This window comes from Gobio gobio, assembly GCF_949357685.1.
Source record: "Gobio gobio genome assembly, chromosome: 21".
Taxonomy (NCBI): domain Eukaryota; kingdom Metazoa; phylum Chordata; class Actinopteri; order Cypriniformes; family Gobionidae; genus Gobio; species Gobio gobio.
This window is the reverse complement of record NC_137117.1, coordinates 21614541-21758719: the sequence shown is the minus strand read 5'-3', so window position 1 is coordinate 21758719 and position 144179 is coordinate 21614541. Positions and strand designations below refer to the sequence as shown.

The window sequence follows — 144179 nt, the reverse complement described above, 5'->3', positions numbered from 1 at the left end:
GACTTTATTGAAGAGATTAGACTAAAAGACGAATCATCATTATTATTAATCATTATTATTATACTTGACAGATCCGCACAAGGAAACATTGAAGAATGCAATTGCAAGACATAGAGTGTGAGAACATTTTCCCAGAGATGAAAGGAAGGGAATAAAAATAGAAATACCTATAAATAACCATAGCTAACAGAGCTAGCTCTTACAAACACACTCAGAGGTATTGATGCAAATGTAAAATAAGATTCTTTTATACTGATACTGCTGTCTATCATTGACACAAACGCTCTAACACCCACATGTTCACGATTCTGACATAAATACAAGCGGAGAGAGTGAAACAGACTCAGTGAGACAGCACTCCTACGCACACTCTCCTCCGCTCTCACTGCATGCACATCCACTGCATGAATTCCTCCTAGATTATTTCTGCTATACCTTCTCTGCTTCTCCGATTCTTCTTTTCCCGTTTTCTACTATCAGAGGATACACATGCAATTCATCTGACAGATTTATCCTTGTGTTTTTCAAAGCAGTGGACGAGGAGGAAGGACACATACCAAGGTCTTGCGATGGCACCAAAACGAGAACCATCAATTAAAAAATCTCCATCTGGGGGAACCTTACCAAGGCATGGACCACCATTTCCTTGCCCTACCACACCTTCACCCCCAAAATCAGCTCCTGAGTTGAAACCGCGGATGCTGCGCCCCTCTGACTCCCCCTTTGACCCCAGCACATTAGAGGTAAGTGATGATCCTGCAACAGAGTCTTTCAAATTTGAACTTTCTCCTATTTATTCATCATTACTATGGCTACAGCTGTAGTACGCATCACTAAAATAGCACAGGCGAATCTAGCAGAAATAGAATATGGAGCAAATTGACAGACAAAAAACCTTCAAATGAACAATTTGATGTGGATTTAAGGATTTATTCAATTAAATTTTCTGTATGGCAATGGCTAATGCCTCATTGCAAGACAAGTATCAGACCTGAATTTGATATTATTTGTGAATAAAACATCAATGCAGCTTCTGATTACCTCAGCATAGCACACAGAAAACTGTGTCAACCCAGCCCCCAAACCTTAAGAGAATATTAAAGCTAGGCTATATCAGGATTGAGAAATGGGGCACTGATGTAGCTGCTCCACACACTAGGGTCCCTGAGCTGCATTACTGTCACCTTGAATTTTACTTAAATGTACTAAATATTTTATTTTATTCATTATAATATACCTGATTTTCCAATCTAGATTGGAATTAAAAGAGCAATACATTCAATCAGATATTGAAACAAATCATAACTTGTGTAGGAATTTAATATGTAGTATTTCCTGTCTTTGGTGATTTATCATTATACATTTTCTTTGTATCCCACATGATTTACAGATATCCTTACATAAATACAGCCAACACCTCCATGTGCTTAGGAATGCAGCATTGAAGTAATTGAACCTAACAAACAAAAGCTTCATCGCATATGGCATCACAAACAAATCATCAGCAATGAAGATACACACGCTTTGCCTATTGTGTACAGTCAATCGTTATAGTGAATTACGCTGGGAGTGTCTTTGTGCAGTTATGTCACTTTTTGTGTAATGAACATTCTCCACCCTTCATAGTAATGAAGGGAAATCCGATTTATTCTCGCGAATGTCGGTTCGTTTTAAAGAACCGTTTAAAACAAACGATTCAAGGATTCTTTTAGGCCTACGTCATGACGTAATACGCGGTGATCATGATGTTGTGTGGAATGTTCTAATAAAGCCATTAGACTTTTTGCACTTTATTCATTGTTTTTTAATTAATGTTTATTGTAATTGCATGCGTCCCGGTTCAGTTTGTTGCAGCCATGATTCAACCTAACGTCATTTACAACCTAAATATATTGTAGAATGTCCCATAAGTCGGTACTTTTACTATAAGTTCATTTGTCACTGATTATTAAGACTCCGACATATAAAATACGAAAAATACGGTCTCTGTTCGATTGTTGACCCCAACCGCTTGGACCATAGACCGTAAAAAATAGGCTTGAACCGATCCAGTTCAATTCTTCAACCATTATCGTTCATTCATGAACAGGTTTTCTGAACCGGTTCAGATAATTCATTGAAAAGATCCGATTCCAAAGAACGATTCGTTCACGAATCGGACATCGCCTACTAGCCTTCATAACTCAGCAGTGCTAGCGCGAGTCATCTCACACTCCCGCCGCGACATACACACACCCGGAAAACAAGCCACTGCAAATATGGTAAGCATGTTCATTAACATTTAATTTAAAATAGGCGCCAGTAGAACTTTTCTATATAAACATATCCTAATATAGGGTTAGAAAACTATACAAGGTTTGTATAACGTTATACGAAGTCTGCCGTTAGCCTATTTCATGCTAGCTAACCGAGTTAAGCTATTTAGCTTATGTAAGAAAGTGATCAAACCTCTGTAAATTGTTCATGAATTTCCTTTACAGAAATCCAAGCGTTTGCTAGCTAAATTACATTTATTAAAGGTTTGTGTTTTAGTTAAACTGTCACTCGGTAGCACGGTTGTGAGTTAACTTAGCGGACAGCGTTAGCTAGTCAGTCTCGGTCAGGGGTAGAAAACTTGTCTTAACTTTTTCATCTGGACTGAAATGTATTCCCAGACGGATTTTATGGACCCATAGATGTGTTATTATCAGAAATGCCATTTTATTCACAGCTTGTGCATCATTTCATATTCATTGAATGTCGCTCTGTCTCAAACAGTCTGAATTCAGCGAGGACCAGATTCTTGGTGAGTTTGTGTCTCGTCTAGATGCATGTTACTTTGTCTCAAAGTGATCTATGTACCTGTGTATGTATTATTCCCCTTCATTTCTTCCTAGACAGCCTGCTTTCATCATCCCATCCATGTTATTCTGCTGATCTATTTCTCTGCCCTTGCATTCCTCTTGCTTTCTTTCCTTACTTTTTTGTATTGTTTTCCTTTGCCACTGTTGTATGTCACCTCCAGATTGAGTTTAACTTGGAGCAAATACACGGTGAGTGAGTGCATTGAAAACTTTTCTGTTCTATAGTCATTTAGTTTGCATGGTGTTAAGGGCAACACGCTGCTGTTTGTGTCTGATAGCACCTCACCTGCCTCTTCCATTTGAGCTGCATTCAATAATTAACATACATGAACTGCAAGCATCGAAATGTTTGTTTGGAGTAGAAATGCGTTTTTGAAGTGTAGGCCTGTGTGTTTCCTCTGTAGCATGGGCCGTCATTTCTGCAGAGGGTGTGTCTGAGTCAGGAAGTGTTGAAATACTGCTAACAAAAGAGTGCGAAACCTTGCCGTGTAAAACATCTAAATGTCAACTTTGAAACTAGAGAGTTTTAGTTGTACTACTACAGGTGTGTTACTACTACCAGAGGCATGAGTTCTATTGGTCAATGGCCATTTAGGTTCATCTTTGCTCTTGTTTGTTTAAGCAAAAGAGGTTGACATAATACTGCTCACTCTCCCGTTTTCCTCTCTTACCATATATGGTTAAAGAATCAATTTAAGGCATGCAAGGGAACAGCCACATTCCAGTGAGCAGGAAAAGCATTACTGAGATGGGAGACTTTTTTTTTTTTGGATGGGCTTGTTCTAACGGATAACATTCAGTTCTTTTGGTGAACTCTGGCTTGGAGTCAAAATAATAGTTTATTTATACCCACGCACATTTTAAGAGTTTAAGCACTCAATAATGAAGGATTTTAAGCTTAGCCTATGAGTTAAGATGAATTTTAAAAAAACTCAAAATGTAGCATATATAGCGCATTTTATTTTCCCAAATTGTCATTTTCTTTTTAAATTGTTTGGATTCCATTTGAATGGTTTACTTAAATATATGAATTATCAAAAACAATGTCTACTCAATTAAATTCGTAACTTTAATGCATTAAGTATCTTAAAATATATGTGTATATGTGCTGGGGAAAAATTAATCGTGATTAATTGCATCCAAAATAAGTTTGTTTACATAATATATGTGCGTGTATTGTGTGTACATATAAATACACACATGCATGTATATATTTAAGACACTGTTTTATAAAAAAGATATTTATATACAAGATCAATTTTATATATATATATGTATACACACACACACACACACATGCAAATATTTCTTAAATATATACTTGCATGTGTATTTATATGTACATAATAATTATACACAGTACACGCACATTATGTAAACAAACTTATTTTGGATGTGATTAATCAAAATACATTTTTTCCCCAGCACTTTTTATATATATATATATATATATATATTATAATAACTACTATTTGAAATGTTCAATTAATATGCAAGGGATATGTATTGTTTCAGGATCTTAAGTATGCAACAATTTATTATGGCTCACCACTCTAAATCAATCTGAAAAGAGAATTAAAGGATTGTACAAACAATATGCCGTCCATATTTATACTCTAATATACCTTACATATTTACATCTCATTAAACACCCTATAGTAAGAATTGAGGATATATTTGAACCCCTATATATCAAGATTGGATCCCACCTTCTGTGAAATGACACATTTGCTATGAGAAGCACAGGTTAAGTAATCTAAAGATGCATATTCAAGTATAACCCTGTGCCATCGAAGGGGCTTTATCCAATAAACAGTTCAGAATACATTTTCTTGCTTGATCACCCTGGTATTTAATTTGACCAAGAATCTTCAAGTACTGAAAAACTCAATTAAATACTTTCATATTCTTGGTCAAATTAAATATCAGGGTGATTTAAGAGCTTGAAACAATACATATTACCTTGCATATTACATGGCTTCATTTAAATGCGTAAAATATATGAACCTTTTTGTTTAATCAAAATGATATTACATGTTTGAATGCTGACTGACCATTCAGAATCAAGTATTTTTAGGGTGTGTACTAAATGATAGTGTAGTTTGCCTTAATTTCTGCTTAAATAGCTAGTTGATATGTTTTAATATTTGATCACTTTTGTAACGTGATCAAAAGGTCTCTGAGCACTGTAGTATGTAATGACTTTAGGTGGATGGATAAGATGTCTGTGGTCATTTATCTTGCCACAGCTAACCTGAATGGAGACCACAGAATAGCCTGGAATGTCATTAATATTGATGTCTGGTGCAGTATTTCTGTTTGTGCTGATCCATTGGGCTCCTTATTTAAGTCGGGCTCTTTAAAGGAATTGCCTGTCATTATATTATATCATTGTCTTATTTTCCATGCAGAATACAGTCAACAACCCTCCTTGTTTGTCTTCCTCCATTTCATTTTCTCTTTCTTATCATGCACGCATCTTTTCCTTCCCTTTTGCTGTTCTCTGCCCCTTTTCCAGCATTTTGCTTCAATAAACTCTTCAATGATCTCTGCAGAATTCAAAGAAGCCTTTCTCTTGTTTGACCGGACGGGAGATGGAAAGATCACCTACAGTCAGTGTGGGGATGTGATGCGCGCGCTGGGCCAGAATCCCGTCAACGCAGAGGTGCTCAAGGTCCTGGGCAACCCAAAAGCAGAAGGTAGGATCAGACACTATTGCCCGGTTTCACAGACGAAAGCTTAAGTCTAGTCCCAGACTTAAAATGCATGTTTGATCCGTCTTATCTGAAAGCAACTTGCGCTGACATGCCTTTAAAATGTCAGTGCCGTTGTTTTGTCTCAAAGCACACCAGTAATGTTTTTTTTTTAATGTTTTTTGACACACTTAAATGTCCTAATTTTAACCAAAGCATACTCCTGGCTAGGCCTGTCGTGATTGGTCGATACATTTTAACCCTAGAACAATGAATAGTAAGTTCTGTCATATTATTCAATTGCTTTTACAGTTTTTTGCCATGGTATCGATTCAGTATCGGTATTGAGGTATTTTAGTCTGGTATCGTATCGAAGTCATAATTTTGGTGACTACACTATTCTATATAAAAAGTATTTGCTGATATTCTCTTTTTTTGTTATGTTGGTTTACAAATGTGTACCTTTTTTACTCTTAGTTTTACATTTTGTCAAGGGCTTGTTTACATTTATACTTCTTTTTTTTTAATAGTACACTACTGAAGACCAACGTTGCAAGTTAAATTAAATGTTTTAAGTAAAATTGTTGAACATTGTGTTAAGTTAGTCGACAGATTAATCGATATAAAAATAGTCGTTAGTGGCAGCCCTACTCCTGGCTTAATCTAATGGCTGACATTTTATAATCACATTTATAGCCTCAATCTTATCTCTTATTTTGTCTATATCTGGATTTACAGGATAAGATATTACTGGGATCATCCAGCAGTTTTTAGCTGGCTGGATGTTCAGATTTGTACTTGCCCTTCCAAGAATTTTACTGGTCCCCCACACTTATTTGAGTTTTCTTTATTTAAATGCATTACATTTCTTTGGTTTTCTTTTCAAAAATAGCTTATTTTTAACATTCTAAGAAGTAAATCTCATAAATAATAGCAGCCTCATCTACCATGTTCAAATGCAGCATAACAAATCTTAAAGTTTGTTTAAATGCATTAAACATAATGAAGTGACAACAAAGCACTGTCAGCTGGCCCAAAACTTTCACGTAATACTTCGATCAACTATGGTAATTCTAGAATTCTAGAATTCTTCCTTCATAATACGGAAATAAATGCGGAAATAAATGCTATCTCGTCTGATTAAAGGCTTCTTTGTTCCTCAGAAATGAACCATAAACTGCTGGACTTCGAACAGTTCCTGCCCATGCTCCAGGCCATCGCAAAGAACAAAGACCAGGGCACGTTTGAGGATTTTGTGGAGGGGCTTAGAGTATTTGACAAGGAAGGCAACGGCACAGTCATGGGTGCTGAGCTCCGCCATGTTCTCACCACACTGGGTAAGCCGGCCTGGTCTCCCGAGGAGATATTTATAGTCCAGTCCTCCACATCTAGGACACCGATTGAAAATACAGAACAGAGACATGGTTGACATTTCAAGTATGGTGTATTAGTGTATATATTGCTCCTATTTGCTAAACATTTCTATATGGATTTGTTTGTTTAATTTTAAAGGAGAGAAGATGACCGAAGAGGAAGTAGAAACACTTCTAGCCGGACACGAAGATGCTAACGGTTGCATCAATTACGAAGGTAAACATTTGATGTTATGTATGTAGGTTCATGAAGAGAGATCATTCACTGTTCTTCAAACCTAGTTTTTGTCCCTAAGGTAATTGCAGTACATTTTAATCCAAAATATAGCAGTGTCCTGGGAATAACCTGATTGTATTACTATATTATATGCATGTACTACAATGGGGAAAAAAAACATTATGCAAGTTCTTTGTGAGATATCTGATGGTGACCGCATGCCGTAACTGTAATTGATCTTCCACAGCCTTCGTTCGCCACATCATGTCTGGCTGAGAGATGTCTTGGGTGTACGTCTACCTCCTGCCCTCAACATTTATAACACGTGAAGCAACAATCCATCCAGGCGTTTTCTTTAACGCTCTCAGACGTGCATGTTTGCATAGTCTACACCTTATCTTTTGGCTAATATAGTTATTCACAGGGTAGCTGTGCATCATGAGACGTCTAGAGCTAGGGAGCCTGGTTGGATGTAGTTTTGACCTATGGTTGGACTTTTCCCTATCTCTGCAGCAGCCTTTTCTCTGGCCCCTGGCTGCAGCATGCTCTTAGCATGTGGCCGTCCTTGTGACGGCTCTCAGAGGCGAAATGGCAACTGCACTGCTTCAGACTTGAGCGCAGGTCAAGGGATATTGCATATGAAAGCATTCGGTTTTGGATTTGTCTTCTGATATTTGAAATATCAGCACCCCTCCCCCTCCCTGTGCTCACCAAGCAGCGCAGTTGCTTTTATTATGAACTAACCAATCGAATTGCAGTGATTTGGCTGTTTTTGCTGATCTTTCTCTCCCTTTTCCTGATGGAGGCTGATCCATAGCTCAACTCTACAATCTCTCATTACTGTAGCTGTGCTATACAACTGTTTCCACTCTTGCCCTGTAGAGGAAAACCAGAAGGAGCTTCTTTAACATTTTCTTGATTTCCTAGACCTGGTTAAGTCTTTGAGCTGTGGTTGAGTAGGAGCTAGCCATGATCTTGCTGTCACCCTGTTTCTCACCACTTAAGAACGAGTACGACTGGGGAACGGCTTCAAACTACAGCAAACATGGTGCAGGGTTGATAAGAATATGTGGAGAACATTTGGCTAGGTTTAAAAAATTAAATTAGACTTTTTTTTTTATCGTATGCTGTAGTTGGGGTCGATTCCCCTTTTTGCAGTAAAATGGACACTAACCTTTGTTTTTCTGTTTCGTTTGTTCACAGAACTCGTCCGCATGGTCATGAGCGGTTGAAGATAAAGACCACAACCCATTTGTTTGTCTTATTTTTCTATGTAATAATTACTTTGTATGTATTTTGTTTTTCTTCCTATTCATTCCATCACCTTAATTTGCTTAATGGCTTCATTCCCTCTCTTGTGTTTGCACTCATTTGGGTATTTTTATTAGAAGTGCCTTTTATCTTCTTTAAGTTCCCATATGACTCCCCAAGAGATGCACGTCCTGTCCTGTGGTATTCAAACCATATAACGATATGAAAAAGATCTCTTGTGTGCTGACACGGTCTGCAATAAAACCTCTTTATGCAGCACATTAGCAGTGTGTATGCAATATACAGTGTATCCTCAGGCATCTTTGCTGGACAGTGCTGTAGTAGAAATGTCGGGTCTGGCCAGACTTATTTTTGGCGTTTCAGAATGAGAAGTTATCTTTTTCAAAGTGAGAAATTATGAATCGAACATGCAATAAAGTTTTTTGTTTTAATTAACTTGGAATGTTCTCGCTGTCCAATAAAGTACATTTTAAACAGAATACTTTTCAAGTCCGATTTATTTATATTAATACAATCTAAAAACTGTAAGAAATCGTTGTAAATATAGGGGACAATGTCTTTAGGGTGAAGCTGAACTTGTCTCTCTCCTGTCTGCAGATAGATGGCAGTGTTCTTACACTTGTTAAAAGCCCAAGAACTCTCCCCCAGTTCCTTTAATCGATTGTGGTTAATTGTAAAGACCAAGCTGTCTGAAAGTGAAATTACAGCAAATTGCTGAACTTCTTTTGCAGTTAGACTAATGCAATTCAAATGATCGCTATTTGGTTTCAGGTCAGCAACTTAAGTGAGAAATTAAAGGTAAATATTGGCACTAATTAGAAAGCATTTATTTATCTTTGTTAATTTCAACATGAACTAATGCATTATTAAAATCTTGCTAACATTAGTTAAAGGGTTAGTTCACCCAAAAATGAAAATTGTCATTTATTACTCACCCTCATGCCGTTCCACACTAAGCCCTCCGTTCATCTTAGGTAGACAAATTAATATATTTCTGTTGAAGTCCGATGGCTCAGTGAGGCCTGGATAGCCAGCAATGACATTGACACTCAAAAGATATGTACTAAAAATATATTTAAATCAGTCCATGTGAGTACAGTGGTTCAATATTAATATTAAAAAGCGACGAGAATATTTTTCGTGCGCCAAAAAAAAAACCCAAAAACGACTTGTATACACGGGTTTCCTGTTTACAAACATTACAGGGTGCGTGCGCATCCTGGAGGCAGAAAGACAGATCGCTGAGCTGGTCCGCTACTGCAACAACCTTAAGTATTGAAGCTTTCCTTATTGTTTGTATTACTGCTGACTCAATAAAACGTGATTTTAGTTGGATCTGTTTGTCTGTCTTTAATTTTGCAGTGTTGCTGTGATACATGTATGAATGATCATGTTAGGCTAGTAATGTACTAGCCGCATCTACTGGACAGCGCGAATTTGTTTTTATTTACGTGCCACATTTCATGACTGCACATATATACACAAAATACTAAACTGTAAATAAAATATTTGACAATGGATTACGTGGGAAGCCTTAGTACCTCCGACCGTGCCGATTATATATATAAAAAAACTTACTCTCAGCAATGGTGAGATCTTGCCAGATTTCAAAACACTGTTTCATGAAGCTTTGGAGCAGATCGAATCAGCGGTCACGTGATTTCAGCAGTTTGCGTTGCGGTTTGACACGCGATCCGAATCATGATTCAACTCGACTCGCTGATTCGATAGAGTGATTCTATACGCTCCGAAGCTTCATGAAGCAGTGTTTTGAAATCGGTTATCACTATACAAGTCGTTATTTAGTTTTTTTTTTTGGCTCACGGAAAATATTCTCGTCGCTTTATAATATTAATATTGAACCACTGTACTCACATGGACTGATTTAAATGTGTTTTTAGTACATTAATGGATCTTGAGAGAGGAAATTTCATTGCTGGATGTGCAGGCCTCACTGAGCCATCGGATTTCAACAAAAGTATCTTAATCTGTGTTCCGAAGATGAACGGAGTTCTTACTGGTGTGGAACGACATGATGGTGAGTAATAAATGACATTATTTTCATTTTTGGGCCCTTTATGCACTGTGAACTAACATGAACTAACCATGAACAGCTGTATTTTTATTAACTAACTTTAACAAAGATTAATGCTGAACAGAGGTGTTCAGAGATGGTTAGTTCATGTTCACTAATGCATTAACTAATGCTAACTAATACATCCTTATTGTGAAGTGTTACCGTTTAAATGGAAAAAATAAATAAATTAATGTTTATTCACATCAAAAGTGACTTGCATTGTTACAAATGAAAAGGTATTTCAAATAAATGTTATTTAGAACTTTAAAGAATCTTGAACAAGGCTTAAATCTAGTCATAGACTAAAATGCATGTTTTTGCACTGACATATCTTAAAATATGCCAATGTCAATGTTTTGCCTCAAGATATAACCCAGTAATGTTTCTTTCCAGGGCACGTTTATAAAAGCTACTTAAATGTCCTAATTTAACTAATGCCCTATCCTGGTTTAGTCTAATCCCTGTCTGTGAAACCGGGCCGAAATGTATCAGTTTCCACTAAAACTTAAAGCAACACAAGTGATTTCTGATACATTAAATCTTAAAATATTTTAAAATAGAATATATACATACACTCACTCACCTGCGACTTTATTGGGTACGTACAGCTTGCTAATACTGTGTTGGACCTCCTCTTGCCTTCAGAACTGCCTTAAAGGGATAGTTCAGAAATTCATTTTGATATTACTTACTCACCCTCAAGTTGTTCTAAACCTGTGTGAGTTTCTTACTTCTGTTGAACACTAAAGAAGATATTTTATAGAATGTTGGCAACCAGACAGTTGATGACTTTCAAAAAATACAAAATATAAAAAATTAAACTATGGAAGTCAATGGGTTCCTCGACTGTCTGGTAACCAACATTCTTTAAAATATCTTCTTTAGTACGGGGCACCAATGGCAGGCTTGCCAATTCTGCTGTTGTCTGGCAAATGCCAATCGAGCTGACTTTATATATAGGAAGACGGTGCACTCTGATTACTTATTCATAGTTTTCAGTCACGTGACTGTCGCGGAGCCTTGGAGGGCTAAACCGCCATAGAACTGCAGCACAAGCCTGTCAAATTTCCATCTTAAAACAAAAATTTGTGAACAAGATGCACGTTTTGGGCACTTATGATCCATATACAGCACCTGCTGTATTATTTCAGTCACTAAAAACAGTGGGACGTTTTTAAAACACTATAGGGTGAGTTGCACCTATAAGGATAAAATTAAGCAAAATATAACGCTAACCAAGAATTTGTTGATCTGGGTTTTATTTTAAATCGAGTTGTTGCACCACTTAATTTTAAACACAGATTAATTACGCAGTAAAACTGTTAAAATTATAGAGCTGATCAAGCAGCACAGGCGGAGAGTGAACTGACGATTCCTTATTTGTGCAACCCACTCTTAATGTGCCGTAATGTACTAAAACAGTGATATTAAAAGATGAGTTTACACCTTTTTTATGATGCATACTCTATACAGGCAACGTGTTTTCTTTATAATGGGTTTCGATGGGAAAAACACTTAACTAGAAACCTTGTGTTGCATTAATATTCTGTGTCCATCTGCTTTCCTGTACAAAGTATGCATCATCAATAAAGTGTATATTGATTTTTTTTTATTTTTAATATCACTGTCTTACTGCATTAATACTGACTACAAACCTGTTTAAAATGACTGGCGGGCAATGGAGGAAAGTCTTGTTTTGCCCTCCAGGTGGGCGTTCCTATAAGCGTGTGACGTCACGTGAAAACTGAATAAATGGGAGGAAGTGCAATGCCCAATATGGCAAATAAGCCCCGCCTTCTAAATGAAAAAGCCAATAGTTGATTAGTTAAGTCAATGCATCACTGCAGCTGCCATTAGAAGCTCCAGTTTCTATAGAAACGCAGTGTTCTGAGACATGTTTAGGATTGCGCACATTAGTGCATGAGCTCAGGCTGAAAAATGCTGGGTTTTTTTTTAGCATGATTTGAGCATTTAGAAACAATTTATGAGACCAGGGCTCCAGACTAACTTTTTTCACTAGGAGCACAGTGGCCCCCAACTGAAAATTTTAGGGGCACAACCAGAAATTTTAGGGGCGCACACTGTAAATCAACATGCTAACCAAATCTACTAATTTCAACTGTATTACTAATAGGGATCGGTATCGTTAAGGTTTTAATGGTATAACTACTCTTACCGATACTGCTTATCGATCCGGTACTTTAACAGTATTCTTAACGGTTCTTTTTATTATACTTTATTTTATTTATATAAAAAAAACAATTAAGAACATAATTAACATGGCTTTATAATCTGAGAAGTAAAATATCTATAGCAAAAGAAACCGCAAAGTTTGAACAAAAATGTAAAACATCTATTTGTAAATGGACCAGTGTGCAGGCATTCGGAAGGTCTGCTAACATTAATATTACAGTAAAGAACAAACCTACAAAGAAATCTAATAAAGTAATGAAATGTAAAATAACACTGCATAGTTTTCACTGTATAAATTGATAGATTAATGCTTATAAAAGCTAAAGTTATTAATTCAAGAGATGTGAATATTTTCTATTTGCCTTTTGTTCGTTTCGCATTAATGGCTCAATCGTCAGCAGGTTTATTAGACGCTGCCCCTTTAAGACCGAATGCAGAACTAAAAATATCATATTCTCCAAACTATTTACGCCCATTTAAAATATAAACTGTTAATATAACTACTCTCCAATCCGGTCATTTTGACACCGGCTGTTGTTTATTTGATGGTTTAGACGCGCACACGAAGCCTAAAATATTAAGTGCAAGTCGGTCCATTTCGCAGCACACACACATAAGCCGCCTTGAAGTTGGAAACAGCGTCTCTTGCGCGGATTATTGTGCATTTAATAGCTCTTTATTATCACACACATCCCGCAGTTTAGCAACAGTAGAGACCGCAGTTTACAATAATCATTGAATCTGACGTTTAGTCAGGCCCGTCGCGACAAGGCAGGCAAACCAAGCAATTGCTTGGGGCCCCGAGCTGGCCTGGGGCCCCAAGACAGCGACAGGTTAAGAATAAAATGAAACGACAAACTGTGTGAGCGCCCCATTGATAGTCAATGCAGTAAAGTGCAATGACACTGTTATCGGGATCCCCCTTAAGGGGCCCCTCTCAGTAGTCGCTGACAGCAGCCAGCCAACCACGCGATCTCTGCTGCGGCAAAATACAAAACAACCTCGGATTTGAAGCGGAATTTTATGCTTCAGGAAGCCAGAAAACAAAATAGAGAAAGGAAGAGGAGGATAAGAAAAAAACAAGATAGTGGTATGTGATAAATTACACTGGATAAAATAGCTCTACTTGTCTTGTACAAAAATGGTGTAAGTTTGCTGCAGGTAGGCTAGCAAAAATATGTTTATGTTAGCTATTGTTACCTGCCTGACGGCAAATGCTGCTTGTAACGAACAGTTAGTGCAACTTTTTTTTCGAACAGACGAAATTACATAAGATTGCTATAGCTTTGTAATAGGTTTTGATGAAAGTGGCATAGCATGCTATATTAACAATTATTATAAACATTATTTAACCAGAAAGAGGCAGAGGAACATTATTTTTTTCATAGCTTATCTTAGTGTGCTAGTGTCGGGATATACGGTAGTGACAGTTTGCAAATATGACATTATTTTTATAAGTTACCAATGGATCTTGAACAATTATTTTATTCTGTGGCAATTTTTACACTGTTACATTTTGAAGTACAGTATCAGGACAACCCACATGTTTTACTGGTACTGTTTATTAACTATTTATCAAGGTATTATAGTCATCTGTTGCAACTTTATAATAACCATCTAGATAATGTTTATAGACAGTTTACAAACCAACTAGTAACCCTTAAGTATTCCCAAAGTGTTAGGAATATCTGGTCCGTCTATCTATGTAATGTTTATAGATGTTTTAAAAATGGTTAAAGGTTTACAATTTTTTTTTTAAATGATACAGTGGTGTTTTTTGCAAATGTTTTCAAATTTTATGGACAGTATATGCAACAACAGTAATTGCACTGTCTCCATGTCCATTTTGCTTGGGGCCCCCAAATTTCTTCAAACGGCCCTGCGTTTAGTTTAGGTTTAAGGAGAAATGACAGCGCAAGGCTGTGAAGGGAAGGATGAGATCGACGAACACGGCTGTAGGAATAGTTCACCTCATACCATCTTTTTATAATTCTTGGAAGCCAAAATCGAAAATAAAATTAGATTAATATCACAGCACATCCCTAAAGTTTAAGAAGACTAAACTTTTGTGTAGTTCTCTTGGCCATCGTCACTCATTAAGCTGACTGACGTGTTGTGTTTGCAGCTCCACATGAGAGAGCTCGTCCGCTTTCTCTCTCTTCTGGATTGCGAATGGCAAAAATGCATCACGGACAAATGGTTTAATATTATCTCATATAGAAACGGCTGGCAAAGATAGAATTTGCCAGACATAACGTCTATCAATTATAATTAGTAAGTGTATTTTCTAAATTTCTCCAGTACCGACAGGCAAATTTACTGGTCGCACATGTGCGACTGGATGTAAAATTCAGTCGCACACTCTCAAATTTTAGTCGCACTCTGGAGCCCTGGAGACAGTTGTTAGATTTCATTGGTGATTTCAAATCTGAAATTTAATCGTGAGCTTGGCGAACAGTAGAATTTGATGTTTCCCCATTATGGAGATAGGAGATGCATTTGCATGCCTGAGAGGCGTTTCAAAGATGGCCGCAGAGTGAAATTACTTGTCTTAAAGGGACTTTAACGGTGCTGAGCTGAGTACAGGTTCACTAGAGGACTTCGGGCCCTCATACCACCATCATGAAGTCTGTTTGGTCAGAAACATACGCAAGAGTCGCCTGCTGGAGGTAATTTTGTAGGGCTCTGGCAGTGGTCCTGCTGCTGGGTTGTTGCTCTTCTACGTCCCTGCCTACCGCCTATCTCCCGGTATCTCCTCCATGCTCTTGAAACTGTGCAGGGAGACACACCAAACCTTGCGACGGCACGTATGGATGTGCCATCCTGGAGGAGCAGGACTGCCTGTGCTTCCCAATTGGGTTGCAGTTACTGCCTCGTGCTACAGACAGTGACAAGGACCCGAAAAAAACACAAAACTAAAGACAAATCAGTCAGGAAGAATAAGGAGAGATCAATTGTCTAAGGCCACCACCTGCAAAATCGTTCCCTTTTGGAGGGTTGTCTTGCTGTTTCCTCTCCAGTGCATCTGTTCTCATTTTCATTTGCACCAAAGCACCGATTCACAATCACTTATGCTTCCTAACTGGACAGATCAATATCCCTGAAGCTTAATTGACTTGGTGTTATTCTGCGATCCCTTAATTTTTTTGAGCAGTGTAAAATAAACATTTCACAAATCTTAATGACCATGTATTTATTTGTACAATGACATATAGTTTATACAGGCCTTGCAAAAGTCTGTACCACTGCTATACATGTCTATTGAAAAAAAGAACAAGATTTTGTTTTATTTAGGTAAAAGAACATCATTTAAGATGCGATTGTAATCCAAGGATTTGTTTGGGTGTGCTGAAATACCCCATGATGCATTGTGTGCCAAGACGAGCCCATCAACAGCTCCCTGACCTTTTCTGTCTCTCGGCTCGGCACCAGTCAGAACTATTCCCCCCTCATTAGATGGCACACACACTCTCGGAGTGAGAGCCAGAGAGCAAAAGTATCACACACCAGTGGTGAATAGGTCCTCTACTAATTACTGAATTCATTTTGCGCGGATTTGTGTGTGGATGTGCATGCAGGTCTGTTTCTGCGCGCACTTGTGCGAATGTGTTGGAGGCAAGTGAAGTGTATTGATTATTTTAATCTGCCTATTTGTGAGTCTGTGATCCTCGTGGCTCTGCATTCGACAGGGGAATCACTAATGGGCCTCAGCACAGGCCGCCTCAGACCTCTCCCCGTCCAATTAACTTTCAACTGGAATCTGGCAGGAGAGCGCGAGGAGGCTGGCCACGGACACGCTGAGATCCCCCACATATTCCCACAGGCTACAGATTCACCAAAGCCTTAAGGCCGGAATGTCATTACCTCTCACTTTTAATTAAAGGTTTCTCCCCTTGTTTTAGCCCTGACATGCCCAGGTAGTATCGTTCATGTCGTTGTTCTTGTTTCTTTTTTTTACTCCAAAAGACTGAATTTTCGTTCTCTGGTAAACACGTCTCTGATTCAGACAAATTGTTTATAGCAGAGAACAACTTAGCGTGACAGAAATATGTTAGCCATATTCATAATGTTAGTATTCATGGTGCAAGGTTTCTGAATAGTCAGTTGTGTTACACAAATGCTACATAAAAACGAGGCAGAGATATTTGAATATGATTTATTATTATTCAATTGTTTGTGAATAGGGAATGTTTTTGACGTTTGACATGTCATTTGTATATTTGTTTGTATCAGTGTATTTGCACATGGCTTGACTTGTACCAACAACTACTTCATGCTGCATTTCTTACAACGATTTATCAGTACAGGCTATGAATCTACTACAATTCCAACAAAATTTAGAGTTGCACTTTATTTTACAGTACGTGCACTTACAATGTAGTTACCTAAGAATATAAGGTAACTACATGGGTTAAGGTTAGGTTTAGTACCTAGTTATTACCCAGTTATTGTAATTACTATAATAAGTAGTGCATAGTATGCACATGCGGAACAGGACTGTAAAATTAAGTGCTACTAAATTTAGTCTGCATTTTAAATGTTTGAGGACACATTTTAGAATTATCTTTCAAACTTTGGGCCTCATTTCTCATAAAATAGCAACCTTATTGGGCATAATATCACAGAAAAATATATAGATATAAGCTTGATTTATAAATGTATAACTTCTATAAAAACATATTATAAAACATAATACATACAAACGTATTGATCACTGTGAAAGTGTATTGACCTCTTAAATGCGATGCAGTAATGTTACATTTTAATATATTAAAAAAAAGATAATTTAATTTCTTAGACTTTTTATATAGTACTCGCGCAATAAATCTACAATCTCTATATAAATAATTCTATAACATAATGCTGATAATTCATTGTCAAGAGAGGAATATTTTCATTTTGATATACTTTGTATGTGTTATTAGACTTACACAGAGGAGTATAACATCCTCCCCTTTAAAAGTATTAAATAATCACATTTATTTATGTGATTAAAACATATTGTGCTCACACATTGTATTGGTTTAAATTTGTACATTTTACACATTGTTCGGTCTGGGCCGTATTCTGTAGAGTGATAGGAAATCCATCTGTGTGGCTGTTATGAGCCATATGTCCATTTCCACACAGACACACAAAACAGTCACTTTAAGTCAAATGAATTGAACAAGAGGACTGGGATTAATCACTAGCCCTGCTCTGTGTGCGAACGCATATGTACGAGCCTGTAATGAGCTACGACTGCATTTAGTGAGTGAAAAGTACATTTACGCACTGATTTTGTTTCAAGTCTAGCCATGTGTAAATGCAGCTCAGCTCAACATAAAGCATGTCGACTATAGACAGTGACTTGGAATCGCAAGGTTTTGATTGACACACAAAATGGAGACAAGTACACCAACAAGTACACACATTAAAATATGAGCGTGTGACTGTCCAGGATAGATATAGACATATATTTATATTCGTTTTCATTTACGTTTGGGAGTAGCGTATAATGTAAGTTATAATTTACACATACAAACAGCGTGTTGGAAATCTGATGTATGAAAGGAATTGGTTGCCATCATATCTTTGAAGCCCTTCTACTCAGTATAAACCATGTCCATTTCTTTCAAGCCTGTTCAGTGTGTGAAGGTAACTGTATGAGTGTGTGTGTGTATGTGTTTGTACACAGTACATCTGAGTGTGTAGAGCAGCATTACGAGGAGGTTAGTCAGCATAGATGAGGAAGCCAGAGAACGTGCTGTATTTGTTGGTGTTTCCTCCGTGGACTTTCCCTCCGTCCAGCTGCACACAGACTTCATCTCCCACGTCTAAATGCAGGATCACACTGTTGGAGGCGTAGTCATAATTCTGATCAGCATCCTGGGCGATAGCGCTGGCCCTCACCTGTCACGCACAGGAGAAATGAAGCCACGGTTAGAGGAAGGACACAGAGCCGATTGCAACAATTTACAGATTATATTCCCAATATTCCAGTATACTTGAATGATACTGAAATGTAGATGAAGCACTAAAAGTATCTATAATAATTTCGTGATTGTCATTAGACCAAACAGCAAAAAAAACATGAATGTGACATTTGAAGGGTTTAAAACGATTTTAAACAGGTGGGATTGGGACATGACGCAGGCTGGATTTGAACCTGCCATTGCAATTCAATGTCTCACAAACACATCTACTACTCGGACACTCTGAAAAAAAATTGTCACTTAAACACAGAAATGCATATTCAACAAGTGAGATCTGAACATTGAATTGCAAAAATGATGTTTTTGATATGATATGTAACAACTTCAGATGGTGACATGTATTATAAATAAGCACAGACTGCATTCAGTGACATTTGCATTATCATATATGAATGAAGAAATGAATGAGTCAGATTTTTATATACAGTCAAACCAAAAATGATTCAGACACCAGATATATTTTTAGCTAGTGGGTGCAGGACACTATAGTTCATTTATGTAAGTGAGGATAGCAAAATAAAGTAAACTGTGTAAATTCTTCATACAGTGGACTACCAGTAAAATTGATAAAAATTTGGGACCAAAATTATTCAGACACTTTGACCTGACCAAGTGTTTTTTCTTGAATTGCTAATGCGACCAACACGAAGCATTGCTTGGTAATTGTTTGACCTAAATTATCTTGTGTACTTAAATTTAACAGCTGACAGCTGATTAGTTAATTAAGTTATCTGACTATAGCAAATAAACTGTGGGTGCGTTCCATTCGACCGTAAGTGGACTGCGAAGTGGACTTCAGAGGGTATTCAGCCATCTTAAAGGGTTAGTTCACCCAAAAATGAAAATTCTGTCATTAATTACTTACCCTCATGTCGTTCGACACCCGTAAGACTTCCGTTCATCTTCAGAACACAAATGAAGATATTTTTGTTGAAATCCGATGGCTCAGAAAGGCCTCCATTGGCAGCAATGTAACTTGCACTCACAAGACCCATAAAAGGTACTAAAGACGTCCCTCTCACTACAGTGGTTCTACAATAATTTTATGAAGCGACGAGAATAGTTTTTGTGCGCAGAAAAACGAAACAAAATAACGACTTTATTCAACCAGTGCTTGTCTTCCGTCTAGGCCTCTGACGTGAACTCACGAAGCACCACGACGCATGCGCGAGAATATGACGTAGTGCCAGCGTTCGGGCATCTCCTGGATGCGCACTTTAGTCCCATTTTGACCACTATGCCAAGACCTAAAGCACGATAAATGTAGAATTCAACTGCTTAGATACGGCGCGTCTTCCTCTGCTTGTAAACAAAGCTCCTCGCTTCCGGGTCATGTGTCAGAATTCTCGTGCATGCGTCGTGGTGCTTCGTGAGTTCCCGTCAGAGGCCTACGTGGAAGACAAGCATTTGCTGAATAAAGACATTATTTTGTTTGTTTTTTGCGCACAAAAAATACTTTGTAACGACGTCTTTAGTACCTTTTATGGGTCTTGTGAGTGCAAGTTACATTGCTGCCAATGGAGGCCTTTCTGAGCCATCGGATTTCAACAAAAATATCTTAATTTGTGTTCCGAAGATGAACAGAGGTCTTAAGGGTGTCGAATGACATGAGGGTAAGTAATTAATGACAGCATTTTCATTTTTGGGTGAACTAACCCTTTAAGAGTGAACATGTTCAGTTCGAATGGTACTGTGAATGGCGCAGGGAAGAAGGGAACATCGATACATCACTTCACAGGAAGTGGAGAGTGAAAATCACCCAACTGTCAGAACTAACGAGGGAGCAGAGCCGTTGGAAGAGTTTTTAAACAGCTCTGCGATGGAGGAGTTTACGTATGCATTTGAATATTCATAGTTATTATACTAAAGAGTATTTATGAATGGTTATGGCAATAACTGTTACATTCGCATATTTTATTTTATGATTATGTAAACAAATTAAAAGTGTTGAGAAGCAGCTGACGGCTGTCATTTTTTTATATTTTACTTTATTTACCTCAGGAATGTTTACTATGCAGCTGCGCTTGGGAAAGAAAGCGCACGAGATTAGACCGCTACCAAGACCGTTGATTAAGAATACATTTATAGCTACATAGTTAACTAAATTAAAATGTATTTTCATATTGAATGACAGGTGCAGCTTCAAATCTGTCCATACAGTTATATGTAAACTAATGGACAATGTTTCGATTATATTTTTAGATGCATACTGTGTGTTTTGGAAATGTAGGCTATATGCTTATTATATGGTTTTAAATTTGAAAGTAAATTACAATATTCATTTTATGTTATAGCCTATCATAATCTACACGACCCAGTCTTTGCCTTTCTTTGATGACGTTGCAGGGCATTCCAAATGAGCGATTATTGTCAGTGAAGTCCACTTCACTTGATATACCGTGCTCAGGGAGTAGGGAGCAGTGAACAGTGCGTCGGGACCCTGTCGAATGGAACGCACCCTGTGATAATGTGAGAAATGTTGAAGGTGTCTGAATAAATGTTGGTTTGACTGTAAATACAAAGCTTGGAAAGATTTTGATTTGTTAAACCTATAGAAAAAAATAGATAAACATTTATATTTGAACATATTAATAATTAAAAAAGAATGTAGAGATGTTTTTTTTATTAAAAAAATAATGAATAGACAAAAATTATGAATTATTTCCCTTTGTAGGGAAATTAAAAAAAATGGTTTGTAATATGAGTTTTATACATTTTATTCTTCTTGCAAAAGTCTGTACCACTGCTATACATGTCTTTATATTATAAAAAAACTCTTTTATTAATGATAATGCTAAATGTGAAAGGAACATATTTCTGGGAAATGTGACTGAAGCGGTGCTGATGTAGCGTACATGGTGGAGGTACATGATAAGACTAAAAAAGCATGGAAAATACTGCACTAGACAGATATCTCTACATAAAGATGCTCCCCTGACATGAAAGGCCTTGTTTTATCATCTCTATGGCAATGGAATGGAGTCATTATTAAATGATACCCTGACAGGGGCTGGTCGGGTTAAATGGATGGAGCTGCAGATAACCTGCTGACCTCCACCTCAATTGAGAAAGCAGCCATACTCTCTCCTATTTATCTACTGTAGGATCGTGTAGCTACACCTATATGGGTGATGCTAAAACTGTAGCATATCCTTTCCTCGTATTGACCTGTTGAATTTAATCGCAAGCGCACGTATCACACAAACCGCGATGAGACTGTTTACTGGAGACATGGACTCATTTAAATTCAGCTTGAGAGATCAGCCGTATTGACTCCCAGCAGTGGATCTGAAACTTGTTTGTTAAGATTTTAAATTGAGATTAGTCATGTGGTCAGACAGACGCACATTCCTGCATAAAGATGCAATTAAAAAGGACCGAACATTTTGATAAAGAGAAACTGCCCTATTTCATACCCTTGCAATATGACTAGACATTAGCTGTGTGATGCTTTATCGGCATGTTTTAGTATCTGATCCAAGTATTCTAAATGGAAAAGATGCGTAAGCTCCTATAGCAGATCAGGTGTCAGGTGACCGACAGTGATTGTCAGGCATTTTGCTCAGCCGTGTTATAGCCACTCAATCTCTGTCAGGTTTCCTAAACATACGGAGCGAGTCTATCTCAGGAAAAAAAACAATGACAAAGATATGCACGGTGTCAGTAAACATCCTCATACAACATGTCATCACTCACTCAAATGCCTCTTGTTTTATTGGCCGTGTTATTCCCTTGAGAATCACCCACAACCACAGCCCACATAAAACACACTGACCCCAGACAAAGATAAACTCCCTCCCATATCCATAATCTAATAACCCTACTTCATTACCATTAAGATACTGTCAACATCCGCACAATGTGGAGACTACTGCGCGCCATTTAGATGCGTTATTGAATACCAATCTCTATAATGATGTTAGGGAGGTTTATAATGCAGCACTGTAACGACAAATATATCAGTTTTAAATTGATTTTGCATAGCCGTGATGGCTATTTGTCATTTGTAGTTTGAAAAATACTCTTCCAAGTTTTCATGAGCTGTGCAGAGACTCTATTTTGCATAAATAAAAAATAAATAAAAAAGATCAACCAATATTGCATTTACATCAGTTATTAAGTATTCAATTATTGATATGCAGAACTGATTTTTATTTGTTTTATTTTGCCTTACAGCAGTAAAAAGCATAACATTCACTATGAATATTTAATAATAATAATAATGAATATTCAATTATAGTAAAAAATATGGTTACATTTTAATAATAACTATTATTATTATTGTTGTTTTTATTATAATTAAGTCTATTAATTAAATCATAATGATTGTTATAATAATAAAAACTATGCACTTTTTGCTAATTAAAACGTAAAAAATATTTTTTCTTTTTTTAAATAGTAATTATCCTACACTGGGTGTCGTCAAATGGTGCCATTTGCAATATCTGTAGATAAGATACACAATAATGCCACAAGTTTTGGGACGCCTGCCTTTATATGCACAAGAATATTAATGACATCCCATTCTTAATCCGTAAGGTTTAATATGGAGTTGGCACCCTTTGCTGCTATAACAGTTTCAACTCTTCTGGGAAGGCTTTCCACAAGGTTTAGGAGTGTGTTTATAGGAATTTTTTACCTTTCTTCTAGAAGCGCATTTGTGAGGTCAGGCACTGATGTTGGACAGTCTCCGCTCTAATTCATCTCAAAGGTGTTCTATCGGGTTGAGGTCAGGACTCTATCCAGACCAGTCAAGTTCCTCCACACCAAACTCGCTCATCCATGTCTTTATGGACCTTGCTTTGTGCACTGGTGCGCAGTCATGTTGGAACAGGAAGAGGCCATCCCCAAACTATTCCCACAAAGTTGGGAACATGAAATTGTGTCTTGGTATGCAGAAGCATTCAGAGTTCCTTTCACTGGAACTAAGGGGCTAAGCCCAACCACTGAAAAACAACCCCGCACCATAACCACCAAACTTTACACTTGGCACAATGCAGTCAGGCAAGTACTATTCTCCTGGCAACGGCCAAACCCAGACTCGTCCATCAGATTGCCAGACAGAGAAGCGTGATGCATCACTCCAGAGAACTCGTCTCCACTGCTCTACAGTCCAGTGGCGGCGTGCTTTACACCACTGCATCAGACACTTGGTGATGTAAGTATTGAATGCAGCTGCTCAGTCATGGAAAACCATTCTATGAAGCTCTCTACACACTGTTCTTGAGCTAATCTGAAGGCCACAGGAGGTCTATTGACTCTGCAGAAAGTTGGCGACTTCTGCGCACTGTGCGCCTCAGCATGGCTGACCCCGCTCTGTGATTTTACGTGGCCTACTACTTTGTGGCTGAGTTGCTGTTGTTCCCAATTGCTTTGGTATAATACCACTAACAGTTGACCGTGTAATATTTAGTAGTGAGGAATTTCACGAATGGACTTATTGCACAGGTGCAACCAATCACGTTACCACGCTTGAATTCACTGAGCTCCTGAGAGCGTCCCATTCTTTCACAGATATTTGAAGAAGCGTCTGCATGCCTAGGTGCTTGACTTTATACACCTGTGGCCATGGAAGTGATTGGAGGGGTGTCTCAATACTTTTGGCAATACAGTTTACATTAAACATCCAATAACTGATTAAGTTGAAAAGTGTGAATATCATTAAACTTAAGACTTAAATTAAGACTTAATGTTTAGTTGTGTAGAAGATATTTGCTGTGTTGAGGTGTGATGTGAGAAGCCTTTTAGCTTGTCCATGTGCAGCCTGAGTTATGTTAGGTTACCAGTCCCTTGAGAAACCCCTTTTTCAACTATATCTCACATAAAAGCTGAAACTCCTGTAACAGCTACACAATCTTTCACATCTAGATCTAACAGCCTCACTCTATGATACAGTCATCTGCACAATGGGCAAGTCAATAATCTATATACGCTCCCCCTAGTGTTTGTTACTTTTATGTTGTATTATCTTTGTCTTTTTTTTTTTGTAAAATTTTGTCTTACAATAAAATAAAAATAAATAAAACAATCTATATACGGTATTGAATGCTGTATGGTATGTCACTGAATACCGATCAGTGCAACAATTATGTTTTCTTTATAGAAGACCAAAAATATATCAAATCGGAATTCTCTTCACTGCAAAGACACAATGGGCCCTATCTTGCACCCAGCGCAATTGACTTTGTACACCGACGCATGTGTCATTCCTATTTTGCACCCGCGCAAAGCGCGCTTTTCCCTCCACAGAAGCACGTCGCTAAACTAGTGAATGAACTTGCGCTCCCTGGGCGGTTCAGCGCAAAAAAGGAGGCGTGTTCCGGCGCAAACAATCCCTGGTGCTATTTTGCTGTTCCATTAAACAATTGCGCCACTGACCAGAAAAAACCTAGTCTAAAGTCAGTGGCGCATTGCGCGTTGTTCATTATGCTATTTTAAGGGCGCATGCTTGACCATAATGTATAGCGTGCACAACGCGCATACACTTTGTTCATGTAATCTACACAGATGCAAAAGTTATTTTTGCAAATCATAAATTGTTACACTAAAAAAATATTAACACATGAGATGACGGAAATCATTGTGGTGTGCCACAAAGATGTGAAAAAATAGGCATAAATCTAGCTTACAAATGATTCAGGCTAATTGTAATAATTAAGGATAAGACCTGTTTGCCCAATAGTGGCAAGACAAATATGTATATAAGGACATCTGACAAATTGGTTTGCCCGTCAAGAACCAGGAAAAAAAATCGACTGAAAAACTGAAAAAAACTGAAAGACTGAAAAAAACCCATTTTAGATTTGCGCCGGGCGCAAGAGCCATTTATCCTGCCGGGAAAATAGCAACAGCGCCGAGACCCGCCCACAAAGTTACTTGCGCTTCGCGCTTTGACACTTGCGTTTCAGATCGTTAAAATAGGGCCCAATGACTTATGAAAATGTACATTTTATCATTGCGATCAAAAAGGCCATAATATTGAGGTGATTAATATGGCATGTGCATCATTCCTCGTCTGACAGTGACGCCCTGGCCTCCTCTCCCTATTGACGCTAAGCGTATGTCATTCTCCTCATTATTTTGGCTAAGTGGGCAAAGGGGCAGTGTCTCCCTCCGGCTTACCCCCATGTTCAATACGACAACGCAAGCGGTCACTTTAATTAGCAGACATCCGGCAAAGACCATTTAAGACATTTCTTCGCTTCCATTGATTCACATCTTGTATTTTTGGAATCAGTTACACCATTTCTGAGCGCCCGGGGTTTAGACATCTCCCGCAAAGCGCGCTTGTTAGATGCTTCCCGGCATTTATCAAATGTAAGTGATATGAAAGCTTGTCTTGGAGGGAGAGGGAGAGAGGCATTTTAGGATTACCGTTGACTGCACTGGAGATGGATATTGACATGGGAGCCGACTACTTGTGAAACGCCACGCTGACTTGATCTCAGCGCCGGCTGCGAGCAGGGACCCTCGGGCCTGCTGGGGGCTTGTTCTGCCAGGCCTTTTCATTACAGGGAGGGAAAGGATAAAGGGGGGCACTTTTGCGGCGGGATTTTATACATAAGCGGAGGCGAGCGCTAAGAGAAAGACAAGGGTTGAAGGAGAAAACAGGAGGGGGAGGTTAGGATAACAGACTGATCAAGCAAGGCTATTTTGCGAGAGCAGCGAGATGCAAGGGTATATGAAGTCTTGTTTTTTTTATCAGTGGTGCCATGCTCCAGCGGTAATAAAACTGACAGGATTCATTCTCTGTGATATACAGACCTCTTAGAGCGGAGACAATGGAAAACTAGCTCTTAAACTTACCTAAGGGACCGAGCACACGGGAGGGGAGGGAAAAGACTAAAGCAACAAAAAAAAATGTGAACATTTATTGAATAGCTCCTTTTTGCCTCAAAGGGAGAATAAAATTTGTTTCGCTTCTTCTGAGAGTTATGCTTAATTGGCATACTGTACGAGTGTGGCATTGCATACTAATGGTCCAAGTGCACACTATAACACCCGTTACAAGCTCTGCGACCATAGGTTCAGTCACTGTTTGAATATAACCAACTGATTAAAGGGTTAGTTCACTTCAAATGTAAATTCTGTCACCGTTTACTCATCCTCACCAAAACACCAATTTTAAGAAAGAAAAGAAAGCAACTCATTCGGATTTGTAACTACATGAGGGTGAATAAATTATAAATTTTTGGTTAAGCTATCGCTTTAACAAGTGACCCCAGGTGGGATTTAATGAGTATATCACATATGCATTTTACTCTACTCATTTTTATTCAGTTCAAAAGATTGATTTCCCTTAAAACTATTTGGCAATTAGAGGCTGTGCAATTAGGGATTACTACAATTAGAGACTACCAAAGACACTCATTATATTTCTACCGGACTATGTACATGTCACTGCACCGGGAGACATTTATTAGAGCAGGTACTGGTCATTAACAGACAGGCCATGGCATTTTTAACACTAGCGTGTGAAAGAGCTCGACCTTTAGGAGGTCTATTAAAAGAGCGTGTGACAGCAGAAAAAGAGAAGAAAAAGAATGGTGGAACGATTAAGCAACAGAGAGGACGGAGTGTAGATTAGTCCACTTTGAACGGGTTCAGTCTAAGGTTTCAGGAATGTACATTGACCATAATTAAAAGATTAACAGCATGTTAATGATGAGGAAGAAGACATGTAGCTGCTAAATCAGAGATGACGTACGGCCCTGGTGTCATATTTTGGCTCACATTAGCATTAAGGCAAACAACCCATTACTCAACAAACACAATAAAAGCGCCAACAATAATGCTAGCAGCATCACATCCTTTTAACAAATCTCTCCATATGTTTATAGGTCTTTATGCAGTTATTCCATCAGACTGCAGACTTGTACAGCATAATAATTAGAAGTTATTATTAAATGATGTGCAATTTTTGACCCTAACGACCCGGACAGGTAAAAAAAAAATTCCACTCGTATGAATTCTCTTCCGTTGTAGCAGGTGCTGTGATACAGTGACTAAATGCACAGTGATGAAATTTCACAGTGAATCTCCTTCAGTGGGCAATATACCAAATTAATTACAAGAAAAATGAAGATGACCTCATTAAATATTGAAGAGGGCACTTTTATGATCGCATCACTAATCCTTTCCATCTGTTACTGAAATATGAAATATTGTAACATTCCTCAAAATTCCATCTACTGTGATATATTGGCGTCCTTAAAAGAGTGAGAATACTATTCAAATAAAAATAAACTAAAGTACAAACTGAAATATGGGTCACTTTTTAATTAATGGGACATTTTAAAAATCTTGAAAAATCTCATTATCGGTGTTAAACATTTCTCACATAATTTGGATAAACTTGCTAACACAAATTGGCAGCAGTCAATTAATGTTGAAATTATAAAAAACAAACAGAAATAGATTTCTAAATTAAATAGTGATAAGTGCCTTCCTGTCACATCTTATTTCTATCATAAATTTTTTTTTCCTTCGAAAAACTCAATTATTCTCTAAAATGCTTACCATGGTGTTGATGATCTTTGTCATAAAAATGATAAAAATCTACAAATACATAATATAACATTTCCATGTTAATTACATTATACACATACATTTTATGTAAAACTTCCTTCGTTAAACATGTTTTTAAAAATATATATAATAAAGTGGAGTTTAAAAATCTGGATATGGGAAAAGCATAGCAAAGTCAAATATAGACAAAAATATAATTAAAGAGACATTATGAAAATCTATTCTTAAAAAAAAGTATAGGTATTTTTTCTGTGAAATCAAGAAAACGTCCTGTAATTGAAGTCTCCCTATAAGAAAGATTCAAATGACACGAAAGATTGTTTCGTTTTTGATCCTGCTGACCTGTGACTTGCATGATTATCCACCCTCATCCTTTCCATTTCAGGCAGTTCCAAAGGGCACTTTAGCCTTTAGCATGTCTGAGGTCCGACAACGAGAAGACCAACACAACTGCACCAGTCGGTATCAAGAGACCAGCTTTCACTAGCTGTCAAAACCACCGCACAGACAATGATCAGCCAGATGGTCACACGGGCCTGCAACCAGGTACGGCAACATGCATGCCACTCTCAAGAGCATACCTGAGATACGTTTTTTCCTCTTAATTAGCACCCTAACATTCACAGACAGTCATTATTAGCAAACAAATGCTAATGTCAGGATCTGGTCTTTTTTATCTTTAAGACGCCTTGTTAACCTGTCAAGCCATGACATGTTTGGCACTTCTCCATCTGTCTATAGCTCTGTATTCATTTTGGTCCGTGAGTTTAAGCCTCCCAGAAGTCTCGTCTTTCTGCCCACTGTCTGCAGCTTTCTATTAAGTCATCTATCTTCCTTTCCTCCCCTGATCTTTCTGTCAACCAGCCTGGGTGATTCTGCCATACTCTTAACTGTCATGGCTACCCTTGCGTCCTTCTCTCAGTCTGTCTCACAATTCACTTGTGCACTTGAGCTTGTGGGCCGCCCACAGGGGTGCCATATTGAACATGGCCTCCACAATGAAGATGCGAGATGACTGTGTCAAAACTTATTTTCAAGATGAAGGATAAAACTATAGTATATTTCACTGCTTATTTTTTCTATTTTGGTTTTGTTCCTACAGTTTCTCCTGTAAAATACATATTTGTGAGGCACTTTTAATGCTGTTTTAATGCTACTTTTAAAAATTTGATTTCCTTTAAAGGCAGGGTAGGTGATTTGTTATAGAAACATTTTTTGTTATGCTAGTTGACAGTCTCTTCACATCCTGATAGCAATCACTAAGTTAAGTGGTCTAAATGTACTTATATCTATACATATTGTCAATGGAAGACGTAGGACTATAAAATTTGGTCCGAATACAATGTCCTACCTGCCAGTCAGGGTATGTATTTTCATACCTCCGCGCACCCTGTTCACGCAGACGTCACACTACATCAGTGTGTTTAATGAGTTAGACAGACGCCAGTTACAGTTCCTCCTGAACCAAAACAAGTTTATGCTGCGTTCACGCCATAACTACTGTAATTAAGAAGAGATGGAAACCTGTGACGTTATAATCGGAGCGGTTCGTGATTCAAATTTATGCGTTTCAACACTATCAATGCCGAAATGGATCTGCAGCAGTCAGGTGGTACAGGTCACTGCTCTTTAAGGGTGCTTTCACACCTGCCTCATTTAGTTCGGTTGAATCGTACTAGAGTTCGTTTTCCCCTTTGTTGCGGTTTGTTTGGTCAGGTGTGAAAGCAGCAATCGCACTCGGGTGTGTACCAAAAGCAGACCAAACAAGCGTACACTCTCTGGAGCGGTTTGTTTGTGGTGAGAGCGTGATCCGACCTTGAACAGACACAACTGCAAAAAGTACTGATCATTTTTGGACTAAACCAGCTGCGCTGTGCATTATGTGGTGAGGAAGTGTTTGTTGACAGTTTGCACTTTAGCATGGCAGATCGCAGACAAACTTGGAGTAGTGAGGAGGTGCGGAGCCCAAGCGGCAACCTCCCGCAGTTTCTCTTGAAGCCAATACGGAAGTGACATATACTGCAATTCATCGACTGGCCGCTAGGGACAGGCTCCAGAAGGGAACAGAATCTCATTGAGCCCCATTTTAAAATGCCCAACTTTACAGCAGATTAAAACATGTTTACAGCCTGGTACAAATTGTGGTTTTAGTCTATACGGCTAATTTTGCCCTTCATGACAACTGAGAGGGGGGTGAATTTTTTTATAACTCATTCGTTTACATTATATAAAGCATTAAAGTTCTGCATAATTAAGGGCGTGGCCACTTCGAGTGTCAGGTGGATAGCCATTTATCTGGTGTCTGTTAGTCATCGCGTCACTTCAGCTCCGCCCACGTCCCGCCTTTTTGCCCATTTTCTGTTATCCGGGAGTGACGCGCTGCCAAGATGGCAACGGCCATCTCGTCCATACTTTGCGCTTCAAAACTGCTCATCAGAATCCAATGTGTGACGTCACGGACACTACGTCCATATTTTTTTACAGTCTACGGCAGAGCCTCATAGAAATTTGGTCTGATGGCCATATTAGGTCCCAACTATCGAAAAACTCACAAGAACAGCGCGATCTTCACTTGAAGTGATGAGTAATGCGCGCTCGCCGTTTGCAGTTTATGTTCATTATTATTGTAATGTTATGTGCTTTGAGACATGAGGTAGTATAACGCCGTCTCTCATAAGCTTTTGTTTGCTCCCTGCTGTATGCGTTCATGTGATCTGAAGGAGGCGTGGCTTTGAAGGGAGGTTGGGATCTTATGCTTTCAAAGCTAGCTCGCTATTGCTATAGCCTCTATATATATATATGTATATATGTATATTTCTGTGATTTACAAAACCTGAACATTTGGCTATTTAAAGTAACATGAAATTTATGGTGGCTCTGAAAAATTATTTTCTTCTAATTAAAAGAATACAACAAATGAAAAGTAAGAAGCAATATGTGAATCAAAAAATGTTAATATGCAAAAATAGCCTTTAAATTAAATGTATAGAACATTTTCCACCCTTTTTAAGATAGTATGCCAGACCATTGAAACATTAAATAATTAAATACAAATATTTATTCATTTGAATTAATTAATTTTCAAACTCAATAATAAAGACAGTCACTTGTTTTATTTAAAAATTAATCAAATCTGTTCAAATGAGTGGTTCAATGAGTCACTCATTATGACAGTCACCATATTGTATAGGGATGCTGAAAAGACAACCGTTTTTGTTGAAAGATACCCGAAATTGTTTCATACATTCACTATCTAGGTCAGCAGCTTCGCAAACATAGATTTGATTTGTTCACCAGTGTGATCTCATTTGTCAAACGGTTATGGACAGCTGAGTAGAATTTTGAAATGAAATTGTGATCTTGTAATGTTTAATCATGCAGCTCTACTTCAAAGGCTATAGCAATAAGAGAAAAAAAGAAATATGTTTTATAAAAATAAGGCTCTAGTTTAAGTGCCTTTAGTTGAAGAAACAACCTTATATGTTTTTATGTTAGTAGAGTAGCCTACATCCAGTCTTGAGCAAAATTGCACAATGGCGATTCTCTACTTCAAAACCTTTTAATTGCTGTGATCTCAGGAAACTGGCCTATAATATTCAATACATGGCTGTTTGAACATCATTTTGTCAGCATTCAAAAGTAACCTTTTACAAATTAACATAAACCTCCTAATCCCAGCGGACCATTGTCTGCTTTCAGATGACACTTTTGAGAATTCCAGTCTCTCAGCATCTGTCAAAAAATCTAGCATCCTTTTCACTTTTACATGCTCTGTACTTTCTATTAGGTAGCTGTGCCAATCCTCATCCTATTAGCTCTTTAAGATCTTATAGGCTACAACAATTGTGATTTGTGTCGCAAATGGACTGTTGACTTTCAGGTGCTTGGGGAAGTATCAAATAATTCCACCTGCATTTTATTTGGTGTAGTGAGCAGTTAACCTGCACATTTCTCTATTACATTTCAGGCCCTACAGAAGAGTGAAGAAGGGCCACCTGATGTGCTCGAAATGGACGTAATTGAGTGGACCGAAAAGATAATTAATGAGCAATCAATGAACATGCAATAGAAGGGGGGCACGTACGGCGTTCAGGGGATTCAATCTTAGAGTTATGAATGATTTAACAGAGGAAGCAGACTTGCATGACAATACAAAACTGTACAGGTCGGACCAATTTAATCTACTATCACTCTAATCACTTTTGCAGGTGGTCCACTGTATTAAGCCAGAGGTGTTTTTTTTTTCACAACATTACAACAAAACACTTGGCTTTCATTGCACAGTGAAATACAAATAAACCGTTTATATTGTGCTTGGGTAAAACTGTTCATAAAAGAATATGTTACGATTGCCTGTCAAATAAAAAGCTGCAAGAGTGCGTCTCGATCCACAAAGGTCATACAGTCACTTGAAACCACTACAGATAAACCTTTTCTTGTCCTGCTCATTTCCTTCCTTCAGTATTTAATTAATGTCAAGGGAATGAATGAATGACTGTGGAAACTGTCAAATTTTCATGCATTCAATATTTATCTGATGTGCAAACTGGCACTAGACCACACCTCGACAGCTCTGGCATGCTGAGTCGTATGACACATTTTTAGGTGATGAGTGAAATGTAAATATGGTGTTTATTTTAGTTATTAAATCGTCAAAACATATGGCAATGCAGCTGAGATTGTCTGGACACACAAATATTAATGTCACAATTTTTTCCTTTTCCTGGTCAGCCTTGCAAAACAATACAACTGCGTCTAATTTGTGCCCATGTTGTTTAGTGCGATAGTAATCAATTATATAATAGGAATTTTAATAGGAAAATCTCATAATCTAATTATTCTGACTCCTCTAGATGAAGCTGACCTTAGTGGTGAAGCCCAATATGGTGAACTGAGACAAAGAGAAACTACTTTCTACATTTGACTGCACACATAATGTCCATAATAAAGGGAAAAGATAGTTGAAGGGATTATTCACCAAATGTTTTAATTGTGTCATTATTCACACATCCTCATGTCGTTTCAAGCTATCCGTGTTTTTCTTCTGTGAAAGACAAAGAAGAAGGTTTTTCGTCTTTACAATGACAGTCAGTGATGTTCAGTGCTGTTTTGGCCCGCACTGACTTCCATTGTATGGACAAAAACATTCTTCAAAATATCTTTATTTTGTATTTGCAGAAGAAGTAAAGTCATACAGGTTTGGAAGGACATGAAGGTGAGTAAATAATTACAGCATTTATCATTTTTGGGGGAACTATATTTAAGAAATTGAGCTGAAGATTTCATTTCAACCACAAACAATTTTTATAAATAAGGAAAAATTCTTACCTGTCCATTCTTCTTGAGGTCTGCCCACATACTGGTCCCATCTCCTCCTCTCATCAGGACATGGTATGTGAAGAAGTAGATACCAGGTAGAGGGCATGTGAATTTTCCAGTGCTGGGCTCATAGTAGTTGCCAACATTGGTCACCACATCATCAAATTTGAGCACATCAGTGCCTTCATGTTGCTTGCGTAGGCCTGCGTAAAATGCAATCTTAGGGCTGTAGAACGACGGCACATAACCGCCAGGCCCAGGACCCGGGGGCCCTTGTGGACCTGGCTTTCCAGGCTCTCCAGGCGGACCAGGTGGTCCTTGGATCCCCGGAGGTCCCCGATACCCAGATTTCCCTCTCCGATTGGGAAAATCAGGAGGTGCGGGTGAAACTACGGTTAGCTCCTGGCCATGAGGCGTGGTGTAGGGGTCACAAACCATCCGACAACTTCCCAGCATCTCATAATGGCTTCCCGTATTGCCGGCTCCTCCTCCTTTAGTGTTGTGGACCAGTAAAGGGATGGTCACCAGGAGAATCAGAACCATGGCCACACCCACGCCTGCTCCTATGACACGCTTGCGACGGCTGAGCCGGGAGGCAGCAAGCGTTAGAAAGTCCTCCTCTCCTTTAGGTGGAATGGTGCCCGCCAGCGTGGACAGTGGAGTTTGAGAAAAACTCACTAAAGTGTGAAAGCAAATGTGTGTTTGGGTACAAAAGAACAGCCACGCCACGGATATCTATAGAGGAATGAGGCCAGTGGGGAGAAGGATAGCAGATGAATTTATGGATGAGACAAGGAGACCAAGAAGAGAGTGGAGCATACAGAAATCAGAGGGCGCAATGGGACTAGAGGTAGGACAGAGTGGAAAGCGTTAGAAAGATCTGGAAGAACAAAATGGAACAGTGCAACTGAAAGGTGTGGCACGGCAAAGAATAAAAGATGATTACAGGAAAACAAATCGGCTATATATGGGGATACTCGCAATACAATGCAATACAGTATTTTTAAAGTGTTTCGTGGCTAATAGTAATACAGCTCTTTTCATTCACCCCCTTGCTTGTTAACATTAGATCTATAGTTAATTCCCTAATACACAGAAAACTCTTTCTCTTTTGGATAAGTGAACAGCAACAACCTATTTTTGTTTTTTTTCCACTTCAAGTTCTTGTCCACCTAACAAAAGAAGTGCAATTGAGCAATTGCAAAATTCAGTTCATAAAGGGCTAAATGAAATCACGAAGTTAGCTGCTTGTGCAACAAAATTCAAATTAGGTCCAACCAAACACCTGACAGATGTGCCAAAAGAATCTGTCATCCAATGGTCCACGTTTCAAAATTGGACTGATGGGCTAAAATGCTCCTGCACAATAAAATTGTCCAACGCCCTGCACCAAAACCCGATGAGCCACAATGTATTGATCCTTCAGAATATTATTATTATAATTTTTTTTTTTTTAATATATGGAAGACCCCTGTAGTTGCGCTGGCGGGACTGGGAAAATTCCACAGAAATAGAACTGGATGAGGAAAAAACATGAAAAGACAAAAAAGATCTGTTAAGGCTATATTTAACACACACACACACACACACACACACACACACACACACACAAATACATACATATACTATATATATATATATATGCACACTTAATTTTATCTTCCTCTATAACCAATTTATAATAAATTGAACATGCTGAAAGTTGTCTTGCATAATTTCTTGCAATATCCAAAATGCATCATCTGTCATTTATATTTTATAAATGTAAAATTTACGTTTTTGTTTCAAAAGGTTTGTCCTAAACTGGATACATATGCACATACATAAATTAATATCATAAAAATATATATAATTGTTCTATGTAGTGAGTGAAGCACACAAAATAACACCTGTGAAAGAAGGCTGTGACACAAGTGAGCAACTTTAAAGAAGATAGCTACACTAATAGGCATTACAGAGACACTTACCCCGACCTCGGTGTTAATGGAAGATCTTTAGGATTAAAAATCTTCCTCTGATGTCTGTCCTTAAATTTGCAGAGTTCGGGAGCAAATTAAAAGTGAATGTAATTCATGTGCATCTTCAGCAAACGAAGACTCCTCTCTTTACTCCAACAACAGAGTGAATCGCAGAAATATCGATTTGAAATGCTTTAACCAGTCAAACAGGGTAAGATGACTTCATTAAGTTGTCACTATCACTTCTGACCTTATTTATTCCACGGAATGTTACTGACTTCGTGCGTGAGTGAAATTTCCGCTTTTGCCGTTCGTTTTGTCGAAAGATATAGCCTAATAACACAGCAACGTACAGCGCTGGACTTCTGACTCCGACACCTGTGAGATTTTCACACTCCACACACACACACACACACACACTCACACTGCCCCCCTCATTCTTCCATCCGGTCGACTCCTCCCTCCCTCCATCCCATCTCATCCTCGCCCCTCTCACTGGCTCTGTCTCAACGCCACTGACTCTGCGCTGCCTATACCTAGAACGCGCGTGCGACGCACAAATACGCTGTCTGGTTCGGGAGGGCACTTGGTTTTGAGACAGCCGTGGTGTTTTTCCAACTTAATCATAATTAAATGCGGGAAAGTGGTGTAAATGTTAATCGTTTATCATGTCAGCAGTCTATATGTGCCACTTTATTAAAAAAAAAAAAAAAAAATTGAGGATGGTTTAGAAAAAGCATCTCTATCTATTTGGGTTAAGGATGGAGCACTGTGACTTTTCGAGGTCATTGTGTGTGTGGCTCAGTTTCTCCAGCTTTCAGAGCTCATTAGTGAAGGACACTGAGACCATTGTGCTCTCCCCATCTCTATCTATCTATCTATCTATCTATCTATCTATCTATCTATCTATCTATCTATCTATCTATCTATCTATCTATCTATCTATCTATCTATCTATCTATCTATCTATCTATCTATCTATCTATCTATCTATCTAATTTATACAGACTATATTGAATAGTTGGAAAATATAGGTCTGTTGATGCATTTTTTTAAATGTCAATACAGTCATCAGTCATATTTCTACAAAAAATAAATCTCATTTATGATTTTGCATTGCATCCCCTTGCAGTATGTTTGAAGGCTAATGGTACCTGTATTTAAATACTGGGTGTAGTAGCAGATCCATTGAGAATTCAGTAACTCATCCCATCTTGCTCCCTGTCAGGCTTATTCGCACATCTGCATTTTTAAAATTTAATGGTGGAGGTGGTAGTGGGGGTGTAAGAAAAATTGGAAGATTAGCTGATATCCTCAAACTTGAATGAAGTGCCGCACACATTTTGGACCGTCTTTGCTTGTTTGCAATGCAAGTGTGTGTGTGTGTGTGTGTGTGTGTGTGTGTGTGTGTGTGTGTGTGTGTGTCTTGTGGTCTTCATCTTTTATAACATGAGATGTTGGCCAAATGACAGAAAAAAACTGAGCACTTACAAAGCTACCATAAACATTCTAACCTATAAGTTAATAAAAACGTAATGTGCTGCACTTAGTATCTGGCCATATATAAAGCCACAATATTAACTTTGACAACAGTGTTTAATTATTGTTTTTTAAAATACTTTTTTTTTTTTCCATTTCCTGAAAAGCAGCGGTTTTGGACATCGGATATTGACGTCTTTTTTTCCTCTCCACAGCCCTTTCTCCTATATGACCAATGTCAGGGGAGAGAAGAACAAAAGAAGTAAAAAGAGAAACTAAATGACTGGAGGGAAATGTGCGGAAGATGCTCCCTGAGTAAGAAGTGTATGTGTGTAACAGTGTTGAGTTAAACGCTGTCACTCCCACTTTGTGTGTCAGTCAGTACCTTCCATTAGAAATACACACTCACACACACACACACTGTGCAGGTTTAACCACAATGGGTGTATAATCATCGCTAGGAGACATAGGCAATATAGCGAGAATTGGATTTTTAGTGGCTGTTAAAATATTACTGAGATGATTAATATTGAAAAATGCACATGTCTCTGAGCTGTCTGTTTCTCATTCACTCTTCTTTTCAGGTCTCGTTTCACCATACTGTCTCTCTCTATTCTTTTTCTTTGATCATGAAGGGGAGAGCGGGGTAAGTTGTGTCAATACTGCATTTGGAAGCGAAGCATTTAAGCTGCTTAGTTGAGCCATTAACACAACCTAACCCCAGAGCACCTGGCACAGTTTACCCCACCGCTACCATTTTGATAAAATGGCATTCCGGGGCCAGTCTTTAGCTAATCTTTTTTTTCCCCTTTTTTTTTCATGCACTAAGATAAGCTTGAGTATTGTTGCATCTGACTCATTTTTAGCCTTTAGGTGATCAGTTTTTCTGTCACTGATGATGACTCAAGCAAACTGTCGATGGTTGTTTCATCTCACGCATCTATAGACCTCTGTTTGGCTGTAGCTTGACATACAACTGTCGAGAATTTGATTAAATGACATTGGTGAACCAATATCTGGACAGTTTTCTTGGAACTTAATATTAGCCTGTCAGGGTTTATCTGTGTTTGCTTTGGTTTTGTTCAAGTTTTATTTCAGTTTCCTTGGTTTTCATCTGTTTATGGTATTTTATTGTTTGATAGTGTTTGCATCTGGGATTCATTTCATTGTTTGGTTTGGTCTGTATATTTAGGTTCTGTGTTTTCCTCAGTTGATTGTTAGATATTGTTAGTTGTTCTGTTCGTGTTTTGCCAGTTCTAGTCACCGGAGTATCTTGTTATTTTGAGTTTTTGTTTCATTAAAGAATTGCTGCGCCTAGATCCAGACTTTTCTCATCATTGCCTGCAACCAGTGCTGACAACCGCACAGTGTTGTGGAAATATTGTGCGTGTCAGATCAAACAGGCTGGTACTGCACTATAAACTGAGAATGAGAATGTGATAGGGACAGCATGGTCCAGTGGATGTTCTCCTCCAAGACACAAGTTCCTCCAAGTATCTTGATTCTGCGAGAGAAAGACGTCGTTGTCACCATAGTGCATTATGGAACGATAAATGGTTCAATGGTTCAAAAATCTAATTTTGTTGAAACTGTCAATTATTAGCAGTCCAATCAAATAATATATTAAAAAAGAGATGTTAAAAATATTGAAGCCTGTTGTCACCTGCAATTGTGGTATTAAAATAAAAAATAAAGTTACATTGTGTGACATAAAATCACATTTCAAGATGTGAAATACACATTTACAGTTGTGAGCGATAAAGTCACAATTTGTTTTAAAAAAAACATTTTTGTAACACTTTACAAAAAGGTTTCATTAGTTAACATGTACTAATAATTAACTGCACTTCTACAGCATTTATTAATCTTTGTTAATGTTAAGTTCAATACATTATCAACATCAGAAGCTGGATTTTTACTAACTAACGGTAACAAAGAGGAACAAATACAGTAACAAATGTATTGCTCATGGTTCATGTTAGTTAATACATGTTAACAAATGAAACCTTATTGTAAAGTTTTACCGACATTTTAAAAGCTATACTTAATATGTACATTGCATAATTTGACAACTGTAGAAGGTATTCCATGCCTACATAATATCTGCACAATATATACAGTGTATAATACAGACCTAAGAATAATATGTTAGTATGCCATTTAAAAGAAATCCTCCATGATCTGTAGTCTCGGTACATTTATATATATACACTAGGTCTCTAACACTAAATTGATGGAAAATAACTAGAAAACCACAAGTGTACACGTGAATACATACAGACTCACTAATCATTACCAGACACAAGATCCCATGAGAGTCGCTGAGACACTTATTGAAACATGGATTGTGCACATAGATCCACCCATGTCACCAAGTAGGTGTGAAGAATGATTTATACGCTGTTATTTATGTAAAATTTTAAATAATGAGATTACCACCGGGCAGTGAAAAGTAATTAGGACAGGAATTAACACTCAGTTAAACAGGAAATATTGATGGAGTCTCCCAAATGGTCAAAGGAGCAGTGACCTGACCTCTCCCCTGGAGGAAAAGAGCAGATCTTGATCTGAAATATAACAGCCTACACTCTAAAAAAAAAAGGTTCTATATGGCACCAAAAATGGTTCTTGGCTCGTAATCATAGGGGAACCTTTTTTAGTGCTATATAGCACCAATTTTGGTGCTTCAGTGGTTCTTCAGCGGTTCTTCAGAGGTTCTTCACCGGTTCTTTGACTAAGGTGCTATATAGCACCTCTGAAGAACCGCTGAAGAACCACTGAAGCACCAAAATTGGTGCTATATAGCACTAAAAAAGGTTCCCCTATGATTACGAGCCTTTTTTTTTTTGTTGAGTGTATAGATCAGTGCCTTTGAGGGTTATGGTGGTGGAAAAAGATTAATAAAACATCACCAAGTGCTCAAACAAAAGCCTTTTGGACTTTCACGCTGAAGTGGATTCACTTTGGCATGTGCATGAAAGGATTTAATTACCAGATGCTGGTTTATGTCATGGAGACTTCACTTTGTGTATGTAAAAACAGAAGAACAGAGGGAAAAAATACATGTGAGGTGAGTGTATAAGAAAAAAAGGTGTGAGAAGTTAAAGGTCAGTGACTGTGTCAGTATTTGTTTATATGTGCACTGCAAAAAACAAGTATTTATCTTTTTGTGCAGTAAAATCATACAAAATAATTATTTATATTATCTAAATACAGTTAAAAAGATTGGATAAAAGAAAAAAGATTCAAGAAAAACTTGAAAATGTGTAAATTTGCTCAAAATATTCTAAATAAACAATTATTATAAAATAAATTAAGATTCAAGATATATTCTCTAAATACATTCTCGATATCTGATGCAATTTTATATATAGACAGTGTGTATGTGGACTTGATAGAGAGAGGGGGATGTTATAAGGTAGGTGAGCTTGTATGTGTGTGTGTGTGTGTGTTTCTGTTGTGCTGTTTCATTAGACTCTGATCATGGTGCCTGATGCAGAGTGACAGTGTGTAGATTGAGTTGCACAGCCACTCTAATTCTCTCCATTAATAAGCATCGTTCCACACTGCCGTCCCGGACCACATTTATTAATCACAATTTGTCATCTGCCTTGCGCTCCACCCCTTCTGTGTCTTTCTTACCCCTTTCTCTCCCTCTCTCTCCTTCCCTTTTGTACCTCCCTCTCTCTGTCCACTTATCCCTTGCTTTCTCAAACAGAGAGACATGGTCAAGCATGCTGAAAGTCTGCAGCGGCACGACTTGCTTTCTTGTTAAGTCCACATTCATCTTCTTAGAGGACTCAAAGACTAATCCAAAGCATTTTGCTCAAATGTTAGCACCACTTGTTAATTTTTTTAAAGTCATCATTTCCAGTCTAAAGAAGATGAGATTGATCTAAAGGGCACTAATTAAAAAAGAATAAGAAAAAAACTTTCTTATGGCATAAAAAGACTTCTTTATCTGAAACAGGTAGGCCTACATATCATAAGTGTCATCCCTCAGCTGCAGTATACAGCAGCTGAAACACAAATAACATCCTCTTACTTACATTTCACCCTGTACAAACTGCCTATCGGTTTTATTGGCTCAGAGGATTAACTAATTGGACTTGGTCTCATTACCCTGACACTCTGGATTCGAAGACTTGTCTCAAAGGTAATCAATCCATATACATGGGCAAATATCTGTCAGGCTGCATAAACCCAAGCCTGAAGGAGGAGTAAAATAGCAGCTCTATCTTCAACACTAAAACTCGACATAAAACAGCTGTGAATTATTCGAGGATTTAGGGGGATTGGACCTCCCAAATCAAATCTTTAACCCCCAAAGGATGTCAAAGCAAACTGTTGGAGGATCTGTATTAAATAGGTTTGATGCTACATATTACATATGGAACATTTCAATAGGACTTCAAATAATATATATATATATTTATTATTATTATTATTATTATTATTATTATTATTATTATTATTATATATAGGCCCGATGAGATCTATGAGTATATGAAGTTTGGTTACTGTATGTGAAAAGTGGTGCGCTACAGAGGCCCTCAAAAAAAAACATATAAAAGTGTCCGCTGCAGTGCCCCCCCACATGTCAACTTGTGCCCGGACCTGATGGCTGACGATTCCGACATGTGTGCAAAGTTTGAAGAGTTTTTGAGCATGTTAAGGCCCCCAAAAGTGCCAAAAACCTTAAGAAAAATATTAATAAATATAGCTGCAAGCAGCGATGACAGGCCCAAGCCCTGGAGCCACCGCCAACCCGGTGGCATCAGCGCAAGTGTGCACGGCAGGCAATAGGCATTTAAAATTGGAAAACATACTATTTCAAAGTCATTTGAATTCACCACATTAACTGCAGCAGTTGGTGCTGCTATGACCACGAACCACAACAGCCACATCTACGGGATCAATTACATTTAAATTAATTTCATGTCAGATGATGTCAAAGGTCAATTTCAAATGAGTGCAGAATACCGTCCGAATGCTGATGTTGTATTATCCTAACACTTCTCTTCATGTGTTTTTTGACCTACCTTAGCTACTGTTTGTGCACCAATCTTATGTACCACAAAGCATGCTTTCAATTCAATATGGGTGGTATCCAATAAAAAAAAATTATTACAAAATTAATAAATGGAGCCAAATCGCGGAAACTGCAAAGATGATTTTAATATCAGTGTCAGGTAAGAGTAAAATGCGTGTCAAAATTTTATGGAAGTTTATTATAAACAGCCACTTTAATAAAATCATGTGAAATTTACTTTAGAAATTTACTTTAATACTTTAGAATTATATCAGTAAATAATCGATTTAAAGACATATGCATCATACGTGATGCTCGCAAACAAAGCACATTAACTTCTGTAAAGCCCATGTATATAAAACAAGCCCTCCTCTGTAAAAAAAAAAAAATTATATATATATATATATTTTAACACATTTTCACCTCCAGTCAAATTGACCTTTGCAAACAGAGGTAACCATAGCAACATTATGCCACTCTTTTTTTAGGGTCAGTATTAGATTAGTAAAATATAAATCATTACTTCACTTACTAGAAATGCACTTTATACTAATATCGTCTGATTATCTGTCAATATTTTTTAAATAATAATAATAAAATATATATACAAACATACAGTCATTAAAAAGATTTTTGTTGGATCAAAAAATCTGTAAAAGTGTGAAATATTATTATGATTTAAAATAACTGTTAAAATGTAATGTATTCCTGTAATAGAAAATCATAATTTTCAGCATCATTACTCCAGTCTTCAGTGTCACATGATCCTTCAGAAATCATTCAAATATGGGGATTTGGTGCATTTGGTGCATAGAAACATTCTATTGTTTCATTCTATGTTGAAAACAGTTTTGCTTAATATTTTTGAGAAAACTGTGATACATTTTGAAATGTTATTTTAAAATAACACTATAGTGTTCACTGTATAAATTAAATATAGAATAATCTTTGTTAAAGCTGTGTTTTACTGTTTGATTGACGTTAATGACATAGCAGTAGGCATTTATAGGCTGCTGTCATTAAGAACTAAAGCATGGATCCAATTGCAAGAATTTTACTCGTTGCCAGGTCAGGCCCCTGGTCAATCTCTGTCAGTTCAGCTTTGGCTGAAGGGAAGAGCAACAATCACACAGAGAAGTGTTAATGTTCAAAGTTTTCAACAATTTTAAAACATCAGGGTTTATTTAAATTGCTTCTCACGCAATGCAGATGCTCTCCCCCAGCACAGAATCCTGCTTTCGTACACTTAAGCATTTTCCTTTCACAGACTGTCCTTCATATTTTTCCTGTGCACCTATCCTGTTTTGTTTTGTAGGGGTGTAACCCTGGTCAAATTTGCCCATTGGCCTCTGTCCATCATCATGGCCTCGTAATCACCCCCATATACTGATTGGCTACATCACTCTGTCTCCTCTCCACCAATAAGCTGGTGTGTTGTGGGCGGTCTGACACAATAGAGGTGGTGCAGGTATGACATCACTTTGTAGGCCAACTGCGAAAGCGAGTTAGCATTTTAGCCTTCCGGTTCCCTCGTCTCAAAGTCAATGGGATTTTTGAAAGGGGTTTTGGTTAAATGGCTGAAATAAGGTCTGTGGTGAACACAAGCTCAAGACACTTTCACGTTTTATTCTACGACATAAAATACATCAGTATTACCCCACTCGTGATTTTTTTGAAGCGGTTATGTGTCTTGAAAAAGGCGGTTGCTAACAAGTGGCTGAAAGGGACTACTTAGATTAAAACCTCATCACACCGAAAGGTAAGCTCAGTCCGCTTTTACAGCCTTATAATGCTCATAATTGTGCTCTTATAAACTAGTATAACTCAAACGTTCTGGGAAAATGTTTTGAGTATGATAACTGAAAGAGTTGTCGGAAGTTTAGTAATGATGACTTGTTAGCTTTTTTTTTTTTTGCGATCATGCAAAAGCCTATGGGAAAATCCTATTGGGTTTTTCTCAAGGGAACCAGTGCGATGCTAACTGCTGGTTGGCCTACTAAGTAACGTCATACCTGCACCACTCTATATGGCTACCGACGCATCATCCAGGTGGATGCTCCACATTGGTCGTGGTTGGGGAGACCCCCCCCCCCTTCTATATGTAAAGCGTTTTGAGTGCTGAGAAAAGCGCTGTATAAATATGACAAATTCTTTATACTATTATTACGTACAGGATACATGAGCAGGGTTCATACAGAGGGAAACAAATATAATGCAATACAGTATAACCTTCATGATTATTTATCAATGCCCACTTTGATCCTATAAGAATCTGTTTTATACTGTATTGGTAATACCGTAATATTGGTAAAAACAAAAATATAACATATTACAAAAAAGTTTGAATGAAATTATGTTTTTGTTTGTTTTATGTTGTGTTTTAGTGGTGTTACATATAATATAATTAATATAATACAATATAATATAATATATATATATATATTTTTTTTTGTTGCTCAAAACCTTTTTTGCATTACTGGTTACTGTCTTCTTCGTCGTTCCCATCTTCCACATACACTGTTAACATTTGATATCGAACATTGATTAGAGCATTTATCCTATTAGAGATACATTGGAAAATACATGGGATGAAGATCGATAACGGTAGCAGAATAAAAACATAATTGCATAATTGAACTTAACCATGAAGCAGACCATCCAAAGATACTGAGAGACCCCCATATGCCTTGGTGGCCTGCATTCGCTTCTACCTCATCATATAGATCCTTCATTTTGTTCAAAACTTTGTTAAATTCTCCTTTTGGAGTAGTGTGGTTATGAAAGTACAGCACATATCACCAATATAGTACTCTTGTTTTCTGCTACTGCTAATAGGCTGTCTGCAATTCTATTTTGCACTTTGAGTGCCTAGAAAAGCGCTATATAAATGTAACAAATTATTATTATTAATTTGCTAGTTGCATCTATTTGCTTATGCACATAAGTCAAAGCCTGATTTGTATAATCTGCTTATTGTAGTAGATGTAATTAATTCATTTTGTTTTCTTATTTGGAGTGATCCACACTAGGATTGATTCAAACCCGAAGCTATATTATTCCTTTGAAATACCTCTAAGCTGGCCAACTAACATCAGGAACATCCACAGCCATATCTTTAATTTATATAAGGTTACAGATACCAGATATGTTCAATCAATGTCATCAGTGAACGTGATCTGTCTATGAGGCCTTCAGCAGGCTGGTTAGATGAGGGCCACAATAAAACCCCGACCTTTGACATCCCTTGGGATTTTGCTGGGTTGAGGGCTTACCGCAATGTTTAAGCTTTTACTATCAGATGGACTTCTAGATGTGGTCAAAATCCTCCCACTCACCTTTAACGGGTAGCTTGTGCTCCACTGTTGATTTTAGTCTATAATATTAATGTACTTAGTGTAGTTTAAAATTAGCATGTACTATTCTGTGCATATGTGTCCGTTCAAGCGCAAGACGACACAAAAAAAGGGATCAATTCGATGTTTGTGCGCTATCTGAAACACGCCTCACTATGTGTGTGCGCTTATAGAGCACAGATAACAGTGCACAGTACCAATTGAGTTCTTTTTCGCCTCTTTAAAATCCCGTAGCTGTCTGCATGTTAATAACTAAGCTATGTCAAATCCAAATGAAAGATGCCTTTAAATGATTTTTGGCACTAATCTCACATGGCTGTTCTGTCCTCATTGGCAGGCCTCACGCGGTGCGTTAGTCAGATGGGGGGGCTGTCATTACAGTACCTTGCCCTCCATCTTCCCGCAGAGGCCTTGTGCTGTTTTTCTTAAGCAGCGCCAGTGTTCGGAGTGGGAAAACCAAGCCGATTTTCATGTGCAAATGTCAGTCAGTCAGCTCCCAGCAATCACAGCCCGACTCCTCCCGAGGCCCTGCGCGAGACGACGGCTGAATAATTTAGCAGCTCGGTGTCACTGCGCTCTGGGGTCACAACCTTCTAAAGTGATGACAGAGAGTGCTCCCCAAGTCCCTCCCATTCACTTCCATTACCACTTATTTACCGGCCCCGAATCCAGGCAGACAAAGCTCGAAGCCTCATGGGGGATGGAAATCAGCCGCAAAGTCCAAACAGTGTCATAACACATAAAAAAATAAATGCACAACAACATTTTCACAAAGAATCCCTCCAGAGGCCGGTACACGTTTGTCTGTGTTTCACACACACATGGAGATACACAATAGCTGGATGGAAACCCAGGCTCACCTCTTCACAGAACAAAAGGAGAATTGTTGACAATGCGATGAACTTTGCCTTAATTGCAGTAAAACTGATAAAAAGAGCAGATAAAAAAAGGAGTTGATATAATCATGGTGGGGAGGGTTCAGCTTTGAGGGAGAAGGGAGGGAGAGGGCAGACGAAGGGAAGGATTGATTTCTCCAGTGCTGCAGACGCATTCTACCTTTCTATCAGTCACATTGAGACATTGTGTCATTCTGCGTGAGGACTCATCTTTCTTCTCAGCTCCAGATGTGACAGGAACATGACAAGGGTGCGTGGTCTGTGGGTGAGATAACCACACACACACAAACACACAAGTTCTTCTGAGGAAATGCTGAGACCTGACAAAGCCTCTTTACAATAATTTAATATTTCTTGTTAGTAGGAGAAAATATGTTGGGTCTGTCAATCAATTGCTAGTTTTAAAGGGGACTATTATACCCCTTTTAACAAGAAGTAATATAAACCTCAGTTTTCCCCAGAATGTGTCTGTGAAGTTTCAGCTCAAAATGCCCGACGGATCATTTATTATACCATGTTGTAAATGGCCATTTTTGAGTTGAAGCAAAAACACGTTATTTTTGTGCAAGTATCTTTAAATGCAAATGAGCTGCTGCTCCCCGCCCACTTTCCAGAAGAAAGCCTGTTGAGTTCATGCCTCGGATACTCTGACAAAAACTAACAAAAGATCTGTTTGGTTTTGGTTGTCATCTATATCGCTGTCACACTCACGTGCAGTTCTTCGTCATCATGAAAGTTATTTGCATACACGTTTTTAAAGTCATATCAGTTTAAACTGATATATTTATTTTGAGATATCCGCATTCACATATCCGAAGCATGCACACCGAAACCTGGCTGTCAGACGGCGCCCCGCATGAGTAGCAAACTAAATTCTCTAGCACTTAAACTGTTAAATACACAAAAGGTTGTATCATGAACAAAGTGTGTATATTTGATCTTTGTATTAAAGCGAACCCTGCTGCTGTATATGCTGTTAATATGAATCAAACAACAAAAGAAAAACTTTTGAAAATCACTCACTGCTCTTGATTTAATAACTTTAGTAGCTTTAATAAGAATACGTTTCTTACTTGAATGCTGCTGTTAAATGCTCTGGCGAGGAGATAAACAGGGTGGACTGTGTGCAGCTCACTCAGGGGAAGAGCTAAAGCTGATAGGGCAGAGTCCGTGCCAGTGGTGGGCGGGGCCTGTTCCAACGTGATGTCACATTGAAGCACATTCCTGAACGGCTCATTTTGATACACTATTTCAGATTGATGGGGAAAATAACAAACAAAGTGGGTGGATTTTTACCACAATAGGGTGGTTGTACACACACTGTGGATACATCATTATGTTAAAAAAAAAAACAATATAAAGGTGAATTTTGCATAATAGGTCCCCTTTAAAACAACCCAATTGCTATATATGCAGATATGAATAGCAATGAATGGCATTTCAATCATGACAACTCTCAAAATAGATTTAGCATGTTATTGATTATGGAAAAGTTAATGTTTTTGGTCTTGGTGGACAAGGGGTGCGTCTCAATCAGCTCCCCAGTTCAGTAGTCAGGGCACTGATCAGGACATAAGTCAATGGACTGACTCCCTGATCAGTGCCTCAACTACTGAACTAGGGAGCTGATTGAGACGCACCCAAGATCTGCTATACTTTGCTGCCGATGATGATTATTTCTGCCGCAGAACAAGTATGGACTTGTTACTTCTAATTGATACACAGACACACTGCTGTGAGCAGGTAAGACATGCTGCTGCTGCTGCTGCATAAATAGACACATAAATACTGTAGCAGATCTAGGCAGGTGGAGCTGGGGGAGGTGGAGGGGTTCAGAGGAACTCTGATAGCATGCCACAGGACCAGCCTACAGCAAACACTGAACCAGATTATTAAAATTTTGAGCAAGCAATCTCATTGGCTACAGGATCAGCAGAGGCCAATCAGCTTGTACCATGCGGTAATTATGCGATTGCTTGCGGTCTGCATGTAAAGGACTTATCAGTCTGCGCCATCTAGAGTTTCATGACTGAACTTAGATAAATATCAAACCAATATATTCTGAGGAAAGCTATAAAATCATTCAAATTAAATCACTGCAGTGTTATTTTGGTTTATTTATATGCTATTATAGTATTAATTCATATTTAAAATAGCTTTTAATTTTATATTTTTCGTTTTAATTTTTTTTTAAATTTAAGTAATTTTTAAGTAATTTTTTTTCTATTTATCTTTAATTTATTTTTATTTCAGTCTGAGTTTTAAGAATTTTAGTCCTTCAACTTAAATATATTTTATTTTGTTTAGTTTCCAAGGTAACATTAATTTTCATTTAAGAAGTTCATTTGAAGTTCTTCTAATATTTGTATTTTAATTAATTTCAGCTTATTTCAATACATTTTTTTTAAAGATTTAGATTTTGTTACAACATGATAACAACATCACTGTGGCAGATGAATGTATTGAATAGAGATTACAAAAGTGGCATTAGAAGTCAATATGCAGTTTTTTTTCATATCAATTTGTCTAATGTGAATTTTAGTGCTATTTGCACAGCTGTTTTGCAGTGCCACACCTTCAATGCTGCTGTTTAATATTTAAGATGTTTTGTCTCCAGTTAAAAGTTGTTCAGAATAAAAATAATATAATTAGATATAAGTAAAATATAAGTTATACATTCAAAATTGCAATAATCTTTGTCCATCCAAATATTTAGATTAATGCTAATAATTTACTTCCAGCCTGAGATAAAATTAAATGATCTATTTGCCTCTACATTTTCAAGCATCATACACATTACATTCATATTTTCCACTGCAGTTAGCAGTTTGTACATTTAAATAAATGTTACAATTCCAGAGTGTGGTTTGTTAGCTGTGCCCTGGGATGTTCCCATGGAGATATCAATACCGTGCACCCTCATTAGAACTCTTCCCTGTAAATGCATGAGCATCATGTTTCAGGCTGCGAAATTCTTTCCTCAGTTTCACACCGATAGCCTCAATTCTTCAGCTTCTCTGTCACCCTGCACTCTTTACACCTGTTTGTACAGTGTGAATTTCTCTAAACACTAAAATAAGCACACAAAAATGCATGAAAGGCCTTGTGAATAAATAACATCACCACAAACACCAGACTGCAGAGATTTTCACTTTTACAATCCACAATTTGTTGCCCAAGACGTCTATTCACTGTTCAATATTGAATATATTATTGAAGATGTGTGTTTTCTCATCTACAATATTACTCTAAAAAGCAATTTTAGATACATTAAGACTTATTTGGATTACGTTTATGTTCAAACAAGCATGCCATGAACTACCAAAAGTAAAAAGACGTGAAGTGAGAAGGAACAAAATGGACTAAGCGCTGAGTTCATGAATGAACCGTGTTTTGACTCTACGCTGATATCTGAGCGAGATAAAGAGAACAAGGCAAAGGAAGGTGAAGGAGACATGAGTGATCTTTTTAAATTACCGAGAGCGATTATTTGGTGACTTATGGTTGCTTGCTGTCAGGGATTTCAGGATAAATTGAGGCAAACAAGAATTACACTTTCTCCTTTACCCTTCATCCATCTACCCCCTTCTCGCTCTCTCTCTCTTTCTATCTCTATCTCTCTGCTCTTGCAAAGTTACGTGATTTAGCTTGTGATTCACGTTTAATTCATGACCACTTTCAAATCAAAGTGCCATAAATATGTGTATTTGTCTGTTGATTTGCTTGTCTGCAGTGACCTCTTATTTTTAGAAATATTTGCGTGGTAGCCTAAATCAACTATAATTATTATATAAAAACTGTATCAAGATTATTTTAAACATTTGAGTGGGCATGTATTTTAATAGGACTGTGATATATCCTGAAAAGTGGCAAAATGTTAAGCACAGCAGACCCAAAAACATTGGTTGAATGATATATAACTTATTAGCTCACCTTTCTTATTTTTAACTCAATGTAGGCAGGGTGGATTGCTCCAGTCTAATTAACATTCTTTGTTGCATAATATTTCTAATTCAGTAATCTGGCATCAGGATGGTGCTTGGTTTTGTGTAAATGGTGTCTGAATAATTCATCCCGTGCCGTCAGTATGAGAATGGCTGAGAGATGGGATGGCCAGGCCTCAGGCCATGAATAATTGATCATATCTGATTAAAGTTTGCCATTGATTAGTCCTTACCTCTGAGTTGATAAAAAGACACACCTGTGTTTGCTTTGCCTTTGCAGTTGCTGTTCTGCCTTTCCATCACCTCTAAGTATTGTCAGTTTTGATTATGACAATCTAGAGATTGTTAAAGAAAGACTTTACCCAAAAATGTTCAATCTCCGGGCAGGTCTTTTCCATACAACAACAGTTAGGTAACTACATAGTCACTACATAATGCCATTTCAGTTCTGTACTTGTGAACTGGATCAAACAAAACCAGCTCAAATGAACGATTCAATTGCTGATTCAAATCACTAGTTAGGCCTACATTTACATGCAACCAAATAACCAGTTAGTAATCTGATTGATGGCTCAATCTAATGGAAAAGCCATTATGTCAACAAATCAATCATTCCGAATGAGCTCGAAATGAATGCAATTTTTGAATTTTGAATACCACATGACGAGTTTTTTATGTTTATATATTATTTTATTAATTATTTTAATGGTAGCCCTAGTGACATTATCGCAGTGCACATGCAAAAAACAATATGTGAACCGAATTGCAATATTTAATGTTCAGAATATTCAGAATCTGAAATCAGATTAGATGCATTACGATTGACAAATATGAGTGCATGTAAACATTCCTAATCAGTCCTATTTTTGAACTAGATCGAGCTCAAATCTAAGGCTACGTTCAGACTGCTTGTCCAAACCCGATCAGATTTAGTAAGTCAATCTGTTTCGAGCTACATTCATATTGTAAAGATCCAATCTCTAGGATGCTGTTCCACTCCTAGCCTGCAGGGGGCACCCTCCTTAATGTCATGCTCCCTCCAGGTCTCCAGATGGCACTTTAACCCCATGCTCAGTGCTCTCCACTCCTGCAGATGGTGCCAGTGTGTTTAATGGTTACTCAGAACTCTCCTCATTAGCCCTGATTCCCTTCACCTGTGTCTTGCCCTTTATAAGTGTGCTTGTTCCTTGCCATTATGTTCAGTCTTGAACCTATGTGCTCCTGTCTCCAGATCTCAAGATAAGTTTTGTGCCTTTATTGTAAATTTTTTGACCCTTGTATCTATTTTTGTTTCTCTGTTTTATGGAAGCTCTGCTCTCCTAGTTCATTTGTACTTTGTGCTTTGGTTTCTCAAGTAAAGACTATTTTTATTTTTTGGAAGACTCAAGTCTCTTGACTCTTTACTCTTCTGCTCTTGGGTTCCATTGTCTGGGAGTTAGCTCAGTGGAGAACACACCACACTTAGAACACCAGAGACCCGGGTTCAAGTCCAGCCAAGGGCGACATCCTTACAGCAAGACTGGACCATGGAAGGGAGCCCAGCAGAAGGACCTTCACCACCCTCTAATGTGGACCGTATTTTGGCAGCCCTCTCAGATCAAGCAACAACCATACAGCGACATGACCAGGCGCTGTCAGAGATTCTCCAGATTTTGAGTCTCCAGTCTCAAGCCTCTTCATCCCATGAACTTCAGTCAACCCCTGGTCCTCCAGACAGATCCATGTTCCCACTCCCATCAGAGCCCAAGTTACCAGCACCAGAGAGGTTCGATGGCAGTCCCGAGAGATGCAGAGGGTTTATTACCCAGTGTACCCTGGCCTTCCAGCTTCAACCCAGCAGCTTTCCTACAGAGAATAGTAAGGTGGCCTACATTATTACACTCCTAACCGGTAAAGCTTTGGACTGGGCCTCTGCTTTGTGGGACCAGAGTTCTCCAGTAACAACTAACTGCCATACATTCATTTCTGAGATGAAAATAGTTTTTCACCATCCAGCCAGCAGGGGGGATGTTGATCACCGCCTGCTACACCTCTCTCAAGGTACTCGAAGTGCAGCAGAGTTCGCTATAGAGTTTCGCACTCTTGCCACAGAGAGTGGGTGGGATCAACGGGCCTTGAGGGCTACCTTTCACCATGCTTTGTCTCCTGATATCAAGGATGAGTTAGCCTTCCGAGACCCTGCGCCTGACCTCGAGTCCCTCATTGACGTGGCTATCCGGGTAGATCATCGGCTCAGGGAACGCCAGCAGGAGCGACAACAGGAGACTAGATTTTTCGAGTCAGCCAGCGCTGTTAAGCTGCCTTCATCTCCTAGTGCCCCCGAGGAACCCATGCAGCTGGGCGGAACCAGAATTTCCCAAACCGAGCGCAACCGACGGATAAGGGAGAAATGCTGTCTCTACTGTGGCAAGCCAGGTCACTTTCACTTTGCCTGTCCTGAGTTGTCGGGAAAAGCCAACTCTTGCCCAGGAAGAGGGGTGGCCAGGGCGAGAATAGAAACATTCCCCTGCTCAGCAACCTCAGGTCTGACAATCCAAGCTACTGTCACCCAGGGTAACCAACATCACCAAGTATGTGCCTTTGTTGACTCTGGGGCTGCTGGGAGTTTTATGGACTATGAGATGGCTAAGAGACTCACTATCCAGCCAGCGACTCTCCAGAAACCCCTTAACATCACAGCAGTGGATGGCAGTCCTCTGGGTTCAGGAGAAGTTAATCAATGTACTCCACCTCTCCAGCTACAGGTGGGCCAACATCAGGAATGGATACAGTTCTTCCTGATTCATTCTCCTAAACTTCCTCTAATCCTCGGCTTCCCTTGGCTGACTTTACACAACCCACACATTGACTGGTCCCAAGGGGTCGTTAGGACCTGGGGATCTGACTGCCAAATTTTAGATAATGCCTTCTGCCATTCTTCCAAGCTATTAGAGACATTTTCAGAACCCTCACTAGACATCTCCAGGGGGAGATCTGCATTTATTTCTGAGACACAATCCACAGAAGTCATGGCCGTTCCTGAAATGAAGCCAACTGCTACCAAGTCTCTTGCTCATTATCCTGAGTTATCCCGAGTCCCCCAGGAGTATGCAGACCTCAAGGAAGTCTTCAGTAAGTCCCAAGCTGCTACACTACCACCTCATAGAGCTTATGACTGCACTATTGAATTAGTTCCTGGTACTTGCCCACCACGTGGAAGGCTCTATTCCCTCTCTGGCCCTGAGAGATTAGCCATGGACCAATATCTCAAAGAAGCCTTGGACAGTGGATTCATCCGTCCATCCACCTCACCTGCAGGGGCCGGCTTTTTTTTTGTTGAAAAGAAGGACGGGGGTCTCCGACCCTGCATAGACTATCGGGGTTTAAACCATATAACCATCAAGAACCGATACCCTCTCCCTCTTATGTCCACAGCGTTTGAAATTCTGCAAGGGGCTACCATCTTTACGAAACTTGACCTTCGTAATGCATACCATCTAGTTAGAATCCGTGAGGGGGATGAGTGGAAGACGGCATTCAACACCCCGACAGGCCACTACGAATACCAGGTAATGCCGTTTGGCCTGGTCAATGCACCAGCTGTCTTCCAAGCCTTTATTATAGATGTTCTCAGAGAAATGCTGAATATATTTGTTTTTGTCTATCTGGATGATATATTGATTTTCTCCCGAAATTACGAAGAGCATGTTCAGCAGGTCAAACAGGTCCTGGCCCAGCTACTGAAACATAAGCTTTATGTAAAGTTGGAAGAGTGAATTTCATGTTCCAGAAGTTTCCTTCCTCGGCTTCACAGTCTCAAAAGGCAGCCTTCAGATGGATCCAGGCAAGATTCAAGCAGTTTTGGATTGGCCACGACCAACTTCAGTGAAGCAGGTACAGCGCTTCTGGGCTTTTCCAATTTTTATAGAAGATTCATTAGAAACTTCAGTTCTGTTGCCGAGCCTCTTTCCGCATTGACCAGGAATTCAACTAGGCCATTTGTGTGGACCAGCAGAGCAGATCATGCCTTCAACAGACTTAAACAGCTCTTTACATCTGCCCCAATCTTAACCCTCCCTGATCCAAAGCTACCTTTTGTGTTGGAGGTGGACGCCTCTGACGTAGGAGTAGGCGCTGTCTTGTCACAGAGAAGTAAGTGCGATAACAAGCTTCACCCATGCGCTTTCTTCTCTCGTCAGCTTACCTCAACACAGAGGAATTATGATATTGGGAACCGGGAGCTGCTGGCTGTCAAGATGGCTTTAGAGGAGTGGAGGCACTGTCTGGAGGGGGCCAAACAGCCATTCCTCATCTGGACGGACCAAAAAAATCTCACTTGCATCCAGCAGGCAAAGAGATTGAATGCCCGACAAGCCCGATGGGCCCTCTTTTTTAATCGGTTTAACTTTACTCTCTCCTATCGCCCAGGTTCTAAGAATCTCAAGCCAGACGCACTCTCAAGGCAGTTTGAACCACCAGAAGTGGAGTGTTGTCCAGAACCCATTCTCCCCACTTCCAGAGTGGTAGCTCCCATTCAATGGGATATTGAAACGGCAGTCAAGAGGGTTCAACGGCAGCAGCCAGGTCCAGGTAATGGCCCTCCAGGGTGTCTCTTTGTTCCTAACCTTCTACGTTCTAAGGTTTTGCAGTGGGCTCATGCTTCCCTCCCTTCTGGACACCCTGGGATCACAAAGACATGCAAGCACATCCAGAGGAAGTTCTGGTGGCCTAGATTGCAGAGGGACGTCCGGGCTTTTGTTGCCGCTTGCTTCATCTGTGCTCAGAACAAGGAGCCAAAGACCCACCCTCATGGCCTGCTGCGCCCGCTGCCCATTCCAAGATTCCCATGGTCCCACATTTCCTTGGACTTCATTACAGGCTTGCCACAGTCTCAAGGAAACATGGTAATCCTTGTAGTGGTAGACAGATTTTCTAAGACTTGTCACCTCCTACCTTTGTTCAAGCTCCCCACAGCTAGCCAAACTGCGGAACTATTGATGAAGCATGTGTTCAGAATCCACGGCTTTCCCCAGGATATGGTTTCTGATCGGGGACCGCAGTTTACTTCCCGGTTCTGGAAGGCGTTTGGCCGACTCATCGGATCTTCCATCAGCCTGTCCTCCGGCTTCCACCCCCAGTCAAATGGCCAAACTGAGAGGGTAAATCAAGAAATTGAAAAGACACTGAGGTGCCTGGTTGCAGACAACCAATCCACATGGAGCTCTCATTTAATATGGGCTGAATTTGCACATAATACCCTTTACCATTCCTCACTAGGTATGTCCCCTTTTGAGTGTCAGTATGGTTTCCCTCCCCCTCTATTTCCCGGACAGGAACCAGAGGATGATGTTCCAGCTGCCACACAGCTTTTCCACCGGTGCCGGCGTTCCTGGCAAAGAGCACGCGTTGCCTTATTGAGGGCTGCCCGACAACAGCGGAGGCAGGCAAACCGACACTGAAGGGTAGGACCCTCGCTTTGCCTGGGACAAAGGGTATGGCTCTCAACCAGAGACCTTCCATTGCGGGTGGAGTCCCGTAAGCTAGCGTAAACCACGATACATTGGCCCTTTCAAGATCCTTAAGAAGATTAACCCAGTTTCCTATCGACTTCTTCTGCCCAGGTCCATGAAGATTCATCCCACTTTTCATGTTTCCCGTTTAAAACCCGTTGTTTGTTCTACTCTGTCTCCAGCTAAGAAACCCGCCCCTGCACCTCACATCATTGATGGCCAGCCAGCTTACACGGTCTGCAGGCTGATGGATTCTCGCATGGTTCGTAGGAAAGTTCAATATCTGGTGGATTGGGAGGGCTTTGGCCCAGAGGAGCGGTCCTGGATTCCTGCTCGAGATATTTTAGACCCGACTCTCATCTCAGAGTTTCACCAAGCCAAAGGGAAACGTTAGAAGAACGTCAGGTGCCGTTCCTAGGGAAGGGGCTCCTGTAAAGATCCAATCTCTAGGATGCTGTTCCACTCCTAGCCTGCAGGGGGCGCCCTCCTTAAGCGTCCATGTCATGCTCCCTCCAGGTCTCCAGATGGCACTTTAACCCCATGCTCAGTGCTCTCCACTCCTGCAGATGGTGCCAGTGTGTTTAATGGTTACTCAGAACTCTCCTCATTAGCCCTGATTCCCTTCACCTGTGTCTTGCCCTTTATAAGTGTGCTTGTTCCTTGCCATTATGTTCAGTCTTGAACCTATGTGCTCCTGTCTCCAGATCTTAAGATAAGTTTTGTGCCTTTATTGTAAACTTTTTTTGACCCTTTTGTCTATTTTTGTTTCTCTGTTTTATGGAAGCTCTGCTCTCCTAGTTCATTTGTGCTTTGGTTTCTCAAGTAAAGACTATTTTTATTTTTTGGAAGACTCAAGTCTCTTGACTCTTTACTCTTCTGCTCTTGGGTTCCATTGTCTGGGAGTTAGCTCAGTGGAGAACACACCACACTTAGAACACCAAAGACCCGGGTTCAAGTCCAGCCAAGGGCGACATCCTTACACATATGTGGCTTGAATTCATATTAATATCGCATTTCTGGAAATTCGTTTCAGTCTGACCGCTCTGATTGGATTTTCTTGTGGTTTATGTGACTTTCTCATGCCACATAGAACATGAACGTCAGACGTTGTTGTACACTTTAAAAAATGCTGTGTTAAAAACAGCCTGAGATGGGTTGAAAATGGACAAACCCTGCAATTGCGTTGTTTAAAAGGGATAGTTCACCCAAAAACAAAATGTTTATGTTTATCTGCTTACCCCCAGGGCATCCAAGATGTAGGTGTCTTTGTTTCTTCAGTAGAACACAAATGAAAATTTTTAACTCCAACCGTTGCAGTGTGATAGTCGTATAATGCATGTCAATGGGGATATTTTAGAGTATGAGAGCAATGAGAGTAAAAACACATAGACATACAAATCCTTATTAAAACATGCGGCTCGTGGCGACACATTGATGTCTTAAGACACGAAACGATCGGTTTCTGTGAGAAACCCAACAGTATTTATGTTATTTTTTTACCTCTTATCAGACGAATGTCATCTAGTATTCCCAGCGCCATAACTTCCGGCGAAATACTGGCGCGATCAAAAATATATATACACGTAGATGCCTCATTCGACCGATCCGCGCAGGCACTAATGAGGAATTTATGTATATATCTATGATCGCGCCGGTATTTTGCATGTATTTTGACCTTATTCGCCGGAAGTGATGGCGCGGGGCCGGCTGATGCAGACCCATTGAAAAAAAAAAATTTTTTTTTTTAAATATGGTTATTTTTCTTACACAATTGCATCGATTCGCTTCAGAAGGCCTTTATTAACACCCCGGAGCTGCGTGGAGCACGTTATTTGATGGACAGATGCATTTTTTATGGAGCAACTATTACTGCAATTATAATGCTTGGATTAGCCAGAAAATGTTTTATATAACTCAGATTTTATTCGTCTGAAAGAAGAATGTCATATACACCTCGGATGACTTGAGGGTGAGTAAATCATGGGCTAATTTTCATTTTTGGGTGAACTATCCCTTTAACCCACCGATTGGGTTGTTTTAAGCAAACCTTTAACCCAACCGCTGGGTTAAAACAACCCAATTGCTGGGTTTGTCCATTTTCAACCCAACTTGGGCTGTTTTCAACCCAGCATCTTTTAGAGTGTAGGAAAAATGCTGAAAGTCGTTGCAGAAACAAAGTTGTTGTTGCAAACGAAAGAGCGCCATGGGACACACAAATCGGATCTGTTTTTGTCAATAATTTTAGATCAGATTCCCATCTGATACACAAATAATCAGATTTGGACTGAAAGGAGCGTCCTTAATTTCCCAACTAAGGACCACATGATTTCTAGCATTACTAATGCTTGTTCTAGAGATTTAAAGGGACAGGTACATCTCCCCCACTGGTTAATTCAACTGGTTCTCTGTCACTAACCTGCCAGCTCATCCTAAAATATGTATTCTGGATGCAAATAGCCTAATGCTAAGTGACACACTGATGGATATCCATTTTAATTCAGAGCCACAGAATGACTGTCACTTACACCAGAACATTTAGCCACCTCCTGTTCCATTCAGTGTTTCCCTGTCTCTCATTCGACTCTGCTGTGAGATCACCCCTATCCGCTTGTAACCTTCAAAGCCCAACTAAGGATGGCACTTTGATCTGTCTTCCAGAGCTTAGGAATGAAATGCATGACAGAGAGGTGGTCGAGGAGCGAGAGAACGAGGGAGGGAATGAGAGTGACAGGTAATGACAGTGGCTACATGCGCTGACCTTTAGAGCGATCACAGAAGCATGACGGCAAGGCTCAAGGTGACAGAGAGAAGGGGGAATTTGGGGGTGGCCGGAAGTTTGGGGATGAGATGTGGGACCGTATGCCTGGAATCAGTGCATTGTGGGTTGTTAAGGGGGTAAGAACTGTGTTTTGCAACAGTGTGTAACATAACATCTGGTCTGTTGCAAAACCTTGTGAGCTGCCGATCTAGACAGCATTATCGGTGTTTCAAACGTATGCTGCCTACAAAGATAGCATTTCCCAAACCTTTTTGTACTATATAGCACACCACCATAGCACCATCCGTAAGGCATAAGTACCCGTTCATCAACACCAAACCAGACATGCCCTACATTCCAATGTGCATACAATCCACCCTATCTGCCCTAAATAGTATTGAATATTACTAATGTCACATACTATTTAGGATGGATAGTGTGCACATTGAGATGCAGGCATGGATTCATTTAAACATCTGACATCAGTGTAATGTCAAAATTTATTCAGAAACCTGAGGTATACAAATTTGCGTCATCCGGGACAAGTATCACTGACAGGAATGATAACCTGCAGTTTAATTGATTTGGTGTTAAAGTCCCAGTGAACCGGAAGTTGCAACTGATTTTATTTCAGTGCTGTGACGTATTTCCAAGCGAAACGGAATATTGAATAGAGGGCAGGGTTTCACTTCAGCGCTCCTCCTCTCCATCTCAGGCTCATAGCAGACTAACGGTTGGAGGGGAGTGGTTAAGGATATTCAAACCCAAGCCGGCACGTCGTCATCGGAAAGGGAACGCCATTCAAGACCGGAAGTTACTTTTCAGATTTTGATTAAAGATTACCACAGCAAACAATTTTTTTATGTGTATTAACTTGCACGGATTAATTGTTCACCCTAAGATCTGTAATGTGGGCTAATAAAGTAAATAAGATCGATTTTGATTTCATGAGGACTTTAATTTAGTAACGGATTCAGACAGAGCGGTTACTGAATCTGATTTGAACTACAACAGAATGTTGCACCAGGCTGATTTAAACTAAAAAAAGAACCGTATTAATTAATGGGTTACAGGTTGTGCTGTATTTTGATTCACTACAGAGAAACGGCTCATAAGAGTAATTTGTTCTGGAATAGAACTACCGCAAGTCACTGAATATTTGTTTTTGCGTGCAACCCGCGATGACTATTCGGTAGAAAGACACAGTTCTAGTAGAAAGTTCTTACAATTATTTCACCGTACGCTTTCTTTTTCGGCAGAATTTTTACATTTTTTTATTTAGTATATAGTCTTTATGTTACGCTTAGCACATTAGGACTGGCAGAACTTCTTTTGGACAAAATATGACGCAGAATGCATAGCTGGGTGAGTGTTTATGCAGTATTCGCTGTTCACTGCTCACTACCCTGCAAAATCATCAAATGCTGACGAAACTTGAGTCGCACATAAAGATCTCTGATGCATATGGAATTTGAGGTATGATAAGATAATATACTTATGTATATAAATATAGTAGAAATTACTATACTTTATATGCATGTATAATATGTAGGGTATAAAACATGCATATAAAGTATAGAGATTTGTACTATATTTATATACATAATTATTTTATCTGTTTATTTATATGAAATAAAAATAGGTAAGCAAGGTACAAGAGGCTGTGCTTTATCGTAGCCGCTATTCATGATACAGCACTAGCCTTGAGTCCCTTATTGCTTTTATAAAACGGTTACCACACAATACAAATATTAAAGCCAAAAATATGTATCAATACAACTTTCATGAAGTAAAATCATTAAAAGCCTTCCTTCCGCTGGAAAAAATAGAGTCCCTGACCATGAAAAGCAACATAAGTTACATTAATGCGTCATTAGATTACGGCAAAGAGTCTTTATGAGCGAGTCAGTAGCGAAGACTTTTATATTGAAAGGACTGAAACTTGTTGTCAACACGGAGCAAGACGCAACTGACAAATGCTTTGATGTGCAGTCAGTGTCAGGACACGGTAATCCTACATCTCTAAGTCATATTGTGCATCAATGCAGGCATTTATAAATCAGTTGCAGTTAATTAAAGCTACACTGTGTGATATTTTCCCCCATCTTGTGGTGAAAAGGTATATGACCATCCAGTGAATTTTAGTTTCTGTTCTTCTCAATTCCGATTTCGTTTCAACTCCTACGGTGGCCGATTTAGTCCAAGATTAACATGGCTTCCAGTTCGACCTCGTCCACATTCGACACGGTGCCTGTGGGATATTCTGTGCGCGTGGGATGGTTGGAACTCAACTGGCCTAATTATTCGGCTAGAAAGAACTGCAGCTAATCCAGAGTGAACTTTGATGATAGTAATGTTTATTCAGTCATCCAATTGCAAGGCATAAACAGGTTTGCGTGGATATTTACATAAATGTGGTTTCTGTGAGAGAACAAATAAGGATGGTAAATATACATACACAGTTAATAACTGTATAACTATACTTATAAGTTACATTTGTAACGTAACCGTAAACCAGAGCTTATTGTACCATATATAGGCGCTAAATGCAGCTGCATTAAAAGGAGCGGAGCTGCAGCTGCTAACAAGCGGTGTCCGGTTACAAAAGTGTGTGCTCCGCTTTAACGTTAGCACTGCAGTGCGCTCTGTATAACAATTGTTAATATGCCGATCAGACCTGATACATATTTCCATCAACATACATTACAAGCAAATATTTTCTAAAAACTAATAAACATTGTTGATAACAAAATAACTGAATGATTATTCAAATAGGTGAGCATTACGCTATTGTATGATGACACAGAAATACTTCTGAGGTGACATCAACTGAATTACTGGACGCTGCTGAGATGAAAACTCTCTGCGCATGCACCAGACAAGTCTGAACAAGTTGACGCACACATGCGCGAGGCAGAGAATTTTGTACAGTGCCATCGAGTGAAACGCGAAAGGCGAAGCTTGAATTTACAGGTATGTCCCTCTTTGGCTAATGTACTTTCAAGATGGAGGGGCAACATGGCGACCACCGTTAGATCCCATTACCTTATGTATTTTCAATGGCATATTATAAACTTACGAGAATACTTTATTACTTGAAAGAAGTAAATATACATTAATGAGCACATATATTTTTGAAAGAACTAAGTGTTTTTAGCTAAGAATAGACTAAAAAAGTTACACAGTGTAGCTTTAACAGAGGCCATTTACAAATCAATAAGCTAATTGAAGTGCAAAGACGGAGAAAATGAAATTGGGGCATCTTAGTATGAAAAACCAGGAAAAGAATGGTAAACAATGACAAAAATAAAATAAATAATAATCTTTAATACGCTATACACTTCAGGCAGATCCACAACGCAACATGATTGTGACGTCACAACAGCAACTCGCACAGCAGATTCTAAGTGGCTTAGAGCGTTCCATTTAAACCTATTGCAAGGGTTCCTCCTGTAGTGGGCACTTGTAAGCAATGACGTACATCTGAGTGAACGAGATGGAGGGAAGTTAGCAAGGGAAGGGCGTAAATTGGAGTTAAATGCAACACCTGTGTAATTTGCAGTGCCCTTCAAAATGAACATGTACTTTCCCTTCGGGTTGGATGCTCACTTAAGTTGGCTGAAGTCCACTTCACAGGGCACTTTCAGTTGATTGGATCTCACGTTTCCTTCATGAAAAACAATCCCATAATGCAATGGACAAGCTAAGAGGGAAAAAATATCCAGGTTAGCGGAGAAACATTAGTATTTCACTGAAAAATAATTTTATGTCTAATCAACAAGTATATAAAACAGGTCATTTTTAAAGCATTTTATGCATAATAATGGTCTTTGCTAAGCAGCACACGAACATCAAAACAGACCTTATTTTGAGCAGCGCCATAGAATTCCTGTGTTTTCAATGGTACTATCCACTGTAAAAAGCTGTATAAAGCACCTAGATCACTTATCATTTTCCACAGCTCATATTGTCTGGGGGTTTTTTGTTCTCTGAAAGATATTTTTGCAGTGTTTCTACAGCAGAACAAACTAAAAACACATTAAATAACATCCACTGAAGAGATCTATCCCTCACAGCCTCATTTTCATTCCCGTTAAAAAAAAGATGATGCTGCTGTGAATAAGGTCTATACCTATTGGAATTAGTTGGAGTTAGTTGAGTTACTCTAAAGCTAGCTATAGCTACTTACTAATACTTACTTTACTAATTACTCTCTCTTAAAATTATGAAACTGGTCTTTTAATTCTTTCAAATATATTATAAAATTGCATAAATTATTCTTGAACTGGTAAAAGTATTTAAAGGAAGAAGGCTATATATAAAATCATACATTTTATCATTAGACGTTACATTTTGATGTAAATCCACTATTGTTTTATATAGAATAGTTCATTACAGTCTGTACCGTAATTAATGCAATTACATCAACTGTAATTCAATTACAGAAAAATAAAGAGTAATCCCTTACTCTACTTTTTCAAGGGAAATTACAATGCATTACACCCGACACGACATCACACACTTGCTGACTTGAAAGGTTACAGAAAAAACTGGGTATCATAGGCTACACTAAACGACTGAGAATGGAAAACTACCAGACTTTCAACTCATTCTGTACCCAACGGACTCACAAACAGAAACATAGATGTGTTTTCTTGCGATTATTTCACCTCACACAGCCTTTTTCGAACGGTGAAATCACATTTTCTGTGGCGCTACTTAATTGAGCATTGTCATAAATGTAAAGTAAAAAATGGCAGACTTCGTTATGTACACAACAGACTCACGCAGGTGCCTCGTTGCTAGGAGATGTGACAAATGAAAATTATATTTGTTCTAAAATCGTCTCAAAATATCCCCAACTGGATAGATTCCTAAACTCATAAAAAGCACAACAACAAAAGCCTATGCTTATCATACACTATGCAGTTTTTTCTGAAATCTGTCAACTCCGACTGCCTAGAATCTGCAGGCTCCAACTTTCAGAATCTAGCCTTGACTTCACCAGACTGTAAAAGTCTGGGCAAACGTTGCCAAGAGCAGTGGCTCTCAACTGGTTTGGCCATGGGACCCACATTTTCCCATCATGACCACCTTTTTTAGGAATTACCTAAAGTACCGGCCGTCCCACTTTTAACATACACATAAATTGTTGGAATGTTACAAATATTGACGAATAAACAGTAGGCCTATATGGTAAGGCTATTAAATAGCAGTCCCAAACTACTTTCTTTTTTTTTTAATACAATAAAGTTGGTGAGTTGGTACCAGCCACCACGGTCATTAAAAAATATACAAAATAACACAAAAGGAAAATAAAGTGGTATTTTGGGGTTACAGAAACAACAGTTACCATGGTAAATACACAATACTAACATGAGCTGTTAATGAAACGGAATCTGCCCCTGATCAATAGAATGAACATCATACCTGCATGCAAATCCTTCCCAACTAACACACAACGTACCAGTTGCGTGATTTATTGTTAACTTTCATTTCATGACTTACTAATTGACAACGTGACTACTTTTCTTTTGCGCTTCATTTATAATCAAGTGATATACAGCGTGATATACTACGAGCACAGTATAACGTCTGGCAGGAGAGGAAAGTTCTTTTTCTGAGGTGAGAAACGTTTTATTTACGTAACAAGCTACGAAAATAATGTTAGAATAATAAAACTGACATACTGCCTGACATCTCACCTGACTGCAGATACTAAATCGGGACCTTGTTTTTCTCAGTCACTCTTTACTTGAAGGGTTACTTCAGCGATTAGCATTAAGCTTTGTATCAGTAGAAACCCGGTAGAATATTCAAATGATGGTACTTTCCCCCCTCATATCCCCCTGAGACGAGAGAATTATGCATTTTATTTCTGGAAAACATCCTCCGATGACGCAAATATCGCCATTTTGCGTCATCTGAGGATTTTTTGGCCAGAGGCTAGAGACTACAGCCAGTAGTAGGAGCTAGTTCCGCATGTTATCAACCTACCCATAGGGGGGGGGGGTCTCACTCACAGAATGTAAATGCGCTCAGCCTCGGCCTCTGGCGTTCATAACGGAGCGGTGCGAAGCAAAGTGAGTGTTTCAACTTTTCAATGAATTCCTATGAAAGTTTAGCTTCCCTATGCAATCTGAAAACGTGCCAGACTGGACACGTGCTGAGAATGACAGCCGCGCTTACCTCAGCTCTTCTCAGCTCTTCGCTTTCGTGATAAATGAAATCTGACTCCTGCTGCGCTTGTGCCGTGACTTTCGTTCGGCTCACTCATACTTTATTGAAAAGACACAAAATTATTTTATTACTATGAAAATCAAAACAACAGTGGGGGCGGTGTCATGGTGGGCAAGTGATAACCAGTGGCCGGGGCTTTGGGAGTGGCCTCGTTGGGCAGCGAAGCAAGTGCATTCTGGGAGTTGTTGTCTTTTATCCACATGAGACAAAAATACATTTTCTGTCTTTTCTCAGTCTAGAAGGCACCAAATAAAAAAATTATTTCACATTTCTACTACATAAATGACCCAGTTTAAATACACATTCATCTTCCCAGCGCTGAAGTACCCCTTTAAACTGCGTCTGACAGAAAAATGAACAGCTTTTGCGCACATCTTACAAAATAAAAGTCTCGGGTCAGAAAAACGTTAAGAATTACGTTTTTGTTGATGCTGCACACTCTGCGACCCACTCAGAACGGTCTTGCGACTCACCAGTTGAGAAACAGAGTATTCCAGCCTTAAGATGCACCAAAGAAATCTGAAGAAAATAAATGAACAGCTAAGCACATGATCAGTGGTTGCAAGAGGACAATCACAGAGCGTAATAGTCTAGGACAAGACTCAGATTCGCAGGTAAAAGCGAGAGAAAACGATGATACAGAAGAAAAAAGGAGCGAGAAAGAGGAGAGGAGACAGGGCTTGTCCAGCTGAAGTCCCTGGTGAGGTTTTAAGTCGCTTGGCCTCCTGTCACTTCTGACAGCCTCGAGCAAACACTCCCCTCCCTTCCCCTCTCCCCTCCAAAAAGCCCACCACCCCGCTGCTCTCCCGTTTGGCCCAGGCCTCAACAGCAGCCCAGTTGTCTGACCGAGCCTATAGAGGTTTCAAAGGAGGACGGCTGGAATACTAAGAGAGCGAGCATAGATTTTCTGCTGAAATGAGGGGTGGGGGGGTATGAGGAGGAGATTGAGCTCGGCTACCCACATCAAACTCTCCTCTTCTTTTTACTCTCTTTCTTCCTCTGCCTGCACTCTAGAGGGACCCTCTGTTTGTCAGCCAACCAGTCGAGCGTCTCCACCTAAACCCCCCTTCCTCTCTCTCTCTTTCTCTCTGCTTTAATCTGCCTTCACTCTTGTTATGGTTAGCGGAGGAAACAGCCTGTTGATAAAAGCAGTAACGGAAAGGGAGTGAGAGATGCTGCTTTGTGAGACGTGATGGAAGCTAAAGGTTCCTTAACTGAGTGAGCGGCTCCACTGCTTTGCGGTGCAAAATAGAAAGAGAAACGGTGAAACTAATTGCACCAAAGATACGTTCCTAATAAGACACATAAAGGGTGCATAGAATTCCAATGAGATGTCAGATAGAGAGCATGTGAGTAAGGGGAGGAGGAAATAACCTGTGATTTGGTGAAAAATAAATGCGCAGTATTAGAATTTTGCTTGAAAGAAAAAACTACATATTTTTAGAACTAAGAATCTTTTATTGATTCTTACAGGCGAGGTACAGCATCCGATTTTTAGGCTTTCTCTAAAAACCTAGAATCAGCATACATTTGTAACCCATTTTGTGACGGATTTACAGTGTAAATTTACAGTGTAGATTTACAGTAAAACAGTGGGATTGGTTGAATTGTGAAAAAGTGATCAGACGAATAGGAAAGGCACTTAGAAGCAGAGCGAGTTATTCGATTTTAATTGGTGAAGAAACTATTTCCAAGAGCAATTCCATGAGGGGCTCAGGCCCTAATGAATCGTTCATAATAAGATCACGAGTATATAAAACCAAATGTAGCAGGAAGGTAAAAATGGTCCATTTAGATCTGATGTTGCTGTTAATTTTATATTTTACGATGCAGCACAATGACATTGTCCACTGTCACAGGCTCATTCTCTTGTCTTCTTCCCTGACCCTTCTTTATTTCAGGTTCTTCCTGTGGTTTCCTGCACCTGTAGCATCTCTCTATATGTCCCCTCCTTCTCATGCCCTGAAGTGAGTGTAAATGTGAATACCAATGCATGAGTACATACACATGCGAAGTGAATTATGGATCCGCACGTCTCTAAGACTCAGAGGAAATGCTTCAATGCCACTCCTCATTTATCTCTAATCAATGTAATACATGCTCAGAATCAACTGAAATCAAACCCTCAGTTTTGTTTTGAGCATTCAGAAGTTTAAAGATTTACTGCCAGCTGTCTTAAAATTAAATGTTTTGTCTGATATTAGGAAGCCTGAGTGATCATCAAAAATGAGTTGAAATCAGTTCCAAATGTTTCAGCCCAGTTTTTCTGAATATAGTTATAGGGCTGTCAAAATATAAATAAATCAATGAAATAAATCAATAATACGGTAAAATAAATCCAGAATTTCTTAGCCCCTTAGTTCCAGTGAAAGGAATGCTTAATGCTTCAACATACCAAGACATTTTGGACAATTTCATGCTCCCAACTTTGTGGGAACAGTTTGGGGATGGCCTCTTCCTGTTCCAACATGACTGTGCAATAGTGCACAAAGCAAGGTCCATAAAGACATGGATGAGCGAGTTTGGCGTGCAGGAACTTGAATTAGAGCGAAGACTGCGAGCCAGGCCTTCTCGTCTAACATCAGTGCCTGATCTCACAAATGCGCTTCTACAACCCCAAATCAGAAAAAGTTGGGACAGTATGGAAAACGCAAAAAAAAAGAAAGAAGTGATTTCTAAATTTACTTTGATTTGTATTTCATTGCAGACAATATGAACACAAAATATTTCATGTTTTGTCTGGTCAACTTCATGTCATTTGTAAATATGCATCCTTTCCTGTCATTCAGACCTGCAACACATTTAAAAATAAAGTTGGGACAGGAGCAATTTAGGGCTAGTAATGAGGTAAAATGGTTAAATAATGATGTGATTTGAAACAGGTGATGTCAACAGGTGATTGTAATTATGATTTGGTACAAAAGCAGCATCCAAGAAAGGTCTAATCCTTTAGGAGCAAAGATGGGCCGAGGATCGCCAGTTTGCCAACAAATACGTGAGAAAATTATTGAAATGTTTAAAGACAATGTTCCTCAAAGAAAGATAGGAAGATATTTGGATATTTCACATTCAACAGTGCGTAACATAATTAAAAGATTCAAGGAATCTGGAGGAATTTCAGTGCGTAAAGGACAAGGGCGCAAGCCTAAGCTGAACAACCGTGATCTCCGATCCCTCAGGCGGCACTGCATCAAGAATCGTCATTCATCTAGAAGCGATATCGCCACATGGGCTCAGGACTACTTTGGCAAACCTTTGTCAAACCACAATACGTAGTTACATCCACAAATGCCAGTTAAAACTGTACTGTGCCAAAAGGAAGCCCTATGTTAACAGTGTCCAGAAGCGCCGTCGACTTCTCTGGGCTCAGAGGCATCTGGGATGGACCATCACACAGTGGAAACGTGTACTGTGGTCAGATGAATCAGTATTTCAGGTATTTTTTGGGAGGAATGGACGCCGTGTGCTCCGGACCAAAGAAGAAAAGGATCATCCAGACTGTTACCAGCAACAAGTCCAAAAGCTAGGGTCTGTCATGGTATGGGGTTTTGTCAGTGCCCTTGGCAAAGGTAACTTGCACTTCTGTGAAGGCACCATTAATGCTGAGAAGTACATAGAGATTTTGGAGCATAATATGCTGCCTTCAAGAAGACATCTTTTCCAGGGATGTCCATGCATATTTCAACAAGACAATGCAAAACCACATTCTGCACACATTACAAAGTCCTGGCTGCGGAGGAAGAGGGTACGGGTACTTGACTGGCCTGCCGCCTGCCTGCAGTCCCGACCTGTCTCCAATAGAGAATGTGTGGCGCATTTTGAAGCGAAAAATGCGACAACGAAGACCCCGTACTGTTGCCCACCTTAAGACTTGTTTGCAGGAATAATGGGACAAAATCACACCTGAAACACTTCATCACTTGGTGTCTTCAGTCCCTAAACGTGTTTTAAGTGTTGTGAAAAGGAATGGCAACATTACAAAGTGGTAATTGCTTTACTGTCCCAACTTTTTTTAAATGTGTTGCAGGTCTGAATGACAGGAAAGGATGCATATTTACAAATGACATGAAGTTGGCCAGACAAAACATGAAATATTTTGTGTTCATATTGTCTTCAATGAAATACAAGTCAAAGTAAATTTAGAAATCACTTTTTTTTATTTGCATTTTTCCATACTGTCCCAACTTTTTCTGATTTGGGGTTGTAGAAGAATGGTCAAAAATTCCCATAAACACACTCCTAAACCTTGTGGAAAGCCTTCCCAGAAGAGTTGAAGCTGTTATAGCTGCAACGGGTCAGCCAACTCCATATGTAGAGGCAGGCGTCCCAGAACTTTTGGCAATATAGTGTATATATAATTGTTATCTCTGCATATATGTATATTTTTGTATACAGCAATATTGTCTTTTTTATTGTCTTGTCTATAGTCTGTGGAGAAGCATTCAAGTAAGTAGTAAATATTTTTATTGTACTGTGTACACGGTACTTGTTTGACAATAAATGAAGGGGATTGCAAGGGGATCATCATGTTTAGGGGTCCTTGGCATTGAAAAGTTTGAAAACCCCTGGGTTAAGCTATTGTTGTTTCTACGGGCTCTTCACATTTTCGTCTTTATCGAGTTAGGAAATTTGACAGTTTGTGAAGATGCTTGCTACATTATTATGAAGGGACAAGGGATCAAGGGATTCCTAAGGAAAAACCTCAGCTGCATGATCAAGGGCCGATATTAGACATGAATTTCAAAAAGGGCCATTGGAATTCTGTCATGGTTTGATAATCCACAGAACCGGCTTACTTGACCCTGGTTCTTGAGGGCAGGAGTGCCTTAAGATTTTTCCTCCGGCAAATCTGCGCACCAGTGAGATCAATCAATAATAATTTGGATACAACTCGTCTAGCTGAATCTCTTTTACACGCAGTATTGCCGGTCTGGAGCTGTGACACAGGTGTGTGTGTGTGTGTGGGGGGGGTTATCCATGAGATGGTGCAAATAGAAGCAGAAGAGCCAGAGCCTGTGCTCCTCGTTGACTTTAAGAGCACATAGACTTTGATTTTCCTCAAACACCCTTTGCATTTGAAAGATTCATATATTCAAATCTGTTCCTGTGGTCCCTCTCTCCCCATCAGTCTCAGTGTTTCTCTGACAGGTTCTGCCGAAATCCCAGGCACATGCTGCCAACCTCCACCTTGCTTCTCCAACCCAGCATCCCTCACGTCGATCTCTCTCTCTCACTCTCAGAATCTGCGGGCTGTGTCCAGCCGCCCACTGTTCACCCCACGCGCGTATGTGGGGAGGATTAGAGGGGAGTGTGGGCCTCGATCGATTTCTGGAGCTGTTATATGACAAGTCAGGTCTCATCTCTGCCTGTTTACAGCACATTCACAGCAAGCCTACCCACTTTGAGCAATATCAGACAAATTGTTTGTTGTGAGCGTACGTACATGCTATGGTGTTTGTTTTGCTCTGAGGCATCCGAATGTGATTTCTCATTTAAAATCTGTTCTCTAAGGTTTAGGAATATTACAGTATGCTTCGGATTGGTTATTTTACCTCTAATTGTGGCCGGTAAATGCCTTCTGTGTAGTACCCGTGAGAATACGCTTGAGTTTGAATCATGTTTATTTGCCCATTCGCGATGTGGGGGGAGTTTATGTGTGCACAAGCGGGCTGACAGATTGGATTGGAACGCTTTCTGAGAGTTATTTTAGCGAATGTAGTGCATCTGGAGGGAGGCGTCCCCCAACAGTAGCAGGTGGATCGGTGACAATTGGGGGGTGTGTGTGTGTGATTCAACCCGATTCGATTCCTTGAGCGTGCCACGCTTGTGACCTGCTTCCATACAAAACCCACCCCCGCCCCCCAACCTTAACCCCCCAAAACAAACACACACCCCATTGTTTGAAGTGCCACAGCACTGAGACGTCACCCGAACCGTTTGGTGAAGATTAGAACTGACAATGTAGCTTCCCCCTCTGCCTTGATCAATCAGCCAGTCAGCAGATCAGATCTAATTCGAACTGAACGCTGTTGGCTGGAGTGAGTTGTTTGCACCCTTCATCGTGGCAAAGGGACTTTGTTGTAAAAAGAATGTCTTTGCATATACTAATTGAGGACATTTAATCTTTTAAAGGGATAGTGCACTCAAAAATGAAATAAAAATGTTGGTTCTAACTAGAGATGCAACAATGTATCGGCCAATAATCGGTATCGGCTGATTAAAGCTATATTTCCACTATCGGCCATTGGCCGATTGTTTAAAAACAGCCGATGATCAGTGCCGATTATATCCTGTCAATCAAAAGGGTGCGGAAAAAAAGTGCGAGACTGCAACTCATATTGTGTTTGAAGATAATCTCTCTTGTGTTGAATTTAGAGAAAGTTAACATGACAATAACGCTTTAACATTTTAAAAAATAGCGACGTTAATGCAGGCTTTATTTGACCCTATGAATACTTATAGTTCAAGCCAGTTTTTTCACTAGTACATCAGACATTATTTGTAGCGCCTCCCATCCAATAATTGCAAAGAGCTTTGTGCTGTTACTTCTGATAAGAAATAAAGTCTCAGCTATCACATTTTGTATGTTTTATCAAGAAATTTCAACAATAAATGGCATTTTGACGCTCTTAAATGTGACGTGACAGATCGCTGTAGCGCATCAGTTCAAGAGTCTTCAAGAGTCAGAGTCTTATCTTCCATTTTAATACACATTATATCTAGAAAAACATGCATGAGTATCGAAAGGTATGTTGAAAGATACAGTACAACTTACCGAAATCAGTTTCAACTGCGGAAAGACATCAATAAAACAGCTTGTGAACAATATCAATTAACGTTGCATTTACCTCAGTGTTCACAGTTCCTATAAAGAACACTTGAGAAGAGCTTATTTACTGTTAATTATTAATAATTAATTATTGAATAAATTTGCCATGAGGAAGTGTTGATGAAAACTACCTTATGTGTTGTATACAAACATTTCCGTTTTTATTTGAGTGTAATTATTATATCTGAAAATAAACAGTTGAATATAATAGCTCTGTTGTTCATTTTAACCTCTAATATTATATTAATGTACCAAATGAGAGGGTTCCCTGAATAGTTTGCAGCATTATTTTGGGAGAGAATTTTTTTCCTTAAGAAAAATCAAAGGATTGGCATCGGCTCCGGCCAAATCATTCTGAATAATCAGCTATCAGTATCGACGGGGAAATTTAGTTTCAGTGCATCTCTAGTTCCAACACAAAGCAAGACATTTTGAAGAATATTGGGGTCCAAACAACATTGGAACATTGGAATGAGTAATGATTTTTTTTTTTTTTTTAAGGTACACAATCTCTTTAAGCAGTACATTATCTCTTTTGCTTTGTTTTATAGTCCCTCGTTTCCATTATTCATCGTGCCTCTGTAAACATGTAATTAAAAAGCGGTGACAGATTAAAGGGAACCTTCGCAAGAAGACCTTTTGGCATTCCTCAGCTCATAGCTAATTTGTGTCTGAAAATTAGCTGGATCACACAACAAAAAGATCAGCCTTTTATTTATAAAATGTTCTCAGCCCCCAGGCAGTGTATTCAGCTCTCCACACACTCGCTGTTCTTGCGGCTCCTCCCTGGGGCTCACGTTGTCAGGTGCTCTGATTATCTTTATCAAAGACGCAATGATTCCATCAATGCAAACTTGCTTCTGGCAGTCGTATAACGCAGTTGTGACAAGCCACCTTTGTTGGGGAAGTGTTTTTTTTTCATTCATTTTCTCCATAAGAGATTTTTAACAATTGGCTGTATAAATGACTGACAATTTAAGCCTGAATGAATCTGACACGAGTCACATAATTAGAACCGTTTATTCGAAGCAAAAGAGTGTATGAAAAAAAGACTGGAATGAAATTCCTTTATGGCAAATGAGCTACCTGAATCATTGTGAACGACATTATACATCTGTGCATTAGTGGTGGACATTTTTCAGTACTCTTTTTACGGGTTACATAATGTTTTTATGAAGGAGTCACTGAATCGGTTACTCAAACGATTCGTCCAAAAACACTGATTCAACGCTGATGCTGTGGCTGTGTTTGGAACTATTTTCATTGGCTGAAACTTGACAAATTGATTAACAATATTGTAATCAAAAGCTTTGTGTATGTGTGTGTGTGTGTGTGTGTATACATCGATCAGGCATAACATTATGACCACCTTCCTAATATTGTGTTGGTCCCCTTTTAATGCCAAAACAGCCCTGACCGTCGAGGCATGGTCTCCACTAGACCCCTGAAGGTGTGCTGTGGTATCTGGCACCAAGATGTTAGCAGTAGATCTTTTAAGTCTTGTAAGTTGCGAGGTGGGGCCTCCATGGATCGAACTTGTTTGTTCAGCACATCCCACAGATGCTCGATTGGATTGAGATCTGGGGAATTTGGAGGTCAAGTCAACACCTCAAACTCGTGGTTGTGCTCCTCAAACCATTCTAGAACCATTTTTGCTTTGTGGCAGGGCTCATTATCCTGCTGAAAGAGACCACAGCCACCAGGGAATATCGTTTCCATGAAAGGGTGTACATGGTCTGCAACAATGCTTAGGTAGGTGGTACGTGTCAAAGTAACATCCACACGGATGGCAGGACCCAGGGTTTCCCAGCAGATCATTGCCCAAAGCATCACACACTTGCTGTTGCCTTCTTCACATAGTGCATCCTGGTGCCACGTGTTCCCCAGGTAAGCGACGCACACACACCCGGCCATCCAAGTGTTAAAGAAAACGTGATTCATCAGACCAGGCCAGGGGCGTAAATCACGGGGGGGACGGGGGGGACAGGACCCCCCCAATCTGAGGGCTGTCCCCCCCTAAAAACCATGCTGAGTATTGTAAATAATATAATGATATATACTTAAAATACATGTGTAAGTAGTAAAACAATACAAAAGCAAACAGAACAAAAAAAATGCGTTTAAGTTTAGAAAAATGTTGAGTTCCCCCCTCCCCCCTTGCCCCACAGTGGTTTGATCCACCGCGCACCTCAACTAACTTAACGTTACCCATAGAACGTAAAAACACTACAACACAAGTTTGGGGAGACAACAAGCCCTTCAGACAGCAGTTATGAAACTCCAGTAAGCTGTCAATACTATTTTATTCACTTTAAACATCAGATGAACTCTTTCTGACTCTTTTCTCTTTAATACAGATTAGGCAAAACACTGTTAACATCACTTGCCCACCGCACCGCCCCGGGCCACCGTCGTTTTCATTTTTATAGTAATAAAATAATTTTGTTTAGTTAGAGAACAGACACAACAATTAAAAACTGAACGTGTCTGCTCAATACAGCACGAGCCGAACGAGAGTCAGATTTCATTCATCATTAGAGCAAACAGCTGACAGACAAGATGATCGCGAAACATTTGGTTTCAAAGCGAAATGTAAAACTGCCTATTTAAGGGAGTGTGTCATTGTACTGTTTTCTTGCTGTGTTTTTCATTAAGAATAATAGGCTAATGAACCCATAATTCAAGCAACCCGAACCCGCCCTCGAATTGGCGCTAATTCTAAATCTAAAGTATATGCGGACGGCCGCTCCGCCAGATCTGTGTTGGGCTTGCTGCAGTTGAATATCTAAAGATCTGAATATCGTATAAAATACTATGTGTAGGATACAAGATAATTTAATAATTATAATATGACTGCGTGGGGAACCTTACTCATATTTAAACAACTATCGCTTTGTGTTGTTGGTCAGATAAAATGACAGAGAAAAGAAAAACGGACATTAGATCATTTTTCAGTGCACCAAAACGCCAAATAAGCACAAAATGTTTTTTTTTAATTATTATTATTATTTTTTTTTTGTGGTACACATATCCTTACAAGTACGATTTCGGCTGTATTATTTGTGTCCCCTTCAAAAATTGCTCTTGGGAAATTTCATGTTTATCGTCCCCCCCAACTGTTAGATGAAATTTACGCCCCTGGACCAGGCCATCTTCCATTGCTCCGTGGTCCAGTTCTGATGCTCACGTGCCCACTGATCGGTGTATATAAAGTAATTAAATTACATGACGTATGAACGCACACCAGTGCTTATTCTTCAGAGATCATAATAGTTTAAACTTGATTGATACATTATTGTTTAAAAATAATCTATTTCTCCGTGAAGAAAATGTATGACTTTGGTTTGTTCTGTACCTTTTTGTGTACTGTGTGTTGTGTACATTACTTTGTTGCGCTCTGCTCTCTCTCAGACAGGAGAGTATCACTGAGGCCTGGCTTTATTCAGACACAGTTCTGCGGCTCCAACATCACTGAAGCTTATGGAATGGCTTCTGTCCTTTGCTTTAAGATCCTTCAGCACAGGTTCAGAATAGCTAATGCATTTGAGTGGAGTGGGAAAAAAACAAGCTCTCTCTGCCTCTTAGTGTCCATCATGTGTCATGGTGATCCTGGGTTTTGTGTTCTGTCTGGCTGAATCTCCTGCTCCAGCGGTTGCTGTTGCCTCTCTGTCCCTCAGAGGCAGAATGCTCCACAGCCTTCTCTCTTAGTCCAGTTGTGTTCAGCCCTGCTTTTCTCTTGAAACTTAACACACCTCTGTTTTGTTGTCTCTCCTCACTCTTACACCGGGCTCAGGTGTGTTTGAATGGCATCTGTCCAGATCAGATGCATCCTAAGGCATTTGGACAAGAGAGAGACACCTGACCTGAAGAGTCCTTAACCATTGCTGAATATTATGAATAGTTTGTTTTTGGCTAAAATGCCCTTCCGTTTGTTTGGAAATCCCCAACTCTAAATTGATTTAGAAAACTATAATGATATTAGCGTCCACACCAGCGAACAATAACATTATGTTTATTATAAGCACTGCAGTTATGTTGTCCACCACTTTAAATACTTGAGCGCATTATGGTCAAGTAGTTTCTAATTGGCTTTCAATGTCATTTCATTCATCAATTAATTCCGAAATTGATTCAAACGTTGTCGTTCCTTTGAGTGATTGTGATATGAACTTTACACTTGATTTTACACTATGATTTTAAATAAAAGAAAAGTTTTAATAAAAAAAAAATGATTGGAGTATATTTTACAAGAAAATACTATTTCAGTTTTTCCACTTTCCACATTTCATTGAATGGGTTACTTGCCGAATCTTTGTAATTGTTTGGGAAATTGAGCAATTTCTGAGTTAAAATAGTTTCTACACCATTTTTTTTAAGTGATTGTTAAAACTTTATAGTTACAGTTGTTGTTATTATTATAGTTATAGTTCATTTGGAGTGGGTCATTATATCTTTTCCAATGTATCTATTTCATGAAATGCAGTAAATGACTTTAACATTTCAAATACAATTTTTATGTTAGATAATATTTTTTAAAGTATTCTTCTTAAATTAGTGTTAATATAGCAAATTCTCAAATATAGTGTGAAATTGTCAAAAATGTGTTCAGTGGATTGTTGTTTTCACAATGTTTAACAGTCCCATCTGTCCAGTTCTGCCAGTCTCATCAGTGTCAAGTTATTTTAGCTGTACAAAAATAGTTTACTTCCAAATTGAAAAATTAGGTGGATATGTCTATATCTGACAACATTTTAAATAAAAAGGTTTTAAATAAAGGTATGTTTGTTTATTATTTTCTGTTTGGCAGTGCACTTGCAGCAGAGTTTGCCTGTTCTCATGAAACATTTCCCATTCTGCCTTAAATTCGCAGCTTAATCCAGTACACTCTGGGCTACATAATAAAACATGCAGTTAGCTTCCAGGCCCTAAATGTTATTGCTGACATTAAAATGGACACATTTGATATCTCTAGCTTGTTTGATTACCATGGGAACCAGCAAATTCAGACTAGCCCCAAAACAACCACAGGCTGATGAAGACAAATGTGCAAACCCAGGTTGGCAGAATTGCTTTCTCAGTGAGTGTGATCGGCCATGCTCGAGAAGGCGGAACCAGGAGTTGTGATTTATCGTTTCGTGTTGTCCCTAGACCACCACTGTCTGCTGCCTCTCCATGCCTTAATTACCCCAACCGTGTTTATTAGAATAGTCACACTACCTATAATACATCATCGCGCTGAGGGGAGCAGGACAAGACATAGCACTTCTCTGTGTGGTCTTCATGAAATTTGCTAGCGTTACTAAAGTAGCTACATGAAGTAACAGATATTAAAGGTAACGTGAATGTTGTGTAACTTAACTGGTAGAACTAGCAAGGGCATGAATTCAATTCAAGGAGCACATACAACTGCCTGTAAGTTGATAAAAAATTCAAGTTTATTGATGATGATTAGATTTTTTCCTAACAGTTTTCTCCAGAAACATATTTGATCCATTATATAATAATCTCACATAAATATGTTGTGCACACCATGTTTTAGTTTCCTTAAAATTGCATTGATGTCAACTCGAATTACAGTTTTTGCTCTGTTCGTTATTGAAGTGAGTGGGTCTTGAGTTCAAAATAATGAATACAAAATGTCAACATTATCTATTAAATTTATATCTAAAATCTAAATACTTCATATGTACATTTATGTACACAACTAACCAAACAACCAGCTCCAACTAAACAATGGTTTATAACACCACGTGACCAGCATTAAATGATGTTATTTTCTTCTGTCTTTTTATTGTCCTTTTACATTATTGTAAGTGTATTATCTTTTTTAAGTATTTTAGCTACAATAGTCACAAAATAACCAATTTTTTTTATGTTAAATGTACCCTCAATAATGAGACTGAACCATAAGGTGGATCAAAGTTAAAGATTTAACAGTCCATATGAGGAGATGAGAGAGTGGCTATTAAACTGTGAATTCTAACATCATGTTAAATTTTAGCACGCTGTAACAAGCCATGATATGTCACTAACAGGATCATCCATATAAGGATAATCCATAAATCAGCTATCTCATCTACTCATATTTCCACAAATGATCGACTTAATGTCACTAATGATGGAGGTAAACTTTATATGCAAGTAGCCTACTATCACAATCTGAACTGCAGCTTATGTGTTTTCTTAAAGAATGTTTTGTCACAGATTGTGCAGTCAACAGATGTCTTACATAGAGCTAGTTAACATGTAGAAAGTAGAGTTCAAATAGACAGATCTCTCCTTGCTAAATAAATGCTAATTGGTGCTAAGAATGCTAAGAAGCTTACCATTAACATACATACTAGCGCCCTCTACTGTTCATGCTTTGGTGGTGACATAAAAGCTGCACTTTGCTGTTGTAAGTTGAATAGATCTAATTGACTATCATGTTCAATTTAAAGTCCACTATGGTAAATCTCTTCAAACTTGTTTTACACCCTGCTATTTCTAATAGCTACAATACTCAACTGCAATTACATAAAATACCCTATTGATATCTTTTAGCATTAGACTCTAGAATGACTAAAAGTCTTGCTGTAAAATCCAATTAATAACCATCAGTGTTTCATTGAAGCTGTCATATTACAAAGCATCTTCTTTTCTTTAGATCACTAGTATTTGTGCAATACAACTGGAGGGTGATACCAATACACTATAAAAGTAAAGTGGAGTGTCTTAATAGTCCCTGAAGTAGAAGGCAAAAGGTCCCAGCACAGTCACCGGAAATGGCGTTTTTTTGTCAAGATGCACCTTCCATTTAGTTTTAATTATCTAGCCAGAGGTCACTGATGTTGTTGGTGTCTAGTTGACACTAATTGGCCTAGGGTGAAGAGAGCTTTCACTATGCGACAGACAGCAGAGGGGTCAGGCGATGAGGTGGGTCATGGCAAACGGAGACAAGGACGAAAATAACGACGGGGTGCAAAGCGTGCCGATAATATGTGTGGAGACAGTTGCGTGAGCTACCGAGGAAATAGGGCTGTGTACACACAGAGAGTGGAGCTCATTAAAGACAGGCCGATGCAGCGTCTTGGCTGAAGTTGCCTTATTGATTGCTATGGTTTATTTAAGTTAGGACGAGTGGTTGGATTATTTAGAGGATATGAAGGAAGTTTCTTGGAAATGGAGGTATTGATTTTGTCCAAGAAAATCAGGGTACATGAAAAGGTGCCATCAGAGCAGGAAGGAAGAGCTGGGGTTTCTTTTAAAGACATAGAGAGACGGTTCTCAGCACTGTTTAATTCCAAGTCCTTCCAATTCAAGTAAATATATCAACAAACATATTTTCATGAGCCAAACTGTGTTGGTGTCTGAGTGTCTGAATATCATTTTAAATAAAGGGTCCTTTAATAATATTATTTTATGTTATTAAATACATTTCAAATTGTTCATTAAAATTACAAAAAGGCCTATACACTCAAAAAAAAAAAAAAGTTCTATATAGCACCAAAAATGGTTCTTCGTCGTAATCATAGAGGAACCACTTTTGGTGCTATATAGCACCATATCTTGACATGTGCAGTATATGGTAGTGGTGCTATATGGCACCTTAGTCAAAGAACCGGTGAAGAACCTCTGAAGCACCAAAATTGGTGCTATATAGCACTTAAAAAGGTTCCCCTATGATTTCGAGCCAAGAACCATTTTTGGTGCCATATAGAACCTTTTTTTAGAGTGTATAATTTTGTTGTGTGTGTGTACATACATATACCTTTGTAACAATATACACTACCGTTCAAAAGTTTGGGGTCAGAAAAAAATGTTTTCTTTCTTTTTTTGGAATAAATTGATACTTTTATTCAGCAAGTATGTGTTAAATTGATAAAAAGTAATAGTTAAGATTTATATCCAACATTGCCAAAATGTTTCCAACATTGATAATAAATCAGCTGAAGTCTGGCGTAATGGCTGGTGAAAATTCAGCTTTGCATCACAGCAATACATTTTATTTTTAAGTATATTAAAATAGAAAACCAGTATTTTAAATTGTAATAATATTTCACAATATTGCAGTTTTTTTAATGTATTTTTGATCAAATAAATGCAGGCTTGATGACAATAAGAGACTATTAAAAATAGTCATGTTTCCAAATGTATTTATGTCTAACTATCTACCTATATAAATATATGTAAATAAAAATAACACAAAGACTTAAGATTCTTTAAGTAAAACAAAATGTTTGCCAGTTTGTTAACAGAAATGCTGTACCATCTTGAGCTAAAACTAGTTCGCTGTTTCTGATAGTGTGAATATCTTGTGTTATTCTAGTCACTGTCACTGTTTATTTGTGTGTTTTCATCCATCCTAATGAAAGAGTGTGTGCAGGCCAGCTGAAGTCAGCTATGCTCAGTTCACCATGTACCTCGCAGGCTCACACACTCATCACTCCTGTGAAGGAGTAACTCTCTTGGCAGTTCTACAGCATATCAACAAACACCTTGATGTTTGCTAAGAACATATAAATCTACCCTTGTAACCCAACGGAATACATCATGTAGGTATTTGGATACACACAAAAACTTTTCTCTTACTGCTACTTTTCTTAATCATAGGTTTTAACTTTTAAAAATAATTATTTAAACTAAAATAAGTTGTGCAACAAATATACCATGCATACATACTGGCAATAATGCATAAAATAAGAATGTGTACAGTGTACATGTATCTTTTGACGCAAGATAGTTGGCTAATTCTCACTCTCAATCTCCAGGAGTTGGATTTTTGAATGAATGTTAGCATCTGCTTTTGCCGAAAGCACTTAGTACAAATTATATAATATTCATATTTCATCTTGTGCCTATTTTATTTATTATTTTATGAGTAAACGTGTAATCTACTGAAAAATGTGAAGCACGAACAGAACCCATTAGTCATCAGTTGTATTAAAATACAAAATGCTTTAATTCATCACAATGGGTACAAAATAGAACTTATTTAGAAACACTAGTTTATTGTGCCAGTGAATGTTCTTGTGAATTTAAGTGATTCTGGTACGTCCGTGATGGAAGGACAATATCCGACTCTCCAGAACCAAGAGGGCAGAGACACTCAAAGAGGCTTCCTCTTAAATCCAAACACTACAACAAAGAGGATCATCTCATATAGTGCTGGAATCACACTGAAATATAGAGAGAAACATGATTAATCAAAGAAAATGCATTACATTCCCAGCTATGCATTGACAGTTAATTATTTACAGACTGACCTACAGAAGCCAAAGATCCACCAGTAGATGGAGCAGGTCCATTGCTCAAACAAGAAGAAGGTCAACGCCACAGAGCCACTGGCGTGACATCCAATAGCTGCAAAGTGTCAGTTAAATAAAATTCTGTACCAGTATGATGATATGACCAGCCATATCATTTACAACCAAAAATGACCAAATGCCGTTCTACCAGTGGCTCGATTAAACACAAACATCTCATTGTTTTGAAAAAGTACTGCATTCGTTTTTGAAATGCTATAAGATAATAAAAGTAAAAAAATATCCATCTCAAGAGGACAACTAAGCTTGCTTTGCTGTGTCATAACATCCACTTGTTGCACCTGAGGTGATGATGTGCAACTGGTAAGGATACACAGAAGAGCTTGATTATTGTTGAACATAGAGACTCCAGAGAGGAACCCAACCAGCTCGATGGCAAACAGGCCCAGGGTTACGGATAATGCCACCACAAGCCTGCTCTCCAAAATGAATGATTGGGAAGATATTATTTACATATGAATACATATTAAGAAGTAAATAACATAATGGTTATTGTTTGTCTTGAGATATAGGCTATATACACACAGATCAGACATAACATTATGACCACCTTCCTAATATTGTGTTGGTCCCCCCTTTTGTTGCCAAAACAGCCCTGACCCGTCAAAGCATGGACTCCACTAGACCCCTGAAGATGTGCTGTGATATCTGGCACCAAGATGTTGGCAGCAGATCCTTTAAGCCAAGTCAACACCTCAAACTCGTGGTTGTGCTCCTCAAACCATTCCTGAACCATTTTTGCTTTGTGGCAGGGCTCATTATCCTGCTGGAAGAGGCCACAGCCACCAGGCAATACCGTTTCCATGAAAGGGTGTACATGGTCTGCAACAATGCTTAGGTAGGTGGTACGTGTCAAAGTAACATCCACATGGATGGCAGGACCCAAGCCTTCCCAGCAGAACAAAATATCACACTGCCTCAGCCGGCTTGCCTTCTTTATATAGTGCATCCTGGTGCCATGTGTTCCCAAGGTAAGGTACGCACACGCACCAGGCCATCCACGTGATTCATCAGACCAGGCCACCTTTTTGCTCCGTGGTCCATTTCTGATGCTCACATGCCCACTGTTGGCACTTTCGGTAGTGGACAGGGGTCAGCATGGGCACCCTGACTGGTCTGTGGCTATGCAGTCCCATACGCAACAAACTGTGATGCACTGTGTATTCTGACAGCTTTCTATCAGAACCAGCATTAACTTCTTGAGCAATTTGAGCTACAGTAGCTCGTCTGTTTGAGCGGACCACACGGGCCAGCCTTCACTCAACAGTCCAATCCATGGAGGCCCCACCTCACTACTTACAGGACTTAAAGGATCTGCTGCTAACATCTTGGTGCCAGATACCACATCACACCTTCAGGTGTCTAGTGCCTCGACGGGTCAGGGCTGTTTTGGAAAAGGGGTATCAACACAATATTAGGTCATAATGTTATGCCTGATCAGTGTGTGTGTGTGTGTGTGTGTGTGTGTGTGTATACATATATATAAACAAAATCTCAAAGTGCTACAGATTTAAAACAATAAAAAAAATAAGAATAAATAAAACTGAAAGATTAAAGTAACAAATCAATCAAAAGCTCTGCTAAAAAGGTGGGTTTTAAGACCACGTTTAAAACCATCTACAGTCTGTGGGATCCGCAAGTGGTCAGGGAAAGCATTCCACAGACTGGGGGCAGCTGAGCAGAAGGCCCGGTCTCCCATAGTACCAAAGTAGTCTACCCATAATGTATTTGAAACCATTCAAAAGTCAGGGAAATTATTTTAAAAGACATTTTAAAATGGTGCATCAAACTGATCAAAGTGACAGACTTTTATATTGTTACAAAAAAATACTACTTCAAATAAATGCTGCACTTTTGAAGTTTCTATTCTGAAAAAAATGTATCGTGAAAATGTTTTATCGTGGTTTCTGCAAGATAAGCAGCACAATTGTTTTCAATATTGATAATAATAAGAAATGCTTCCTGAACATCAAATCAGCATTAGAATGGTTTCTGAATGATTGTGTGACACTGAAGACTGGAGTAATGATGCTGTAATTTTTGCTTTGTCATCACTGGAGAATTTATTTTTTTTAAAAAACATATTACAAAAGAAAACAGCTAAATTGTTTAAATTGCAATATGAGTTTTACTGTATTTTAGATTTTTTTTTTTTTTACTCATAAGAGAATTCTTTCAGAAACTTTTAAACAGTAGTGTGTATATTCAAGTCTTACTAAAAGGCTGAAATTACTGAAAAAAGAAATGTCTGCATGGTATAATGGTTTATTAGATCGTTTTAATAATTTTTTTTTTTTTTTTTAAATCCACTTTTGATCATCGTATTAATTTGTCATTGGCCCACATACTATGATGAAACAACACATAACAGTTGTTCTTACCGTGTGTCCTCTAACCTGTATTCTTCATTAGTGAAGTCTAGTGGTAGGCAAGCTCTGACACTGTTCTCCTGTGGGATGGTTCAACACTTAACTTTAAATCACAGACCTGACTGCAATGATATACTGTGATAAAATAATGATTAAACACACGGAGTTCTTACCCGCGACCAGAATATGATGATGACTATTACAAGGTGCGCGACGAGAGTCAGGAAACGGGCTGGCACCAGACTGCTAACCGCCGACATTGAACTAGACACAATTCGACATCATGTGAGATTTAACTGTAAAATATGAGCACAGCACTAAAGTCTTATTTGTCTTGTAAATTAGCTGTTTGCACACAACGTGTGACTTCTAACCGCGGATGTACGTACCAGTTTCTAAGGTGTTAAAACCTGCTAAGATAGTTCAGTTGGTGAGCAAAAAGTTGTTTCTATCGGATGATAAAGTAGAACCTGAATATATCGCTTCTAGTCATCTTTTATACTGAATTACAAACGCTGTGGACAGTTCTCCTTCGCATAAGCTTCAGGTTGCTACGACAACACACTCTTCTTCTTATTATTTGGGCTTATTGGCGGTTCGCATTCTTAATAAGAGCATTACCGCCATCTACTGTAGGTAATGGTTCAGAGACATTATATCCCTACTCCTAGTTTTTTTTTTTTTTTTTATCCCTACTCCTAGTACAACTCAAGCTTTCAATGTTGCTTGCGTGTTCAGCTCCTCTATCTACAGCCCAAGTCCATCACATTCCAGAGAGGGATAATAATAATATTAATAATAATATAAAATAAAATCTATCTATATTCTATAAATCAAATCTGTTCTATTTAAATAGAACAAATTTGATTAATAATACAGCTTTTTAACCCTTCTACTGAGTTAAAAAGCGTGTTTAATGTTAATTGTTGATCACCTTTCTTCTGAAATTCTTCAATTAGCCTCACTTCTTTATCTCACTTCTTTCCACTGAATATTTATTGCACTTAATAAGTAGGCTACATGTTCCACTGTTTCTCTGATTCCACATTCACACAATCCTGTAGGATGTTTTCCTATGCATTGTTGAATTAAATCCTGTATGTCCCAGTCTTAGTCTAGAAATAATATAGTCTTCCTTCCTTCTCCCACTTGAATTCCTTCCTCGGCCTACCAATGGTTGTATTATAAATGTAGGTGTCTGCCCTTTTTCTCATTATCCCAATAGGATTGCCAGTTTTTATGTATCTCCCTTTTTATTATTGATTTGACTTCTCATTTGCATATCTATAGTTTCCTTTGCCATAGCTTTTTTTGCTAATTTGTCCGCTGCTTCATTTTCAGACACTCCAATATGTGCCAGAACCTTTTTTTTACAGTCTATGGCCGGAACCCACAAAAACTTAACTTTCTTATTTGTCTGATGCATCATGAACAATATCTGTAATATCTCCAAAACTATATCTTGTCTAGTTTCTGACTTTTGAGCTTCCAGGCACATCTAGGCTGAACTTGAATCTGAGTATATTAAAGTTTTATTTAGTCCCATTTCATTTATTTTATTCATTGCTACCATAATTGCTAGTAACTCTCCTGAAAACACAGAAACATGACCTGATATTCTTTCCCGCCACTTTCAACCTTGTAATGACATACGCTACCCCCACCTGTCCATTCTGTTGATCCTTAGATGCATCTGTGAAAACTTTATATTGTTCATACTTAGTCCCAATATATTCTTTTGTCATCTCTTCTTATAACATCCTCTGAGCTTTATCTTGTCTTGATTCCAATAAGAATAGGTCTATTTGGTTGAGGTAAAATCCATAACGGTGTCGTTGGTAATATTACTGCTGGAATAACACTGTACTCATTTAATTTCATATCCTGCACTAAATCCTTAATGATCCAACCAAAACTGTTAACTTTCCTTACAACACACTCTTCTTTATTTGAATCGGTTACTAAAAACAATCCATCAAACAGATTTATGCTGCCATCTATTGGCAGGAGTTGCTCTCTGACAGTGGTTCTCATCCGGGGCCCTTATTGAACTTCCCAAAGGGGACACAAAATTATTAAAAATAATACATTACATTACAGTTTTTCTCCATTGGTTTGGCTCATTTCTTGAAACAGAAATTACATTCTCAAAATTGTAAGATAATTTGGCTAAACAGTCTTACAGTTCAGTACAACACTAGCTCACTTGCAAAAGCTAAAATCTCTCCCAAAACTGTTCACTCATGCTTCAGAACTAAATTCCTTTCCCATAATAGTCAGTGCCACGAAAATGGCAAAGATCCTTCTCATTGCTTTGGCTCATTTCTTGAAACAGACCGGACGTTCTCAACACTTTTGGTGCTTTTGCCAAAATAACGTGGATGGTTCGGCAGAACACCATGGTTCACCTGCAAAAGCTCATACCTCTCCCAAAACAGTTCACTCATGTGTCAAAACTAAATTTCCTTCTCATTTAAACAGTCAGTGCCCCAAAAATGCTTCGTCCTTTTGGCATTGTGTAAGCACTGCAAGTCAAAATGTTTAGATGTTTTGTCACTATGGCAGAGGACCATTGAAATATCCCTCATGTCCACCTCTCAGTCTTAGCCCAGTCCTTCATTGACAATGGTTACTGTACTGTTTTTTGTCTAGCTAACAGAATATAATTGTGTATAAAACTGAAAAAAAGAAATAGAATTTTAGGGTAAGAGTAGCCTCCAAGGTTTGACATCACACATTGCACTCATACTGCCAAGGAAATTGTAACCATTATCATTCACACACATAAAGTAACTTCAATACATCAGAGTAAAAAGAGAATGTATACAGCATAATATACTGTAATTTAACCACACCAACAAAAAAAGAAAGGAAATTATATGCAGCCTACAGTGCCGTAAATAAAGCTGGAGTTTCACAACTAACAGTTCTTCACTGGTCACTGTCCTCACCCTCACCCTCCTGGCCATCCACACACTGCTGTTCTCAATCTTAAACACTTGTAAAATTAAAAATTTTCTAATGATCTAATCTGGGTTTTATTTTTTTCAGAGATATTGTTAGAGTAAAGTATATGAATATATTGACCAAACAGTACACACAAGACCAGTACTGCATTTTGATGAAAATATTTATTTCTCTCCACATTGTAAAATCATTCGATTCATTCATGCATTTTCAAAGGTTTGTTATTTTATATCTGCTGAGGTTGGGCTGAAGTCTCTGTCCAGCCTCTTTCAATGTCAACCCATGACATTGGTTGCCCAAATCACATCTGATCAATTTGGTCCCTGTCTTCTTTGGCCACATCCTACTCCAGGTCTACCTCTTCCTACCCCCCTCTCCCCTCACTACCCCGTTCCCATCTCTACCCTCTCTACTAACTTCCCATCTCTACCCTCTCTACCCTCTTCCCCTCTCTACCCCCTTCCCATCTCTACCCCTCTCTACCCCCTTCTCCTCTCTACCTCTCTTATCCCCCCTTCCCCTCTCTACCCTCTTCCCCTCTCTACCCCCTTCCCGTCTCTTCCCCTTTTTACCGCTCTCTGCTCACTTCCCCTCTCTACCCCTCTCTTGGCAATCTGAAAGACTATAGGAAAGATGTTTGATAGATGCTAGTAACCTACTTAGCTTAAACGAAATCCACAAACTAGCCTAAATCAGACTATTTGAGCTTAAAGTCCGTACTGCTTATTTAAACATCCGAAAAGAATGTCCTCCAATACGCGCTTTCATTGTAGACCTCAGTGGGGAAAGAAATTTACTTGAGGCATGAAAATCCGCGCTCTACACTGACTTGCGTTACCGGTAGATTCATAGATGACTGGTGCGCGGGCATTTCACTCACGCTTGATCCGTCAACGTCACATGCTGTAGCTACTAGCCTACTCTATTCATTATTGGTCACTGCCAAATTAAAATATTAAAGAGAACGATAAAATAACGTTATTGACCGGTTAATGGTAATTTCAAATGAGCGTTTCTGTTCAGAACGATTCAAATTGATTTTGATTTCATTTTCGTTTTTGTTCCTCTTAAAATTTCGTTCGTTTCCGGTTTTCGTTTTCGTTCCTTGAACCGGTTCAGAGCCCTGATTCATGGTATTAAGTTCTTGACTCATTTTGACAATTGAACAGACTATTGTGCATGTGATGACTTATACAATGAAATGACGCTGAAACGTTTTGGAGCGAACGTCCATTAGACTGAGAATCAAACAATCAGTTTAGATCAACAAGATCTACTCACTTGCAAACTGTGCTAAATGTTGGCTACCTGTACTTAAAGTTTTTCTCAGTCGCTTTGGTACATTTCTCGAATCATCCTCGACATTTGCAAAACAGTAAGTCCATTTCTCAAAACAATTCGTACAAATAGCAAAACACCATAGATTACCAACAAAAGCCTCTTGCTCAAAATCCTTAGTTCATCTCTCAAAAGTAAATATGTGTCAATGAACATGACAGTGCCATCAGAATGACAAGTCCTTGTGTCATTGTGTATGAATAAGACAGTCAAATCGCTTAGTTATGTTGTCAATATAACTGTACTCTGGAGGGATGTTCTGATCTAAATATGGCTACAATTTTGATGACAATTATTGTAAATTGTAGGTTACACCTTAGTGTATGTGGGGGTTTGAATGCAAGAGACTGGACAAGATTCACATTTATGCTTTTACTGTTTTGTACTGTAATTTGTTGACAGACCATGTCATTGCGATACAGAAAGGAAAAGACAGCACTGCATAGCACAAAGAGAAAGAAAAACTGAAAAACAAAAGTAGAAATGTGAACGTTTAATGGAAATGTATAGAAATATGCTTGACATTTTATGACAACTTGTTCAACCATTTTGCATGTAAAGACTTATGCTATGAACTAATGCCTAAATGTTGTGGGGGGTAAGACTATTCAACAGAGACCCATTATAATACATTTTGATCAACATGGCATAAGCAACTGATAATGTAGGAAACAGCAGAGAATTGTACATAATCATTTGCATGGATGTACACAAGCATTTGTAACTTGTTCAAAGAAATTAGAAGCTGCTTTTTTGATGTGCACAAGTGACACAATGATGTGAAGCTTGAACAGGTCGTTTTGAGAATTTCAATTCTGATCTGAGAAATGTACCAAAGCGACTGAGAAAAACTGTAATAATTTGCAAAGATGTACTGAGACATTGAGACATGTACTTAGACATTTGCAATTTGATGAAATGAATGAGAAATGCTATTCTGTTGTGAACAACTGCCAAGTGGTTTGGAGGTTTGTCCATGTTGTTTTGAGAATGTAATTTCTGTTTCAAGAAATGAGCCAAACCAATGGAGAAAAACTGTAATATCATATCTAAATTTGATTATGTATATTTTTAACCTTGAGAAAAATCTGGAATATTACATGCACTGCTGAGATCTTTTTCACTGCAACATAAAATTCTGGCAAAGAAACCCATTTACATTTGTCCCTTCAGTAACAGTCAGTGAATAGATAGCATTAGAAAATTATTGAAATGAATCATAATTCATTATATTTACAGCCCTATTTTCTGGTATAGGCCAAACCTACAACAAAAATAACTAAATAAAAATGTTTGTAGACAAAGTTTAAGTTAGCTAGATAGACAAACAGACAGACAGACAGACAGACAGACAGACAGACAGATAGATAGATAGATAGATAGATAGATAGATAGATAGACAGACAGACAGACAGACAGACAGACAGACAGACAGACAGACAGACAGACAGACAGACAGACAGACAGACAGACAGATAGATAGATAGACAGACAGACAGGATTTCCAAATCAATGACAAATAGATAGATAGATAGATAGATAGATAGATAGATAGATAGATAGATAGATAGATAGATAGATAATAGATAGATAGATAGATAGATAGATAGATAGATAGATAGATAGATAGATAGATAGATAGATAGATAGATAGATAGATAGATAGATAGATAGATAGATAGATAGATAGATAGATAGATAGATAGATAGATAGATAGATAGATAGATAGATAGATAGATAGATAGATAGATAGATAGATAGATAGATAGATGAACCAATAATCAAAATAAAAACATCTGAAAACAAGTTAATGTTTTTATTAGAATTTCAGCAGAAAATATGAGATAGAATGCATTCACTGTTATATTGAGATCCAAATAGCAACTTTGACAATGTAGAGAGTTATAAAAATTAAGAAGTGGGCTACTATAGCTCTAATGAAAATTCAAGACAGTTTAGGAAGATTTTTAGATTATGGTGGCACATGCTTTTGCCATTTGAGCTTCAGGGTGTAGAAATGACGGTCTTAAATAGGCAAACACATCTTAATGCCAATTTAATCTCTTGCATTATTGTATCTTGTTTGTTGCATCTGTTTTCCTCACTGTTCATTATAGATCAGTGGTTTTCCTTCTTTGACAGTGTTTTTTGGGTATCCGACGTGTCAAGCGGTGCACAAACGGAGCCGTATACGAACAACAATTGTTTATTTTACAGACTGACATATATTTAATTCTATTGAATACTGATCATATTTTGTATCCGTCTGTCTAGGAGCAGATCACTGAAGGGGCTGGTCTGCGCGTCTACAGCAGGTTACTATTGGAGCAGAGGAAGCCAACTGAAATATCGCGAGATTTGCATCCCCACTCGCTGCTGTAAGATGGAGAACTTATGTTGAGGCGCAATCGAGGTAAGAGCTTAAATTGGTCTTTATCTGTTCGGTGGAGACGTCTGTGGCTGACTCTACGTGACCATTAAGAGTAGCACACGGGGTTGCTTGCAAATTGTACGTGTAAACTCATTAAAAGGAGTGTTTTTGGTGCAAAGACCGGACACTTTGCTAATATAAACCGCCATTTTTAATTTGCGATCGTACTGACGAGCATTGTCGTGTGTTGAATGCTCGCGCGATGTGCGCGCGCATAGATAGACTGAAATCTATGTACACTCTGTAGGCAGAATCTCTAAAAATTAAATATAATAATCGTGCGTGAGTGTAAATGGTTTGGAATTGGCGGGTAATGTCATATGTTATCAGTGGATCGCGACGAAAAGAGCATGCGTATGTGATAGCGTGTGCTTATGAGATGCAAGTTACAATTGTAGATCTTTGTAGGATTTATGCTTTTCAATCTGTAACTTACGGCTTCAAAACATCGTGTTCTCCGTACATAGATGCTCATATCCATAAATGTGCTGAGTCGTCAAGTCCAGCAACAGTCTTGACACCTAAATTCCTCTTATCTGGCCTTTAGGGGGTTACATTTTCCATTTTTAGTGTTATGTGATGGGGTCCCATTATAATACTCAGTTTTCTATCATAAGAATTCACAGTTAATTATATCCCCCAGACTTATATGATCTACTATAGAGATTACAACTGATGGATAATATGGGTCAGTATAACCAAACTGACCCTGCATGATGTTGTAAAGTCCCCCCCCAAAAAAAATCATACAACATCCTATCAGTTTTGTTTTGTGATTACCTAAACTGATGCTGATGACTGGAATGAAGAAATGAAACATGTTATTGCCAAACTACAGTAATAAGAGTATGGCAACTGTGTTCAGAGAATGAGAAAATGAGTAAAATCTAATTATTATCATACTATAAGCATAATGCGTTTATTTTCAAGCTAGTTAAACAGTATTCGAATCAATAAAATCTATATTTGGGACATCTATATTTTATATAATATCTGGACATGGTTCATTATCTCTTAATGTAATGCTTTAACAAAAATATTTCTAGACAGCTTGATTAATTGCAAAATGCATACACTTTTTTCTATTAGGCTGATAAATGTATTCCATCATATATGAACTTAAACCTTACATATCTATAGTGTTATTTCAGATAAATGTTTTTTATTTTTTATTTTTTTTACTTGATATAGTAAACTTTAACATCATGTGTGACACGCTACGTTCGCCCCAAGTGCAGCTACGCACAAGTGCAGCAGTAAAAAGTGAGAAATTCAGCCGTCCACTGGAAGTCAGTGTTATGGTAGGCCCGAGTGGGGAATGATTCAGCGAGATATTCTGCGTTTCTCAGCTAACCAACCAAACCAGCGCATGCACGAGCATCTCATCCGCCACCGCCGCGCGCGCTTCACCAGCCACAGTTCATCGAGACGAAGCGCTTGCTGAAAATGTGTGATAATATACGCTACGGTACGGCTAAGGAAGCGCTGTGACAGACGCCGTTTTTGTGAGCTGGAGATCTGAGGGGAGTGAGCGGTTTTGCCGGAGCAGGCCATGCTGAGCCGGGCTCTAGATTAGACCAGAGCATGTGTGCAGCCCGGGGGAAAAATATGGACCTGTGTAGCTTCGCTCCTGACGTATTCCGCCACAGTCGAGGCTTATACTAATGGTTTGGCGAATGTTTGTTGGAAGAGATGGTCTTTGGTACAGATTTTAAGAGTGAGTTGAAGATTGCGGGTTTGTGTTGACATGTTAAGGGGAATTATGTGCCGCTTAGAGCTCTGTAGCTCGCGAGCTCAGAATCAAAGATGTCGCGCGAGCGGCTAACGGTCAGTTTTCCTTACATTTGGCGGTCGGCTTTTTTTGTTACAGTTTATTAAAAAACCGGCGATTATCGTGTTTTATCTGCGCCATTAAATAAGAATGACGTGACCACGTTTATCCGCAAAACTTAGCTTGCTGACTGAGGTAACGTTAGCTTGCTAGCAAGGAAAAACTAGATAGCATGTTAGCTGCCCTTTTCCTCAAATTGATCTCCGTTTGCTGGCTTGTTTTCGTTAGAAATAGTTAATGAAATAATAGGTCGAGTTATTGTTTTATTTCCACAGTGGCTGTGTTACTTTCACTTGTTCTTACAATTTGTTTGTTTACGGTGTTGTACTTTCGTTTATGGGCTCCGGTTAGTAATGTCATTGTAATTTGAGGTATTCGGTGACTAGCTGCTGTGTTGCTCCCACGACTACAACACTATTTCTCTGACAAGAACTAACTAAGTTAACCGTGTTTCTTTCTTTGGTAATTACGCGTACGTTTAAATAGCATAGCTAGGTAAAGTTTTGTGTAATGTGTTGGCTTATTTTTCCATGTCAGGTTCCCTGATCACAGGCCAGTGTTTCTCTTTGACCGGGTTCAAGGTCCTAAATCAGTTTTGTTTCTCAGTAGGAGTGCTTAAGTTTCTGAAAACGCTACATTGACTGCCTTTTGTATCAGAAGGAGCAAATGTATTGGTTGAATTCATTAAGGACGTGTTTGTAAGCTGCTACAGATTGTCTGTGCCCAGAATCTATGTGGGTTGCTTTTCCCTTGGCTTGCTCTCAGACTTTTGTTAACTTTCTGCCAGCCCTGATTTAGTTTTGATTCTGCAGATAATTAGTATAGGATTATTTTTGACCATTTAGAAGAATTATTTTTTATATAGATTAAATTACCTCTCAAGCTGTAGTGTAGAGGGCTTGTGCCTTTATTGCTTAAGGACATTCTTAAGGACTGTTTCACTTCAATCTTTCTTTTGTTACTTTAGGTTTTGCACAAAAATGCCGTTAAGTTGGAATTGCCAAATCATATATCGTGAGTGTTTTTGTTGTTGTTTTTTTACATTTTCTGAATTTGAACGGTTATCTGCTTAAAGGGTTAGTTCACCCAAAAATGAAAATTCTGTCATTAATTACTCACCCTCATGTCGTTGGACACCCGTAAGACCTCCGTTCATATTCGGAACACAAATGAAGATATTTTAGTTGAAAGCTGATGGCTGAGAAAGGCTTCAGACAGGCCTCCATTGGCATTCAGTACATTGACACTTCCAAGATCCATGAAAGGCACTTAAAACGTCGTTACAAAGTCTATCTCACCACAGTGGCTCTACAATAATCTTACGATGCGACGACTAGTTTTTGTGCGCAAAAAAAATCAAAATAACACCTTTATCCAACTTGTTCTCGACTTCCGTGTATGCCTCCACGACGCATGCGCGAGAATATGACGCAGATCCGGCGTTCGGACATATGACCCAGAAGCGATTTGTTTACGAGCAGAGGAAGACGCGCGTGTCTAAGCTGTTGGATTCTACATTGATCGTGCTTTAGGTCTCGGCGTAGTGCTCAAAATGGGGCTTAAGTGTGTATTTCATGGATTCCCGAACCCCGGCGCTACGTCATATTCTCGCGCATGCGTCGTGGAGGCATACACGGAAGTCGAGAACAAGTTGGAAAAAGGTGTTATTTTGATTTTTTTTTTGCGCACAAAAACTATTGTCGTCGCATCGTAAGATTATTGTAGAGTCACTGTGGTGAGATAGACTTTGTAACAACGTTTTAAGTGCCTTTCATGGATCTGGGAAGTGTCAATGTACTGAATGCCAATGGAGGCCTGTCTGAAGCCTTTCTCAGCCATCAGCTTTCAACTAAAATATCTTCATTTGTGTTCCGAATATGAACGGAGGACTTACGGGTGTCCAACGACATGAGGGTGAGTAATTAATGACAGAATTTTCATTTTTGGGTGAACTAACCCTTTAAACATAATTTTGATTAATATTTTGCACTTAAGCCTACATTTGGATCTGATTATTTATAAATATGTTATTGTTCTTGTATGACTCAAAAGTGCACCTCATAAAGGCTTTTCACACTGCACTTAACCCTGGTTTATTGTCATTACAAACTATTTTTTTTTTAACCCTCCAGATAAAGAAATGTTTCACACTTACCCTGTTTTGTGGTTAACCCCACATTACGCTGCTAAATTTGTACAGTGTGAAACAATGCAGTGTTAGAATTTTACAGCTAGAAGCTAGGCAACAGACACTCAATTGAGTGCCTCGTATTTGCATGCTTTAGACAGTCACAGAAACACTGCATGTTATATAAACGGTAGTTTTTAAGGGAAAAAAGTTGGTGTAAGAGGCTGCATTCTTACATTTATAGTCTGAAAAGTCAATTCAGGAAAAACTTTATAGTATAGTTGGCAATATATAATACAAAGACTTAATATATACAAAGACAGCGCACTTATAACATTTATGCATTTGGCAGACGCTTTTATCCAAAGCGACCTACATTGCATTCAAGGTACACATTCATTTAAATAATACTAACTTATTTTACTTATGAATGGGAGAAAGTGCAACGCGCAATATGGCACATTAGTCCTGCCTTGTAAATAAAAGAGCCAATCACTAATTGGTAAAGTCATCGTCACTGCAGCTGCCGTTAGAAGCTTAATTTTTGCTCTGTGTTTTCCGAGACGCGCACTTAGGACTTTATATGCGTGTTGGCTGAAAAAAATTACATTTGAGGCAGTTGTGAGATTTCATTCGGAAGTTTGATGAACAGCGTTGAATAATTCAATGTTTCCCCATTCAAAGAGATAGGAGCTGTACTTGCATAGCTGCTCGAGAGGCCATTCAAAGATGGTTGCCAAGTAAAATAACTTTCCTTAAAGGGACTTTGTAATAATATGAGGATGCGCAATGCTAGAGGCGTTATGTATACGGGTCGCGTGCTGCTTTCATCCAATCATTGACACTGACACTGCAAATATGCCGATAAGGACATTATTCCAGGGTTTAGGAATGTACAGTGTGAAACTTCAGTTTATGAATACCCAGTATTAATTTTTAACCCCCGAGTAAAGTTTGAGAAGTGGAAAACCTGAAGCAAGATAACCCAAGATTCTGTTTATCCAGGGTTTAGAATGACCCAGGGTTAACTAATTCAAGTGGGAAAAGCCCTGTAGTATTTTTTTATTGATACTGTGGCAGTGCTATGATGGTATGTCATGCAGTGGCATGCTGATAAGTATTTTCAATGTTCATTTGACTGGGCTTTTTAAAAAAAAAATATTCTCCCTCATGATTTGTTGTGCTTTTTTTGTAGGAACCGAGTGTAGAAATTAGTGACCATGAAGGTTGACAGAAGTAAATTGAAGAAAACCCCCACTGAAGCGGTCAGTATGCAGGATTTCTGTGCATTTGGAGTATTTGAGGTTGTCTGTGTGTATTTCCTCATTGCTGACATGTTCTTGCGCTCTTTCTCCAGCCTGCCGACTGCAGGTCTCTCATAGAGAAGCTGAAAGGATGCAGCGATGAACAGCTGTTGCTGGAACTGCAGCAAATCAAGACCTGGAACATTGGCAAGGTATAACACTAGCACATGTACCATCATAGTGTTTAATATGCATGTTCAGATCTCTAATGAAGACCTGTTCCTCTTCAGTGTGAGTTGTATCATTGGGTGGACCTGCTGGACCGTTTCGATGGCATCCTCTGTGATGCAGGGCAGACAGTGGAGAACATGGCGTGGTTGTTGGTGTGCGACCGGCCAGAGAATGGGCAGCTAAAAGCCTTATTGCTGGCAGTGCTCAACTTCACAGCGCTGTTAATTGAATACAGTTTTTCAAGACACCTGTACAGCTCTATAGAGGTACCACAACCCCTGACCAAACAAACCTGCTTCTTTTAGCCGTAACTGGTTCATCACGAGTTGATTTTGAGTGTTTGCTTTTTTCTTTTTCTGTCTGTAGCACTTGACCACCCTTCTAGCATCATGTGACATGCAGGTGGTTCTGTCTGTGCTGAATCTCCTGTATGTGTTCAGCAAACGTTCCAACTACATCACCAGACTGGGATCAGACAAGAGGAGCCCACTGCTTGCCCGTCTGCAACATCTGGCTGAGGTATGAAAGCTCTACTTTTAGTCATATTTTTTTTTTCTCAGTTTTGATCTCTCATGTCAAGAAGATTGAAATACTGTGTCAGGAAGCGGCTGGAAATCAAAGGGCTTTGAAATTTGCTGCAGCATGCAGTTTTTTTTAAAAACACATGTCATTTTTGAAAGTTTATTCCATGAATTGTGTCTTTGATTCTAGTGTGAAATTGTGAAACATTGTTGAAATGAGTTCATTTGTTTTGTATCGGTTCTAACTAAAGCAACATGCAGACCTGGTTCTGTACAGACAGGTGCTTCCATGGTTTGTTCACTGACATTTGAAGGTTGATGTGTGTTTTCTTTCATCCTACATCTTTTCCTGACTTTTTATTTCCCCTGTCATAGAGCTGGGGTGGTAAAGAAAATGGCTTTGGCCTTGCAGAGTGTTGCAGAGATCTGGCGTTGTCGGTATGCTGTTATGCATTATTACATATTATACTTTCAATGTGAAAAGAGAAAAAAAAACACTTTAGTTCTAGCAATTTGAGTTGTGTGTGTGTGTGTGTGTGTGTGTGTGCCCACCATTAATATTAAGTTATGGCTAAATGGTAAGGATAGCCCAGTGATCCAGGGCTAGGGTGAGAATGTTTAGGCCAGTTGACAACCTTTACCAGTGTAGTGTTATTGCTAAATCCCACGTCCACTGACCATGTAAAAAACGTTTTATGCCCTGCAAACTTAACTTACTTATGACCTGTTCATACCAAGAACGATAACTATAATGATAACGGTAAATACATGGTTCTAAAAATCATTCTAAATATAAAAGAAAAGCAGTCTATTCAGAATTACTCTCCGTAATATCATTGTGCCTGCTGCACCCATGGTACTGCAACAAAGTTTCTTGATTACGCAGGAATGAGAGTATAGTTCCTAGCCATATCGTTCTAGATAATCGCAGCTTTTCTTTTTCCATTGGTCTTAGTACACGATATAACTATACACGTCACAACATGTAAATAGGAAAATGTTGCCGTTCTTTTGTCACTTATTGAGCAGTAGGCTAGAAGGAGCCATTTACCTCCAGTCTTTGTGCTAAGCTAGGCTAGCAGTGGGTGCGTCAGACAGAGTTATGGCATGCACGGAGATGAGAATGGTATGTATGGACTTATCTAACTCTGGGAGATACGGTGAATAAGTCCCAAAAAGTCGGCGTGTTCCTTTAAAGATAATGGCACAGAGAAACAATATAGTTGGAATCATGCTGATTGATTTTATTTATTTTTTTCAGCTGTTGAACTATAAAAACATTGACAGCCAATCAGAATCCTTCCTGCTCTAAAGAGCTCAAGCATTTAAATGAGCAGACAGCATTACTGCAGTGCGTGCTTACAATAAACAGAATGATATTGTTTGCTGGTGTGGATGCTAATATAGTTGTCATTATAGTTATCGATCTTGGTGTGAACTTGCCTTTAGGCATGCAATTTGCATGTTTGTTTTGTTCTGATGTGTCTATAATTGTTTTATGCAGAAATATCCACCGAGTGCCACCACATTGCACTTTGAGTTTTATGCAGAACCCAGCTCTGAGGTCAAAGTGGAGAAAAAGGTATTTGTGGAGTCATGATTCCCATTATTTTGCCATTCTCATTCAACACTGTTTTTTGTTTCTTTTTTGGGGGGAAAACAGTTCATTTCTTTTAGGCCTGTTTTGTCGTTGTGTAGAACCTTTTAACCTTTTGTTGTATTTTTTTCCCCTCTAAACAGTCGAGCAGTAATACGCTACACTACATTCATATCGAACAACTTGATAAGGTGAGTTCCCATAATTGTTTTCATTTGTCATCCTTATGGACCAGTTAATGGAAGTGCATAGACCTTTAATAGCTATTGATTGCACTTGAATTTAATTTTTGCTTTTCCCTGGTGCGCCCTCAGATTTCCGAGAGCCCCTCAGAGATCATGGAGTCTCTGACGGCTATGTACAACATCCCTAAAGACAAACAAATATTGCTTTTCACACACATTCGCTTGGCTCATGGCTTCTCCAACCACAAGAGGAGACTGCAGGCTGTGCAAGCCAGGCTGCATGCCATCTCTATACTTGGTAAGTGACCCCTCTGGTACCGACCAAAATAAGTACAGGTGTTTGTTCATGAAACATGCTTTCTGTCTGGTGAGGTTGATAATATAGATGTTTTTTTGTTGTTGTTGTGCAGTGTATTCCAACGCCCTCCAGGAGTCAGCCAATAGCATACTCTACAATGGGCTTATAGAGGAGCTAGTGGATGTACTTCAGATCACAGACAAACAGCTGGTGGTGGGTACCAATGATTAAAGGGTTAGTTCACCCAAAAATGAAAATTCTGTCATTAATTACTCACCCTCATGTCGTTGGACACCCGTAAGACATCCGTTCATATTCGGAACACAAATGAAGATATTTTAGTTGAAAGCTGATGGCTGAGAAAGGCTTCAGACAGGCCTCCATTGGCATTCAGTACATTGACACTTCCAAGATCCATGAAAGGCACTTAAAACGTCGTTACAAAGTCTCTCACCACAGTGGCTCTACAATAATCTTACGATGCAACGACAATAGTTTGTGCGCAAAAAAAAATCAAAATAACACCTTTATCCAACTTGTTCTTGACTTCCGTGTATGCCTCCACGACGCATGCGCGAGAATATGACGCAGATCCGGCGTTCGGACATATGACCCAGAAGCGATTTGTTTACGAGCAGAGGAAGACACGCGTGTCTAAGCTGTTGGATTCTACATTGATCGTGCTTTAGGTCTCGGCGTAGTGCTCAAAATGGGGCTTAAGTGTGTATTTCATGGATTCCCGAACGCTGGCGCTACGTCATAATCTCGCGCATGCGTCGTGGAGGCATACACGGAAGTCGAGAACAAGTTGGATAAAGGTGTTATTTTGATTTTTTTTTCGCACAAAAACTATTGTCGTCGCATCGTAAGATTATTGTAGAGCCACTGTGGTGAGAGACTTTGTAATGACGTTTTAAGTGCCTTTCATGGATCTTGGAAGTGTCAATGTACTGAATGCCAATGGAGGCCTGTCTGAAGCCTTTCTCAGCCATCAGCTTTCAACTAAAATATCTTCATTTGTGTTCCGAATATGAACGGAGGACTTACGGGTGTCCAACGACATGAGGGTGAGTAATTAATGACAGAATTTTCATTTTTGGGTGAACTAACCCTTTAATGTTTACTTTTAGCACTATACGGTATATATACTTGTTACACTTTTTAGTGTGATTGCCAAAAAATGACCAGTATTGCTCTTCCCATAAAGAAGCAAACCATGAAAAATATGTATTAAAAAAAAAAAACGCAACAGATGCTTTTGAACCTCTTTTTGATGAACCTCTCAAAACAAATGTTGCAGGACATTAAGGCCGCCTCTTTGCGCACGTTGACATCCATAGTCCACTTGGAGCGCACCCCCAAACTCTCCAACATTATCGACTGCACGGGAACAGCCTCCTACCATGGATTTCTGCCTGTGCTTGTCCGCAACTGCATACAGGCCATGATTGGTGAGGAGATGGACTTTAAGCTCTGATTTCTTTACTTCAGCTTTTTTTCTTGGGTTTTTGGTTTGGTGACATACTGTTCTTATTTTTGCGGGGGGTTTCAGACCCGTTGATGGAGCCGTACCCCCACCAATTTGCAACAGCCCTCTTCTCCTTCCTCTACCACCTGGCTAGCTATGATGCAGGCGGTGAGGCCTTAGTGTCTTGTGGTATGATGGAGGCATTACTAAAGGTTGGTGCTTTGCTGCTTCCTCATTTTTGGAGCATGTAATGAGAAGGTGTTATGTGAGGGTGTATTGTGATCCATGCCACTTCTACATCAGGTGATCAAGTTCCTTGGGGACGAGCAGGACCAGATTACCTTTGTGACGCGGGCAGTGAGAGTTGTGGATCTCATCACCAATCTGGACATGGCTGCTTTTCAGTCCCACGGCGGCCTTTCAATCTTTATCAGCAGACTGGAGGTACTGAAAGCCACCCCAGCACAGCTCGTTCAGCCCCTCGTTCCGGCGTAGACTATTCAGCTTTTTGCCCTCTGCCCTTTTGTTGACGGAATGTGACCCCATTGTTTCTCTGTGCAGCATGAGGTTGACCTCTCCAGGAAAGAGTGCCCTTTTGTAATCAAACCAAAGATCCAGAGGCCCAGCACAGCTACTGAGACAGAGGACATGGACACAGATATGGACAGTTAGTACAATCACTGTTATGTTTACTACATGTGGCAGTGGCACTTTATTTAGTTTATCCTCATTCAAATCTGTGTATAATAGAAAAAGACACCTTTTCTCACTATTATGTCATTATAAACTTGAATGACTGATTTTCTTCTGTAGGACCCAGAATACATTACCAGATATCTAAGCTTTTTTCTCTCTCCATACAATAAAAGTAGTACAATATGACATGCACTATATTCTAAGTCTTCTAAAGCCATATGATAGATGTAAGGGTTTGGAATAACGACAGAATTGAGAGCTTATATCTTTCATATTTCATTGACCATTTTTGCCAAAATTAGTAAAAATGCTTTTGTCAATGTAGTGTCAGAGGTTGCCATGGAGAGCAGTCCTGGCCCATCCACTTCTTCTGGTTCCAGAGCAGAGACAGATTCGCGAGCACAGAGCAATGCAGCCACCGTCCCCAGAGCAGGTACAATATGCTGTACATTAAATTGCAAGTTTCCTTCATAGAAGTACAGGTTAAACTATGGAAATTTGATTATGCATCTTTCATTTCTTTCCTAACAGGAGTGCAGTGCATCCCTCAGAGGGCAGCTCTGTTGAAATCCATGTTAAACTTCTTGAAAAAAGCCATTCAGGACCCTGCATTCTCTGACGGCATTCGTCATGGTATAAAACTCATTGGATTCAATGATGCTATCGTTTTTACATTGTTTTAATTTGCAGAAAGTGATGTTCACTGCCTTTGCACTCTCTTTATAGTAATGGATGGGTCCCTCCCTACCTCTCTGAAACACATCATCAGTAATGCAGAATATTATGGACCCTCACTGTTTCTTCTGGGTAAGCACATGGAAAAACAGAACTTCTGGTGCTGCTGAAATATTAGCCAAACTCTTTATGCACAACTTTGTGTGGATCTGGCTTCAAGGTCTTCTGTGCATACAGGAGTAGAAAGTTGCAAGAGCAGTGTGGTTAAAAGAACACACTCAGCCCTTTGAAAAATGTTAAATTAATTTGTTTGAATCTTATCTATTTATTTGCCAGCGCTATGTTTCTCTTTCTCATTCTCTTTCTCTCACTCTACATTTCAGCAACGGAGGTGGTGACAGTGTTTGTGTTCCAGGAGCCCTCTCTACTGTCATCTCTGCAGGACAATGGTCTCACTGATGTCATGCTACATGCACTGCTCATCAAAGACGTGAGTCTGCCATAACAATATATACTTCCCTCTCTTTCACCTTTTTTTTTTTTTTTTAAGTTCCCATATTGTCAACTGAAATTTCCTGGCTTCTTTCATGATAACTCCGGTCTAGGGGCTATGTAACTACCATATAAGTTTTAAAATAGTCGATCCACAGTCAAATGCACACAGCCTGCATAAAGTAGCTGTGCCTTTTCACGAGCTGTTGTGACTAATAAATTATCCACTGGTCTCTTATATTAAAGGAACACGCCGACTTTTTGGGACTTTAGCTTATTCACCGTATCCCCCAGAGTTAGAGAAGTCCATACATACCATTCTCATCTCCATGCGTGCCATAACTCTGTCTGACGCACCCACCGCTAGCCTAGCTTAGCACAAAGACTGGAGGTAGACGGCTCCATCTAGTACACGATTTAACTATACAAATCACAGCATGTAAATAGGAAAATGTTGGTGTTATTTTGTCACTTATTGATCAGTAGGCTAGATGGAGCCGTTTACCTCTAGGCTAGCTGTTGGTTCGTCAGACAGAGTTATGGCACGCATGGAGATGAGAATGGTATGTATGGACTTCTCTAACTCTGGGGGATACGGTGAATAAGCTAAAGTCCCAAAAAGTCGGCGTGTTCCTTTAATATAAGAGACCAGTGGATAATTTATTCGGAAATACCACAGCAATTTAGTTCGACCTTAACCATCTGTTCTGCACATTTCACAAGTGATATTAATTAGACATGCCAAAATCGACCTGTTCTTAGCAGAGCTCCTGAGAGAGGAGCTGTAAAAATGGTGTGTTTTGGTACTTCGTGTATACCGCAAATATATATTCTTCAGGACATCAAAACCTAAAATAAAACTCCAGAAAGGTGTACAATATGTGAACTTTAACTTTGTTTTCTCTTATACCCACACATTCTCTCCATTTAAAAACTCCTTTTGTCTGTTTCAAAGTCTATGACAACCCAATGTTCAGTCATACTAGACACTAGGGGTGTGCGATATTGACGCATTATTTCTCAATATTTTCTCGATAACGATAATTTGACAATATTTGGCTGAGTGTGTTATTGTGCTGGTACCTTGGCAGGTTTAGGGCTGCTGAGATTCTTCATATTCTGTGTGATGTTCAGTTCACAGCAGTGACAGAAATCATCTTAATCAAGTTTAAATTGATTTTTACCTGTTATGGGCATTTTTTACTTTTATAAATGCATTTTTAAACCTAATTATGTGCATGCATCATATTTTGTCAATTTCATAAATGTAATAAAATGTAATTATAATAAGACACAATAGGGCTGTTACCAATCAAATTAAATATCAACAAAATTCATCTGCAATGCAGAGGAAACACATAAGCTTAATCTAATCTTAATCTATTTTAGTCATTGAATCATTGATTCAACTGATTCGCTCAAAATGCTGATTCATTCAGTAAGGAAACACTGCGTGTGTTGCGCAGAGACGAAGTTTAGTGCCGTCGCTTTTTTAACTATTTTCATTGGTGAAATAGAGCAAAACCAGGCAATATGGCATCTAAAATGTAAGTCACTTAAAATTATTTAGTAAACTTGTATAAAATCAAGATCACATTTGTTATCATGCTGATACCTGGAGAAAAACTGCACTCATTCTGTGATATTTATTAACTATTAAATTATATAAATATACACTAACACGCAGTGAAAACATGCACTCTAAATGCGCACCAGCACTAGTCTAATCACGTGCATGCACTCTCTGGGTGTGTGTGAGGGATATCCTCGAAAATGTCAGATCGCACATCGTTAAAACAATTGTAATATTATCGCTGACGATGCATATCACACACCCCTACTAGACACCATATCAATTTTCTTCCTAAATCCCTCTATATTTATCCATTTCTGTATTCCTCCTTGCATATTTCAGCAGCTCATCACACACGTTTTAGACCTTTTATTTGTTTCTAAAGGTCCCTGCCACCAGAGAAGTGCTGGGTTCCCTGCCTAATGTCTTCAGCGCCCTGTGCCTGAATGCCCGTGGTCTGCACTCATTTGTGCAGTGCCAGCCCTTCGAGCGGCTGTTCAAGGTGCTGCTCTCGCCGGACTACCTGCCTGCCATGCGCCGCAGACGCAGCTCTGACCCACTAGGTGATTGGCCCCAATAGATCTACCTGTTTCTTCACACCGTCAGTGACTTGTGTTTGGATATCATGGGAATGTGTTTCTAACAGTCTGTGTAATTTTATGAAACAGGTGACACCGCCTCTAACTTGGGCAGTGCTGTCGATGAGCTAATGCGGCACCAGCCCACGCTTAAAACGGACGCTACAACAGCCATCATCAAGGTAAAGCAGCAAGTGCAACATTTTCACACATTGCCTTTAGAAATGCCCTTTTATTGCAGTGTTATTTGCATATTTAAACTCAACTCGACTTTCTTGACCTTCAACAGTTGCTAGAGGAGATCTGCAACTTGGGCCGATCGCCAGAGTATATCTGCCAGAAACCCTCCATACAGAAAGCAGACGGGACCGTCACGGTGCCTCCAGCTCGATCGAACCATGCTGCAGAGGAGGCATCCAGTGAGGATGAGGAGGAGGAAGAGGCTCTACATACCTTTAGCCAACAGCAGGGGGAGCCAGAAAGCAACAGGCAGTTAGTGCATCAAAATAGTTTCTAGTTTAGGGCAGACAAGGAAATGTAATATTCCTTCCTTTAAATGCCATGTGTAAGAAGTCGATGTTGATTTACATGTTTATACATGGACTGTTTTTAACAAAATGTTTTTTTTACAGAGTGGTGGGAACAGAAGAGCGAATCCCCATTCCTCTAATGGATTACATCCTAAATGTGGTGTGTGCTGACTCAGACTATTTGAATCTCCTCTCATTTATACTTTTATCTTATTATTATTCTTTCCATTCTGGTTTAATCTTATTGCATAAGCTCAGTTCATTGGCTGTTTATCAAAGTGCATCAAGTCTGTTTTTAGACAAGAAAGTTTCCTCTCCAAGGACTAGAACTAAAATATGTGCATGTTTGCTTTTAGATGAAATTTGTGGAGTCCATTCTGAGTAACAACACAACAGATGACCACTGCCAGGAATTTGTTAACCAGAAAGGACTCCTACCACTGGTGTCAATCCTTGGGCTGCCCAACCTGCCCATTGACTTCCCCACCTCTGCTGCCTGCCAAGCTGTGGCAGGAGTCTGCAAATCTATACTAGTAAGATTGACTCCTACCTAAATGATATACAGCAGTTTTCCCCTGTTTCAGGAATTTTCCTATAGATGCAGTGATATTTGCCATTTAATTTAATTATTTTAACCCTTTACTTTGTCTGTCTGCCTTAGACCTTGTCCCATGAGCCGAAAGTTCTCCAGGAGGGTCTGTGTCAGTTGGACAGCATACTGTCTGCTCTGGAGCCTCTTCACCGGCCCATCGAGGTTCCTGGTGGCTCTGTTCTGCTCAGAGAACTGGCCAATGCAGGCCATGTCACAGATGCCACATTGTCAGCTCGTGCCACCCCACTGCTGCATGCCCTCACAGCGGCACATGCGTACATCCTTATGTTTGTTCATACCTGCAGAGTCGGACAGGTATGCATAAAGGCAGCTGTTTGTAAACTTTTCAATATTTAATTTTTACATTTTTCATATTTACTTTCATAATGTTTTCAGAGTGAGATCCGTGCTATCTCAGTGAATCAGTGGGGATCTCAACTGGGTCTTAGTGTTCTGAACAAACTGAGTCAGCTCTACTGCTCTCTGGTGTGGGAGAGCACTGTGCTGCTGTCCCTCTGTACACCAAACAGGTTAGTACTCTCATCTTGCACATGGTGGACCTTTTACTAATCCACTCCAAAGGCATTTTTAAATCCACATGGTGTTAAAGGTGCAGTTTTTGTGAATTTTTGCGGCATCTAGTGGTGAGGTTGTGAATTGCATCCCCCAATGCTTACCCCTTCCTTTCTGAGCACATAGAGAAGCTACAAGGGCCGACACAGGACAAAAATGTTGTCGTCAGAAACCGTTTTGTAAATACATAATCATTGTGAAGGATTCATCCATATAAACCTTCTCTCTGGTTAAATATGCCAGAATTATCCAATTATATAGTCTGCTTAACCCCCAGCGGTCAGCAATCTCGCCAGCGCGACCAATTCGTTTTTTTTTTTTATCAGTGCGAAAGACTCAAAATACTCTTGTAAATTTTGGTCTTTCAGGCAAGTGTTGTACATCATTATAATCTGTTGAGTTTCTGCTTTTATTTGTGTATACTCACAATAAAAACAATGTTGTGCTTTTTGCAAATTAAAGAAAACAAACATAATGTGTGATCTGCAGCCTCTCTGTCAATGAAGTCCATTCTGATCTTCAGAAAATTAACTGTAATTTAGTGAATACTTGTCACACCAACATGAGAATCATGTCTAAAGAAACGTTGAAATGTCAGGTTTTAAATAATGTAAATCAAATCGAAAACAAATATTCTCTGTTTATGTAATCTTTTTGAAAAGAGAGATGTCACTTGTTTGCGAGCGCCTTCATTATCTACTAATACGGCCACGCCCCATTCTTTGGAAAGTCAAATACTGACGCGAACCATGCAAGTATCCCCGCCCGCATCAACTTTAGTGCATGTTGCTAACATTGTTTTGAGACGCGGTGAGGAATAATCCTGGAATAATTTACCTCAGAATAAAAGCTGTTATTTTGAGGATTGTGAGGTAAATTTATTCTGTTAGTGTCTGTGAATATTAAACACAAAAGACCGTTTAAATGAGTCCTGCATGTCTGTGTGATGCAGATTAACATTTATAGACTCTATAATAAAACACATACGCTACATAAAATGTCATGGACGTAAGACTGTTTAGACAAGATTTCTTGACTTTCTGTTTGTGCTGAATACAGTGTAATGACACTTTTGCCATTTTAATATGTTTAAAAGCAACTGAAAAAAGCACAAATGTCAGAGCATGTCAGCTTATAAAGGGCCCCAAAACTGTGCAGACCCGTAGGGGTTAAACCCTGTCCCTCCACAATAAACTGCAGGCTAGTATTAATTTTGGAGCGCAATCCCCACATCTCAAAATCCAATCAACAACCGATGGATAGAACCAAGTCCCTACCCTAAATTTTTTTTCTCAGTCATCCATTAAGCTCACTTGTACGTCACGTCACAATGGACCCTTTTCACATTTCTGGGGTTCTCAGAAGCAGAAGTCGTCATAGTTGGGTCATAGTCGTAGTTAAACTTCTATAGTGGTGAATGGGAGATGACAGCAAATATAATTTTTTTTTATTGCCATTTGCTCTGATAGCAAAAGGAAAAAATCCATAATAGCGTTTCCACGAATTTCCAAAGGAGAGAAAACTATTTGAGAGATTGATTACGGCAGTTAGAAGAGAGAATAATGTGAAATTTGCTGTCACTCACTCAGCCGTGGTATTAAGGCCCGGGTATACTTCACTTACCGCGCCCGGACGTGTCACTCGCGCAGCCCTGTCCGCGCGTCTTTCAAAGTATACTACACAACGGATACGCGCTGATGATCGCGTTCGACACATGCGCAGTAAAAAAGTGCCTATGCTCTACCAGACATCGGAGGGCAGCACTGAGTCCTGTCATCAACGGGACATTCGCTGGGCATGATCGGAGAAGAACTGTAGTGCATCCACCATTGCAACATAGTTTGGAAGAAACACTTAAGAATCAAAAATTCTCTCTTTTTTTCCAAGCGTGTTGTTTTTCAACCGGTCTTTGCACACACTTCTTCGACGGCTGAACACTGTGCTCAATACTGTGCATGTTTCCACCTAGTGGACTCTTCTGTACTGCTGGCGCATGCGCTGTTGCACGCGGACCGTCCCCGCGGTCTGAAAATTTGGGCTGCGCGCGGACGGGGTGTGCGGCCGGCCGCGAGCCCTCCGAGTGACAAATTACGTCATGCGGGCGGTGCACGAACGCGGACGGCCGAAGTATACCCGGGCCTTTAGAAACACAGCCTGTGAAAAGGGTCCGTATAGAAGAAAAGATCTGTTGCTACATCCATTTCACTGCAACTTGATTGTAAATTATTAACTTTCAAAATTAGGTACAATACTGTACAGTATAGAATTAGTTCATATCTAAGAAGGTGGTTGTCTGCTAACTGAAACGCAATGTTATCGTTTTCTTTTTTTGTAATTTGTCTTGTTTGTTTTTTGTTTTTTGTTTTTTACAGTTTGCCTCCTGGATGTGAGTTTGGTCAGGCCGACATGCAGAAACTTGTGCCTAAGGAGGATAAACCCTCCAGCAGCACAGCAGCTGCAGGCCGAAGAACGGGTAAAATACTGCAACTTTCTCTGCCTCCAAATTTGACTTGATTTTTGTATGTAAACATTTTGGGGGTTATTTTATTTCCTTAATTCTTTTTGCATCTCAGTTCCTTTTATTTGCATTTCATGCCCTTCTTTTGCTGGTTTGCATTTGCTTTTTCTTTTCTAAAGCCATTCTCTCTCCAATAGCTGAGACCGAGACCCTGTCTGTGGGGGTGGATCCCTCTGCTCAGGGTTTGCTAGAAGGAATGGGCCTGGATGGAGACTCTCTCGCTCCCATGGAGACGGATGAGCCCACAGCCACTGACCCGAAGACCAAGTCCAAACTCACCCCTGCCATGGCAACACGTATCAAACAAATTAAGCCTCTGCTCTCAGGTCAGCTCTCTTAGCCACGTTTTTAATGTTATTTACTCCCTTCTCCTAAATAAGATGAGAAGCCATAAAATTGTGCCTTGTTTTTCTCCCCAGCCTCTTCTCGTTTGGGCAGGGCACTGGCTGAGCTGTTTGGACTGCTTGTGAAGCTTTGTGTGGGCTCACCTGTCCGTCAGCGGCGCTCTCACCATACGACCAGCACAGGCACGGCCCCAACACCGGCGGCTCGGGCCACAGCATCATCTCTTACTAAACTCCTCACCAAGGGCTTGAGCTGGCAGCCTCCTCCCTACACGCCCACACCACGTTTCAGGTAAAATCCTGCAAAGTTTACCCTATACTTATGTTCTGAACATAGCATTAATCTTGTTCCTGAGCCTTGTCTTTCCTGGTGGTGTATAAAACTAATATTTATTCTAATATTTATGAATATGCCTCTCTGCTCTAATCAGGCTGACTTTCTTTATCTGCTCTGTGGGCTTCACCTCACCCATGCTGTTTGATGAGAGGAAATATCCATACCATCTAATGCTGCAGAAGTTCTTCTGTTCTGGTGGCCATGATGCTTTGTTTGAGTGAGTAGTTTTTTTTTTCTCCCCTCTTTCTTTTTGCTGTTTACTAGCCCATAGGCAGAGGCTCCCACGGTCATGGAAATTCTAAAGTTTAGACTTGTGCGATTTGATTTGATATGGTCTTTAGTGAATGGGCAGTTCACATTAGCTACTTTTGGTAAGTTGATAACCAAAACATTTTAACAGCATTCATATTCTTTTATAATTAATTATACATGCTGTAATTTATTAATTACACACTTTTTATCATTTCATATTCAGAAACCACATGAACTATTTGAATATTTAAAATGCATTTTTAAAACTGCAAGACTATTTAAAATGACTGTTTTCAGCTATGAAATTAACCTATTTTGTTTATCCAAAAAAAAAAAGAAGAAGAACTTGCTGTTCATCGGTACTTCCTGCAGACTGCATTCGTCTTTATAGAATCAAATTTCGGCCATGTCATCCAATCGACATGATTTTGTGTGGCGGTAGTACATAAACCCTGTGCTGTTTTTTTCTTCTTCTGTTTTTATGACTGGTGGCAACCAGCATTGAAGTGCAATACCGCCACCTACCATTTTGGAGTCAACCAGATTACTGGCGCTATTAATCTAGTGATATTATCATATGCCTAGTATTAACATATCTATCCATTTAATTTTTTGAACATCACAGTTAATGTCAATACTGTTATATTATCACAATATAATATATAATAACAGTAATAATTACTGAAGGACTTTTAAATTCAGTTTATTTGTTATAGGGGTGTAACGATACACTCAGCTCATGATTCGATACGTATCACGATACTGGGTTCACGATACAATAGGCATCACGATATTTTGAACAAAATTAAAAAATTCAACTGAAAATCAAATAACAGATTTATTTAACATTAACACTACAGTGTTCAATAACTGTCTTGTTATACATGCAACTTAAAGAATATACAATACTTCAATATAAATCAAGATTTAGTTTAACCTTCTGTACGTAAATTAACAATGACTACTAGGTGTCACTGACCAATAAAACTGAATTGTATCATGAAATTAAAATTAGGATAGCCCGAGAGAACTTCTTTAAGCAGTAAAAGTGCAACAAAAAACACATCAAGTAGTGTCCTGTTCAAGTAATTTCAACACAAACAGCTTTTTTTTTTTTTGGTTACTTACAGGTTTTTTTGCAAGAAAACTAGCATATCTACATTTTCTGGCAGTAGCTGGGATCTTTGCGCATTTACAATGTCCCCTGCTGTCGAAAAAACACGTTCACTAGGAACAGAGGTTGCTGGAACTGTGAGGTAGGCCTTTGCAAGAGGTGAAAGAAGTGGGTAGATTTGAGCATTTTCTTTCCACCATTTCAGTGGACAGCTAGTGAGGGGAATAGAAGAGCTCTTCCAGTGCTGTCTTTTTACTAGGTGGCTGTTCTGGCTCAACTCTGTGTGCTGCATCTCTTTGATCTGCTGCATCAGTGGGATTTCCATCACTGGCACCTCCCTCCTTCGTTTGCTTCCCAGTTACAGCCTTAAAATAAAATAATTAAGGTATACTAGTAAGCAAGTATAGTTTCAATTACATACACAAAAGGTGTGGTATAGTTTCAAGTACATACACAAAAGGTGTGCACAAAGTAGGTTACACAAACATGCAATTAGAGTGACAAACACACACAAGTGCAAATACACAGATTCTCAGACAATTTGTAATGCAGACAACAAGACATACCTGCTGTAACTGGTTTGATTTGTTCTTCAACCGGTGGAAAACCTCTTCACGTTGTTCAGGGAGTAAGTGGGGCAATGACCGAAATCTGGGGTCCAAGGCTGTACCCTCTAGCAGATAATCCTGTTCCTCTGTGAATCTGCTTGAGAGGTTTTGCAGGATGGCTGTCTTCATGATGGCAATAGTTGTGGAGTCTTTCTCGTCCGGTGTCATGCTCTGTTCGATCATGGCTTTCAAGGGCAATATGAGTGACAGCGTGGGGCTCTTTTCATCAGACAGGACAGTGGTGGCTTTTTTTAACGGTTTAAGGAGGTTTACTATTTCTTCGGCGTCACTGATGTCAGCGCTATCCATAGTATCGAGTTGACGTGCATTTTTGCGCACCTCTGTGCTCAAGAGGGCTGCCGTTATCGCAGCTTGTTGCTCGAGATAGCGTTCCAGCATCTCCATTGAGCTGTTCCAGCGTGTAACAACATCCATGATAAGCTTGTGTGATGCGATCTCAAGCATATTTTGCTTTGCCGCGAGCACAGCTGTTGCTGTGGTACTGCGGTGAAAGAAAGCCACGACTTTCCTCACGCGACCAAGCAAGCGACTGACGCGGGGAACATTCAATCCTGCTTGCGAAGCAAGATTCAACGTGTGTGCAAAACACTTAATATGCGGTGACATCCCTGCTTCCCTCACTGCCACAACCATGTTGCGTGCGTTGTCTGTAACGACAGCTATGCTATGAGCAGATCTTTCAACCTCCCACTCTTGTATGGTCGCTTTTAAAACATCAGCTATGTTTGTACCAGTGTGCGACTCGAAAAGCGGGTGAGTCTGAAGCACAACACTTTTCATTTCCCACTCTGTGGTAATAACATGCGCTGTGACTGTGATGTAACTCTGAACAGCCCTCGAAGTCCATCCGTCAGTTGTTATCGCCACACTCTCAGCATTTTTCAAAACATCTGTCACACTTGCTTTAACTTCGTTGTACAGGGATGGAATTACCTCCTGACTGAAGTGCGGGCGTGACGGAATATGATACCTGGGCTCCAGCACCCTCACCAAATTCGCAAAATCCAACATTTTCGACGACCGAGAATGGCCTCATGTCTTTTGCGATAAAAACTCTGATGCACCTGGTTATTTCTTGAGCTTTTGCACTTGACTGAGACCATGTTGAAGCAAAGCTACGTTCTAAAGATAGTTGGCCTTCTTTCACTCTCTTTTTCGCACCCGGTTGCAGGAGTTTCTCTTTGTGGTACCGTTTTAAATGACACATCATATTTGTAGTGTTCGACGTCGTGTATAGCATTGTTTGTTTACAGTATTTACACACAGTTCGTGTTTTGTCTGTTTTTTTTACCGTCCTCTTGTCGAGTAACTGGAAAACCAAAATGCTGCCAGACTTCAGACTTGTAAGTGGACGGAGCATCTTCTATTTCTATTTCAGACGAAGTCGAACTCATTTTGCCCTGCTACTGCTCACAGTTCAAGCGATTCATTTGAGCCTGAATGCAAGCGTGACGTATGACGCGGGTGCGGTAGCTCAACCAATAGGACAAAACAGATGTTATATGTATTAATTTGAGCGTGGATGCAAGTATGATGCGGGAGCGGTAGCTCAACCAATAGGATAAAACGGACGTCAAATCGTAAAAAAAGAAGAAAAAAATAATAATAATTATAATATCGACATAACTCTACGATACATATCGTGACATTTTTGAATCGCGATAAATCGTACCACGATATATCGTTACACCCCTAGTAATTATTCTGTATTGGCTTTTAGTATTATAATTATTACTACAATTAAAAATGCTTCATGTTCATCAGGACATTTAATTGGGCCCTGTCCATGGGTGGGAAAGTACCCGTGTCGGAGGGCTTGGAACACACTGAGCTGCCTGATGGGACGGGAGAGTTCCTAGATGCATGGTTGATGCTAGTAGAGAAGATGGTGAACCCCAGCACAGTTCTGGACTCCCCACACTCTCTGCCCGCTAAAGTGCCTGGAGCAACCCTCAATGCCCCACAGTTCAGCGCTTTACGCTTTCTCATCGTCACCCAGAAGGTAGGAATGTAATAAATGTCATTGTAAATTATATAAATACACTTGCGTTGTCATAATGAATTGATTGTAATTTTTCATCTCTTGTTGTAGGCTGCATTCAGCTGTATTCGTAACCTATGGAACCGTAAGCCCTTGAAGGTCTACGGTGGACGCATGGCTGAGTCCATGCTGGCCATTCTGTGCCACATCCTACGAGGGGAACCTATCATCCAGGAGCGGCTCTCCAAAGAAAGGGAGGGCACTGCTCGGCCTGAAGAGGAGAGCAGCTCCACAAGTGCTGGGGGAACAAGTGGCTCTTCAGGAGCAGGGGGAGTAGTTGGGGAAGGAGTGCCTGGAAGTGCCAATGGAAGCTCTGCTGGAGGCTCTACAGAGGAGGGGAGCAACTCAACAACTCGCAGAGAGCCACAGGTCAACCAAGCTCAGCTCACTCAGGTAACGTTACTTCCTGATGTAGGTCCCTATGAAATGTTATATTTTTTATTGTTAGTTGACATGCCTTTTATACAAGGTCTTGTGTTGTAATTAAAGAGATCTATTATACCTGAAGAAAGCTATTAGCCAGTGCTAACCAACCCAAATCTGAACTCCTTCACAGCTAATAGACATGGGCTTCTCCAGAGAGCATGCAATGGAGTCTCTGCTGAACACCAGCACTATGGAACAAGCCACCGAGTACCTGCTCACACACCCTCCACCACTGCTCAGCGCAGCTGTCAGAGTAAGACCCTACCACAGACAAAACCCTCTCTCTTTCTCTCATACAAACATACACACACAAGCACACACAGACAGGATGCACACACGAAGTATAAGCTAGTGTAGTCACTGTGAGCTTTGTTTCTGTAGGAGTTCACCATGTCTGAAGAAGACCAGATGATGCGGGCCATTGCCATGTCTCTAGGTCAAGAAGTTAGCATGGAGCAGCGCTCAGACTCACCTGAGGTGGGCACCCACACACTCATTTTTACATCACTTAAATAGGAGTTAATGCATAGCACAGCATAGGTCACCTCACCTGCCTACTTCACATCTTCTTCAGCAAGCTTTCTCTGCCTTTGAATAGACACACGAGTCACACCCCTGTTACTTTTTGTCCATAGGAAGCAGCTCGCCGGCGTGAGGAGGATGAGAGGAGAGCAAGGGAGCGCGTAGAAGAGGAAGAAGCTCGCTGTCTGGAGCGCTTCCTGGAAGCTGAGCCTCTAGACACCACAGAGCTACATTCCTTCACAGACTCAATGCTGCCTGGCTGCTTCCACCTGCTCGACGAGCTGCCAGACACAGTCTACCGCCTCTGTGATCTGCTCATGACTGCTATTAAAAGGAACGGCCCTGAATACAGAGACCTCATCCTCAGACAGGTGGTCAATCAGGTCAGTATGCACATATATGCTCGCAGCGTACTATTGATATAGGAATTTGTACAATGTACATTTTTCACAAATGAATGTTGCTTTTTTCATCTATTTAATTTGCTGTACAAAGCAAATTTGCAGTATTTGCTGGAAATTATATAGTTATTAGAATTATTCAGGCTAGTAAAAAGGCATGATTAACAAATACAAACTATAGTGCTGCATCTTCAATGCTCTCTGGGTAGGCTGCATTCTCGGGTTTAAGTTACAACCATGGTGTGCTTTAGACCCTATCCTCAGCAGTATGTTTGTGTATATTTACAAAGGTGTGGGAGGCTGCTGACGTGTTGATAAAGGCTGCGGTGCCGCTAACCACCAGTGACACCAAGACAGTGTCTGAGTGGACGAGACAGATGGCGACCCTCCCTCAGGCCTCCAACCTGGCCACCCGCATCCTGCTGCTCACGCTGCTCTTCGAGGTACACGGTCTACTGCACACATCATCACTGTTTATTTATACACTATCTGCAAAAAAGTAATGGCGGATCTGCTTTGACAAGTAAGTGTGTTGTGCTGTGTTCCACAGGAGCTGAAACTCTCATGCGCTCGGGTGGTCGAGAGCAGTGGTGTCTTGACTGTGCTGATTAAGCTGTTGGAGGTGGTGCAGCCCTGTCTGCAAGCTGCCAAAGAGCAAAAGGACATTCAAACACCCAAGTGAGTCGCTGTCCTTCCCCTGTCTGCATGACTGATCAGCTCAGACATCAGCATTCTTAGAAAGCTCTGCTGACCCAAGCATGTTAGAAATGGAGTAGCAGAATTAGGGGAATAATGCCATGTTTGAGACCTTATTCAACACTTTATAGCCTTTTTATTATGAAATTTATCAAATGTTTTCCATGTCCCTTTTACAAATTTTGTCCCTTTTTAACATAAACCTACGTTTTTATCTGTAGATGGATCACCCCTGTGCTTCTGCTTATTGACTTCTATGAGAAAATGGCTGTTTCATCCAAACGAAGAGCCCAGATGAATAAGGTTGGTGCCAATTGAAGTACAAAGGCTGTATGTTATAATATTAAACTATGAATGTTATATTAATGTTATTCTTAATCATCTTAGTACCTGCAGCCCAATGGGAATAACTGGCGCTGGTTTGACGACCGTTCAGGCCGCTGGTGCAGCTACAGTGCGAGTAACAACAGCACCATCGACTCTGCCTGGAGAGCGGGAGAGACCAGTGTCCGGTTCACTGCTGGCCGCAGGAGATACACTGTCCAGTTCAACACCATGGTGCAGGTAACGGCTACAACCTGAACATGTATCTGATAGAAATTTAAATTTGATATATTTTTACCATTGTCCATACAGCATGAGTAATGGATCTTACTCCACAATGTGTTTTTTTTCCAGGTGAATGAGGAAACTGGGAACAGACGACCAGTTATGTTGACGGTACAGCGGGTGCCACGGATTCCCAAGACCCCAAAAACTGGAAGCGTTACTGATACAGAGAGGGAAGAGAGTGAACAGAGAGCAAAGACTGAGGAGACACAGACTGATACAGGTGGAGAAACAGCAAGCTTGTTTTTTTTTTATTTTTATCAAACGTTCGATAGTTTTGATTTTGGCTAAGAATGAAATAAATATACATCATTCGTAGATTTTTATCTGATTTTATTTATATTTGTGTGTGTATATAATTTATGGCTTTTTCAGATTCCAGCTCTGTGGCTGTGGAAATGGCGCCTCCTAAAGAAGAGACGGAGCAGAAGGATTCAAGCACGACAGCTCCCGCCGTCCTTCAGGACCCCTCTAGTTCCAGTGCTATTGTTGTACAGGGGCTGACTGAGGATATGATCACCATTTTGATCCGCGCCTGTGTCAGTATGATCAGTGTTCCTGTGGATCCGGACACATTGCACGCCACCTTGAGGCTCTGTCTGCGTCTCACACGTACACACCATTACGCCATGATGTTTGCAGAGCTCAAGAGCACCCGCATGATCCTGAACCTCACGCAGGGCTCAGGTTTCAACGGCTTCACCCCACTGGTCACTCTGCTCTTCCGCCACATCATAGAGGACCCAGCCACGCTGCGGCACACTATGGAGAAGGTGCATATTCACCTGAAAGCTTATCTTATCTTAGTTGTATTATCTGGAATAGTTTTATCCATATCTCACTGTTACTTGCTTCCTGTCTTTTCTCAGGTGGTACGGTCTGCTGTCACCAGTGGTGCAGGAAGCACTACTTCAGGTGTGGTGTCAGGAAGTCTGGGCTCCAGGGAGATCAACTACATCCTGCGTGTCCTTGGGCCAGCGGCCTGCCGCAACCCGGAGTGCTTTACGGAAACTGCCAAGAGTTGCATCCGAATTGCTCTCCCTGCCCCAAGAGGTGCTGGCACTGGTATGGTGGAAAATCTCCCAGAGATCCTCCCTAAAAGTCATATATCAGCATATATTGTTGTTCTTAAGCCAATTGCCTGATCACCGTCTCTCTCCATTTAATCAGCCTCAGATGATGAGTTTGAGAACTTCAGAATTAAGGGTCCAAATGCTGTCCAGCTAGTGAAGACCACACCCCTGAAGCTGTCCCCACTGCCCTCCATACCCGAAACGATTAAAGAGGTCATTTATGACATGCTGAATGCCCTAGCAGCATATCACGCTCCAGAAGAGGGTAAGAAATATCATCAGACAGAAAAATGAGAGCATGCTTGTATTTAGTTCATGGTCCAGATCTATCAAGCTGTCATCTCTCATGAACATCCACTTCTCTTAATGCTCTGGGTTTGTGTAGCAGAGAGAGGAGAGGAGCGAGCAACCGCAGTACCAGGGAGTCAAGACCTTTGTCAGATCCTGCAGGATGTCGGTGATGATGTCTACCAGCAGTACAGACTCACCAGACAAGGCAGTGATTTCGACTCGCAGTCTGCCTTCCACATCAATGTAAGAGTCAACATGGTTTTATGTATGTTGTGTAAGGTTTGTCAGATTTCTGTGTATTGCATCAGTTATCATAGAATTCCATAATTACCATCACTATTGCTAATATGTATTCTTCTAAACTTTTGTGACACTTGCCCTGCATTGTACATGCTATATAATGATATTCAAACTTTGTGGCTTATTGCGGAGAGATGTTTTAAATTTTCTAAGCAAACAGACAAAACACTTTGTCCGCTACATAGCAACATACTAGCAACCATCTAGAACACCATAGAAATGCTGTAGAACCCTTTTAAAAAGTATACAAATATTTCTTTTGATGACCTATGCCCGGGGTCGCCAACTAGCGGACTCCGGTCTGAATCCGGACCGCAAAGCCTTTTGACGTAATGAAATCAATAAATGCCATTTTTTTAAAAAATTCACATTTATATCAGGCAGCTCAGTAGAACCGTTTGGGTCCTATGTCGCCATGGGTTGCGATCACAGTTAACGTTACTTTGCTCACTGTTGCTATGTTCAGACGCGCGGTCACGCATGCAGTGAAGAAGGGACTGAGAGCAGAAAGCGGCACACCAAAACAACGGCATTTTTAAAAATTAGGAAAGTTGACGCTGAAAACCGAGTTTTCCGAGATGAATGGGTGGGAAATTTATTCTTCCTGCATCCTGTACAAGGCCTGTTTGTCTCATTTGCTCTGATTCGGTTGCGGTTGTCAAAAGTGGAAACATTAAAAAAAAATGTTTCTTGCACTTTTTAATTTTTCCAACACTGGTGGCACTATTTTTGCCTGTTTGTGTTTCTGAATGATATTGCTAATGATATTTTACCAGTGCAATTTGAAGCACAGAAGAGAGCAGTTTTCAATATTAGATACATTTAGTTAAGTAGAGACTATACATGTGAATGAACATAAAATGTGTTGAGATTTCTGAATTTTTATTTTATTTTTACCAGGGGGTTTTGCGTTCATTGATTGTTATTTATCTCAGTTCAGCAGAAAAAAGCGCTTTAGTTGCTAGTAATGTTGAAATGATTGTATTTTCAGTGCAGATTTAGAGATGAAGGCATTTTTCGTTCATCATATTTTTGTCAGACATGGTGACTGGTTGAATTGATATTTTGTACCAAAGCAACTTAAAGGACACAACAGATCAACTACAAAATGAGATCAATTTTGTGAAGGATTACCTATGTTTGCTTTAACAATATGAACAGACATGTTTTGTCCATATGAGAACATATTATATTTTGTTCAATTAAGAACACATGCTATCTACACTAATTTCTTTAGTCTGGCAATAAACATAAATTATTGTTTTTAGGTATATAATTGTCCGGACCTCGGCCGGTGAGGAGGGTTCATTTACTGGACCTCAAGCAATTTTAGTTGAACACCCCTGGCCTATGCCAATATAAAGCTGATATGATAGCAGGCTATTTAATTTAACAATATAAAATAACACAAGCATTACTGCAATTATATTTAGCATAACATTTATTAAACTAATTGGGAATAAATTATTTGAAACTATCAACTTTATAAAACAAGCAGCAAAATAAACAGATTTATACTTTACATAGCAGCTTCTTGATTCTGTAATCAAAAATTAAGAATTTGTTCAAAACATGGACAAATAGGAAGTAAACTGTAATCAACATTGCACTCAGTAATCTGTTAAGTCTTCACGCACTTGGTCACAGACAGTACGTGTTTTTACACAGGATACAATGTGCTCTTCAGCTGATTCACAGATGCTTTTGATTTGTGGATTGTGATCTTTTTTTAGATAGAAATTGTAAACAAACTAATGAAAACAGAATGGGCATTTGTGTGTTTGTGTGTCCCTCAGATGTTGGGTTTATTTGTGCTGTTAAAATAAAAGTCCCACTCACAACACTTATTGGCCAAACAAAAAACTTATCGGCCTATGCCAGTCATTTACAAAACTGCCAAATATCAACTAATATGTCGGCCTTGCCGATACTTTGCATATTTTTCCTGCCCTAGTGCCATGGATTGAGTTTTGCATGGGCAAGCACTACACGCATTTTCTTCACAAAATGTACAAATCTAGTTAAACTTTATTTGCTTTATGAGAAACACGAGTTTCCCAAGTGTATGTGTACTATAATGGGCTCAGACATGTGAGATCTGCATTAACAGTGGGTGTTAATTATACTCTATCAGACTCAGGTGTTTGCTGCAGATGGTGCCGTTGCAGAATCCTCCCAGTCTGGAACACCACAGGGAGAAGGTGAACACACACACACACACAGCTCAACCTTTCTTTATACAGTAACCATATTTTTCTCACTTGTGCTGGGACCTTGACTTGCCCTTGTACATTTTTCACATTATTATTATAATATTATGTGCCTAGCCTCTACGCCTGAGGAAATGCGTGAAGAGAAAAAGGAGCAGGAGGGAGAGAAGGGAGCTTCTTCAGAGGAGAGCCGAGCTGCTAAAGCGAAGGCCAGCAAACCTCTGATGCCTACCTCTACCATTCTGAGGCTTCTGGCAGAATTGGTGCGCTCATATGTTGGCATTGCCACTCTCATCACCTCTTACAACTACACAGCTGGCCAATCAGAGCTCATTAAGGAGGTGAGCAATATTGGAGTTGAGATGCCAGTAAAGTATTTCTGGTCAAATGTTTTACTTTCAACTTCTGTGTAAAATAGTTTTTTGAGAACTGAGACTCTTTATGCAATTTATACTTGAGATTCAGATCAACAGAGCATTTTTTTTTTTTTAAATATATAAATCTCAGTAAACCTCATTTGTCATGTAACATTTGTGACCCTATATATTTACAGGATTGCAGTGTGCTGGCATTTGTTTTGGACCACTTGCTCCCACACACCCAGAACTCTGAGGACAAGGACACCCCTGCCCTTGCGCGTCTTTTCCTGGCCAGCCTTGCTGCAGCTGGTACAGGCACCGATGCCCAAGCGGCCCTGGTCAATGAAGTCAAGGCCGCTCTGAGTCGAGCATTGGGCATGGCAGAGGGCACAGAGAAACACGCCCGGTCAGTCTAGCTGCCTAGTTGCTATACCAAACTGACTTTTAAACAATTAAGATATCTAGAAAAATTCTTAATTAGATGTGTAAAACTTAACTAAACTTTGACTTTTCTCTTTTTGCAGCTTGCAAGCAGTTATGTGCATCATCAGCACCATTATGGAGTCGTGTCCCTCCACCTCAAGCTTCTACAGCACAGCCACAGCCAAGACCCAGCACAACGGCATGAACAATATTATCCGACTCTTCCTGAAGAAAGGCCTAGTCAATGACCTTGCCCGTGTGCCTCACAGCCTCGATCTATCCAGGTAACGCATCAATTATATTTTATTTAAGGTATATATTTGTTTTTTAAAGGCGTTTTGTGTATCCCCCCCTATCCAAACCTTGTTTGATTGCCGAAAAAGTCAATTGATATATATTTGTTTTCCTTCACATTGCTTTTCTTTGTTTCTTGCAGCCCCAACATGGCAAACACAGTAAATGCTGCTTTGAAACCTTTGGAGACGCTGTCACGAATCGTGAACCAGCCCAGCAGCCTGTTTGGGGGTAAAGGTGGCTCCAGCAAGAACAAGACCGAGCATGATGCTGTTGGCACAGTCAGGGACAGCAACAGCAACACCCAGGATCCAGGTAACACTGGCATCATAGTATGGATACAGTGGCCTAACTGAATTTTCTCTGTGTGTGTATTTAATGGCTGATATTATCTACAGGAGAGGCTGGCGAGGCAGAGCCAGTAGAGAACCGTGAACGTGGTCAAGCCACAGATTCTGACCTGATGGATGGAGAAACTGAGGGAGACACCGTGGTCATTGCTGGACAGCCTGAGGTGCTGAGCACTCAGGCCATGCAGGTTAGAGAAAAGGAGATTGTGGAAACGTTCTCTCAGTTGATGAATATGAAAATCCTCCTCCAGCTGAACAATGTTTGTTATTCATATATGCTTGTAGGTGGAGAATGAGTTGGTGGATTTGATCGATGAACTTTTAGAGAGAGATGCAGGAACTGTTAATAGCACCATCATCGGTAAGTGATTTATTTGATTCCTGGCCAGCTATGGAAGCGATACAGAGATGGTTGCGCGTTTTTGATTTCGGTTTTACTGTTAATTAGTGGGTCGCTCTGGAGAGGACGAGTCTCAAGAGGACGTACTGATGGATGAGGCTCCTTCCAATATGAGTCAGGCCTCAACTCTCCAAGCCAACAGAGAGGGTAGGACGTGAATCTCTTATTTTTTCACTCTTGCAGCTTATGATGTTAATGACCCATAAATGGTATAGCTTAATCATTGGGCCTGGTAGAGAAGTGGGACATCTTGTGGATTTTAGGGTCTCCATCTGAAATTTAAACAGCATTGATGTAATTTTTTTTCTTTAAGTATCATGTATGTAGTTTTAAATATGAGATTTTTATTAAACTACATGAAATATTAGTGCTTAAAGAAAATTAACACCAGACTATTTAAGTGAGCTTTAAATCGTTAAAGAGTTTTGTTTTAAATTGTTGTGAAGTTTCTTCATTCTTAAATCTGCCTTAAAGGTAAATACTACAGTCATTTTGTTCTCTTTGCTGATTTAGACTCTATGAACATTCTCGAGCCAGAAGACGAGGAACACACACAGGAGGAAGACTCCAGTGGTAGCAATGAGGATGAGGATAGTCAGGATGAGGAGGAAGAAGAGGAGGAAGAAGAAGAGGAAGATCAGGTAATAAATGTAATAGTTAAAAAAACATAAACGCACTAAAGAGGGTGCTTTTCTCATTATGTTCTCTACTTATCTGCCCTTCTCATTATTCTCAGGATGATGAAGAGGGAGATGAAGATGATGATGATGAAGGCTCAGAGATGGAACTGGATGAAGATTTTCCTGACATCAATGCCGCCCCTCATATTCGTTTTGAGAGATTCGACCGAGATGATGACCTCATCATTGAGTTTGACAACATGTTCTCCACATCTGGTAAGTCATTTTGTATTTTAATAAACATCTTTCAGCTACTATACATTTATTCTCTTTCTCTCTTTTTTTTTGAAAATTTTAAACAGCCATAAGAAATTCTTTTCTTTTGACTTAATGTGTCACTTGTACTCTTTCTGTCTTTGTACACTTTAGCTGACATCCCTCCCTCACCAGGAAATATCCCCAGCTCCCACCCTCTGATGGTGCGTCATGCTGACCATGGCTCACTGACGCTGGGGGGTTCAAGCACCAGCAGCAGATTGGCTCAAGGCATGGGACGCAGCCAACGCTCTCTCCGCCAGCTCACGGCCAACACAGGCCACACTATCCATGTACATTACCCTGGCAACCGTCAGCCCAACCCTCCGCTCATCTTGCAAAGGTGAGTCCTTTAATGAACTTGTTTGCCTTTCAGTTTTCTGAAGATATGAAACCATACACTTCACAATGGTGCAGAAATTTGCATAACTACAAAGTTGAATGAAAAAAAAAAGCTTTCATTACTTTTCTTGGTTTCCTGTTGTTCCAACATGGCTAACATTATTAATGAGAATCAAATTGCAATTCTGTTTGGTGCCACTTGTGGTGCAAATATTACGCACTTCAACTCCTCTTTTTGTATTTGTCTCAGATTATTAGGCCCCAGTGCTGCAGCTGATATCTTGCAGCTGTCAAGCTCTCTGCCTCTGCAGTCTCGTGGTCGTGCCCGTCTCCTGGTGGGTAATGAGGATGTGCACATTATTGCCCGTTCTGATGATGAGCTGCTAGATGACTTCTTCCATGAGCAGAGCAGCACAGGAGGACAAGCTGGTGAGTCTCCCACAGACACGCTGCTTTACATTCACAGGTACAGATACACCTGCTAAACCCTTGTGTTCTGCAGGCACTCTTTCAAGTATACCGACCGCCTTAACCAGATGGACTGATGAGTGTAAAGTCCTGGATGCTGAGAGCATGCATGACTGTGTGGCAGGTGAGACCATCTCAAAATAAATATATTCTAGCATCTGTTGTTTAGAATGCACTGCAGGAAGAAAAAACTTGAGTGTATGTCAAAGGTCTAGTCTTGTGCTTGGTCTCTCAGTGGTAAAGGTACCCATACTGCAGCACCTGGAGAGCTTGCGTGACGAGGAGCTGGAGGAACGCAGGGAGAAGAGGAGGCGACAGTTGGCTGAGGAAGAGGAGACAGCCAAGCAGAATGAGAGTTCTGCAGCTGGGGAGGAGACCCGGGAGCAGAGCCTGCAGGTAAAAGAGCTAAATGTGAGCAAATAAAGAGAGAAAACAAGTGTAAAGCATAAAGGCTTTGACACACACCAAGATGACGTAAAATGAGAACAGCCTTCTGTAACTATAAGTTGTCAACGTCACAATGGGGTAATTTTGTTGCGCATGAGTTTACACAGCACAAGGAAGCTCGAATTGAATTAAAAAAAAAAAAAAAAAGTTAAATTAAATTAAATACAGATTGATTCTTATTGAAAACCATCTCTCAGAGCATGCGAGTACTACTGAATGCTTTAAAATTGCTTGAATTTCGAGCCCTGATTACAGTGATATAAGATTTGAGTCATACCGTCCAATACTAATTGAATTCGATCAGTATTAATTTATGGCAGGGCCATGGGTGTCAGCCAGGGCACAGGTTATATCCCTAATTTAATGTGAATTTCACAGTAACCGTGTATTAATTGTGGCTTTTATTTCCCACAGGGCCCTGGAATTGGAACAGTCAATGGAGCTGGAGAGAATGCTGCAGGTAAAAAACATTGCATCGTTGCATATTTTATATATAAAATAAAATATAATTATTTATTTATTTTGTGCATTTTATTGTTATTGCTGTTTCATTGAGCACAAAAACGAAAGTCAAACTGTTTTGTTTCTGAAATGTGAAAATGTGAAGATCCAGGGTTCTGAATGAGTTCTTCTGTGGGCTGTGGGTTGAGGTAGTAGTTTGTATAGTTTTAGGATCACACCAGATCTGGGAGATAACTATACAGTCTACTGTCTTTCCCACGGTAACCGCTTTGACAACTGGATGATCTTCCTGCCTACCCTCATCGCTGAGGCAACTGCTGCTAGGCAACAATCAATCGCTCAATCAAACAATTGTTTCGAGGCAACTGCTCAATTATTTATAGGTTTGCGTATACATGAATTGCATTCATCACATTACTGTCAATATGAACACATCTTTGAACACATTATTTGTTTATTTTTTGCCTGTGGCTGGAATATGTTTGAATGCAGTTATCCTTTCTATTTGTATGAGATCACAGTGGCTGTGTTGTGGTGAGGTAGTAAGTTGTGTTGTTGTTGGGGATCAGTATAGTGTGGCCCTCGAAGGAGATAACTATACAATTTACTGCCTTCCTCACTGCAGACCCTCAATCACATGCCCTGCCTTTGCATTAACTTCTACGACTGAGTTACAATGTCATTTATCATGTTTATCTAATTGAAGGGATTTCTCATTTCTTCTCTTCATTCTATTATCTGGTCAGAAGGAGAACAGGCCCAGAGTGGAGTGTCCTCCTGTCTAGACCCTCCTCGCACCTCTGAGGGTTTCCTCACAGCACCCCCATCAGGAGAAGTCACCCCAACCACCCCTGCCCCCCACGAGCAAGCCCTCGTGTCTCTGGAAACAGCCATCAGTCAGCAGGTGCACCAGCCAATCACAGAGCTGCTGCTGGCTGACTCCAATCCTGACTCTCATGGCGTCTTGCCAGGGGCGGGGCTTCCCCAGCTCTCAGCACCTGATAGGGTGAATTGTGAGGCAGAAGCATCTCAGATGGAAATGTCACCTGCACCTACTATTGGTGAGAGAGGAGGAGGAGCATTGGATGCAGTCAGGGAAGGTAGATTAACTTTGAATCCTGTAAAGTTAGATTTTACGCACTGTGCAGTGCCAAAATTGTTGTATAATCCCACTGCATTCTACATGCAACTACTGCATGTACGTTTCCCCCTTTTTAAATTGCATTTGTCGATTTGTCTACCAGAGGTTGACTTTATTTTCCCTGCTGTCTTTGCCTCAGCTTCTCTCAGTCCAGATATAGCTGAAAGTTCAGAGCCTGTGCCAGTGGGTGTGTCTCAGCTTGAGGGTTCACCCATGGATACGAGCAGTCCCGCCTCAGGAACGCAGGAAGAGACCGCTGTCAGCTCCGCTCCACCCAATCACATGTCTCAGGAACTGTCAGGAAGTGCTGACAGTGGCCTCACAGACAGGCAAACAGATGCAGAAACAGGGTAAGTATTTGAACCAAAGTACTTCATAGATAAATAGATGAGTAGTGACCAGCGTTTATTACAGTCTTTGTTAATTTAAGTGTATTTATATTTAAAATGATTTATTATTATTAAAAATAATAATTATACTAGTAATAATATATTTATCACTGTTATTATTAGTCATAAAATATTAGCTGGTATTAGTTTTTTGTTCGTGTGTGGTGGCAAATAAGGTCTACAGAAACATCAACTTTACTCGAAATTTGATCTAAATTCACTAAAAATATTTGCAAATGGTTCACATCTGTTGGTAAGATTTTAGACTTTGGAGCTTATATAAGGCCTAAAGCCCAATTTATACTTCTGCATCAAGTGTACGTCGTAGGCTGTGTGTAGCACGTGTAGCCTGACGTGCACCTCTCCAAAAATGTAACAACGTGTCAATTCTACACGGACACTGATTGGTCTGCCAGAACCTCTCCATCAGGGGTTATCATGCTCCCTCTGCATGTGTAGTTGCATGTCCACGAGGGCAACGACGCAGAGGTATAAATGAAAATCGATGCAAAGCCCACGGTGTAGAGGCTATGGTGCTGGTCCGACATATAAATTAGCCTTAACTGTCTGTTAAAAGATCTGATAATTGACTTGTCTAGCCAAGTCTGTTATTGGCCTATGATGGTCTCAAATGGTTAAATATTAGTTAAATTATTGGCAAATCACTTGTTAGGAACTAGTTTTTTTTCATTTGCAAGGTAAATTTACTCTCATCTATTTTTCTTTATTGATCTATTTTCTATTTCATCTATTTAAATACATTTTAATACATTAGTGAAAGATCTATGACTTGGATTCTTACCATATTATTATTTTTTTCATTTTAGCTCAACTTCTGTTTCATCTCCTGGTGAGACCATGCCTCGGAGTGACAGTGCTGATAGCCAATCACAAGCCATCCAGGAGGAGCCCCTCCCATCCACCAGCAATGATGAGGATGACCCTCTGGCAGGTTGGTTTTTCAGCACCGATTGATGACCGATATAGAGCCATACCTCAACTTTGTATCTAGGGCTGTAATGATTTGACCAAAAATAAAAACCTTGATGAATTGAACATTTTACCTCTATTACGATTAATGAATGATTATTTTGCCTTCCATTTTTTGCCCTCATAAGGTTTTTGAGTAAGTTCCTGATAAGGTTTTTACTGTAAATATTTTCTACTATTAAAGGTGGAATTTTTTTTTATTTTTATGAAAGTGCATTTCTGTGTGATTTTAAAATACTTGAAGGAAACGGTTCACTTTCAGCTGTTATTTTCTATGGGGCAGATGTCTGCTTGTTGTACATCAGATACAGATAAATTAACACAGTAGGCCTACATTTATTTGAATGCATTAGTGAGAGAGTGATTGTGTGTGTGAATTACTCATACCGTCTCTATTCAATATGAAGCTGTGGTTTGTACTTACTTCAAAGGTATTAAAATATATGCCTATAACGGTTGAGTTTCTAAGCTACTTTAGTGACTTTACTTTAGTCACTGGCAGTGGTGTAAAGTAACGAATTACAAATACTCTTGTTACTGTAATTTAGTAGTTTTTCTCAGGAATTGTACTTTATTAAGTAGTTTTATTTTTTGACAAGTAACAGTACTTTTACTTGAGTATGCTTTTTCCTTACTCTTTCCAACACTGGTCACAGGACAGCGTTGACTGCGCTGCTCTCTGCACGCAATCTTCACGTGATGTGCAAGCTTCTTGTCACAATATATCAGGCATTAGTTCAACATAATACACATCTGATGGTCTAAAATCGCTTTAATGTTCAAACTGGCTGGCCTTAAAACATACAAATGACAAAGCTTTGTGAGGACTCGGGTGAAAGAGGTCTGCCTTCAGGGCGCGCGCGCATTGTCAGAGACGCGACACGGCTCGGCTCTCTGTGTCACAGAAAAAAGCTGAGCACTGAACGGAGAAGTTTTCCTTATTGTTGTTTTTGAATAGTGCACAATCGCTTTAAATGTTCAAACTGGCAAGCTTTTAAACGCTTTTACTTGACAAACTTTATGAAGACAAAAGGGAAAGCGATCTGGCTTCGAGGCTTGCGCTGTGTGTGTGTGTGTGTCAGCGTGTAGGCTCTTACCTGTATAAACTGTATAAAACATGCAGTTACTATAGTGATTCTGGGCGTCTATAAACAAAGATAACTGCTCCTGCATCTCTCTGTGTGCCTGCAAACTGCATTTGATGTGACTGATGGGGCGGAGTCACCTGACTAAAACCGAAATAACAGACATGTGAAAAATACGTCTGTTAGAGGTTCTGAATTTCGGTTTCGATTAATCGTACAGCCCTATTTGTATCACACATTGTTTGTCACTTCATTGCAGGCATCAGTCTGCCAGAAGGTGTGGACCCATCTTTCTTGGCTGCACTGCCTGAAGACATCCGTCGGGAGGTGCTGCAGAACCAACTGGGAATCAGACCTCCTTCTCGGCCTCCTGTCACTTCTACGCTGACACCCTCAGCTAGTACTGTGTTGAGTGGAGGGCCAGGGGTGACAGAGGTCAGCCCAGAATTCCTAGCAGCTCTCCCACCTGCAATTCAGGAAGAGGTATGAGTGAACGATTGCAGAGAAATTTTAAATAACTTCTTTGAACAGAAAAAGACGTTCAAACTTGATGTGTGATGAATGTTTTTTTTTTTTGTGTGTCAGGTCTTGGCTCAGCAACGTGCGGAGCAGCAGCGTCGAGAGTTATCCCAGCAACCCACACAGGGCGATCAACCTCTGGACCCTGTCACGTTTATTCAGACCCTGCCCTCTGAGTTGCGGCGATCGGTTCTGGAGGACATGGAGGACAGTGTGCTGGCAGTCATGCCCCCAGATATTGCAGCAGAAGCTGCAGCACTGCGTAGGGAACAAGAGGCCAGGCAGAGACAACTGATGCATGAGCGGTTGTTTGGTCACAGTTCATCCTCAGCACTGTCTGCTATCCTACGCTCACCTGCTTTCACAAGCCGTCTTGGTGGCAACCGTGGGGTACAGTACACCCGGCTGGCTGTGCAAAGAGGAGGGACGTTTCAAATGGGAGGGAGTGCCAATCACAGCCGGTGAGTTTGACGATGGACAGGGCTCTGATGCTTGCTTTTTTTCCCTCCCAAGAAGCACGTGCTCCTTAAAGGATTAGTTCACTTCAAAATGAAAATATCCTTATAATTTACTCACCCTCATGCCATCCAATATGTTCATGTCTTTCTTTCTTCATTGGAAAAGAAATTACGTTTTTTGAGAAACATTTAAAATTTTAAACTCATCCAAAATGAGGAGCCAAATCAATGCAGTTTCATAGGGCTCTGCATGATCCCAGCTGAGGAATAGGGTCTTATCTAGCGAAACCGTCTATCATTTTCTAAAAAATAAAATAAAAATGTAATACTTTTAACCTAAATTGCTCATCTTGCGCTGCTCTCCGACACACCACGGATTGCGCAATCACGTCGGAAAGGTCACGCTAGACATAGTACAGCCTCCGTGTTCACATAGCGCTCGTGCGAAGACTAATACAAACGCCCTTTAGCAAACAAAGGTTAAACAACGATGTCGGATGATTTTCAAGTTGGAGATGGAGGGGTTTTTTTGTGAAGGGCGTTTGTATTAGTCTTTGCACGTTCGTTTGGGGCGGTACTTCCGCCTATGTCTGGCATGACCTTTCCATCGTGATTGCGCAATACGTGGCACGTCACAGAGCAGTGGAAGATGAGCAATTTAGGTTAAAAAGTATATAAATGTTTATTTTTTTCTTAAATGACGAATGGTTTTGCTAGATAAGACCCTATTCCTCAACTGGGATCGTGCAGAGCCTCTGAAGCCCTTTGAAACTGAATTGATTTGGACCTTCAACCTGTTGGTTGCAATTCAAGTACATTATGTGAAGAGAAATTCTGGAATATTTTCCTCAAAAACTTAATTTCTTTTCAACTGAAGAAAGAAAGACACGAACATCTTGGATGAGACGGGAGTGAGTAAAGGGACGCTCTGAAAATCTATCAAACAATGTGTACAAAGAGACATTCACAAGCAAATTGATTTACTTTTAGAATACAAAAGTAGTTTTTTTTAAATATTTCTACTTTCAACTTTATTTAATAATTGTTCTTTCATACTTTAAACTGTAATAAACAGATTATGGTGGCGATATTAGACAAATCTATATATTGAGGAATATGTTAAATAATGTTCTTAGTCTTTCATTCCTGTGACAGGGCAGGCCAGACAAGATTACTTTGAATAAAATGCCAGATACAGTTTGTGTGACCAAAATGCCAGTAATAACCAGGAAAAATTACTCTTATTTTGAAATGTCTGTTTTACCAGCTGCTCATTCAAAAAGATGAGGGATAAAATATGCACTCTTACAGCCATCTGCAACACCCTAAAATAAAGATAACTTATAGCTTATCAATAGTAGATCTGCAATCTATTGGCATAAATGTGCTGTATTCATTCATTGTGAGCTGCTCTGAAACTGCTGGCCAGTAGAAGCACTGAGTTTGGACTTTGAATGTACAGTGTGCTCATTTATTTAATTAAAAGTCCCTGTGAACTGGAAGTTGCAACCGACTTCAGTGTGATGTATTTCCAAATGAAACAGAATATTGAATAAAGGGCAAGGTTTTACTTTATCACACCTCCATCCCTCGCTCATAGCAGACTGATGGTTGGAAGGGAGTGGTTAAGGTTATTCTACCCAAACTGACCTCATCAGAGAAGCACATTTTCTGATTTTGATTAGATTACCACAGCAAACAAATTTTGTTCTGTGTATTAATTGTTCACTGCAAGGCTAGTAATGTGCTAAATAGGGTCAATTTTGATTTTATGACTTTAATAATTATATTAGACCATATCACGATTCCTGTTTTCCCATCCACAAATTTAAGGCCTCTTTAAAATTATAATTAAGATTTTTGTTGTACCATTTAAGCCATTACATTTTTTTAATAACCTTAAATTTCATAAAACTGACCTTTTTTTATTTGCACACTTGCTCCTAAATACATTTTTCTTTTGTCTTTTTTTTGTCACAAATGCGAGTGAAACACTTGCGCTGTGGAACCCTGATGGAAGCAGTATTTGTTTTTGCACCGTTACGTTTTAGTATCTCTAATTCATCTTTTGTCTATTTTTAAATCTAGGCCCTCTAGTTCTAACGTTGATTCTCTCCTGCGCCTGCGGGGGCGTCTCTTGTTGGACCACGAGGCCTTGTCCTGCCTTCTAGTGCTGCTGTTTGTCGACGAGCCCAAGCTCAATACCAGCCGCCTCCATCGAGTGCTGCGTAACTTGTGCTATCACTCTCAGACACGTGGATGGGTCATTCGCAGCCTTCTGTCTATCCTGCAGCGCAGCAGCGAGAGCGAGCTGTGCCTGGAGTCCGCGCGCCTGGAGGAGTCCCGTGGCAAGCGCTCACTAGGCCAGGGCTCTTCCAGTGGAGGAAAGGGTTCCTCTTCATCCCCGCAGACAGCTGTAGCTTCTTCGTCATCGTCCTGCTCATCATCATCCTCTCTGGAGCTGTTGAACAGAGTGGAGTCGCGTAGTTCCAGTCAGCTCTCCTGGCTCTCTGTGTCAATGGACGCAGCTCTGGGATGCAGGACCAATATATTTCAGATCCAGCGGGTGTCGGGCAGGAAACACACAGAGAGGCATTCAGCAGGAGGGGGCATGAGCTCGGGAGGGCTTGGAGGTGGAGTGTCAGGAACGGGAGTAGCATGTGCAAGTGGAGGAGGTGGATCAACTGTTCACATCCACCCACAGGCTGCTCCGGTTGTCTGTAGACATGTACTGGATACCCTTATCCAACTAGCCAAGGTAAGAGAGAACCTTTAGCTACAGGGTGGAATCGTTTGTCACTAGGGGTGGGAATCACAGGGTTCGACACGATACGATACATGGCTCATGATACCGATAATACAGCAATTCTGCGATTAATAAGTATACTACTGGACAATCCTATAATTATACATCATGACTGGGAGCAGGGAAATCTATTCAGAGCGGCTTATTTTATTAATTAAAATATCAGTTTGGCGCCAGTGTATAGATTCTCATATCGCACGGAAAAGGACAACAATATAATGCCCTATCGATATTTTGTCCTACCCCTATTTGTCACTGCGTCTACAACATATTACAATATAATCAACAGGTGATCATAAGCAATCTATTGACATTAATGCGCTGTATTCATTGTTTGGAAACTGCTCTGAAACCACAAGCCTGTAGAACGTGCAACAGTGCCACTATGTGCAGCACTCATATTTAATTAAATCATAGTTTAATAATCAAATTTTTTGACACGCATGCTCCTAAATACAGTTCATATATATCTATTGCATAACGTAATGAGCGTTATGCTCACACTTTCAAGTCCTGTTTCATCTTTTAAGTCTTTGTATCTCTTATTTTTCTTGTAGGTATTTCCTAGTCACTTCACTCAGCAACGCTGTAAAGATACCCTGTCTGCCTCTTCATCTGACTTGGACACTCGTCTTTGTGCTAGCTCAACACCAATTGCTAGTGCAAGCTGCCGGTCGAGTGGCACCAGTCAGAGTAACTCCTCAGCTATTCCGAGCAATCCCACTTCTACCCATAATTCCCTGAGCACCTGCTCAGTTACACCACAGTCCCTGGGCATCTCCACTGACTTCTGGGATCTCCTGGTCAAGCTGGACAACATGAATGTGAGCCGTAAGGGCAAGGCCTCCATGAAGACTGTGCCTCTAGGTGGTGCTGGTGAGACAGAGGGGGCGTTGTTCAGCCTTGAGGCGTCTCCGCTAGGCCAGCTGATGAACATGCTGTCCCACCCAGTGATCCGCCGCAGTTCTCTCCTCACTGAGAAACTACTCCGTCTGCTCTCTCTGATCTCCATCGCGCTGCCTGACAACAAGGCCACAGAGGTTCCAGCCAGCCACCCAGTGCCTCAGGCCCCAACTGCCACACCCTCTGCTCCTTCCACTCAAACCACAGCGGGGACAGGGACCATCTCAGCGGTGGCAGGTGTGGGCACCACGCAGGGTTCAATAGGCCCGATGCCCTCTCAACCAGCAACTGCGGTGTCTGTTGTTGCAGGCGGCACCACCACCTCCAGCAATATTATTGGTGAGTTTCACTGAGTGTTTGAAAACACAATGGATTAAAAACATGAACTAATACCAGCTGTTTTGTTATTTTTAATTGCAGTCTCCACTAAGTTAAAATCATAATTACAAAACTGATAGTTCCAGACTTTGATTTATGATTGGCTGAGCTACATTCAAAGCCGTTGTAAAATACTCTATAAACACACATTTGTGACCTCATAACAGTATTAATGCACCACTGCCATTCTGGTAAACATTGCTAATGTCAAACCAATAACTAAAAACACAAACAAAACACAAATTTATAAGGAAGATATCCGCTTTTATACATTTTAGAAGTCATTCTAAAATAAAATAATTTTGTATAATGCTGTGATTGACCAGTCAATTGTCTGGGCCTCTGACAGTACAGTATTTCACTTTATCTCACTATTTTAGCTGCAAAGCTGAAGGCTGCAGTGAGCATCACAGACATTGAAACCAAACTTGCCTCTACTGGACTGACAGAGAAACAACTGCAGCTCTCTGTGGAGGTATTTAATGATAATGCACGCACACATGTCGTTTCATGTCTTGTTCTCCTAACCCTGGGCTCTTTTGACCCAGCTCAGCAGTCTTATTAGTTGCCCCCTGTGGTTTGTGTCCAGGTGCTGACATCCCACTCGTGTTCAGAGGAAGGTCTGGAGGATGCAGCCAACATCCTGCTGCAGCTGTCAAGAGGGGATGCACTAACCCGAGACACTGTACTCAAACTTCTGCTCAGTGGGGCACGTCAGCTCGGATACACTCTCTGCAAGCAAATCGGTCAGTACCTCATCATATGGGAAAAAAAGCTACCACCCTTTTAAGATTTCTGTATGGTCGCGCACTGAATATTTAATATGCATTTCTATTTAAATGTAGCTGTCCAGGTATATGCTATTGTGCTCATGATTTTCATCACCATCATGAATAGTCTGTTTTCAGCTTACTTTTCTTAAATTGCAAAACTGAATTGCTGTCTTTTGATTGGTCTCTTTTCAGGCACTTTACTGGCGGAGTTGAGGGAGTATAACCTGGAGCAGCAGAGAAGAGCACGTGCTGATGCTCAGTCTCCTGAAGCTTCTCATGAGGACCCATCCATCACCACACGCCCCAAGGGCAAGATGACCAGCAGGTAACGAGAAAGTTTCAACCTACACTACCATTCAAATGTTTGAGGTCGGTTAGATTTTGAAAAATGTTTTCGAGAAAGAAAGTCTCTTATGCCCACCAAGGCTGCATTGATTTGATTAAAAATACAGTAAAACAAACATTTTGACGATTCATTGAGTTATCAGATAAATTTGAAGTGAATAATAGCCTTTAAAGTCAGCATGAAATCAAAATGTATCCTGTTTACTTTGTTAGTACACATTGCTTGTCTTGGTGAACAGTTCACAAAAAAATAAAAGTTCAGTTAGGGCATTTAATTATCTTATATGAACGTGCCTTAGAAAAAAACATTACTAGTGTGCATTTTGAGACAAAACAATGGCACTAACATATTTTAAGATATTATTTTGCAAGTTACTTTCATCTAAAACAGCTCAAACAGATTGACTGGTCTTTACTGTGCGCCATAGAATAGGAGCGCACTGCTGAAACAGCGCTGGAAGATCATCACCCAACCAGGATCTTGTTACTTATTCTATGCAATTAAAAATATTTTAATGCTTGAACACTTTGTAGAGGATTTTGGACTTTTGAAGAGGCCACCATGTTTCCAAATGCCAAACTATTGATTGCTCTGAGATATTAGCACAAAATCTGGTCCAGATGCAGTTGACATGATTGTGAACGGGCCCACACTTTGATTTTTTTTTTCTTCTCAAATTGAATCAAGGAATCATAATCAAATATCATTCTTATGTTGATTTGATGCTCAAGAAACATCTATTATTTTTTATCAATCTTGAAAACAGTAGTACTACTTAATATTTTTGTAGAAGCCATGGTACTTTTTTTGTCAGTATTCTTTGATTTAATTTAAAATATATTTTTTTGTAAAATTATACATGTATACAGTTTCTATCACTTATGATCAACCAATGCATCCCTGCTGAATCAAAGCATTAATTTCTTTCAACAACAAAAAATCTCACTGACCATAAACTTTTGAATGGTAATGTACCTCTGGATTTAAGCTGGTTGAATAAAAATATTGGAGGTTTAATTCACATTTGGAGCAATTTAAAGAAACTGCCTAGATAAAAGATTCTGCTGAATGAGTAAAAATTGACAACACTATTGCAGGACTTTACTTTTCTTCTGCACATAATGGTTCACAACAATAACAGTACTTTCCCTTGGGTCTGAATGGTTTACAGGTTTGATGGGTCAGAGAGTGTGGTGATTGTGGCTGCTCAGAAGCGCACGTTAGGTGGCCGTGAACTGCAGCTGCCTTGCATGAGCTCGCTCACTTCCAAGACCTCCACGCAGAAGTTTTTCCTGCGTGTTCTGCAGGTCATTATTCAGCTCAGAGAAGACACGCGGCGTGCTAACAAGAAAGCTAAGCAGACAGGAGGAAGACTGAGTAAGTCACTCTCTTTTAACACAGAGGCATCCTCTAATCCTTTAAGAACATTTGCACGCTTCACATTGAAGCTTTCAATTCGGTCTCATCTCCCATTGAGCTCTATAGACAGCTTATTTTATGTTATAGATTCATTCCCCATTTGTTTCCAGGTTCAACCAGTCTGGGCTCGGCCAGCAGTATCCAGGCTGCGGTCCGTCAGCTGGAGGCTGAAGCGGACGCCATCATTCAGATGGTGAGAGAGGGGCAGAGGGCCCGCCGTCTACAGCAGGCCCCCCCACCCTCTTCATCCGCATCCTCTTCCGCTGCTGTTGCTGCTGCTGCTGCATCCGCTGCTGTGGCTGTGGCTGGATCGTCTGCCCCCAGTACCTCTGCAACCAACAACCCCCCCGCTGGCACGGCCAGCGCAGCCACGGTTAGCATGGGCCGCACTGACAGCAGGCAGACTGCTACTGACTCTACTCACCATCACACACCCATGATGTTCATAATACCCTGTGTATTTCTTAGCGACGATATCTCACAGCCTAGGACACCACTGACTTATTTTTCTCAGTCAAGTTACGCTCCATTTTATTTGGATGTAACTACATTACACACAGGCACAGCGGTATAGCTAAAATAAATATTGAGAAAATCGCCTTTAAAGTTGTCCAAATTAAGTCCTTAGCAATGCATATTACTAATGATATATATTTTAATATATTTACAGCATGAAATTTACAAAATATCTTTATGGAACATGATCTTTACTTAATATCCTAATGATTTTTGGCATAAAAAAAAAATCTATAATTTTGACCCGTACTATGTATTGTTGGCTATTGCCACAAATATACGGTTTTGTGGTCCAGGGTCACCATATAATGTATTAAAATAGTGCTTTTTAACTAAATGAACATATTACATATCATTTATATAATATATTAATTAATATATATTAATTATATTTATATGTACCAATTTATCAATAAATGTTATACACAGCAATATTTATTTTAACTAATTCACTGAAATGGAAAGTTCAAAAGCACGGATTCGGAAATTTATGCAAATTATTCAGACTTCCCATTTTTGTTTAAACCTGAGAGCCTATTATAATCTTTCTTAAAGTCTTCATACTCAGATATGAAATAGCCTATCAAAAAAGTTTTTAGGAAATCAACTGCAATTAAAATTACTGAAAATTAATTTTATATCACCAACAAAATCATTGCATATATATCAAATACTACCTATATCGCCGAGCCCTGATTACTCATTAAATCCAATGAAAATGGTAAACCTTTTGCTTGCAGTTCAAATGAAAACGATACATCTTCTAAAAGACGACCTCAGACGCTATTTTAAAAGTTACTGAAGTTACACTGAGCCCACAATTGTTTTCCAGTGACAAACCAAGTCATTCTGTCATAAGACCTACCAGTGACTCTTCTAAACCCCAGCTCTCTTTCACCTCTCTACTGCACTGCCTTCCACTGCATTGTGCTGCATTTAACACAAAAAGCCTGTATGGTGCAGTATTTGAGAGATTTGAATGTTGCATCCAGTTTTTTGATTCTCTCCCGTCTCTAGCTTTGTCTTTTTGTGTGTGGTTTGATTTTTGGCTTGCTGTCAGTGCTTCTTTGCTTAAGCTCCATCCCAACCCCCTATTTCCTGGCAATGTTTTGATGCATGATACCCAGTCTCTAGCACTGCTTCTGGTTTCAGTCTGTGATTACCCCCATTTCATCCTTTTTCCTACATTATACACTCTATTTGTCTCTTCTCCTCTGTCGGGGGGAATTGTATTGATTCTCATCCTATTCCTTGGTTCCCCTGGTTCAGTCGGAGGTGCACTCTGTTGCCGAGCCCCCAGCAGCTCAAAGAGATGATTCGCCCATGGATGTGGACCAGCCCTCACCCCTAGAACAGGACCAGGCAACCTTAGGTATGGCCCTGTAAAACAAAAGCTGTGAAATGACGACAATAGGAACATCAGTGAATGGAATTATAGCATCTGAATCACCGAACTTTTATGTTCTCATACGAGACTGTTATGATTTATAGCGTCTATAATGGTACTGCAAGGAATAGGGTTAGGTATTGCGAGCCGAATCCTAATTTCCAACAACCATGGATTCAATAAGACATGCAAATTTTGATTCCACCTGTCAATTCTTGTGTGCACATTTTAATGTGATTTTGAAACTATTCAAGCACAAGAAGGCGCTAAAGAAAACTATTCTGTACTCTCGCGCTGTTTTCTTTGCTGCGTGCACATCCAAAGCATGTGCTCAGAAACCCGGCTCTCATATAATAAGTGAATACTGAAGTGCGTTCTCTTTCGCATCATCTTGGGTTTGAACGGACAAACACACAAAATTGTCAAAAAAATATCAGAGAGGCTGTTCACTGCAGAGCAAATGGCTGGAGCTTACATCTAGCTCCCCCTCGCAAGACGTCCAGCTGGGAGGAGTGAATGTAGTTTGTACTAATAGGTGGAGCTAGAATATCCAACTATACCCTAACCCAGTGGTTCTCAAACCTGTACTGGGAACCCCCCACCAGTGCACATTTTGCATATCTCCCTCATCTAACACCGCTGAATCAACTCATCAGCTCATTAATAGAGACTGCAAGACTTGAATTGTGTGTTTGATGAGGGAGACATACAAAATGTGCAGGGTGAGGGGTCCCCAGGACAGGTTTGAGAACCACTGCCCTAACCCTACCCTCAACTCTATCCTTCCACCCCATTAGACGTCCAGAGAGGTGGATTTGGACGTCATTTGACTCTACAGTGAGCACCACTTGAAATATCCACGTAAATGTTTGTCATAAGTTAAGATAAGCAGTAGAAAAAGAAAACGCATGTTCGTCAGTATATTGGATGCATTACGTTTGATTTCAGTTTCTGTACCTAAACTTTGTTCAATTGTATTTATGCTATTGCTAATTTGTTTTCTATGTGCTTTATTTTAATTAATTTATAACTGTTTACTTGACTTAAATGTTTGAAATGTATATTAGTTAGGCTTGTTGTTTTTGCTGTTATTTTTGTTGAGAAGACAAACTGAAAATTTAAATGAAACTGGAAATCAGAAAGAATCAGAGTTGCTAAAATTCAAGAGTCTACCAGTTATTATTTGAAAATGGATGAATGTTGTTGTTTTTTTGTTTTTTTTATAAATGTTTCTACACTATTGTTCAAAAGTTTAGGGTCAATGTTTTTGTTGCTGGTTTGCATTGGTTAGCATAAGGGAATTCTTTAAAAAAAAAAATAATAATAATAATCTTACCAACCCCAAATTTTTTAACTGAACTGTACATAACTTCAGTCAAAGTTTAATGTCCAATTGCCTTTTCCATATTAAGATTTAAGTTAGCTTCAAATGTAATATCATTGATGTACAGTTATATACTTCTTTGGTGATTTTAAATGGCTTTGCAATGTAAGCAGGTAAATGCATTACAAATAGTATTAGATTACTCTTTTAGACCAGGCTTAGTGCATAATTCTACAAACCATGTAACACTATCCAAGGACCATATGCCTGGTTCTACATTAATAAAACCTGAGAAATCAGGCTGAAATAACTGGTTTATATAGAATGCATGTTAAAATATGGTTTGTGTGTGTGAGTAGGTGAAGAGAGCAGCAGTCAGCAGGAACAGGAGGAGCGTTTGCCTGACCTGCCGTTGTTGAGTGAGCAGCTGTTGTTAGACGAGCTATGGGACATGCTGGGGGAGTGTCTGAAAGAACTTGAAGAGTCTCATGACCAACATGCAGTTTTAGGTATGTTTATAAAAAAAATTACAGAATAAAAAAAAAAAGGAATTTTCATCTAACATCTATTTGTACCCCTGTAGTGCTGCAGCCTGCAGTGGAGGCCTTTTTCCTGGTGCATGCCACCGAGCGGGAAAGCAAACCTCCGGTTCGAGACACTCGGGAGAGCCAGCTGTCACACATCAAGGACGAGCCACCCCCACTGTCCCCTGCCCCTCTTACCCCCGCCACCCCCTCCTCTCTGGACCCCTTCTTTTCCAGGGAGCCCTCCTCTATGCACATCTCCTCCAACCTGCCTCCAGACACGCAGAAGTTCCTGCGTTTTGCAGGTTAGTCAATAAAAGCACAAGCTGTCTTATGGTCCCTAATGGAAGTTCACACAGTGTAGAGGAGTACATGATGAATACTGATGAAGGCTGTCCTCGATATGAACTCTCTCTGTCGTTAACAGAGACCCATCGCACAGTGCTGAATCAGATCCTCCGTCAGTCCACCACTCACCTGGCAGATGGGCCATTCGCAGTTTTGGTCGACTACATCCGCATCTTGGACTTTGATGTCAAGCGCAAGTAAGATACTTTTTCTGCTTTTTTATACACCATTAAGAAATGTTGACATTATTTTCATGACAATTAAAAACATTTTCCTGGGTCATATTTCATACCTAAATAAAGTTTTTTTTTTAACATTATTCTTGCTATATAATATAATAATTGTATTGACATTTATATGACAACATTAAATGAAAAAAATGTAAGCTTCCCCCAATTACTGTAATAAAAAATTACTATTATTAAATTAGTGTATTTAACTAGTGGGAGTCTATATTAAAAATCATGGAGAATGGGAATTATAAAAACAAAAAATCTAAAAACTAAAACATCTGGATTAATGTTAACTTGTCAGTGCAGAAAATCAAAACAACAGACTTAATTTTGTTTTAGCTAAAAATAATTTCTACATTTTATTTATTTTTAGAGGTTCATTAGAGATTTTGTTCTTCTCCCTCCTCTACTGGCCTTTTAGTCTCAAACCCACATTTATGGTTATTTTTGTTCTCTTGTTACATTTCGGTTTGCAGTCTTTATCTAATAAGTGTGTCGCTTAGGTATTTCCGTCAAGAGTTGGAGCGTCTGGATGAGGGGCTGAGGAAAGAGGATATGGCCGTCCATGTGAGGAGAGACCACGTCTTTGAAGATTCTTACAGAGAGCTGCACCGCAAGAGCCCAGAGGACATGAAGAACAGACTGTAAATCTCTCACACTTTCTCACTTTCAGACTCTCTCACCGATGTGCACAGGGTTTTTTTACCGATAGCTGCAAGCAGCAAGAGCAGAGCAGGGCAGTTGTTTGTTCTCTTTTTCATTCTCATGATATTTCTCTACAGGTATATAGTGTTTGAAGGAGAGGAGGGTCAGGATGCAGGTGGGCTGTTAAGGGAGTGGTACATGATTATCTCCAGAGAGATGTTCAACCCCATGTACGCCCTGTTCCGCACCTCGCCTGGCGACAGGGTCACCTACACCATCAATCCTTCCTCCCACTGCAACCCCAACCATCTCAGCTACTTCAAGTTTGTGGGACGTGTGGTGGCCAAAGCAGTCTATGACAACAGGCTATTAGAGTGTTACTTCACACGCAGCTTCTACAAGCACATCCTGGGCAAGAGCGTCAGGTACCATCAAGGATTATCCTCATCATCATGATTAGATTGTGTATATATCGCTACAATGTATATAGAACAAGCTGGATTATTTTGTGTTATAGGTATACAGACATGGAAAGCGAAGACTATCCCTTCTTCCAGGGTCTGGTCTACTTGTTGGAGAACGATGTGTCCACTCTGGGCTACGAGCTGACATTCAGCACAGAGGTATGGGCTGCATTTTCCTACCGAGTACTTACTTATTTAGTTATTTCGGTATTAAGATTGTGTTAGTATGAAGAAACAGGCATGATAATCACTTACTCGTATGTTCACAGGTCCAAGAGTTTGGTGTGTGTGAAGTGAGAGATCTGAAGGCCAATGGTGCCAACATCATTGTCACAGAAGAGAATAAGAAGGAATATGTGCATCTGGTCTGCCAGATGAAGATGACAGGTGAGCATACGCTTCAATAAATGTTCTTGCTTTTTGCTTGAGGATGGGGAGGTTCTGAAACTACATCTTTGTTTCTCAGGTGCGATCCGTAAGCAGCTGGCCGCCTTCCTGGAGGGCTTCTATGAGATAATCCCCAAGAGACTGATCTCCATCTTCACTGAGCAAGAGCTGGAGCTGCTCATCTCCGGCTTGCCCACCATCGACATTGACGACCTCAAAGCCAATACAGAATACCACAAATATCAGTCCAGTTCTATTCAGGTATGTACACATCAAATGGACCAATTATCTGTGAGCAAAGTGACACCTGTCTGAAGCAAAAAAAATCTCTCCCCCAGTTTCTCTTGCTTCAAATTAGAGGTCACTACATAATAACAGATTTGTAAAGACAAAATCGTCTGGCTTTTAGCAATGATTTATTATAATTATATTTATATTTTAATTATATAATTGTTATATGCTTAATCTATTACATGAGCAATTGTAGTTTAACAATTATTACGCATTTAGTTTAAATGTATGTAAATATACACAGATAATGTGTAATATAAATAAGCTTTAAAATCAGATCAAAGTTGAGTTAACAGAGAAAAGTCATGGTACCAAGAAAGCCTGGTACCAACAAAGGCTTTGACCAAAAATGCATTTTGGGTGATTGAACTGGAACCGAGTTTTGGGGCATATTACTGCAGCACGGAATAATTTTATAGCCAACCTGTTTAAAATCGCATTTTCCTGCTTTACTTCTGTTAAAGCATTGATTTTGATTCTGATAAATGTCTTCCTATTCTCTACCTGGTATACATTTTTGTGTCCTCCTTTCTCTACACAGATCCAGTGGTTCTGGCGTGCATTACGATCCTTTGACCAGGCTGACCGGGCCAAATTCCTGCAGTTTGTTACGGGCACATCCAAAGTGCCACTGCAGGGCTTTGCTGCACTGGAGGGAATGAATGGCATCCAGAAATTCCAGATCCACCGAGATGACCGCTCCACTGACCGCCTGCCCTCTGCACACACTTGGTAAATGAACATTGTTTCCTCATAAAACACAGTGTTTTCATGTAATGCATTGTGCATCATGGAAATTCAGAATTTGTTATAAAGCACTTGTAAAAATGGATGGATGAGACATGCTGCTAAATTGCGTGGCAGTTGCATGATCAAAAATGGCTTTGGGTTTTTTTTTTTTCTTATTGCTTTATTTCACCCCTGTTTCTCTCTCCTTACAGCTTTAACCAGTTGGACCTCCCGGCGTATGAGAGCTACGAGAAGTTAAGACACATGCTGCTGCTGGCCATTCAGGAATGTTCTGAAGGCTTTGGACTGGCCTAAAGACTCTCTCTTAAACCCACATACAGACTCACACAGATGTAGACTTACATGTTGTTAACTTATGACACACATGCATATTCACATCACTATCATACATACGGCCAAGACCTACTTCTAATCCACATAAAACAAACAGATGGACGGCTAAACAAGTGATAGAGATGTATTGACATTGCCCACTACACACGAGCCTCGCATCGACACACCGAACTGTATTTGGTATATGTGTGTGTCTCACTTCCCTATTAAAATTTACAGAGCCCGGGAGAGGATCACAAAGGATATCTGCGGACTAATGTAAAAGACATTTTCTCCATTAAGTTTGGTTTCTCTGTACAAAAGGTTTGGGAGTTTATTATGTTTAATCTTTTTTGTTCTTCTCTGGCTGTTAAAATAAGGAGAGGGCTGTTTTGTGTGTGTAAAGAGGATGGTTGTAACCCTCTGGCTGGGAAAAAAAAGTTGATTGTCCTCTGTTGCTAATGTGTGACCTCACTAGCTTTGCAAATGGGAACTTTAATTTGGGGGAGGGCGGGGAAGTCGTGGATACTGGCGGGAGGGTGAGAACATGAAATGAGACGTGCAGGGATTTTCAGAACGGGGACATTTTTAGGCAACTTTTGTGGTATTTTTGGAGAGGAACACACAGATTTAAGAAGTGAAGGACTGAGACGTTGAACCGCGGGTGCTCAGACACGTGCGGTTATTACCAAACTGCTGATGCAGCCTCTCAGCAGCTAATCAGAACGTAAATTGCTACATAAATAAATGCATAAAATGAGCCCACTGTGTCCTCTAGAGTTGTTTCAATGTATGCCTTACACATTTGCACTAACAGGAGCAAATATCATTTATATGTTATGAGAGATATACTGATGGAGGTCCATGAAAACTAACTTGACACATGCTGTGGGGTCCAAGTATTAAAAGCTCTATTCTTCATCCTGAGTTATGTATGAGGAATGTGTGGAATATGTATGAGTTATGTATGGTGTTTTAGGGCAGGCTTTTTAGCCTTTGTTCTTGCCCTCTTCCACGCTTTTTGCATGGGAGCTGGTGTGAAGTGTAATGAGTGTCTCAGACCATCTGGAGCTCTCAGTAATGTCCATGCTGGGCATCCGTGCTGTTAGGAGACTGTTCATCATGCCTGCTTTCGCCTCCTCACCCCAGACAGCAGGAGTCCACTTGTCTAGACTGACATCTCTCAACATGGTGCAATATCAAAGGTGAGAGGATGTTGGAGCCGTGATCATTGCCTGTCTTTCAGATGTATCCTTTTGTTTACTCCGTTTAAACCATCAGAATGTGCCTGTTAGGCAGCCTCCAAAAATGAAAGTGTTTTCACACACCCTAGGTCTAAATTCCAGCAATAATGCACCTGCAAGTAACTGCCTTTTGCATCATGCACATGCATTCATTCTTGTTAAAGCTGTATGCAATGTGATTTGCTGTAAAAAGGTGTGAACACTTTGTGGTTATACTTTATTTGAAGGTGTCATTGTTAGTGTGTAATTATATATTTAAGTACTGAGTAATATTAGATGTAGTTAGTTGCGTGTAATTATGTATAATTTACTGTTATTACTATGTCAAGTACATGTAACAAGTACACTAAAATAGTGTTACCCACTTTGTTTTGGTGTCCTTGTTACATGTACTTACTATATGTACTTACTATAATTACATGTATCTAACCCTAGACTAAACCCTACACTGTAAAAAAAAATATTGTTGGTTTAACTTAAATTAACCTGGGTGCCTTAAAATTGAGTTCATTGAAATTAAACATTTGAGTTAATACAATAAAGGAAATTGGTTTAACAAATAGAAACTCACAGTATTATTGTATCTGAACCACATGAATGTAATTATTTTTGATAAATCATGAAAACAGCACAATTTGGCATGTTTCACTGCATTATTGCAAATAAAACACAATTACGCAATATGCTTACAACATGTTTTAATATTATTTGAATAAAGGGTGATGTCGATTCTCAAAAATGTCATTGTATTAACTCAAATTTTATATTTCAATTAACTCAATTTTAAGGCAGCCAGGTAACTTGCTTTAAAAAAAAAAAAAAAATTACAGTGTGTGAGTACATGAATATTACTCAGTACTCAAATGTATATTTACATTGTAACACAGACACCTTAAAATAGTGTAACCAAAAGATAATTTTCCAGGTAGGAAAAAACAATTATGCTATACACTTTTCACGTCATAATTCTTGACAGGAGAAAAATGTCTTATGATATTTGACCATTCAGTTATGACTTTATATTCTGCTTTTCAGGCTGGCCATCAGGGGGAGTGCAGTGATCTCGTTGCTGTTGTTAAATTTACAAAATAATAATTTCAGATTATTCTAAACATATTCTTTCAGGTAAAAAATGTATCCATTAGGTTGAGTGCATTGTTTGATTAAACTGCCTTGTAAGTGCCTTGGTTTTTGATTTACCTCAAACCAATCA

At 39.6% G+C, this 144179-nt stretch overlaps 4 protein-coding genes across 15 annotated transcripts; 2 read left to right on the top strand and 2 right to left on the bottom strand.

Annotated features, from left to right (window-relative positions):
- The first annotated feature begins 1961 nt into the window (after positions 1 to 1961).
- LOC307118092 (myosin light polypeptide 6) lies at positions 1962 to 9732 on the top strand. Of its 2 annotated transcripts, XM_079803496.1 has the most exons (7): positions 2165 to 2261; positions 2758 to 2785; positions 5399 to 5542; positions 6700 to 6873; positions 7049 to 7126; positions 7374 to 7416; positions 8330 to 9732. In XM_079803496.1, the coding sequence occupies exons 1-6, from the start codon at positions 2259 to 2261 to the stop codon at positions 7400 to 7402; spliced, it is 456 nt and encodes a 151-aa protein (XP_079659622.1). In that variant the 5' UTR covers positions 2165 to 2258; the 3' UTR covers positions 7403 to 7416; positions 8330 to 9732. The 2 variants fall into 2 exon arrangements, with proteins under 2 accessions (XP_079659621.1, XP_079659622.1); XM_079803495.1 differs by lacking the exon at positions 7374 to 7416 and having other exon boundaries at positions 1962 to 2261.
- A 7083-nt stretch (positions 9733 to 16815) lies between these two features.
- Positions 16816 to 34161, bottom strand: c1ql4a (complement component 1, q subcomponent-like 4). Its single transcript, XM_079803494.1, has 2 exons — positions 33500 to 34161; positions 16816 to 18560 (listed from the first exon to the last, which is right to left on the bottom strand). Exons 1-2 carry the CDS (start codon positions 34031 to 34033, stop codon positions 18381 to 18383), a joined length of 714 nt encoding a protein of 237 aa, XP_079659620.1. The 5' UTR covers positions 34034 to 34161; the 3' UTR covers positions 16816 to 18380.
- Positions 34162 to 79285: 45124 nt separating this feature from the next.
- Positions 79286 to 83715, bottom strand: tmem107l (transmembrane protein 107 like). Its single transcript, XM_079803272.1, has 6 exons — positions 83532 to 83715; positions 83316 to 83406; positions 83155 to 83222; positions 81087 to 81187; positions 80714 to 80810; positions 79286 to 80626 (listed from the first exon to the last, which is right to left on the bottom strand). The coding sequence occupies exons 2-6, from the start codon at positions 83400 to 83402 to the stop codon at positions 80557 to 80559; spliced, it is 423 nt and encodes a 140-aa protein (XP_079659398.1). The 5' UTR covers positions 83403 to 83406; positions 83532 to 83715; the 3' UTR covers positions 79286 to 80556.
- A 6092-nt stretch (positions 83716 to 89807) lies between these two features.
- huwe1 (HECT, UBA and WWE domain containing E3 ubiquitin protein ligase 1) lies at positions 89808 to 142649 on the top strand. Of its 11 annotated transcripts, none has more exons than XM_079803190.1 (82): positions 89808 to 89861; positions 92678 to 92724; positions 95034 to 95103; positions 95196 to 95294; positions 95373 to 95579; positions 95680 to 95832; positions 96210 to 96272; positions 97339 to 97416; positions 97575 to 97622; positions 97746 to 97914; positions 98027 to 98127; positions 99215 to 99365; positions 99467 to 99594; positions 99686 to 99826; positions 99944 to 100049; positions 100404 to 100511; positions 100610 to 100711; positions 100805 to 100885; positions 101137 to 101243; positions 103204 to 103381; positions 103487 to 103578; positions 103686 to 103888; positions 104029 to 104086; positions 104283 to 104459; positions 104588 to 104833; positions 104915 to 105048; positions 107464 to 107564; positions 107747 to 107935; positions 108029 to 108245; positions 108385 to 108507; positions 112050 to 112287; positions 112378 to 112719; positions 112883 to 113005; positions 113134 to 113229; positions 113388 to 113657; positions 113966 to 114118; positions 114226 to 114353; positions 114593 to 114674; positions 114759 to 114935; positions 115050 to 115203; positions 115356 to 115753; positions 115850 to 116045; positions 116151 to 116318; positions 116439 to 116587; positions 118779 to 118845; positions 118972 to 119195; positions 119408 to 119619; positions 119738 to 119920; positions 120073 to 120245; positions 120329 to 120468; positions 120566 to 120641; positions 120729 to 120827; positions 121194 to 121321; positions 121417 to 121576; positions 121730 to 121958; positions 122208 to 122386; positions 122460 to 122549; positions 122661 to 122821; positions 123287 to 123332; positions 124081 to 124434; positions 124615 to 124825; positions 125692 to 125816; positions 127199 to 127422; positions 127525 to 127919; positions 130005 to 130674; positions 131280 to 131964; positions 132384 to 132478; positions 132593 to 132749; positions 132969 to 133101; positions 134294 to 134499; positions 134652 to 134914; positions 136327 to 136429; positions 138128 to 138277; positions 138352 to 138597; positions 138720 to 138837; positions 139377 to 139517; positions 139656 to 139943; positions 140036 to 140141; positions 140252 to 140369; positions 140449 to 140630; positions 141202 to 141392; positions 141602 to 142649. In XM_079803190.1, the coding sequence occupies exons 3-82, from the start codon at positions 95059 to 95061 to the stop codon at positions 141702 to 141704; spliced, it is 13710 nt and encodes a 4569-aa protein (XP_079659316.1). In that variant the 5' UTR covers positions 89808 to 89861; positions 92678 to 92724; positions 95034 to 95058; the 3' UTR covers positions 141705 to 142649. The 11 variants fall into 11 exon arrangements, with proteins under 11 accessions (XP_079659316.1, XP_079659315.1, XP_079659314.1 ...); XM_079803189.1 differs by having other exon boundaries at positions 103183 to 103381; positions 115850 to 116033; XM_079803188.1 differs by having other exon boundaries at positions 103183 to 103381; positions 116442 to 116587.
- The last annotated feature ends 1530 nt before the right edge of the window (positions 142650 to 144179 follow it).

Bases quoted from the DNA above. Each gene is read 5' to 3' on its own strand.
- c1ql4a (XM_079803494.1), bottom strand. From the start codon at position 34,033: ATGGTTCTGATTCTCCTGGTGACCATCCCTTTACTGGTCCACAACACT. The intron at 18,561-33,499 runs GTAAGAATTTTT...TGTGCGTGACAG, and splicing joins ACCTCAAGAAGAATGGACAG to GTGAGGGCCAGCGCTATCGC.
- tmem107l (XM_079803272.1), bottom strand. From the start codon at position 83,402: ATGTCGGCGGTTAGCAGTCTGGTGCCAGCCCGTTTCCTGACTCTCGTC. The intron at 83,223-83,315 runs GTAAGAACTCCG...ACCATCCCACAG, and splicing joins TCATCATATTCTGGTCGCGG to GAGAACAGTGTCAGAGCTTG. The intron at 80,627-80,713 runs GTCAGTCTGTAA...TCTATATTTCAG, and splicing joins TGGATCTTTGGCTTCTGTAG to TGTGATTCCAGCACTATATG.
- huwe1 (XM_079803182.1), top strand. From the start codon at position 95,059: ATGAAGGTTGACAGAAGTAAATTGAAGAAAACCCCCACTGAAGCG. The intron at 100,512-100,609 runs GTACAATATGCT...CTTTCCTAACAG, and splicing joins AGCCACCGTCCCCAGAGCAG to GAGTGCAGTGCATCCCTCAG. The intron at 105,049-107,463 runs GTTAGTACTCTC...TGTTTTTTACAG, and splicing joins TCCCTCTGTACACCAAACAG to TTTGCCTCCTGGATGTGAGT.
- LOC307118092 (XM_079803495.1), top strand. The intron at 2,786-5,398 runs GTGAGTTTGTGT...TGATCTCTGCAG, and splicing joins CAGCGAGGACCAGATTCTTG to AATTCAAAGAAGCCTTTCTC. The intron at 6,874-7,048 runs GTAAGCCGGCCT...TTAATTTTAAAG, and splicing joins CCATGTTCTCACCACACTGG to GAGAGAAGATGACCGAAGAG.